At 40.1% G+C, this 138,000-nt stretch overlaps 8 protein-coding genes and 1 long non-coding RNA gene across 18 annotated transcripts; 3 read left to right on the top strand and 6 right to left on the bottom strand.

The window, feature by feature from the left end:
- The first annotated feature begins 21,586 nt into the window (after nt 1-21,586).
- On the top strand, nt 21,587-32,609 carry LOC133868137 (myb family transcription factor PHL7). Of its 2 annotated transcripts, none has more exons than XM_062304958.1 (7): nt 21,587-21,905; nt 29,582-29,806; nt 30,790-30,866; nt 31,025-31,067; nt 31,244-31,292; nt 31,615-31,684; nt 31,903-32,609. In XM_062304958.1, exons 2-7 carry the CDS (start codon nt 29,593-29,595, stop codon nt 32,446-32,448), a joined length of 999 nt encoding a protein of 332 aa, XP_062160942.1. In that variant the 5' UTR covers nt 21,587-21,905; nt 29,582-29,592; the 3' UTR covers nt 32,449-32,609. The 2 variants fall into 2 exon arrangements, with proteins under 2 accessions (XP_062160942.1, XP_062160940.1); XM_062304956.1 differs by having other exon boundaries at nt 21,589-21,905; nt 31,235-31,292.
- A 1,608-nt stretch (nt 32,610-34,217) lies between these two features.
- On the bottom strand, nt 34,218-47,605 carry LOC133868495 (uncharacterized). 5 transcript variants are annotated; one of them, XM_062305399.1, is made up of 14 exons: nt 47,263-47,602; nt 46,808-46,995; nt 44,713-44,794; nt 44,486-44,589; nt 44,149-44,275; nt 43,974-44,068; nt 42,507-42,630; nt 39,219-39,299; nt 38,908-39,006; nt 38,626-38,811; nt 36,314-36,451; nt 36,156-36,212; nt 35,636-35,839; nt 34,218-34,583 (listed from the first exon to the last, which is right to left on the bottom strand). In XM_062305399.1, exons 2-14 carry the CDS (start codon nt 46,846-46,848, stop codon nt 34,380-34,382), a joined length of 1,542 nt encoding a protein of 513 aa, XP_062161383.1. In that variant the 5' UTR covers nt 46,849-46,995; nt 47,263-47,602; the 3' UTR covers nt 34,218-34,379. The 5 variants fall into 5 exon arrangements, with proteins under 5 accessions (XP_062161383.1, XP_062161384.1, XP_062161382.1 ...); XM_062305400.1 differs by having other exon boundaries at nt 46,808-46,964; XM_062305398.1 differs by having other exon boundaries at nt 46,808-46,959.
- A 1,139-nt stretch (nt 47,606-48,744) lies between these two features.
- On the bottom strand, nt 48,745-52,569 carry LOC133867757 (uncharacterized). Of its 3 annotated transcripts, XR_009900166.1 has the most exons (3): nt 52,058-52,569; nt 50,409-50,480; nt 48,745-49,583 (listed from the first exon to the last, which is right to left on the bottom strand). It is a non-coding gene; the product is annotated as an uncharacterized LOC133867757 (long non-coding RNA). The 3 variants fall into 3 exon arrangements; XR_009900164.1 differs by lacking the exon at nt 50,409-50,480; XR_009900165.1 differs by lacking the exon at nt 52,058-52,569 and having other exon boundaries at nt 50,409-52,051.
- A 2,482-nt stretch (nt 52,570-55,051) lies between these two features.
- LOC133869547 (uncharacterized protein At3g52155, chloroplastic) lies at nt 55,052-61,576 on the bottom strand. 2 transcript variants are annotated; one of them, XM_062306573.1, is made up of 5 exons: nt 61,260-61,575; nt 60,204-60,303; nt 59,915-60,094; nt 55,912-56,029; nt 55,052-55,728 (listed from the first exon to the last, which is right to left on the bottom strand). In XM_062306573.1, exons 1-5 carry the CDS (start codon nt 61,522-61,524, stop codon nt 55,660-55,662), a joined length of 732 nt encoding a protein of 243 aa, XP_062162557.1. In that variant the 5' UTR covers nt 61,525-61,575; the 3' UTR covers nt 55,052-55,659. The 2 variants fall into 2 exon arrangements, with proteins under 2 accessions (XP_062162557.1, XP_062162558.1); XM_062306574.1 differs by lacking the exon at nt 55,052-55,728 and having other exon boundaries at nt 55,912-56,040; nt 61,260-61,576.
- Nucleotides 61,577-70,430: 8,854 nt separating this feature from the next.
- LOC133868735 (uncharacterized) lies at nt 70,431-79,484 on the bottom strand. Its single transcript, XM_062305721.1, has 3 exons — nt 79,268-79,484; nt 78,860-79,178; nt 70,431-71,490 (listed from the first exon to the last, which is right to left on the bottom strand). Exons 1-3 carry the CDS (start codon nt 79,453-79,455, stop codon nt 70,726-70,728), a joined length of 1,272 nt encoding a protein of 423 aa, XP_062161705.1. The 5' UTR covers nt 79,456-79,484; the 3' UTR covers nt 70,431-70,725.
- A 5,346-nt stretch (nt 79,485-84,830) lies between these two features.
- LOC133867904 (protein ENDOSPERM DEFECTIVE 1) lies at nt 84,831-94,333 on the bottom strand. 2 transcript variants are annotated; one of them, XR_009900230.1, is made up of 7 exons: nt 93,079-94,333; nt 91,611-91,730; nt 88,496-88,609; nt 88,310-88,399; nt 85,843-85,886; nt 85,654-85,761; nt 84,831-85,534 (listed from the first exon to the last, which is right to left on the bottom strand). XR_009900230.1 is itself a non-coding variant. In XM_062304674.1 (6 exons), exons 1-6 carry the CDS (start codon nt 94,105-94,107, stop codon nt 85,463-85,465), a joined length of 1,533 nt encoding a protein of 510 aa, XP_062160658.1. In that variant the 5' UTR covers nt 94,108-94,333; the 3' UTR covers nt 84,833-85,462. The 2 variants fall into 2 exon arrangements, 1 of the variants encoding a protein (XP_062160658.1); XM_062304674.1 differs by lacking the exon at nt 85,843-85,886 and having other exon boundaries at nt 84,833-85,534.
- Nucleotides 94,334-95,273: 940 nt separating this feature from the next.
- LOC133868465 (sodium/hydrogen exchanger 6) lies at nt 95,274-123,028 on the bottom strand. Its single transcript, XM_062305366.1, has 22 exons — nt 122,624-123,028; nt 122,358-122,409; nt 122,143-122,202; nt 122,029-122,053; nt 121,814-121,899; nt 121,618-121,729; nt 120,185-120,247; nt 120,039-120,058; nt 119,855-119,952; nt 115,991-116,019; nt 115,856-115,887; nt 115,708-115,755; nt 115,559-115,619; nt 115,376-115,473; nt 115,212-115,287; nt 115,099-115,118; nt 114,889-114,986; nt 114,698-114,807; nt 112,624-112,707; nt 112,205-112,302; nt 112,004-112,086; nt 95,274-95,677 (listed from the first exon to the last, which is right to left on the bottom strand). The coding sequence occupies exons 1-22, from the start codon at nt 122,808-122,810 to the stop codon at nt 95,628-95,630; spliced, it is 1,590 nt and encodes a 529-aa protein (XP_062161350.1). The 5' UTR covers nt 122,811-123,028; the 3' UTR covers nt 95,274-95,627.
- Nucleotides 123,029-126,071: 3,043 nt separating this feature from the next.
- Nucleotides 126,072-127,316, top strand: LOC133868150 (uncharacterized). Its single transcript, XM_062304971.1, has one exon. The coding sequence runs from the start codon at nt 126,072-126,074 to the stop codon at nt 127,314-127,316; it is 1,245 nt and encodes a 414-aa protein (XP_062160955.1).
- Nucleotides 127,317-127,361: 45 nt separating this feature from the next.
- On the top strand, nt 127,362-128,648 carry LOC133868149 (uncharacterized). The gene is made up of 2 exons (XM_062304970.1): nt 127,362-127,706; nt 127,785-128,648. The coding sequence occupies exons 1-2, from the start codon at nt 127,362-127,364 to the stop codon at nt 128,646-128,648; spliced, it is 1,209 nt and encodes a 402-aa protein (XP_062160954.1).
- Nucleotides 128,649-138,000: the final 9,352 nt, after the last annotated feature.

Here is a 138,000-nt window from a genome sequence, read left to right as displayed (position 1 = left end):
ACAAACATCTGATCGTACCCAAGCTTGATTCTAATAAATTCTACCTTATTTTTTGTCATCTTTGTCTCGATAAGAAACACAAGATGGGGCTTCTTTGTTCTCACCAAATGAGTGAGTGCTCTAACTGACCGGGGGTTCCCAAGCCCCCGGCAGTTCCAACTTAATATCTTCATAGCTCTGGGCTGGGCTGAAAACCAGCCTCCGCCTATTGGTGTTGCTCGTGTGAAGCAACTGTGATGGAAATTCTGCCTTTTTTCGAAGCCACAGACTCACCAGAAGAAGCTGACTCCACTGCATCTTCGGTTTCTCTTCCACTAGCATTTGGCTCCAAATTAGTAACAGCAGTAACACACCCCTTTGCTCTTTTCTTCCACGACCCCGTTCTACCCTTCACACTATTTGAACAAGAGACCGCTTTCTGAGAACCAGGAGAAAGCTCTAGAGTCTTCTTGTTTGATTGCTTCGCTGGCAGGGGAGTTACATCAGATGAATTTGCGCCATTTATTGAGCTCACGTGGCCACTGAAGCCCACAACACTTGTAGCCCCAGCCACTTGTGGAAAATAAGTATTATCTCGTGGGTCCTTTTCCAGCATTAAGGCCGTGCCTCCTTCTCCCAAAAATTGATAAACCATTTTCCCCTGTTTTGAATCCCAACTTCCCACGTATTGGGCTTTTTGTATTTTTCTAGCTGGATCTGGATCGGACCCTGTTGAAGAGTCTGAATGCAACTTGTCATTGTGGGCCTCCAGCCTAGTACCAGCTTCTTGTTTACCCATTTCGGTTTCCCTGGTCGCCCGTTTCTAGGGTTGGCAATCTGGGTCAGCGGGTCAGGTTCGTGTCGACCCGACTGACCCGATTACATATTCGAGTTCAACACGAACCCGACCCGATTATTAATCGGGTTGAATATTCAAACCCGAACACGACCCTATTGTTAAACGAGTTACCCGAACACGACCTGGGTAACCCGTTGTGCCTTGTGACTTCGTCTTCTTCCTCGTCTCAACGCTGCTGCTCCTTCTCCTCTGTCTCTATCCTGTACACTTGCCTCTCTCACGCCCCATCTCAAAGATCCACAAAGAAGATCATCAAAGAAGATCCACAACAACAAAACGAATTAGAGGAAGGAGATGCAGAAGGCGACCGTTCGGATTGGACTTGGATTTCGGGCAACTTCTAACTTCTTCAACCATCTCAGCGAGGCCATCAGGAGGGCGTTCCGGTTCAACCAGCGCTCGATCGACGACGACGACGAGTGGGTCGACGATAGCTTAGGGAGTCAGGGTCTGGGGATCGGAGCTTCGGAGGAGGCATGATTATGAAACCAGTGAAAGTTGAAACGGCTGATTCAGACCGTAGGAGAGGAGGCGTGAAACTAAGTGAAAGAAAGTGAAAAGGAAAACCGAAAAGAAAAGATGCGGGCCTGTGGCTGCTAGGTTTGTTCTTTGTTTCAGTTTTTTTTTTTTTTTTTTTTGGTACAAACGGGTTGTAGTCGTGTCATAATCGGTTTGACCCGATTATGACCCGAACCCGATTACTATAAACCCAAACCCAAAATTTTCGTGTCGTGTTCGTGTCAGGTTCGCAGGTCGTGTCAAAAATTGCCAACCCTACCCGTTTCTCCTTTCCTTTGACGTTACAGTGTGATACCTCAGATGCTCTTAGCTGGCCTTCATCATTAATTGCCATGTTACCATACTGAAACGCATTCCCCACAAATCCCTTCCGTTGCTCCTAGAAGATTGCAGTCTTCTTTATTTCTGTAACTGTTCCAGAAATTGAGGGCATAACCATTGACAATAAATTCTCCCGCGAAATCTGGGATTTTCCCAAAACAGGACAACTCAGATTCCGGTTAGGATTTCGTACGCCGGCAGCCCCGTCGCCGTCAGACCCACCATCATCCGAGAATCGCTGAACACCCCCCGACCTAGGAGAACGAAGCTCCCCCTCCTGCTCCTCCCAATATCTTCCAACTCTCGTATACTGTCCCCCTCCTCCCCGTGCAACAGTGGAAACCCTTAACCAGTTCCCATATGGATATTCCTCCTCTCCCCCATTCGGTCGGCGACTTCCTACCTGACTGCATCCCAATCAGTCATGCTTGACCACACTACATTTGAAACAGAATCGGGGCAACTTCTCGTACTTGAAAGGGATCCAGATGGATCTATTTTGAATATGAAGCAGACTTCCTCTGGCCAAGGGTTTGGTCAGGTCAAGAGCAATCTTCACACGTAAAAATTCTCCCCATCCCGCCTCTCCGTCTGAAATATCAACATCCTCAACCTTCCCTACTGAAGCACCCATTTTTAGACCAACTCCCCTCCCCATGCAGGCAAGGGGAAGGTTATACATTCGCACCCAGAATGCTGCTTTATCAAAATCCATTTCTCCTGGTGAAGTTAACCCATCAAACTCCGCCAAAGATACAAGATTTCCATCGAACAACCAGGGTCTGCCTTCCATAATCCTAGACTTATCCCATTCATTCTCAAACTCGGCAACAAACATATTTTCGCCAACCACCCGAAAGAAAACCTCTCCCGAGGGACGCCAAGCCTGAAGTAGAGGGGCCTTGAAAAATTCTTTTGGCACCACTCTGTCCGCCAATAATTTCCCAATCAAGTAATGCTTTCCTCTGGACACCAACGGTTCAATCTCAGATGTTTCCAAAGAAACCCCACAGTTCTCCTCCTCCAAAAGCGAAAACTTCCCCCACATATGCGTCAGATCTTCCTCCCTTTGATTGGATTCCATGTTCTCCAGCAAATAGGAAAAGCAAAAGGCAATCAAGAGAAGAAGGATTACAGCTCCAAGCCTTAGAAAGACTAGAGAAACACACATTCAGTCCTAAAGTCTAGAGAGAAAAACTTTTAGACGAAGTTAGGGATATATATATACATATTAATTTTGAAAATTCTTTAACAATTTTTTCATTTCCCCTCCCAACGCAACTCTCTCTCTCTCTTCTCCAGCCGGCCGTCCTTCCTCATCAACGCCGTCTCCACCGGCCTGCATCTCTCTTTCTCTCATTCGTTCTTCACCGGCGGTAATATCTGGTTGTAGCTCTCTCTCTCTCCGGCCGTCCTTCACCGGCGCCGTCTCCACCGGCAAGTGAGATTCCCCAAAATGCATCCTTTTGATTTGATTCTTCAACTAGATCCGATGAAACCAATGTTAGGTTTTTCTAAAGTTTGGTTTTTTTTTTTTACATAAGGCACTATTTTTTTGTTTATATTTTCATTGTTCTAGGTTCGATTTGGTTTTTTCTACATTCAATGATCTTGTTTACTTTTTTCTTTGTTTTAGGTTTTGGTCAAAATATGATTATTGTAATCATAAACTCGATTCTCTCTTTTCTCACCTCTCACCTCTCACATCTCTTCTCCTTAGAGCACTAGTAGCAGATACCCTATAGGTGGTTCCCTTCCCTAAATATAGGGAAAATTTGAAAAAAGTCATAAAAAAATCACTGACATCAGTTTCTTATATTTCCCCTAAACTCTTGGGTAGCTACAGTGCTACCTAAGAAAAAGAATAAAATAAGAATAAAGAAAGAGTATTTAATTGATATAGGGAAATATAAGAGAATCTAGGCCTGTACAAACGGGGCAGTTATAATCGCTCCACAACCGTTAACCGCCTAACCGTTTTCAAAAGAGGTTATAAATAACTGCTAGCCGCCTTGGCGGAGACGGTTAGCAGTTTTAGGGGTGGACAGAGGCGGTTAGTAACCACTAACCGCCTACCCTTATAATATATATTAAAAATTTGTTTGTATTTAGTTAGTTGGATTTGTAATGTTTTGGAGTATTTAGTTATTTGGATTTGTAATGTTTTAGATTAATCCGAAATTGTTGACCAACTTTTCTTTTTTTCTTAAAAACTGAGTATTGCCGGTACCTCATATTTTTCACCGTCCAATCCCCCACAAAGTAATCCGACAATCACAATTGGAAGGGAGAGTTGATTATGATTATATTAATTCTTGGGAACCCGAAGTGGTGGGGCTATTTGTTGTCTCCATGTGACATGAAATCTTTAATTAGTGAGGAAAATTAGCTGGCACCTATTGAAAGGGAATATGATCCTCCATTTTCTTTAATGAAATGGATGCTATCCATTTTAAATGAAAAGTCATGACTTAAAGTTGATGCATCTAATGATGTATATGAAGTTAATGTTGGCACGTCTTTTAAAATTTTAAATAATATGAAATCATGTACACCATTAGATGTATTAACTTTAAATCCTGATCATAAAATGGATAGCATATATTTCATTTGAAATTGAGAGGATCCTATTTCCTATTGAAAGTGGGGGAACAATGAAAACCGAGGTTAGCCTGTTTCTTAAACCATTCAAGAAAAAAAAAAAAAAATCCAATGTCAACAAAAATAAATAAATTAAAAAACAAAAGAGATTTATTTATTATTTAAAAAAAAAAACTGAGTGGAATATTTTTCTGCATTCAAAAGCTTCAATACTCAATGTGGTTCTTACACTCATAGTTATTAGTTTACCGAAATGAAAATAATAGGGCAGTCAAAAGACCTGACAAAACCGATCACACAGTCAGCTTCTGTGAAGAACTAACAACATTTATATGTTGGAGGTGCAATGCAGCCAACAACCCTTGTCAAGTTTCTCCTGGTGCACTTGCCACATGAAATTCAAGAAGTTTCTGCTGTTTCCTATAGTAATCTTCCAATGGCTTACTCTGCTATGAATAAATATGAAACTTTTCCTTTACAGGGACCTCCAAGTGGTCTTTTGTGCATTTGAAAATCACGACTAAATCGATATCAACAATTTGGTCAAGAATCTCAGCTTGCATCCTTGTTCGAGGAATCCCATCAAGAATAAACCCAATTTTGCCTCTGCAGTATCCTTTTTTTTCGATGAATAAGTGAAACTATATTAAAACATAAAAGATACAAACAACTATTTCATCAAAACAACAAGAGCAAAAGCTCTAAACACCAAACACAAAGATCAGCAACTACAAGACAGCTGCCAAACAACTCAACAAAAACAGAGCAAAACCTCTACAAAGCAATATGTAAACCACACGACAGATCTGGTAAACATCAGCAGACTGCAACTACAATACTAGAATTAAACTAGAATGCTAGAATCAAGATTCCAACATGGCGAATTCTAGCATTTTCTTCAGACTTCTTAAACTTCCCTTTTCCTGAGATCCTAGAACGAACCTCCTAGAAAATTTGCTTTAGTATTTGCTCCTCTGTCCTCGGCTGCCTACTAAACTTTATTTCATTGCTTGCACGCCATAACCCATAGACAGTAGCACTTAAAATCAGTCTGCAAAGGACACTCCTCAAAGCCTTAGTTTTCCACTCTATGTAGCCCTCTCTAATGATATCAAACCAATCAGAAAGAGTAGCTAAAGAATGACAGCCCTGCAAGCAAGTTTTCCATATTCTATAACTTAAACTACAAGAGAAGAACAAATGATCCCTGCTCTCAGTAGCACTCCTGCAAAACACACAACTCGTATCTCCATTGTAACCCCAAGCAAGTAACAGATCATCAGTAGTTAGCCTATTATGCAGAACTAACCATAGGATACCATACCAAGTTCCACCAATCCACAACATCCTTCTTCCTTATCAGGAAATTCCAAGTGGCAGCACAGATGTAATTGCCATTCCGAGTTATGGTCCAAAACGGTTTATCAAATACACCAATATGAACCTCAAGCAGCTTGCTTTGCACATCCACCAAAGCATCAAATCGGGCTGGTTTTCAACACCATCTCCCATTCTGAAGAACAGAATCCAGAGTAGCATCCATCCTGCTTTGAGAATCATAAATGATTTCGTAACCATGCTTATCATACAAAACACGAAAAGGGTGCCAAGAGTCCAACCATAGATGGATATTTTTACTATCTCCAACCTCAAACATTAGGAAACCATGAGCCAAGCCTCTCAGTTTTAGAAATTTTCTCCAACACCAAGAGCAATTCTAGGAAAGTCTTACACTCCAAAAACTTCTCCCTTTCATGAAGTAAGCTTTAACCCATGCAACCCATATAGAACCTAACTTTGCAAACAAACTCTAGATATGCCTCATCATTGAAGCCACATTCCAAGTTTCCAGATTTTTTAACCCCCGGCCATCTTTTTGTTTTGGAAAACAGACATCATTCCAAGCAATTTTTGCTCTAGCTGAACTCACATCCTTTCCATTCCATAAGAACCGATTAAATTTCTGGTTAATCTCTTTTATAATCTTCATAGGAAGAATAAAAAGACTAGACCAGTAAACTTGTAAAAGCTATAGAGAACTGAAGTCAGTAGCTGCAACCTCCCTGCAAAAGAAAGGTTCTTAGATGTCCAAGAGTTGATGCGGCCAGTTATCTTTTCAAGCAAGGCACTATAGTCAGCAACAGAGAGCTTTGAGGAGATAAGAGGCACACCAAGATACCTGACTGGGAGCTAACCCTCCCTCATCTGTAAATCTGCTAATAAACCATCCTTCAATCGGTTGGAAATCCCAGCACAGAACAAGGAGCTCTTGGAAGGATTAGCACACAAACCAGAAAGTATCTCAAACTCCAAAAGGGCAGCCTTTATGATGGAGATAGAGGTATGACAAGCATCATAAAAAATGAGCAAATCATCTGCAAAACATAGGTGTGTGAGCTGCAACCGAGCACATCTATGATGAAAACCAAAACCCAAACCTGCTTTGGTATAATCAGCCATAAGCCTAGAAAAAACTTCCATAGTTATCACAAACAGGTAAGAGGATAAAGAATCCCCTTGCCATAGCCCCTTTGCTCCTTTAAAATAGCCAACCAATGTCTCATTCAAAGAGACAGAAAACCGAGGAGAGGTAATGCACTCCTTGATCCAATTTATAAATTTATGAGGAAACCCAAAACAGACCAAACACTTAATGATAAAGTCCTAGTTTACTGAATCATAAGCTTTCATCAAATCCACCTTCATAGTGCAGCGTGAAACACCAGCTTTCCTATGGTAATTCCTGACCAATTTCTGGGCTAAAAGAAAATTCTCAGAAATACTCCTACTAGGTATGAAGGCCGACTGGTTTTTGCCAACTAGATTTAATCTCCCTTTCCAGTAAAAGACCACTTTCAGCAGAGATAGAATGAGGAATAAGCTGTTGAAGACGAGCATCATGTTCCTCAGTGAACATCATGGCTTGAGTACCCAACAACTTATTGTAGAACTCTTTAGCCATACCTATAATAGTATCTATATCCTCCACTCTAGTCCCTTTTTCATCAAAAAGATAGGAAATAGTGTTTCAGGCTTGCCTCCCTTTAAGAATCCAGTGGAAGAAAGCAGAGTTCTGGTAACCTAATTGTAGCCACTGATTACGGGCTTTTTGTTTCAGAAAAGCCTCCTCAGCCTTTGAAATGGATACATAGACATGAAGAGACTCTCTTTCCTTCAACAAACTGTTAGCACTCCCATGAGATTCCAAAACACCAAGTTGAGCTAACTCCAAGCAGGCTCTAGCATGATTCACACGGCCCTTAAGATTCCCATAGCAGTTAAGAGTCTTATCTTTCAAAACGGCTTTGAAAGCTTTTAGCTTTCTATACAGCCTGAACATAGGGAACCCCTGAAAAGATTGACCCCAACAATTGGAAAGCCAAACCATAAAGTCAGCACTTTCCAGCCAGTAGTTATAGAACTTAAAAGGTTTTGGTCCAAAACTGACCAAAGTCCCTATTGAAATCATAGCAGGTGAGTGATCAGAAACACCACAGGGAGAAAAATCTACAAGTGTCTTCCCAAAGTTGCAAAGCCAATCCTCATTAACCATAACTCAATCCAATTTTTTGGCAACAAAACCAAACCCTTTACTTTTATTATTCCAAGTGAAAAAACACCCGCTAGAATTCAAATCAGTGACCTCCAAATTGTTTAAACACTCATCAAACTCCACTTCGGAGTTCAGTCTATCCGAACCCCATTTCTCAGCCAGATTCCTAACAACATTAAAATCCCCACACATAATCCAAGGATGACATGTTGCTCTAGTTTTCATGGAAGACAGTTCCTGCCACAAGGGTCTTCCATCCACAAGCTGATTTGCAGCATAAACAAAAGTATGAAACCATCTAAACTTCTCCTTGACAGAATTTACAACGCATGTAATACTTTGGGCACTCTTCTCAAGGACTGAAACATCAAAATTAGCCATCTGAACACCTATCAAACTCCACTTCGGAGTTCAGTCTATCCGAACCCCATTTCTCAGCTAGATTCCTAACAACATTAAAATCCCCACACAGAATCCAAGGATGAGATGCTGCTTTAGTTTTCATGGAAGATAGTTCCTGCCACAAGGGTCTTCCGTCCACAAGCTGATTTGCAGCATAAACAAAAGTGTGAAACCATCTAAACTTCTCCTTGACAGAATTTACAACACATGTAATACTTTGGGCACTCTTCTCAAGGACAGAAACATCAAAATTAGTAGGATTCCATCCTACCCAGATTCTTCCAAGCAAATGATTCTCATAATTGAAACAAAAAGTCAAATCAGGAAGCATAGAGGACACAATAGAATATGCATTGATTACCTTCACCCTAGTCTCAAGCAAACAAACAAGCTAATCTTTTTTTCTCTAATAATTCTTTGAACCTCTCTTTGTTTGGAAGGGTGGTTTAAGCCCCTTATATTCCAAACTAGTAGGTTTATGAATGAGATAAATCTCTCATTCCCTCCTCAACCCCCTCTTCCATTATCCCTTTCCCCTTATCATCTGCAAGGGAATGTCCAGGATCCACCATTTCATCCAAAATGAGTTGGAGAGCCTCATTTGACTTTCTAATCTCAGTATCATCAAACTTCAAACCCTCAACTCTTGCTAGCAATTGGAATGAATTTGTCCAATGAACACTGTTATCTACTGCAATAGGACGAGTCTTGGGAGTTTTCTTAGCATGATTCACCACAGTCCATTTCTCCACACCAGAAGGACCCGGCTTGTCAACTCCACCAAAACTCTCCTTGACAGGGGCCTTTTTCACAACCTCCTGTTTAGTAGGCTCCTTCTTGCGAGGAACCCAAATGGCCTTCTTAGTTTTTGGACAAGTGTGAGTAGCATGCCCAAAAACACTGCATTTATTACACTTAATTGGCAGCCAGGGATATTCAACACCTATTTTTATAACTTCCTCATTAAGACCAATTAAATCAATCTCCTTTGGAAAATCAGAAGCAACATCAACCTCAACTAGCACACGAGCAAACCCTAGCTAGTCTACGTTGCTCCTCAGTTACAAAGTCAGCACATATTGGATTACCCACCCCACTAGCTATATTACTCAAGCAGGTAGCATTCCAATACTCCGTAGGCAAATTATGTAACTTTATCCAAACATGAACAGAGGATAAAGACAAATTGAGGAGTTGCATACCTGGACCCCATCTACGAAGGATGAGATGTCGATTTGCAATGTGCCATAACTTCTTTTCAAGAACAGCATCTCTGGATTCTTCATTTCCAAATCGAAACAAGTAGAGCCCATTATCCAACAGAAATACCTCCATTGGTCCATTTGCATCCCAAAGATGATCAACAGCCCTCTTTACCACATAAAATGGTAATGACTTATCAAGAAACTGACCAATAAGAGCATTAGACCATTTCTGAATTCCCTCTTCAACAGCTTCTTTTGGAGGTTTAACTACCACCCTCCCATTTAGTCATGATGGTTGTTGATAAAATCACCTTCCCGAGAGGGGAGGGTCCCCACCGAGCGGGAGGTGTCGGGTTCCACGCTGCCGATAAAAGCCTTCTTCCCAAGTGGGTGAGGCCCCGACCCAGGTTGCCCGAGTAGGAGGTGTCGAATGCTCTATTAACCGACAAGTGGTAATAATAACGATGCTAATGAAGGAGGACGGTTAGGTGACTGAATCCCTGAAGATCTGGGATTTACTGAAGTCCCACGTTCCGTCATTAAAGAGCCCAACTGCCCATCACTGCAAAGGGCGTACCTTGGTTCTGTTTATGCACAGGGAGTCACTATGCCCTAAAAGCCGGAATATTCCTACCTAACCCTGAGGACAGCTGCCTATAAATAACGAGGCCCAGGTAGTGAGTTTTTTTTTTTGGATACAAGTTCTGAACTCTCTCTCTCTCTCTCTCTCAAAATATACTTCATCTAATTTGGGCGTCGGAGGAGGACCGCTGGGGAAACCCACTGTACGTCCTTTGTTTTTGCAGGTCAGTCGGTCGCGTCCACCTGCGGCATCTTCTGCTTCACCGACCGGAATTAGCATCAACAGTTTGGCGCCGTCTGTGGGAACCACTCGTTGCTCTTGCGAAGCTTACTTGTGCATCCGGTATGGTGACTACGAGGTCGGAAGCGCTGAGGGGCCCGTGGGGGGATCGCATGAAAGAGCGCCCCGAGAGGGGAGAGTCTTCCTCAAGACCGTCTCCCACACTGGAAATCCTTAATGAGAGGATAGCTCAGATGGAAAAGGAGATGTATGAGTTGGAAAAGAAGAATGCCAAACTGCAGCGGCACCATGTGGAAGATTCGAACTCGGCAACCCCGCAGCCTATCGGGGGAGAAGAGCAGGACGAAGAAATGCAACCGAGCAGTCGAGGAGGACGGAAAGAAAGAAAGAAGAACCAAAATGCCATGGATCAAAAACCCCGAAAGAACAGGACGTCGAAAAGGATGGACAAAAAGCTCAAGGAGATTATTGAGAAGCTGGAGCAGAGGTGTGACCTGCTGACGGAAACGGCGTAGCACCAGCATAATGGGAGCACGTCTAGAGCCGGAGATCTGCTCCAGAAGTCAGCTTCCCCATTTGCTGACCGGGTGGCCTCATTCCGCCTCCCCGAGAAATTCAAAGTCCCCGATATCAAGACCTACACCGGGCAGGAGGACCCGATTGAGCACTTGGACAACTACTGCGCTCACCTCGAATTGCAGGGGACCCCGGATGAGGTGGCGTGCCGCGCCTTCCCGCTGGCCTTGTCGGGAAATGCCAGAGATTGGTATAGAAGGCTTCCCCCGAAGTCTATACAAAACTTTGACGAATTCGGAAAAATGTTCGTAACTCAATTCATGGCGGGAGTTGTGAGAAGGAAGCCGGCAGGCACTTTGATGTCGATACAACAAGGGCGAGATGAGTCCCTTAAAGAGTTCCTCCAGTGCTTCAATCAAGCAAGGCTCACCACTGAGAGCCCCACCGAAGAGTTCGTGCATTCGGCACTTTAACAGGGGATTAGGAAAGATGGGCCGCTGATGGCTGACCTCGCCCGGAAGCCGACTCGTTATCTTCATGAGTTCATGGAAAGGGCAGACGAGTTTATCAACCAAGAAGAGACTCTTCGAGCGTTGCTCGGGAAAGGAATCGCCCAAACCTCTAATCAGGGAGAGAAGCCGAAGAAAATGAAGGAATTCCACTAGAGGCAGGATGCAACGGAATCCGGGATCAAGAAGAAGTTCCAGGATTACAACTGGACCCCTCTCAACGCGCCCATCGAAGAGGTCCTAGCGGCGATTAAAGTGGATCCCATGTACGAGAAACCTGCGGAGATAGTGGGAACTCCCCACCCGAGGACCGCTGACCACTATTGCGCTTTACATGAGTCAAAGGGGCATAGCACAGAGAATTGCAGGTCCTTGCGGGCCTTAATCGAGAAGTTTATCTGGAACGGGAAGCTAGTCCGTTTCCTGGCAGGTCAACGGGGTCCGCCTGGGTTTGATCGAAACTCCCAGCCCGAGGAATAGAGGAACCAGCCGCAGAGATATCGGGAAGAGCCCAGGGAAAGGATGGAACGTCCCCGGGATCGTGATAGGGAGCCTAACAACCGACCAGCCGACTGGGACAGGCGAGAGAGAAGCAGGAGTCAAGCGCGGCTGCCTGGTCGGGAAAACCTCAGCGAAATTCATACAATATCCGGCGGTTTTGGAGGTGGAAGAGACTCAAGTGCGGCGCGTAAAGCATATGCGAGGCACCTAAAGGAGTTCGAAATATACTCGGTCCAGAGACCGCCGAAAATGAGGAAGTATGAGGACTTACTCATTGGTTTCTCAAATGAAGATTTTGTTGGGGTCTTGCTCCCCCACTCAGACGCTCTGGTGGTGACTTTAGCGATCACCAATCATAAGATACACAGGGTCCTTGTCGACACCGGAAGTTCCGCCAACATAATATATAAGTCAGCCTTCGAGTTGATGAGCATAGGTCAAGGGAAGTTGGTCCCGGTGAAGGGTCCCTTGGTCGGTTTTTTCGGAGAACAGGTCCTCCCGATCGGGTCTATTGACCTGCCGGTTATGGCGAGAACTAGCCCCCAGGAGAAAACGGTTATGGTGAAATTCTTAGTTGTGGAAGGGCGGTCGGCTTACAACGTTATCCTGGGGAGGCCATCCTTGAATGATTTGGGGGCCGTAACCTCAACCCCCCATCTGTGCATGAAATTTCCGACTAGCTCAGGAGTCGGTGTGGTCAGGGGAGACCAGAGGGCTGCCCGCATGTGCTATATTAGTACCTTGAAGGCCGGCCGCACAAAAGATGCCGGGGAAGGGGAAAAATAGCAATTACAGTCCCTGGAACCGATAGAGGACTTGGAAGAGTTCGAAGTTGGAGGTCCGGGTGAGAGAGTGAAAATTGGCTCCCAACTTCCCGAGAGGCTGAAGGAGGAGATAGTCTCGTTCCTCAAAGGTAACAGAGACGTGTTTGCGTGGAATCATGAAAACATGCCCGGCATCGACCTCTCGATTATCATGCATAGGCTGAACGCGGATCCCAGCTTTAGACCCGTGAGGCAGAAGAGAAGGACTTTCGCCCCCGAGAGAAACCAGGAGGTGGCCGATGAAGTCTCGAAGTTGTTGGCAGCAGGGTTCGTCCAAGAGGTTGACTATCCCGAATGGCTCGCCAATGTCGTGTTAGTGAAGAAGTCCAATAACAAGTGGAGAATGTGCGTGGACTTCACCGACTTGAACAAGGCCTGCCCAAAAGATAGCTTTCCACTGCCCCGCATAGACCTCCTTGTCTATTCAACTTCTGGGCACCAACTCCTGAGTTTCATGGATGTGTTCTCGGGGTACAACCAAATACAAATGACGGAAGAAGATCAGGAGAAGACCTCTTTCATTACCGATCAGGGCCTGTATTGTTACAAGGTGATGCCGTTCGGGCTGAAAAACGCGGGCGTTACATATCAGAGGTTGGTGAACAGGATGTTTGAGAAACAAATGGGCCGGAATGTGGAAGTGTACGTTGATGACATGCTCGTGAAAAGTGCGAAGGCCCTGGATCACGTCTCCGATCTGAAGGAGACGTTCGATACAATAAGGCGTTATCGAATGAGGTTAAACCCGGCTAAGTGCACCTTCGGGGTCTCGTCCGGTAAATTCTTGGGATATTTGGTGTCCCAGAGGGGCATAGAGGCGAACCCCGAAAAAGTCCGAGCGGTGCTGGAAATGCAACCGCCGAAGACCACGAAACAATTACAGCAACTGACCGAACGGATAGCGGCCTTGAACCGATTCATTTCGAGGTCTACCGACAAGGGCCTCCCCTTCTTTAAAATCCTGATAAAGGCATTCGTGTGGGATTCGAAGTGCGAAGAGGCTTTTGGGAATCTAAAAGAGTATTTGATGAACCCTCCTCTTTTGAGTCGACCAGTGGAAGGAGAGGTCCTCTATATGTACTTGGTTGTATCATCCTCGGCGGTCTCCTCAGCTCTCGTCCGGGAAGAGAAGGGTATACAGAAGCCGGTGTACTTCACGAGCAGAGCACTCCGCGGAGCGGAAGAGAGATACCCAAGGATAGAAAAGTTGGCATTTGCTCTGATAGTGTCCGCCCAGAAACTGAGGCCTTACTTCCAGACGCACGCCATCCGGGTACTAACTGAGTACCCCTTGAAGAAGGTCCTCCAGAAACCAGACCTGTCGGGTAGGCTGGTCAACTGGGCTGTAGAACTCGGGCAATTCGACATTGAGTTCCATCTGCGAACGGCGATCAAGGGTCAAGCACTGGCCGACTTCTTCCTTGAATTTTGCAATACTCCGGAGTCCCGGGACCCAGCGCAGCATCCACTATGGGTAGTTTACGTGGATGGCTCCTCTCAGTGCCAACGAAGCGGTGTGGGAGTAATACTAGTAAGCCCGCAGAAGCAGAAGTTCTAGTATGCCATCAAATTGGACTTCGCCATGACCAATAATGAGGTAGAGTACGAAGTGGTACTGGCGGGCCTGGCAATTGTGCGGGAAGTAGGGGCTCTCGATGTCGAAATCCGGAGCGATTCACAAGTGGTCGTTGGCCAGATCTCGGGAGAATTTGCCACACAAGGAGACCGACTGGCCAAATACTTGGAAAAGGTGCATGACCTACAATCTAGTTTCAGGACTATGACTGTCACGAAGATCCCTCGTGAAAAAAATGTTCAAGCGGATGCGCTGGCTAGGGTTGGTTTCGCGATCGACCAAGAAATTGCAAAAATGAAGCGGCAAGTACTAGTTCAACCCAACCCATCGATTGACAAGAGTCAATGTGTGATGCAGGTGGCCCGAGAGAGGGAACCGGAACCCGAATGGGCCTCGGACGTAATTAGATACTTAAGAAGAAGGGAGCTACCCAGTCATAAAGAACAGGCCCATAAAGTGAAACTACAAGCTGCACGCTATACGATGGTGGACGACATGCTGTATAGAAGGGGATACTCACACCCTTTACTGAAGTGCCTCTCGGCTCCGGAGGCCAACTATGTGCTAAGGGAAATTCATGAAGGAGTTTGCGGGAATCACTCTGGGGGAAGAATGCTGGCCATCAAGACGGTGAGAGTCAGGTATTACTGGCCCACGATGACGCGGGACTCGATGGAGTTCATTCGGAGTTGTGATAAATGTCAGCGGTTTGCCCGGGTGATGAAGAACCCGCCCGAGAGACTCACGTCGGTCTTGTCACCTTGGCCGTTCTCTAAGTGGGGGGTGGACTTGGTCGGTCCGATGCCATGAGGGAAAGGGAAAAAGAGGTTTTTGGTGGTGGCTGTGGACTACTTCACAAAGTGGGCGGAAGCTGAAGCCCTAGCAACCGTCACCGCCAACAATGTCATAAGTTTTCTCTGGAGGTTGGTCATCTGTCGATTCGGAATTCCTTACTCCATCGTGTCGGATAATGGTGCCCAGTTCGACGAAAAACCGTTCCGTAGCTGGTGCACCGAACTCGGCATCCAGAACCATTACTCGACACCTATGTACCCCAAGTCGAATGGCCAGGTGGAAGCTACAAACAAGACCCTGCTGGCCACATTGAAGAAGAAGTTGGATCGGCGGAAGGGACTATGGGTTGAGTATGTCCCTGATGTTTTATGGTCATATCGCACCACAGCTAGAACCCCGACCGGAGAAACCCCATTCTTACTGGCATACGGAACCGAAGCGGTGATACCGGTGGAGATTGGGTCCCCGAGCCACAGAGTCCAACGCTACGATCCGACCCAGAACGATGAAGGGATTAGCGCATGCCTGGACTTGTTGCAGGAGCTGAGGGACAACGCGCAGGCGGTGAACGAAGCTTATCGAGCTCGGGTGGCTAGATACTACAACAAGACGGTTGATCCTAGAAAGTTCAAAGTCGGGGATTAGGTGCTGAGGAAGCTGAACATAATGACGAGGGGTCCGGTCGAAGGGAAGTTCAATGCCAAATGGGAGGGACCGTACCGAGTAGTCAAATGCCACAACAGAGGAGCCTATCACTTGGAGTCCAGGGAAGGCAAGCCTGTCCCAAGGGCGTGGAATGCAGAACACCTGAAGAAATACTACATGTAATTCCAGTTGAATTCCCTTTCTTTTCTTTTTGTAAGCGCGAATGTTTTGAATGGAATGTCTGAAGTTGCAAAAAATCAAGTGCGATTAAAATTTTTTCTTATCCTCCCTCGAATAGGGGGGTAAGTTAAAAGCTTTTCGGTTACCCTCATTCGGATAGGGGGTAACTTGGCATAAAATTTTTTTTTTACCCTCCCTCGGATAGGGGGTAAGTTAAAAGCTTTTCGGTTACCCTCTCTTGGATAGGGGGTAACTTAGCATAAAATTTTTTCTTATCCTCCCTCGGATAGGGGGGTAAGTTAAAAGCTTCTCGGTTACCTTCACTCGGATAGGGGGGTAACTTGGCATAAAATTTTTTCTTATCCTCCCTCGGATAGGGGGTAAGTTAAAAGCTTTTCGGTTACCCTCACTCGGATAGGGGGGTAACGTGGCATAAAATTTTTTCTTATCCTCCCTCGGATAGGGGGGTAAGTTTAAAGCTCTTCGGTTACCCTCACTCGGATAGGGGGGTAACGTGGCATAAAATTTTTTCTTATCCTCCCTCGGATAGGGGGGTAAGTTTAAAGCTCTTCGGTTACCCTCACTAGGATAGGGGGGTAACTTGGCATAGCTTGGTGTAAAATAACTAAGGTAATACAACAACTATTACCTTAGTTCTTTAGGAGGGAAGATGGGTAGTAAGACCACTGGTAGGAACCGGCATCAACCAGTAACCCAGGTAATGCAATGAAGCCGGCACTAAGATACTTCTCTGTTCTCGGCAGTCTAAAAAAAAAAAGAAGAGATAAAGGAAAGAAACTTCTTTGTTCTCAGCAATCTCAAAATAAAGGGAGGCAATGAAATCTATGAATTTAATTTGCTCAAAAGGAAATAATACAAAGCCAAAACAAAACATGTCTACTCGCCGCCGGGATGGTCGTTTCCCGAATCATCATCTCGGCTGCATTCTCCGACCGGGGCATCCTCCTGATTTGGAGCGTCTTTGCTCCAGTCTGCAACATCGGGGAAATACTCGATCCCGAGATCCATCAGCTTGGAATAACAGGAGCTCGGAAGTGACAAGAAGTGAGAGCTCACGCTCTCATAAGACACTCGTAGTCGATCCGAGCGGAGAACTAAAGCTCGGAAGTTCTCAAACCCAATGTGAAAGCCGAATGCCCAGGCTTTAGTCTGAAGCCAAGGGACGAAAGACAACTGCTCGGTGAGTCTCCTAACTCTGGCCTTGTAATGACGGTATTTCCTCCGAATCCATTGGTACCGATTTTCTATCCCCTCCAGTTTCTCGAGAGCGGATTCTCTCTCGGTAACGGCTTGGTCCCTGTCGGCCTCGGCAAGCTCTCTTTCAGAAACGGCTTTCCCCAGAGCTTCTGATACTTCCGCTTTCTCAGCCGACATACGGCCGTTATCATTCAGAAGTCGACCCTTGTCGGCTAAGGCTGCGTCTCTCTCTACGAGAGCTGTGTTCTTTGCCACGAGAGCCGCATCCCTTTGAGCTAGGGCTGCGTCTCTCTTGGCAAAAGCGGTGCTCTTTGCGGCCGAAGCCGCCTCCTTCTCGGCCAAGGCTGCATCCTTCTCGATGACTAAGGCTTCCTTAGCAAGGACTGCTGAGTTAAGGTCTGCAACAAGGGTTAACTTCTCGTCTCTCAGAGAGATCAGTTCACTGGAAAGGCGCTCCAATTCTTGACGGGTACTGACCGGCTCAGTGGGGGATGGTGCCCGACCGGCGCTGGGAGCTACCTCATCCCCCCCGGTCTCGGGGGAGAAGTTGGGAACACGGGCGGGGCTAGCCTCGAGAACTCTGGCCCTGGCCTGAAGCACCCCGTATCTCTGCTTCAGGTCGGATAGCTCTTGGGTCAGGCTAGCGATGACCTCGTCTTGAGACACCATGGTGTGCTCAAGTCGGCTGATCTCGGGACGAAGAACGGTTTCTATGTCAAGGTTGGCGCGCATGTGCTCCACAAAGTTAGACCAGGCTGCGACGGATCGAAGAGAACCTTGGATCGAAGAAAGAGGTGAGAAACGACCAGGGGAAAAAGGGAACAGTTATCACTAAAAAAAAAAACAACAAAAGCAAGAGGAGGGTACCGCTATTTGGGACTCAATGTTGTCCTGAGCGAACTTGAAAGGCGTAGTCCTCCCGACGTCTTGGAAAAGATCGTCGGGAAGAACGGAGGCCAGCGCCTCCAGTGGGTCGCCGAGCAGACGGGTGCCTAAAAAGTCAAACCCGGCCCCCAAAGTGCTCAGGGCAGGTGTTTCTCCCGAAGGCCTATCCGCAGCAGCGTTTGCACTCGGGTCTAAACGCGTGGGTTGCCCGAGCCCCTCAGCTTGGGGATCGACCTCGGCACCCGAGGTTAAGTCTTTCGCTCGGGCGTCAGGAGAGATCACCTCGAACTCCTCGGCGGTCTCCTCCCCGCACGCATGAGCATCGGGTGTAGGTGGAGATTCTTGGGTGGGCTCACTTCCCACTCGAGTCCCACCTGTCGGGCTTAGGGGAGAAAGGGGCTCACCTCGCCATGTAAACTCTGGGAGACCAAAGTCTTGGGCCGCGAGGGAGATCTCGTTGAGTAAGAAGTCATCCCCTTCCTCCACAGTGGGCCTATTGGAGGCCCCGCCTTCCTGTAGATTGTCGGCCTTGCGCTTGGTCCTGACACCCTTGCGAAGGCGTGCTGTACCGGGGAGGGTGGTTTGACGGACCTCGGGGTCGGAACTCTGGTCGGGAACCTCTGGTGAGGTGGCATCCCTCTGGATCTCAGCATCTGGTGCTTCCTTTCGGTAGCCCTCATTCGATTCCCCTGCCGAGTCGGCCCCCATCGCTGGAGGGGAATCCGGTATGCCCATTTCTATCACCACCCCCCCAGCCTCTCGGAATAAGGGGGTCTCGATGTCGGCAACAATGGCGGTGTCTGGCCCCCGAGTCTAGAGGGTTTTGCCCGTCCCTTTTTCCCGAGGGGGAGAGGCAGCACGTGCGGCAGCGCGGGTGCCTTCAACTCTGGTGGCCCGCGAAGGGGGTTCCCGAGTTCGCGGTGTCCCCCTCTGAGCGGCTGATGGGATGGACGTCGTTGGAGCCTTGCTCTTCGTAGACTTGGGCCTCCCGGCCCTATCCAGCTGGACCTTATTCTCGGGAATCTTATAGCCCAAGTGATCGTTCAGTGACTTGGCGGTGACGATCACGTCAAAGTCATTCTCCACTTTGTGGTGCCGGTTGCAAAAGTCGATCATCCGGGTAACCTCCTCCTGCTTAGCATCGGAGATCTCGAGGGGGTTCGCCAGATTACCGTCTAGAGCCCTCCATTCCCGACTAATCCTTTGAGACTCAGTGATTTTCATTGACCGAGGGCATTCCCATTCGCCGGATACCCGAAAAACTTGTTTTTCCCAGTCTTTGTTATTAGAATAAATGGGCTTCAGAAATATAAATGACGGACCCTAGCGCTACGACCCCCTCGGCATCCATGCCCGGCCGGTATACATTCATAAATTGCGGGATCGACATCCGAGACCCGACCACGGTCCTCCAAAGTATGAACGACGCAAAGAGGTACCTCCACTAGTTCGGAAAAATCTGACTCGGAGCGACTTTCAGGTGAAGCAGAAGTTCTCGGGCAATGTCGGGAAACGGGAGCCTCAACCCCGCCATGAACATCCTTTCAAAGAGAGTAATATCGCCGCCCGTGATACTCAACGTCGATGGATCCTGGAAGTGCAAACGAACCGAGTTGCCGATGTCGTAGTTCGTACGCAAGATCCATTCACTCTGCACGAAGAAGAGGGAGACATGACGGTTCTCAATAGGGATGAGCACTGCGGGGAGGTCCCCGGGAGCGACCTCTTCGTGCTGCCCAGCTACGTTCTCGGCGGCCGCACGGGCAGGCACCGATGAGGTGCTAGCTTTGCTCTTGCGAGGCATATTGGAAAGGTGTTGGGTGCACCGGTGACAGGACGCGAGGAGCAAAAAGGGGAAGAGAAAGGCGAAAAAATAGAAGCAACAAGTGAAGTGAGAAGTGAAGGAGAGGGAAAGGCTTTTTATAGGCTCACAGTGACCGGGGATTGCCGGTGCCAGCAACCGGGAGCCCAAGCGGACCATGGTGGGGGAAACAGTTCCCACTACCGAAAATCCAATCGACTCGGTTAATAGATCTCGTTTGGATTTCGAGGCGACACCAATAATTACCATTCCGGGCGCGACAATTGACGCGTCAGGCGCTTTAAATGCTGACGGCGTGGAGGCAAACATCTGAAATTCAAATTCAAAAATAATAATGACGTGCCCTCCTTCCTCGGCAGGCATAATTCAACAAGGCCGGGGCGCTCAGCCTCTCGGTGTCGGTAAAGGAGGTCGTTCTTTTTTTTTTAAAAAAAAAAAACTTAAAACTTAAACTTAACTCTTTCGTCTCACGGCATGAAACGAAAGACTTGGGGGGTAACTGTTGATAAAATCACCTTCCCGAGAGGGGAGGGTCCCCACCGAGTGGGAGGTGTCGGGTGCCACGTTGCCGATAAAAGCCTTCTTCCCGAGTGGGTGAGGCCCCGACCCAGGTTGCCCGAGCAGGAGGTGTCAGATGCTCTATTAACCGACAAGTGGTAATAATAACGATGCTAATGAAGGAGGACGGTTAGGTGACTGAATCCCTGAAGATCTGGGATTTACTGAAGTCCCACGTTCCGTCATTAAAGAGTCCACCTGCCCATCACTGCAAAGGGCGTACCTTGGTTCTGTTTATGCACAGGGAGTCACTGTGCCCTAAAAGCTGGAATATTCCTACCTAACCCTGAGGACAGCTGCCTATAAATAACGAGGCCCAAGTAGTGAGTTTTTTTTTTTGGATACAAGTTCTGAACTCTTTCTCTCTCTCTCTCTCTCTCTCTCTCTCTCTCTCTCTCTCTCTCTCTCTCTCTCTCTCTCTCTCTCTCTCTCTCTCTCTCAAAGTATACTTCATCTAATTTGGGCGTCGGAGGAGGACCGCTGGGGAAACCCACTGTGCGTCCTTTGTTTTTGCAGGTCAGTCGGTCGCGTCCACCTGCGGCATCTTCTGCTTCACCGACCGGAATTAGCATCAACAATGGTGCCCAGTAATTAAGGTTTCCAAAGGATTTCTCATTCTTGAAAAGTTGTCGCCAGTCTTGCTTTGCACTCTTTTCAATTTTTTGCCCATCACCTCCATTTTCCACCACAATAGGTGAAGCCTCTGCAGTATCCTTCTTCCAGCCTCCTTGACAACAGGGTAAAAATTATCTCCTTCGGAACAAGCTTCACTTCATTCCCTGCATTCGCAATCTGCTTATAGAGATAGGAGTGAGGGTGAGTTCTTGGCGGACGAGGCTGGCCATGGAAATGTGAGGTACGTCCAGTAGCTTCGAGAGCCACTTGGCGTACACGCGTCGTTGGAGTCTTGGGTTCCTTATCAGAACCCACTGGACCCCTCTCCCTGGGACCCACCCTTCTGTCCCCACCATGCCGTGTTGTTGCAACTTCGACTCCTCCTCGTCGTAATAGTCAGAGTCGTACTGGAGCTGAGCCGCTGCCGAAAGAGAAAACAAAAGAGATTAATGTGCTTGAAATGTCAATAATAATAATAATAATAATAATAATAATAATAATAATAATAATAATAATAATCCGAAAATATAGAAGTCCACTCTTCTCCAATTTCAAATTAGTGTTGGTATTATGGTAATATATGAGAATATTCCTCTGTAGAATCATTTAATCGATTCTACAGAGGAATTTTGTCGTCTCTGAGATCATGTCCTAACAAACCCCACCCCCCCACCCCCCAAACTTTTCCCATCAAGATATCGGCAACTACTAACTAGCCATAAAAAAGAAAAGGAAGAAAGAAATAACACTCGCACATACACGAAGAGGGCGACAAGAACGAAAAAATAAATAAACTCTGGGTGGTCAAGTCTTGTTGTTGTTGTTTCTCCGTTTTCAACTCCCTCTAATTCCCAGTAGTGCGTCCGACTCTGACATCCTGGAAAAGAGACTCATTTCCTCCCAAAATTTCTATTTATATCTACCAATTTCTGCAAAATTGGAGGGAGGGAGCCGAAATTTAAGGGAGGGCTTTGATTTTTGTCGGGAGCGTAGATCTGGGTACGTCTCTTCTCCTTGCAATAGTATCTGGCTCTGTGTATGTTTTGCCCAGAAGTTCGATGGTTGTTTCTTCTAAAATTTGGTTCTCTCTTTTCTTTTCTTTTTTTGCCTCAACTTTGACTTGTTTCTTTTATTCTTGTTCTCATCATTGTTCTTCATCTGAATTCGTATTCTTTTGTGGTATGTCAGAGAAGATGTTTGTACCACTTTGTCTGAATAAATCTGTCCTGTCAACTTTTGTGGGAAGTTAATGTTTCTCAAACCCTAAATTGTCTTTCTCTGTATGTCAAATGTTTGGATGCTCTTATGTTGTTTTCAAGTTAGTGTTGGTATTATGGAAAATATATGAGAATATTCCTCTGTAGAATCATTTATCGATGTACAGAGGAATTTTGTCGTCTCTGAGATCATATTCCTCTGTAGAATCAAATGTTTTGTTTGGTTTGGTTTTTTTTTTTTTTCCTGCTTTCCCTTATCCCATGTCAAAGGTTTAGCTTTCTTTGTAGTCTCCTGCTTCACCGACATGGGGGCTAAGTCTAATGTTTCTTTATACCTCTGCCTCCAAAATTTGACAGATTTAGCGTGGTTATATGTGTAGATTTATCGCCTACTCGACATTTTCCTTATGTTAGAGGAACTGCGCCGAACTAGTTATACGGTGTTGTACGTCCTTGACATAGATAGAGAACATTCATATCTTCGCTAATTAAACAAAAGAAGCTGAATATTCCTTAAAAAAAGAAAAGAACGGAAGGAAAGAAAGAAATAGGGATTGTTGCTTAAGACTATAAGACTGTGTTTGGGAACTGAGAAATGAGATCTTAAATACCGATCTTATTTTGACAAGTTAATTTCCAACTCATTCCCTTTGGTTATGTTTTATATATGAACGAGTATAGGTTATGGAGTAATTTGATTTGGAATAGATTGTGCAGTATTACCATATCTCTTTTTGTTGTTGATGGTTATTTAAAAGATGTTCATCATATAAGCGTAGAACAAGTGTCATGGTTCTCTTAGGTATACTGCATTATATTTATTCCAAAAGAGTTCCAATATTCAGGTGATAAAAATCCAAGTTTAACTATTCTTGAAATGTTTCGATAACAAATCGTGTGCATTGAGTGAGGCAAGGATACATTTCATAGGTTGGCAGCCAAGATCTTCGAAAGCAAAAAATCTACAAGTTTCATAGGTTGGTGGCATATATGGAATACTGCTTCTTTAGTGATGGAGTTCTCTGAGATCTTTACTATAATTCAAATGTATTTTTTAAGAGGGCGTTGCATCCTTCCATAATTGTTTTTTAGCTAATAAATTTGTTATCATTTTATCAGTAAATATCTAATTCAGAAAAATGCTATAAAAAAAAAAAAGGCATTTCTTTAGTTACATCCACTTGAACTTGTTTTATTTGTTTGATGCACAGATTACACTTGGAGATATAACCTTGTGTCTGGATACATTAAATAGATTTAGTATTTGATATATATCGAAGTGTTCATACATTTCTCATTTGGAGAACATGGCGAATCTCTCTGTTTAACTTCTGTTATTTTATAGATAAGAAATTGAATCGCAAAGCTCTCACTTGGATGTGAGAAATAATTGAATTAGTAATTTTCTATACTATTCATTTTTACCTATTCCCTTTGAATGGTGGCATCTGCTTTTGAAAAATACTACCACATTAACTTATCAAAAAAAAATACTACCACATTAATGGAGAAGTATATATTATAGCTTTTCTAATTTTTTGTGCATCTTCTATGTATACCACAAATTTGTTTTTTCTAGTCTATTACTCTATCTTGCGTAAGCCATGATGATGGTCTTTTTAAGCATCCGGAGCATCCGGTTCTGGATTTCAGTTACTGAACAAGGCATTATTTTCATGCGTTGTGATGAGTCTTCATAATTAGATTTTTCCAGTGATAGTGAGAGCAAGTTCAAAAGAGTTCTTTGGAGTATGACATTTTGTAGTTTGTGTCTCATGCTGGAGCAAATATAGATGCTCCTACACTATAATATGGGATGCCCAATAATCTAATAGCATGTAGTCCTGGTTTTTTTTTTTTTTTTGGTCAGTACTTTCAATAAATTTGTTTTCCACCCTGATTTATATATTTATACTAGCTTGTAACAATAATTTGAATATCATTACAATTGCTTCATAACACGGTTAAATTTTGGAAGTTTTGCAAAAGTTTTGTGCAAACATTGATATACCACAATAAGTATGTTAGTAACATTGAAGAGTTTGAATAGGGCCTGTGCAGTTTTTTAGTATTACAATCATTTGCATGAGCAAGATATTGTTCAGTATGTTAATTAATGTGAATCTTCCTGAATGTCCTGTTCCAGTTTGAAACTGAAACATCAATATTCTTGTTTCACATTTAACCTGATATTTTCCATACTTTGCTCAATCTGACCATTCTTGCTTATAGTAGTCCATCTGATCCCAGCCCATCAATTTTTTTGGCCAATCTCTTAACTTGGTGTTTTGGAGTAGTTGGTAAAAGGAATATCTCTTATTTTCTTTAAATTAATTTCATAGCTTTAATAGTAGTATGATTAATTTTTGAAGTATAAATTTCTTCCACAGTGGTATAAATAAAACTTGTTTTTTGAGTATGATATTGTTTTGGTCTTTCTTTCTTTTTATATCAATGAATATATTCAATCCGACTCACCAATTTTGTCTCTTGGTTGGATCTTGTCATCATATGATATGGTGACCTACAACCTGCGATAGTCAAATTACCATTTTTTTTCCACATAAATAAAGTGTTATTAAGTAATTTAATTCAAATATAATTTTAGTAATCTATTCTGATGTCATCTCATTTGTTCGAGTGGTCAATTGTCGACCACCATTTTGGTAATCAAAATTTAGCATGTCTTTCTTAGACAATTTACCATTTCTCTTGGTGATCTATATTGACAGCTAAGTGGCTTCTAATTTGACATAAGCTCTTCTATCCATTATAGACTGATTAAGTTATTGTATTAATCATTTTGTGTCTCATTGGATTGGCGGATACCTTTTCCTCCCATAATTGAAGCAAATTAATGAATTCTTGTCAAGTTAGAGGGGGGGCCACCACTGGTGGACAAATGAGAGAATTTCATTTAAGATGGATTAGTCATGTCCAACTTGCCAACTTGCCAACTTGGTATATCTTCCACACCCATATGGAGTTAAAATAAGTTGAAAGCACCAAAGGGGAGTATTGGCCAAGAACAGAACGGGTTGAGGTGGTGAAAATGAAAAATGATTGCCAGGGATTTGAGTGAGGATTTAGAGTTGCTGGTGTGCCACCTATTAATGGTTTTTTTTTTTTTTTTTGGGGGGGGGGGGGGGCATGGTTCTAGGATTGAGTTACTAGAAAAATTAAAAGAGAGAGGATATGATGCTAGATAGAGCTGAATGGGAAAGCAATACTGGTTTAGCTGACCTCAAGTAGTTTAGATCCCAGATTGTTAAATAATTTCTGGAAAAATAAGGCAAGATTTAGGACTTGTTGAGTTCTGGATAGAAGTAAAGGATTTGGTTAATGAGGCTTTTTTGACTTGGTTGTTGTTTGCATTGTCCAGAGGGAATTATAGTTGGTTTGCTGGGTTTGAGGAGTTTTGATAAGTAATAAAATTCAATAAAAAGCGCAGAGGGGCGCAATCTTAGTATACAGGAAGTATACAAAAGTGCCCTTAATTAGAGGAAACAAAAGAACATGAATGTAAAAACTCAGCGAACATAATACGACTCGAGCTATGCGCCGAGACCCAAAACTATAACATATTAAGCACATTTCGACACAAGTCCACAACCGGTAATTCCACATCTTCAAAAAGCCTTGCATTCCTCTCATGCCAAAGACCCCACATAACACACAAGGGAACTTGCGTCCAAAGTCGCGTAACATGACTACGACCCAGCAAGGTGCCCCAACCACTCAACAAATCCAGTATGCTTCTTGGCATGACCCACTCCACCCCGAACAAACTATAGAAATAGCTCCAAACAACCCGTGCCATGTCACAATGAAGTAGGAGGTGATCAATGAATTCCCCATTTTTCTTACACATACAACACCATTCTACCACCACTATATGACGCCTATGCAATTTGTCATGTGTCAAAATCTTTCCTAAAGCTGCTATCCACACAAAAAAAGCCACCCTCTTCGGAGCCTTAACACGCCAAATACCCTTCTAAGGAAAAGAGACCGCCTCTTGACAAGCTAAGGCTCTATAGAAATTCTTCACTTCAAAGCTCCTCCTCTTAGAAAGATTCCACACCAACCTATCAACCTCTCCATTCCGAATCTGAGTAGAATATAACTGCTCATAAAAGGAAAGAACCAATTCCACCTCCCAATCCTGAGCATACCGCGTAAAGACGACATTCTAATGAGCAACTCCATCTACCACAGACAAATTATCAACCACCCAAGCATCTGGAAAACGAGCAAGAGCATACAAAACTGGGTAACATAGCTTGAGAGGCCTATCTCCACACCACGAATTATGCCAAAACCGAACATGATACCCATCTCCTACCTCCAATCGCACATACTTAGCAAAAGTATCCCACCCCCTTCGAATATACTTCCAAACACACACACCATAAGACCTCGCCACCAGTAAAGAATACCGTCCTCCCCTCACACTCCCATACTCCACATTAATCACCGATCTCCACAAAGCCTCGCGCTCCTGAACAAACCTCCACAACCACTTCCCCAATAAAGCATGATTAAATTTAATAACATTTCGAACTCCCAAGCCACCTGCCTTAATTGGAGTACAAACTCTATGCCAATTTACTAAGTGAAACTTAGCCTCATCCCCTATGCCACTCCACAAAAACTCCCATTGAAGTCGCTCCAGTCTCTTAGCTGCACTCACAGGAATGAGGAACAGAGATAAATAATAAGTAGGAATGCTAGAAAGAGTACTATGAATCAATGTCACCTTACCACCCTTGGATAAATAAAGTTTCTTCCAACTAGCCAACCTTCGTTCCACTTTCTTGATAACTCCGTTCCAAATAGAAATAGATTTAAAAGAAGCCCCCAAGGACAAACCCAAATAAGTCATCGGCAACGATCAAAGTCTACACCCCAAAATATGTGCTAAAAAATCAACATCTTCGACCTCGCCTATGGGAACAATTTTGGATTTACCTAAATTGATCCTCAATCTTGAAGCGGCCTCAAAACATAGGAAAGTACACCTCAAATTGCGAACATGTTCTTCCTGTGCACCACAAAAAATAAAGTATCATTCGCAAACAGCAAATGATTCACCACTAATTTTTCATTATCCCTGGTTCCCACAAAAAAGCCTCTCAACAAACCTTGGAGCATAAACGCATTCAACATCCGGCTTAGCGATTCCATAACCACCACAAACAACAAAGGGGAAAGCGGATCACCTTGCCTAATCCCTGGAGAACTCTGAAAGAAGTCAGATGGGGTGCCATTCACCAATATGAAAAATTTTACCGTAGAAATGTAAAATTTTATCCAATCCCTCAACCTCTCCCCAAACCCATACCTCTGAAGCATGTAGAGCAAAAAATCCCAATTAACATGATCATACGCTTTCTCCAAAGCCAGTTTACACAATAACCCAGCCTCCCCCGACCGCATTCGGCTATCCAAGCATTCATTAGCTATGAGAACTGAATCCAATATTTGTCGTCCACCAACGAAAGCATTCTGAGAACCAGAAATAATTTTTCCCAACACTGATTTGAACTTGTTAGTAAGGACCTTAGAAATAAGTTTATAGACCCCTCCCACCAAGCTAATAGGCCTGAAATCCTTTACATCCACAGTGTCTGCCTTCTTAGGAATAAGGGAAACAAATGTTGCATTAAAACTCTTATCAAATTGGCAACTAGTATGGAATTCTGAAAACACGGCCATAATATCTTGTTTCAGAACCCCCCAACACTTTTGAAAAAATGCCATAGTGAACCCATCTGGACCCGGCGCCTTATCACCATTCAAATCCCGCACCCACACCTCCTGCTCCTCAAAATCACGTTCTAACCAGATACGCTCCTCCGTATCAATGGAAGAGAAAAAGAGCCCATCCACCCTTGGCCGCCACGTACTTTGCTCGGTGTACAGTTTATCATAGTAATTTACAATATGTTCCTTGATTTCCACCGAATCACTAGACATAGCCCCATTTATCCTCAATGCTCCCACATGATTGTATCTGCGATGCGAGTTGGCCACCCTATGGAAAAATTTAGTGTTATTGTCCCCTTCCTTCAACCACAAAGCCCGAGATTTATGTTGTCAATTTACCTCAAAAAGGAGCGTTTTTTTAAGCTCCCTAATCATGTCTGTCTTCCTCACCCGCTCCTCCACGAACTCCTGATCTTCATCAATACACTCCAATTCTCGAATACCTTCCAATAATTCCTTCTTCTTCTTCCCCACATCACTGAACACCTCCGCATTCCATTTCTTCAAATTCACCTTTAAAGCTTTCAACTTGTTTGCCAACACATAACTCGGCAGGCCATGAAACTCATGTCTCCCACCAACGTTGTACTTGTTCCACAAAACCATCAGACTTGAGCCACATATTTTAAACTTGTTTCCTCCTCTTTGCGTCCCACAATCCAACAGCAATGGAAAATGATCCAATAAAATTCTAGGCAATCTTTGTTGTGACATCTCAGAGTAATGTTCTTCCCACTTCGGAGATAAAAGAAATCTATCAATCTTAGACCATACCTGATTATTGGAGCAAGTGAAATGACCTCCTTGAAGAGGAATATCCACCAATCTCTGCTCTGAGATGAACTCCGAAAATTCCTCCATAGCTGCTGAGAATCCAATCGCACCCGATCGCTCACTAGGAAACCGCACCACATTGAAATCTCCCCCAAAACACCACGGCATATCCCACCAGCTCATCAACCCAGACATTTCATCCCACAAAATACTCCTCTCCCCATCATCATTAGGCCCATACACCCCCCCAAACGCCCACATAAAATTGTCATCAGTGTTACGCAAGGAACAAGCTAAAGTATATCTACCCATACACTCATCCATCTTCTCCACCACCCTCCTATCCCACATAATCAAAATCCCACCTGAGGCCCCACGTTCTTCCATATAACACCAATCCACATGTTGACATCCCCATAAACTTCGAACCACCGCCCTAGTAATGACTTCCATTTTAGTTTCCAGCAAGCACACAACATCTACCTTCCATTCTCTAATGAGCCCTTTTATACGTAATCTTTTATTCAGCTCATTAAGCCCTCTTACATTCCAAGTTATTATTTTAGGCTTCATTAAAGCAAGAAAAGCCCCTACCCTTTCCTCTCCTTCTATCTGATTGTTCCCCCTTATCATAGTTAATGGAACAATCCAACCGCTTTATCTCCTGTTGAGGAGTTGAGGTTACTAGTTAATGGATTGCTGGTTGAGGGAGGTCCTACACTAGTTCTGAAGAACTAAAGACATCTCTTTTGCCTCAAATTTCATGTTGGCTTTGAAAATTTCCTTAATTCTCTTTGATTGGCAGTAAATTTTGTTCTTGAGCTCTCTTCTTTTTCTTTTCTTTTTTTTCCCCCAGATTCATGTTGTAGTTAGCTTATATATGGTCTTGACAGTTTCATGGTTTCTTGTTTTTAGATAAATGACAAATGTATCAGCCAAAGGGTGTTCATAGTTCAAGCTTAGCCCGAAACAACTCTTTAGCTCATGGTCACCATTTAGATTGTGTTGCCAGCACGATGGACCCAAATGGAGGGAACAATCTCGACAACCCTAGCCTTGCCTCGAAGCAACGCTTGCGTTGGACACATGAGCTTCACGAACGTTTTGTTGATGCGGTGGCACAACTTGGTGGGCCAGACAGTGAGTCAGCTCAACCTCTACCTGGTCAATTGGATTTGTTGTTTGTTGTTGCTATATTTCTCCTCATTCTGAGCTCTGTTCTTATTTGGCAATTAAGATGCAGCATTCATATAGTAAATCAGACAAGTTATTCTTCATTACATGTAGGATCTACTTTTGTTCATGTTGACTTTTCATAACTATTTTGTTTTTGTTCAATTTTGTTCCTATTAGTAACACAAGTTGCTTTAATATAACAAAGTGGAAATGTCAGATCTTTCTTGTAATTAAAAGTAATGGGAGGATAGGAGACACAAGTAGTAGGAACAGTTTTTGGTGTTTTAGTAGTGCTGTATCAGTGGGCTTGTTTGGCAAAGATATGTAAAGAACAGAACAGAGTAGTGGGTTGTTAGTTTTGGAATTAGTAAAAAGTGATGATGTGATATAAAATAAAAAGAATTTGTATAAAAAAGTGAAAAAGTTTTGTATTGTAGTGAAAAAAAAAAGTGATGATGTTGATTGATTGTAAAAAATATAAATTTTTTTTTTAAAAAAGGACGTGAACAGTAACAGCATTATGCTGTTCTGTTCCGTAAGTTATCAAACAAGGCCAGTATAACTTGAACTCATCACGCACTGATCAAGCAAGGGCTGCAATGACCCCCGTATCTTCCCTTCTCTTTGTAAATGTTAAAAGCGAAGGGTTTCCACACATGTAATCCTATATGTACAAATTGATTATAAGGGAAGTGGTGCTCAATTACTTTGCTGGGTCCTGGTGCAAGGTGATTTACATAAATATTACTCAGTTGGGAACTAGAATTTGTGTGAACTGCAAAAAAAAAAAAAAAAAAAATGTGAACTGCATAAAAATCTAAATCAAAATACCCTTACATTTCTGTGAATTTCAGTTAAGAAGCTCATCAATTCTTGGGTAAAATATTATTTTGTTACTATGGAAATGCCGTAATTTTTTTTCTTTTTTTGGGGGGTTCTTTTTCCAGGGGCTACACCCAAAGGCGTCCTCAGAGTAATGGGTGTTCAAGGTCTAACAATATACCATGTCAAAAGCCATTTACAGGTATACAAAAGTTGATTCTATCCCATGCAAAACTTCCTTCTAGTTCTCTAATATAATATACTTGGGTTTTTTTGGGGTGGGTTTGAGGAATTCCTTTCTAAACATTCATTGTTCACATTTGTTATTTTCTGTTAACTTTACTTTTATGATGTATCCAGAAATACAGGCTTGCAAAATACCTCCCCGACTCCTCATCAGATGGTAGGTTAACCGATTCAGTTATTCAGTGTTCATATGTTATGCAAACCATGTTAACCATATTCCAGTGGACCAGTGCATATTTCTCTCTTTTGATAAACATAGATGTAATCATTTATGACTCCTTCACAAAATTTTGTTTACTGATTCTTTTAAAATTTTGATGCAAGGTAAAAAAGCTGATAAGAAAGAAACCGGAGATATGCTTTCAAATTTGGATGGTTCATCGTAAGTAGAGCTGCCAATTTTACTGTGTTTCTTTCCAGTTACAAATAGATGAATTGGTCCTAACATAATATATAAGCTTGGATAGAGTAGGTGATCAACCAGTGATAGCTCCAACGTACACCCTGAATGCAAAATTATATGTTGATCGTTTTTGTTATTTGATATTTCTCTCTGTTCAATATTCTCTGAGGTGTTGTGAACATCTGAGATAAGAAAAATTTGTGAGACTTTGATCATATCAAAAACACCCGACTGGCTGACTGTGATAAAATGGCTTGGCAGCGGAGTGTTTGATGTAAGAAACGTGTTCTTCTTTTTGCAGTGGGATGCAAATTACTGAAGCCCTCAAGCTGCAGATGGAGGTGCAGAAACGACTTCATGAGCAATTAGAGGCATGTTTTCTCCTTGCTAATACTATGCAATTATGTATATCTGGGTTTTTTTTTTTTTTTTTTTAATTTTTTTTTTTTATAATATAGATATGTATATCTGGTTTTTGTTTCCTCATTGTCTTATTATTTTGGTGCACTAGTGTAATGGGGGCATTATGGGTTAAAATTAGTTGAAACTCTCACCAAGTTGTAATTTCGGCATATTTAAAGTAGAGCAGGTTCAGAGACAGCTGCAGTTACGGATAGAGGCCCAGGGCAAGTATTTGAAGAAGATAATCGAGGAGCAACAACGACTTAGTGGAGTTCTTTCAGAGACATCTGGTTCTGGGGCCCCAGGTCCAGTATCAGGTGACAATTGCCCTGATTCTGACAACAAGACTGACCCGGCAACTCCTGCCCCAACCTCTGAGGCCCCCCTTCAAGACAAGGCTGCCAAGGAACGTGCCCCAGCCAGCCTTTCCATTGATGAATCTTTCTCATCTCACCATGAACCTTTGACGCCAGATTCTGGTTGCCATGTCAGTTCCCCAACAGAGAGTCCCAGAGGTGAAAGGTCAATGAAGAAGCAAAGACTCATTATGGGTGGAGCTTACTCTAAACCAGAAATGGTGCTTCCTCATCAGATACTTGAGTCAAGCTTAAGCTCCTCTTACCAGCAGCAAGCACACGCCGTTTTCCTGTCTAGAGAGCAGTTTGAACCTTCATCAGGAATATCAATTGGGAATGAAGATCACATGGAAAAGGTTGCAGGCAGTGATCTATGATTCTGCGCTGGCCATACCTGTATCTGTAGTTTCTTCAGAGGATATATCTCCGTTTAGGTCAAAAAATTCTTATCATAAATGTTTAGGGATGACCAAGTTTCAACGTTAAAACAATTCCCTGAGATATATGATGTTTTATTAAATTTAGATAATTGCGGTAAGCAGGTGTTGGGACTTGATTCAATTATGTGGTGATATGTATATCAGACACCAAGATTTCTGATAGATGACATCTGATCCGTTGCTAGTCAAAGGAAATTCTCAGTGCTGAGTAAATGGGTAGCAAAGAATGGCCTCTCGCTGGTCCACTGTTATTCCGTTTTGCCCCTTTGATATCTCCATCAACGACCTCAGCTTATCTGTTGTTCACGTCATAAACCGAATCGTTTATTTGTCCTTTCTCTGGTCTTTCTGTTGGGTCTTTTCTGTCAACATGAATGATTGTAATTTGACAAACGAAGACACTTGCTATCCTCAGACATCTTTTCTTTTGCAATGAAGATGGAGGTACCTCAAAGATTTTCCAACACTACAAAAATAGCCCACGTCGTTGCTCGGAGTAAATAGAAGAATGGATTAGAATGCTAAGTTTTTTATACCATGCCTAAATATTTAACCTTGCAACTTCACAATTCCACTCGTGTATGGATATTAACAGTAGCTGTGTAGCTCACACCATCTTTTAACAGTGGAGGTTGGTTTGTAACATGTGTATCAGATATATATATATATATATATATATATATATATATATATATATATATATATATATATATATATATATATATGCTTCTTCGAAAGTCTTCATGTCATAATTCTTCTGTCATAATGCATCTTCATGTCATAATGTTTCTTCAAAAAAGTCTTCTTAAGTCATAATTCTAAATCTGCATAAGGATCCTGAGCATATCCTGGTGTTAATCAATCTACTGTCTTGAGAATTTGGAGTACAGTTCCAGAATTTGATCCAGAGAATTTATATGGAAGTCAAACCAGCTCAACATTGCATTTTAATCAACCCTTCTAGTAGTGATCAAGTTGCTGAATTAAGAATGGGAATGATTCATTTTACGTGTAGTGAAAGTGCATTTAGCTGTTTCCTTGATCAACTCAGACTTTTCCACATTCACGCATAGTAAATGATGATGGACACAATACAAGGACATGAGAGGCCTATACAAACTAATGGCACTCTACATGACCAATGACTTCAAAATAGTGGAGGAAGAAGGGCAAACAAGGAATCTTCATATAATTAGATGAACCTGATAATGCAAATATGCATCGAACTAAAATGATGTTACAGCTCGTAATTTTAGATACGACCTACAAACTCGACACGAACCAAACACGAAATTAAAAGGTTAAAATTTAGAAGTCTAACTTTTTTAATTAAATAGATCATGTTAAAATTAACTTATATAGTCTTATATCCATGCCTCAACATGACCCGAACCCGATACGAACCCAACACAAAATTAGAGGTTCGGGTTGAGGAGTTTGAGTTGTTAATTAAATGGGTTGAATTATAGTTAACCTATATAGCCTTATATTCATGCCTTGACACAACCCGAACCCGCCAAACGAACACAAATTTTCCCCTAAATGATGCCCACTTTCCAGCTTCTTTTGACAATGAAAACCTCTAGTCCTAAGAAATTCTTTCCTATCCAACATCCCGGACATTTCCATGCCGCGTCCAAGTTTGCCAAACATGACTTATCAAAGAAATTGTGCGCATGAGAGAGAGAGACAGAGACAGAGAGAGAGAGAGGAAATTTTCAATAATGCATATCTCCACAAAACCAAATGTTTGATGAAATGGCACTAAGAAATCACAGAAACACATTCATGCCTCAATGCCTTTCATCAAGAAACCAAATGGACACCACCTGGGCTATAGTTACAAACACCATTTCATAGTACAAGAGTCACGAAGAGCGATGCCTTTGATGGTTTACCCGCTTCAGAAAGCAGAGACGTAGTCGTTTGCTAAGGGCCTCTAACTTCTCAAATTTCTCGCTTTTAGGCTTCTTTGGAACCATTGTAGTCTTCTTCTTCTTTTCCTCTTTTGTTGGGTCTGAGGATTTCTGTTCCATGTTCCGAAGAGGTGTTGCAAAAACCTCAAGAGTTGTCTAAAATAGAAAAAAGACAACTTGCTTATTAACAAGAAGACAGACATATCACTATTTAAGGACATCATCTATTATACAGATAAGAGTGGAGAATGGAGTGGTACAATACTCCGCGTGCAACATTTTCTCATCAGGATTTTTTTACACTAAAATGCTAGGTCAGGTGGGATCCACTATTGGCAGAGTCGTTTCAAGGTTGTAGATATCCTCCATCCATCATATTAGTCGGCTAGTATCATCATGTTTGTTTTTCAAAATTGAAAAATATAGGGAAACTACACTTACACTTACACTTACACTTACACTCCTCGAGCTGACATGCTATTTACAAACATTCCTGCAAACTTTAAAAAGTGACAATGAAATCCCTCAACAAAACAAAAGTGCTGCATAGTTTGAAAGGAGTTGATTGTCACTTTTTAAAGTTTGGGAGGGGTTTGCAAATAGGGTGACAATTCAAGGGGGTAAGTGTAGTTTCCCAAAAATAATAATCAATAAAAAGTGGGCAAAGAAGGTGCTAATTCTGTTCAAGCTCAAGTAGAGTTCTCTTATATAAACTCCACAAAGCTGGCTGTCTGAAGTAGTGCTTACTCAACCCCTTTTAACACTCTAACTTGGCATGTCCGCTGGTACCAATACCACCATGAGCCTTTACTCATAGGAATGGACTACAAAACAGGATATAACCATAATGACGGCATTTTTTCTTTAATTTTCCCCCACCGGTCCATCTGATTTAGACCAACATTAAGGACAAAGCAGAGAATCTCTGCAACTATTCCTGGCCCAGACATTAATGAGGTTCGATGCAAGCACATACTGCAACTGTACCCCTGTAATCTACAATTAAGTATTAACCATTCCAGGAACCAACCTGATGGTTAACACTAGAGGTCTTGATATTACCCAGTCCATAATATGACATCTGGCAAAACATCTGTCCTTTGTCCAAACCCAAATAAATTGTGCTGGAAATGCCTTAAAGACGATGAGACATGAAGTGGTATATCAGAAAAATAATGAGTTTTGTTAGAGACGTTATTTGTACACACCTTGTGTGTACACACAATGTGTGTACAAATATCATTAGCCGTTTTGGAGAGAGAGAGAGAGACCTGATGGCCGTTATCAGCTGCTGCACAATCAGCAGAAGATTCTTCTTCATCACTGCCTCCTAGAGAAGAGCATCTTCCCCAACTTTCTCTATTTGAGCTTGTATATGAGCAACATTCTTCATTCTGGCCATTGGGCTTATCCTGTAAAACCATAACTGCAACGTTCTAGTGAAAACTATACAGTGAAATGGAAAAGTTGACTAACATTTGGACTCCCTGCATGTGTCATGTTTTGGGGTCCCAGCCATTTCTAGGACAAGAAAAGGCTACAATGGAGGATGATCGAGTATCTTTACAAGAAATACATCAAATTTTAAGTGAAACTCAGCTTTAACTTCAGTTAGAGTACTAATTTTTCATTAAGCGTGACACAATCAAACCAGAAAAAAGAGTTCCCAAACCATGGAATAAATCAGACAACTTTCATGGATGGCACCCCAAAAAAAAAAAAAATCACCTGTAAAAGTGATGTCTCAAGACTGTTAAGTGAATTATTTTCATTAACCATCGACTCCTGCAGTATGATAACATATAGCAATTAACAAAATACTTTAATGCGAAAAAGAAGAAAGGGCAGACACAAAGGTCATAAAACCTACAAAAGAAGATACATACAACAGTAGCCACTGGTGCAATTTCAGAAAGAAGTTCACCAACAGACTTTGTGGTTGAAATGTTAGGAGGAGCAGAAGATGAACTCCCAGCATCAGTACCAGCAGAATGAAGACCAGTGATTATCTCGTACAAGAGGCTCTAGAAAGAAAAAGGGGCACAGTGTATTAATCTCAATCTTGTGGCAGATATACCACAATGGAGAAAAAAAAATCACAGGGCAAGTTACCATTGCATCATGATGACACTGGGGTTGAAACATATTGCAGACCCCAAATAGTGGCCTTTTCTTTTCTTTTGCTAGACCCCTAAATAGTTGTTATGAGGATATCGATAGCAAGGCTATACTTGCATGAGGTATAATACGAACCAATCAAAATACTAAAAATAAATGGAGGCGTAGACAATTCAAACACCGAGAATATATGATTGAGAGGCCAGTTTTTTTTTTCTTTTCTGAATTATATGAAGCTAGTAAGCAAACAGCGAATCCATGAGTATTTGAACCTGAGTATCCAGGAAAAAGCAGAATATTTGATGGAAGAACGGATGAATGAGAAGCCAGATTGACACTAAAATAGTTTAATTTTTGATTAATCTCATCAGAATGATTAAATGTAGTACTTTATTGTTAAGAGTCCCACATTGCCAAGGTATACTTGGGTTGTGGGCTTTATAAGCCTTGAGCAAACCTCTTCCCTTAAGGTGCCTTTTGTGGAAGAATAAGGCTCAATGGACTTTATCATGGTATCAGAGCTTCAGGGCCTTGGACAATATTGGGTCTTCCCTCCCGTTGTACACGTGTTTGGACAATAGTACCACACGTGAGGGGGCGTGTTAAGAGTCCCACATTGCCAAGGTATACTTGGGTTGTGGGCTTTATAAGCCTTGAGCAAACCTCTTCCCTTAAGGTGCCTTTTGTGGAAGAGTAAGGCTCAATGGACTTTATCATTTATGTTATGATTAAAATAGTTATTTCACCTAATAACTAGGCAATGTGGAACTTAGCACTCATGACTATCTTTATAAGAGCACTAGCAGCAGACACCCAACCATTTTCCTTAATTTAGGAAAAATTTAGAGAATCAAACCACTTTTTCTTTCCCTATACAAATACACTCTACAACAGCCTTTATATTTCCCTATACTATTAAAATAATGTTTTTTACCTTTTACTTTTTCTTTTCTTTTTTTCCAAAAGCATCATTTATTTTTTCTCAATTTCTCTCTCTCATCAACGTCCATGGTTGTCCCTTCCAACACCCCCTTCTTCATCTTCCTCTTCAACACAACACTGGCATCCTCTCTCCCATTTGATTCGCACTGGATCGTGACCAAGATAGGAAGAAAGAGACGGAGGTTCAAAGAGAAACCGAGAGAGAAACGATGCTGGAGAGAGAACAGAGAGAGAGAGAGAGAGTTTGGTTCAGTATCACCCAATTGGCCATCAATTTCCACATGAAATCAACAATCCCGATTGAAACCCAAAATCAACACAATTTATCCACAATCCTAGAAATTGATAGGGACGGACTTGGAGGGCTCGGATTTGATGAAGTTCTTGAGGTTGAGCACAAGTTTGAGCTTCTTCTCTTTCTCCACGACATGGTCAAGGCCACGGTCGCGGACCTATTTGATGGTGGTGGCATCGTCCACGAAGGTCCGGCCGTGGCAAAGGAGCTAGGATTGAGAGTGAGAGAGTGGCTTTGGGAGAGAGCAGAAGATGAATTGCATCAGTATCCTCTGGCGGTTCCGGTTTTGGCTCCGGCACTGACGGCGGTTGTGGACATGGTGAAAGGACAGGAAAACACACACACACACACACACACACACAGAGGACGAAAAGAAAGAGAAGGAAAGAAAAGAGAGCTGTTTTTTTTTTATTATTATTAAAATAATGTATTGGGTAGCTACAGTGCTACCCAATGGTTTAGGATATTTGTAAGGCATCTAATGTGGGAGCTATTTTGTAGTTTTTTTTAAATTTTCCCTATATTTAAGGAAATGAACCACTTATAGGACATCTGCTACTAGTGCTCTAAACCACCCACTCTATGTGGGCTATTCTTCATCTTTCTAATGTGGGACAGGGGTGTTACAGAGCACTTCAGACTTCCAATAACCGTCCTTTCAATTGACTAGGATGCCCTATGGCTACAAATTGTGCTACAACTTTTTGATGACATGAATGGTAATAGAGATGATGCAGAAAAAGCTTGCATATGCAATACTAACATTAAGCAGATGGAAGCGGCCACAATTGAATTTACAAGGATAATACTCTAAAAAAATTTCAAAAGGAGATAGGAAATCACCTCATCCATGCCAGCACCAACTTTCAAATCCCCCAAATCATAATATTTCTCAAGCTTACTTGAATGAGCGGTAGAAATTTGAGGAGGGTGAAGGACATTGTAGAAGAAAATGGAAACGGAATCATAATAGAACTGTGGTCGTGAGGAGTTGTGATCACCATCGAATTTTATAATATTTTTATCCCCCTGCATGGAGTCAGAGATATGGTAAAATGTTTCAGAAACATGAGTTGAAATTTTTTATTTCAACAAAAGAAAAATATCTTTGGAATAAGATAATACCGCATAGGACTTAAAAATAAGGTCAGAGTGGTGGGGTTGAATGAATTTATCATCACTAGCATGTCCAAATAAAGCAGGAATATATGTTTTGGGTGCAACCTGCCAGTGGTAAAAAACATTAACACAATAAATAACTGGATAAAATTAGTTTGTGATTACATATTGTGCTGGGAAAGGGTATAAACCTTGGTATTCTGAATTCACAATCAAAATTAGTGCATTGAAAAAACTCAATAACAGGCCAAACTAAAATATTTAGTGAGGCTATCTCGAAAATTTCAACACAACAAAGTCCAAAAATGCAGAAGCACCTGTAAGCAATTAAGATCCATAATATCAAACTTTGCCCTCCTTTCAATAACCCGTCGCATATACTGTACTGCCATCTTGACCTGATTGGAGAGGGAAAAAAAAAGGTCCAACTTATAAACAAGATATAAAAACACTCCAAATCAACTTCTAAAAGCAGAAACCGAATCTTAAGTCTAGCTATAAACATGCTTGCTAATAATGAGGTCAATAGGCACTCAGAGAAAACAAGTGAAAACCAAAAAATTACAAAGTAATACCTTCATCCATAGAGGTAATTGAAAAATGCTAAAACAGGATATGACTACTGACACAAATTAAGGAAGCAATAGTGTGACCCTTTCAAAGCAAAAACTCTAGACCAACATACATGGAGTCTTGGAGATGTGTGCATCCAGATAATTCCATAAATTTAAGAACTTAACGGCTCAAATAGAAACTCAGTGAAGAATTTACTTATAAGTATTCATATATTCATCCAATTTAGATTTCTTGATGAATATCCTGATGTTTATTAATTTATTTATTTCTTAAAAAAAGGAAGTTTACAATGCATCTGAAGTTCAAAAAAAGCATGTAGCATTGAAAGTTTAATTAAGGTGTACTTATCAAAAAAATATGAACCTTCTACCCCCCATGTATAAAATTAACATCAATTCATGCAAACTCATGTCTATGTTCATAAAGACCATAAATTCTAATATACTTTGAGTCATTTGTGCTTGATTTATGATTTGTTATGATTGGGAAAATTTTAAACAGTGGGGGACTATAATACCCCGGTCCCACATTGGGAAGATGAGTAGCCCACATAGAGTGAGTAGTTTATAAAGATAGTCATGAGTGCTAAGTCTTACGTTGCTTAGTTACTAGGTCAAACTGGACTTTATAAGGAATTCTAGGGAAGCTCCAAATTAACTATTCTTTTTGGAGTGATAATGTAGATATGGTTAACGCTTTTCCCTGGGTCGTTACAATCGCAATTAACTACATAGTTTTAAGGTTTGATTGCATTAACTTCAAAGTTTAGGGGAACATTGCCAATGAACATATAGAGTGAGAGTGGCTAATTGTTTGCTAGTGGGAGTGCCTAATCGTTTGGAAAAACTTCAGAGAGACTTCCTTTGGGGTGGTATTGGAGATGAATTTAAATTTCATTTGGTTAATTGGCATACGATTTGTTCTTCAGAGGTTTCAGAGGGACTAGGAGTGAGAAATATGGTTATGTTCAATAGAGCTTTGATGGGTAAATGGTTATGGAGATATGCTTAAGATAGGGATGCTCTTTGAACAAAGGTGGTGGATTTCAAATATGGAAGTATGAGATGTGGTTGGTGCTCTAAGGAGGTTGGGGGTTCTTTTGGGGTTGGAGTTTGGAAGTGTATTAGGAGGGGATGGGATGCTTTTGCAGCTCATGTGAGATATGAGATCGGGAATGGTTCGAAAGTCCTGTTTTGGTATGATGTGTGGTGTGGGGAGATTCCTTTGAAGACTCTCTTTCCAGAGTTGTTTCTCATTGCTACTGGCAAGGATGCATGGGTGGAGGAGAATATGCAGAGATAAAATGGCACAATTCTGTGGAATATTTTGTTTTCTTGCCCAGTTCATGATTGGGAGGTGGAAGCGGTTAGTAGATTTTTTGAGATGTTATACACTCTTAAAGTTAGAACTGAGGGAGAGGATAAAGTGTGTTGGATTCCAGTGCGAAAGAAATCATTTGAGGTAAAGTCTTACTATAAGGTCTTATCTAGTCCTATTCAGTCTTCATTTCCGTGAAAAAGTATTTGGAAAGTTAAGGTCCCCCCAAGAGTGGCATTCTTTGTGTGGACAGTGACTTTAGGAAAAATCATAACTTTGGATAATTTACGAAAGAAAAACATTATTGTGATGAAGTGGTACTATATGTGTAAGATTTTTGGAGAGTCCATTGACCCTTTGTTTCTGCATTGTATGGTTGCTACAGAATTGTGGAGGACGATACTGCAAATGTTTGGAGTGGAGTGGGTAATGTATATGTCATGTGTACTATGGGTTGCGCCCCTCTGCTCCTTTTGAATATACTTTACTTATAAAAAAAAAAAAAAAAACATATAGAGTGAGAGAATCACCAACTTATCTCAATAAAAAGTTTGTACACAATCACAATGTAAAACAATTCTACACATAATACAACTACTCCGAGTAGGTTTCCACAAACTAACCGAGATGTACTCCTAACTACCATGGTACACCGACCCACTCTTCACCATATTTCAAACAACTGATTTCATCTGGAGAAGATCCTTTCCGCTGAACCCTTGAGCACTTTGCTCTTGTACTTGGGTTGTCCCTTCCCTTTCTTTTTCTATTGATGAAGTATACTTAAATAAAAAGAGGAAAAAGCAAAAACCTTAAACCTCCTTATATCCCAATCCTTCTCTTTTAAGAAGACAACTATCTTGAGCTCTTCTCCAAAACCTGCCCAAATCAGATCTCTTTGAATTTTTTTTGATCTTTGTGCCAGAGTTAGAAGAAATCATCTCACAAGTGTCGGGTCTTGAAAGCTCAACCACTAGGCAGGTTGGAATAAGATTGTTGATATATTGTTTAGAGGTAAATAATTGCTGGCGATTGTTGAAATTGATGCGTGATAGCAGAGCTAGGAGTCAGAACTTCCAAGTTCCCAGCATATTGTGTACATCAAATATCAGCTAATTGGGTAATAGCTACAACTAAATATCAACTTAACCTTTTTCTGTAGCCGCTACTGATGTATTTCTGTAATAGAACTGAAATATGTAAAAATGAGGAAAACAATGAGGTGGAGAGAAACCCCCCACAAGACCAAAAACCTATGTAAAGTAGATGATGTTGAAGCCCAAAACTGCAACACGTTTTAGGTTCTATTTCCATACGGACAAGATTTGATGTACTGGGATAGAGTCTGGATTAGAAGTTCATATCCAAATCAGGAGACCTGATTTAGAAAAAGAAAAAAAGAAAAAAGAAAAAAAGAATAGCTTGGCGCTAGGAGGTCAAAAGTAAATCACTCTTTGAATCCATAACCCAGAAGTCAAATGCGAATCAAACATTGATGAGATAAAAATATATAACAATGCTATGTATTGATGAATATTATTTACATGTTAGCTTGTTTAGCCATCCCCTCACTCGCTACATGTATAACTAAGCATGTGCCATATTCTGTGGGCAAAAAAAAAAAAGGTGATAACCTGTAAAAAGTAGCATGCCACAAGTACAAACAAGCAAGGGCACGCGCAGAGAGAGAGAGAGAGAGAGAGAGATTTTACAGTGAATTTAGGGAGCCGAATTTTATATACATCCACAAGTTCCATCATTAGATCATACAAGCTTGAAAAGGCACTATCCAACACCATTCCAGCTATAGAGGGGTCCTCTGCTCCATAAAGAAGGCTGCATTACATTATAGGAAAAGCTGATAGTTAAACCGTGCCAGGAGTTTATGTAAAACTTATATAAAATTCATTCTTTAGTATCTCATAACTCTTCCAGAACAAAAAAAAAAAAAAAAAAATCCAAAGCATCTCATACCATTAGGCAGATAAGCATTTTCAACAAGATAGTTAGCTGATAAAAATAGTTACAAAACAAAATAATTTTCAAAAAAGAAAAAACAAAACACTTATCAAAAAAACAAACTACACTTTTTAGAAAATTTCCCACACCTTCCTATAGGAATATTTTGAGAAAACACAGCTTATTTTCTTAGATGTGGAAGCTGCCCTGCTACTTACAAAAATTTAGAAAGGAAATACAGAGGGCGGCCACGCTGGAGAAGAAGGGGTGGCTACTTCAATAGGATAGAGGTGGCCACCTGTTAGGGTGGTTGTGCAGCACCCCTAACTTCTTTGTTTGATAAGTAATTGGCCCCAAGGGGGGGTGAGGAGGGAAGGGAGTGCATCTAGGGTTGTAATCAAACTGAGCCAAGCTGAGTATTGAATGTTTAAGCTCGGTTCGTTTAATTTTTTTTTTTAACACGAGCTGAGCTCGAGATTATCACCGAACTAGATAATTTGTTCCAGTTTAGCTCATTTATTTTTTGAACAAACTCGAGTTTATTCACGAACTACTCAATTAATTTAGTCATTCCATATATAAAGTAAATGTCTTGATTATTTATTATTTTTTTTAAAAAGAAAAAAGAAAAAGAAAAAGAAAAAATAGAACTAATTATTAGTTATTTAATTATGGTTAAGATTTATTATTTGAGAAATTTGAGAAATTAATTCAAATCTTAAATAATCTAATCTCAATTTTATATGTTTACTTATAGTGCATATATACATTCATACACACACACATATATATATATATACACAAGCTCACTCATATACACACAAAGGCACTTATATATATATCAAGACTCACAATTTAATAATTCAACTTATATCTATTACATTATGAAGAACATTTATTTATTTTTTAAGTACTTAACATGTTCTCGTTACATAGTTAAAAATAATATTATAAAATAATAAAAAATGAAGTTATACAAGCTTATACGAGTCGAGCCGAGCTTAAATGAGCCGAGTCTAAATTTTTTATTCAAGCTCTATTCATTTAATAAAAGAACCGATCCCGAGCCGAGCCGAGCCCGAGCATTTTCATGAGTAGCTCTACTTGCTTACAACCCTACATCCACCTAATCACGGCAAAGACTTGAACTCTTGAAGAAGCAGAAAACCTTATAAATCTACAAGAAGCTAACTCATAATAAGTCGGGAAAAGACAAACACCTAGTGACTGCACCCATAGATCTTCCCCAAAGACCTATCCGCGATATTTGTTTGTTACTTCTCAAATATGACACCACAACCTTCAGGTCATCTCTCTGACACATGAAAAAAATTTATGAGATTTATAACATAGGAACTCAAGTCAACCATAGATAACAATAAAGAGGCAAGATACCTCATGCCAACCAAGGCTGACATAGTCACCATCAGATAAGCCTGAACCCGAAAAATCAAGAGTAAAAACGGTTATATTTGATGGAAGAAGAATTACGGCAGCCTCATTTGCATCTGCTCTACATCCACTGCATCATAGCCCACATGAGTGACATCAGTAATTTTTTACCTCTTAGTCTGTGAAGCACTTTTCAATCAACAAAAATCCTTCCAGATACTGAATGGACAATACAAATCAGAATTTGCCACTAAATATTTTCCAGAAAGTAGAAAAGACTTATTATTTTGACATTCAACAATCCATATTTAAAACCACAGTTCACATAATGATTCTATACCTGTTTCCGTGGCAGTATATAACACAAGGAAGAGGGGTGTCTTCAGGGAGTCGTGAAGGTAGATAATGACTACACAGCAATGTATGGCCCCTCGCATTTCTAAGCTGCAAATATTGAGAAAAAGTCAATCTAGCAGGGTCAGAACCCATCATCAAAAATGACATTGCTGCAAACTAGTGAAGGAAATTATAAACTGCAACTTTCCGGTAACTGGTGTCCATACTTGCCTCCAAGTCTTCTCGTTTGTATGTTCTTCCTGCAAGAGTGAAGTCCCTTTCCCAAAGATACTGATCTGGGTTGTACTCTGCCCTGTATATCCAAGCATTTTAGATACAGAGAGAATTAATGTCTATAGAAAGATAAATAATTTGAGCAGGAATTGAAATATTCAGCATAACATGACATCATACAATTGGCTATATTCACTAAAAAGTAAAAAATAAAAAACAGTTGGCTATGCTTATAAAAAAAAATTTGTTCCATTATGGTTTTTCATAAGTAAAAAAAATTACTTTAGACTACAAATAGCATGGTCACCCCAAACAAAGACAAGTTATACATGGGTAGAGTCTAAAGCCTGCAGACATCTATGAGAACCTCAGTAAAGCCAAAGAAAAGCTGCATCTTCAAGTAGGTCTACAATTTTTCAGGGGCCCTTAATTTCCTTTTTTTTTTTTATAAGTAAGTAGTGAATTTTATAAAAAGCGTAAAGGCGCCCCTAAGCAAGCCCTTAATTTCCTTTTGTTTGTCCATGAGAAAAACTGTTAGGGAAAACAAACTCTAAAAATAATAAATAACAATTCATGTACCCCGATTGTAGTAACTATCCCAAATAGTTCCTTATACAATCTGACATAGGATATATTAGGGAAATCCGGTCAGTGTGCTTGTGGTGGGCTTTAGAAAAAGAAAAGTTGTGATCTTGGGGTTTGTTTGAGAGGGAAAGAATTTAGGTTTGGATTTGAATTACGATTTGACAAATGTTTGAATTTTGGTGGCTGAAACAGAGGATGACAGGTTGTAGAAATTCTGGGCAGCAGCAACATTAGGTATTTTATGGTTGGTTTGATGGGTTATTTGGTGGCTAACACGTAGGAAACATATATGGGGCTCTAGGATGTTGATAAGTAATGACAAGCGCTTGATTTGGGTTAGCCAAAAAGGAAGAAAAGAGAGAATTTTGACGCCGTTCAAGGGCTGTGTGAAGAGTGACGTGAACAGTAATAGTGCCCCTTAGAAACTTTAGAAACTCTTTGTATACGAGGGTGTGGCCCCTTTTTTTCCTCAATAAAATTATTATTATTCATAAAAAAAAAAAAAAAAAAAAAAAAAAAAAAAAAAAGATGGATGGTATTTTATGAACTCACAAGTATCTTATCCTATTAGTATTTGTGAATGCTCCAATTTTCTAGTATGGCCTTACAGAATATACTATTTTATTCCTGCACGTCCTACTTTCTAGGAGAAATTGTGTTCACACTTCATTTTCCTTTTTAATTTCGCCAATATAGCACTTGCAAACCATTTCATTTCCTAATATAATCATTTATCACTAAATGAATTTATTAAAGCCTGCCAATTACCCGTTGGCTTGATGCCGTAAGGTAGATACTAAAACATTTTGCTTCCTAGAAATGGCAAGAGTTTGAAACTCAAGGCATTTGATAACACTAATCAATGAGGTACTCACTCAACCCATAGGGTTGCAGCCACGGACATTTTATCCTTAACTTCAAAAAAAAAAGTTCGTTTACTTAACTAACTCTTAATTATTGATGAAGCAATTTGTTTACTTTATTAACTATTTGTTACTGATGAAGCAAATCCTTTTACAATCATTCATCCCTTATAATTTTAAGTACGAAGTCTTTTTTCTAGAAAACAATCAATTAATACAAAATAGACAGAATGTTAGTTACAAAATGGTTAGAAAAGGTAATTTGATAAAAACGGAATAGAGGATAATGTAAGGTTACTTGACATTTTGAGTGAGTTATGAAGAAGTAGAGTTGATCTAAACTTTCTGTGAAAAGGAGAAAGAATGGGAAGCCACTAGCACGCACGAGTTTGTGTTAAAAGGGGAGAATGGAAGAGCTCTTAGCATGCACTAGTTGGGCGCTGAGGGGGTATTAAATCAAACTAAAAGATAGTATCAATGGTTAAATAAGAGCAGCATTGCAGAATAAGCGCCCCCCCCCCCCCCCCCCCCAAAAAAAAAAAAAAAAAAGTGCAAATTAAGTGTAAAAGAATAATTTTAAGGACCAGGATTACCAGAAAAGACCACCTGAAAAGTGAAACACTAGGAAAGCAGATATAAATTACCTGGGAGGACGAATGACAAAGTTGATAAATTGATCAATCATCTTGCTCCTAAACGTCCCTCATGAGAATACAACTTGGTTTATTGGGCTGTGCAATTTCGATTGCTTGGGGCAGGCATGCTTGGTACACGTTTGGGTTACTTGAGCTAAAATCTGCTCTTTGTCATGGCAAAAATAGGAGAGAAAAAACTATTCAAGGCATTGTTAGATCCAATGCTGGACGCGCAGCTGGAAACTCAAGAAAAATCAAATTTTGTTAAAGAAGAAGACTGCGGAAAGAAAAAGAAGAAAATCAAAAGCCAAGTCAAGGGAGCCCCCTCCTTCATCATTTTCAGATCTCAAACCCAAAACCCAGCTATATTTATGTAACCTAGGAGCCAAAATTTCAGTGCATTGTCTCTTCAAGAATTCTCGTACCCAGAAAAGGAAGAAGCAAAAAAGGAAAAGGAGAATTACCAGGAAGAAATGAGGAAAAAAAAAGGCTTAATTCCCCGCCCGAGGCCGTGACCGAAAAAGCAACTTTCTTTGGTCTGCGAAGAGCCAAAAGCTGTCGACAAAATAAACTGTAATAACAATAATAAATAAGGGGAAAAAAAAAAATAGACACGTCTTTCTTCCTTTTTCTCTACTGGGTACGGGTCAGGAAATTGGAAACGGAAGAAGGACGCGTATGGGCGATGCGACTGAGAGTACACAGCTAATAAGACGGCCTTCCCTCGCCTTCCCCCTTTTCTTTTCTTTTTGCTTCTTTTTTTTTTTTTTTTTTTGGAACCTTCACCCACACCACAACAAAATCCCAAGAGAGAAAGACAAGCAAATGAGAAAGCCAATTGTTCGTCAAGTAGGATAGAGTATTGTTTTATGGTGCGTTGGAAATTTTCTTTTTAGACTATTTCTTCTTTCTTTTTTAATCACCTAAAAAAGTACCTTCATTAATCAAGTATAAAACTTAGATTATTTTTTAGATTCCTGATTGTAAGTTTGATGGATTCTTAATTATGTGTAATAGCATTGCTCATGAGCTCATCCTATAATTACAGGCCTTGCAAAACTTCTATCTACAAACGAAATCGTTGCCCATCCAGTGATCAAACTTCTTATTCGCAAAATGAAAGAATTTTGTTTTTCAATTTGACAGACTCCTTTGGGAATTACCAAGATTATACTTTGCTCTCGACCATCCACATTCTCTAATTTTTGAAACTCTCAGCTAAGTTTGACCAAATGTTATATTGTTTGAAAAATCATTTGAAAACTAGACTAAAATCTTGTTTTAACTAGGGATTGCAGCAGATAGAAAGGGAGTGCGAGCTGCTTCCTAGTGAAACACAAGAAGATAGCTTGGAATATTCTCCTTCCCGGGCTAATATTAGGCGTTTTGTAGTTTTTATTGTTGATGGAGCTTGGCAGCGTCCGTTTTCTAAAGGCCCCTTAGAAACTTCAAGTCATATTTTTCTTGAATGTGATTTAGTTGTTTTCCTTTGAAATTTCTCTCTTTTTTTTTTTTTTTTTTGACATGTCCACATAAGAGGGGGGAAGATGAATTCGAATTAGTGACCTCCGCTTCATAAAGCGTGGTCTCCAGCCGATTGGCCTAACTGTTATGTTGGTTTTTCTAACCCGCCCATTTTTGATTGGATGTTAGTTATTCTTTTTCCTTGTGAAAAATTGGCCATTCATTTTCATGATAATAGAAGATTCCAGTTATTTGCTTCCATTACTATGGATCTTATTTGGTTTTCCATAAATAGGTTGATTCATGATGCTGTGATTCCTTCTCCTTGTGACGACCCGTTTTTTTTTTTTTTTTTTTTTTTTTTTTTTTTATACAAACATAAAGCGAGTCATCACAGTGGCACGACTACGTGTCGCTCAGCCAACATATGACACATGCCCCATAACATGTACCTGATAATCAGAGTATAACATATATCTATCTATGCAGCGGAAAACATAAATCTGAATAGCGGAAATTACAACTTATACATCTATCACAACTTAATTACAACATTGAGCCATTTAACGTCTATCTGTTTGAGTCTTTATTAACACAATCATTACATAACAATAATGGCTTAACAAAGAATAAATGACACAAACGTCACAAGCCATACCTAACCTATAAAATAGTGGACAACCCGTGATCCGACAATTACAACTGTCGCGGCGAGCTTCAGTCATAATATCCCAAGTACACTACTACCAACCCATCAACTATACCGAAGTACCTACAGCCAAAGAAACATCATCTACACGGTTGTAGTGGTATCCACATCCGCATAGGTGAAAGAATGAGTTCACCGCCTTAGCATGAAACACACTAAGACCTCAGTGGTATAAGACTAACTGAATTTTCACAAAGAACCAATCCTTATTTTATTTTTAGTCGTGCGAGCACTATATTAGCCACAATTTACCAATAGCTAATATAGCAAACACCAACTATTCAGAAATCATTTAAAACATACTATATAGCTATGAAAACATGTAGAAGTTCCAGACATCCCTCCTTGGAAGTTTCTACATATAAACCCCTCTATAATAATACTTTTCACCAGTCGCTTGGACATATGTGCACACGATCACTCCATCACAGATATCACGTATACACATAGGTCTTAAGCAAAGAACATGGCATCTTACTTTTCTGTACTAGGATAACATCCTTCAACAAAACACTCGCAACACCATCTCTAATTGTATTCCAGCTTCGTGCCTTGACGTCAGTAGATCATGAGAGCACTAGAGTTAAACTTAATCATGCTAACACGTCTTTCCTGAAGAACAAAAACAGTCAACTTTCTTACTCATAGACATGCCATTACTCGCACCTGGGTAGTCATGTATCCATGTACTTTCAAGTTCAATGTATGATATTAACACATGTGACCATCCGATAAAAATATACATAAGATATTTTCATAAAGACTCTTATGCATACCAATACGTCTAGCAAAACTACTCATAGCATAAAAACAACTCTCACAAAACAATGATATATATGTTATGCATGAACTAGGACTAATAATGCTGCTGATACTGATATGCTGCTGATACTGTTATGCTTCTGATACTGATATGCTGCTGATACTGTTATGCTGCTGATACTAATATGCTGCTGATACTGTTATGCTGCTGATATCCTGATACTGCTGGTATGTATGCTCTATACCACATGCTCAATGTTCCGTGCTTGACCAGTATATATTTCACTACTGTGTCACGCTGAAATCATGCAGTTGTTAAATCACGTCCTTTTAAAACTAAACAAATCCAGCATTTTATCCAACACTTTGAAATCATTCAAAACTTAGTTTCTTTATCAAATCTACGCAGTTTCAACATGACATGTTCTCAAACAATTTGCATAATTTAAATCTCAACCGCAGAACTTAACACTTTAAATCTATTCAATACTTTTCACTCATACACTATCTCTTTAACATCATTGATATAGTTTAAACATAATCGAAACTAAACAAATCATCTCAAAGCATATACATTTCATCATATGGTCGGTTCGGTTTTGTAAACAATATATATATTTTTATCAATCCAATACATATAAAAATATATATTTTCTCAGTGAGTGGAATACCCACCTCGGCTGCATTGGACTCCAACTCAAACTCTACATTGGAGAACCCATTGAAGTCTCCAATTATAACTCGATCCTGCAAACATTAGTAACATTAGACTATGCTATCGAATCTCATACTCTATGACGCCTAAACTACCCGCGCTCTCACACGTCGCTTTGTCCACATCTAAAACTTAGTTAAGTGTCTAAACTATTAATAGGTTAACATTTATGTCTAGGTTCATATAATCTTTGTTTATTAATATAATCATGTATTTACTATTTTATTTAGCTTACTTATTATCATTAAGTCACATTATCATTGTTAATCCCTTTTTATAGTTTCTTGTTTATTCACCAAGTTAGTATTATATATATACTTAAGTCACATACATGTATATGCATATGTATACATATATTCGTATACACATACAATACTTAAACCTAGTCCATTATTACACTATAATACTATGTGTACATAGATAAGTGAACTAAGTACTAAGTCATTCATTTACCAATTGACTTTAAAGTCTATTTAGGTATTCCCATAATACCACTATTTTATTTTTCTCGTCTTAAGGTTATTTAAGCTATTTACCATTTTACGGCATTCTCCTTTTAACCTTATATTTAATACGTAATCCTTATTAACTTATTAGTTTAGTACCTCTCCAAGTAAATTCAAAACCTATAATTTCTCTCTAACACCTAAAGATTATTTTGGGACATATCATGCTCCTATAACAATTTCACCTTATAAATCATCATCTCATTTACTACCTTATTCATTAATTAGGTTTTATAGAACCCTAGTGATTCAATTGGGGATAATAACTAAACCGAGTTAACTAAAATTCTATAACCCCATCAATTTGATCACTTTACTATTTAGCTTACGCCCTTACTTTCTATTACAACTTATTCTCTATTTCAACCGTATTTACCATTGACACAAAAGAGTCTAAACACAATAACTTCAGCTCTTCTCAACCAACTAATACTTAACCTACATTCAACAATCTCACACCTTCATTTCAACACAAATAGCCATAACAAAGAGATTAACCAAACCTCATTTCATCAAGAATCCATCATTCCTCTATCTAAGCATCAATACTCAAAGAGGGATTTAACTAGCACAAAGCCACTCCAAGCAAAGCCCTAAAATAACACCAACACTAAATCTACCAATTCACCAATGTCCAATACCAATATATCAACATAGCAAAGCCCCACGTCAAGCCATAAATTCTGATTTAGAAATACCATGGTAATGAACTTAACCATTAATCACAGTATCAATACTATAGAAATTCACCAACAAAATGATCATCCAAAACCCCTTTGACCATCATAGAAAATCAACCCACTAGGCTAGAATGACAAAACACCCAAATTGCATATTCTCATAAAATCAACTACCTAATATCAAACACTCATCAATATACTAAATAAACCTATTAGTAACCCAAAATCAACAACCTCATACATAAGCCCCATTCGACTAATACCCAACCAACAAAAATCATATAAATCAAACCCCATAAAATCCATATCCATTTTCGGATTCAACCCAAAAAGACCCACTCTAAATCAGTGAAGAACAACAAATCATCGACACCCAAATTATTCATCAATAACAAAAACCATATAAAACCATTAAGAATTTACCTTGATGATTTTACGTTCAATAACAGAGAAATCCGCCGGAAAACGCCACTGGCAGTCGCCGGAAAATGCCACTGGCAGTCGCCGGAAAATGTCCTTAGAGAACCGGGTTTTCTGGATTTTCGGGTCGCAGGTCACTGGGTCGCGGGTCACTAGTTCTGGGTTGCAGGTCGAACGGGTTTGAGCTCACGGGTCGCGAGTCTAGGCTACGGGTCTTCGTAGTTCGGCTCTTGGGTTCCGCCGGAGCTCCTCCATCGCCGGATTCCAGTCTCGCCCGTCGATCATGGAGGATCGGGTTCTCACGGGTTCAACGGGCTGCATCAGGTCCTTTCCGGATCGAGTCGCACCTCACGGATCCTCTCTTCCCCATCACTCTCTCTCTCGGTTCTCTGCCTCTCTCTCCCGGTCTCTCTCTCACTCTCAATCTCTCTCTGTCTGTGCTCGGGCAAAAGGAAGAACGAAGAAAGAAGAAGAAAAGAGAAGAAAGAAGGAAAAGAAAAGGAAGAAGGAGAGGGATCCGGTGATGCAGAGGATAAGGGAGAAAAGAGGGGAAAATTACTGGAATGCCCCTCACATTAAATCTAACTACATTTTACCCCTTACCTTAAACCCTTTATTTTTCAATTATACAAATATAATCACTAAAAACCTATTATTAATCCCATCTATTTAAAAACATAATTTATAAATCACTAAATTTCATATTTAATTTCTGGGTCTTTACACTCCTTTTAAGGTTTTGCATCAAATTTTGGTTATCTTGGATAAGCACATTCCAGCTTGGAAGGCTAGGTCTTCTCCTTCCCTTTGGTTTTTTTTCCTTTACTTCGCTCTTTTAAAGCGAATTTTGATGTTACTATTAGGGGCTCTTTTTCTGTTGCAGCTGCCACAATTTCAGATTTTTCTGGCTCTATTATTTTGGCAGCAACCCAACACCTTTATTCCTTTGATGTTCTTCTAGGTGAAGCAATTGTAGCTCTACTTGCTACCTGGTTAGCAGATTCCTTAGGTCATGTTGATTTTACTCTAGAGGGAGGCTCTCTATTAGTGATCTTAGCTATTAATAGTCATTCTTCTTTTCCTTCTTGGTGTTTTTGTAATATTATTTCAGACACTAGTGTTCTTCTTTCTTCCTTTATAAACAGGAAGACTTTGAAGGTATCCCATAGTGTCAATTTTAGAGTACATGCTTTAGGTAAGTGGACTGCTACCAATCATATTTTTGGTAGCATTCTCAAGGGTTCCCCCATTCTCGCTTCCATTCGGATTCAGAGTGGTAAGGACCCTCCCTTGTAAACTCCTTCCCCATTTATCTAGAAAAAAATAAAATAAAAAATAAAAACTCAAGAAGATAGCTAGCCTCAAATGATCTTTGCATTATGCATATGTATATATGCATGTATATATACATGTGTGTGTTTGAGTGTCACTTAATATTAGCCAAATTACTTTAATAATGCATAAAAAAAATTGAATTAAAGTGGAATAAATATGACACAGAAGATCAGTCTTCCCAACAGTTAGTATTTTCAACTTGAAATTACATACACCTACTCATCCTAGTTTATAGTGCATACAAATATACATGAAACTTGGAGCCCCAATTATTAAAAGAGAGAGAGAGTGGGAAAATTATATTTAATCTTCAAATCGACACAATTTTTGTAAAACTATCTTAGAATTATCGTGTGATACTTAATCCCGATTATCATTTGGATGTAATTTGTACATCCATTAGATTCTGAAATTAAATTGACAAAAAGTTGTATATGTTATAATATAATTTAAATAATTAGAAGTTTGCAATTTTTTATCAGCTTAAACTTTTTAACTTAAGTGATGATTTAACATGTTATCAAAATAAAAGTCTGGAGTTTAAATATTATTTCTGTCATTTATCCCTAATTTCAATTAAAAATTACACAGGTTGAATTTGACCTCATTTGTGAATAAAAAAGTGTTAGAATATAATTTCAATGATTAAGTCTACTATTTTCTATTAAATTTAAAATTCAAATTTTTAAGTTGAGTGGTAATTTAACGAGCAAAATTTAAACTTAAAAAATACCTAAATTACTCTTTTATTACCTTTTCCTGTTTTCTGTTTTCTTTTGACCACAAAAAAAAAAACAAAAAACAAAACAAAAATACACTGCATTTCAAAAAAGAAGTTGCGCATGACAACTTCTTATCCATTTTAATGTTAAAATCAAACAGAAGTTATAAATTGTACGAGAATAATAGTTTAAGGGAACCATTGTTGAATATTGATTTTTAGTTATATATACATAGAAGTACGTCAACAAAGAAAAATATAGGACTGAACAACTTAATAAAAAGCCCTAAATTAATCTTATCAGTACAGATAAACAAAAAATAAAAAAGAACGCATCAAATGAATGGCGCAATCCTATACACTTTTGGCACGAAGCAGTTTGGCAAGGCACATAATTAATGGCACACCTGAGAGGTACAAGAAGGACACAAACCTCGAAAGGTCCTATGTGTAAATTGCATAGAGAAATCTGCTATATGAACGAGCTAATTCAAATGTGGTTGCTCTGGCAGGTATATATAAATATGTTAAGCTTGTCAAGGTCTTCTTGATGGTGTGCCCGTAGCCCGGTTACCAAGGTTACAAAGAAAATGACACATCTGCTCCAATTAAGCACTGTCAGCAATCACCACATTAAAGAGGTACATAAATAACATAACATCTCAGTGAAGGACATTTTTCTTTATGGCACGGGCCTAACGTCCATTTTCTTTTTGGTAAGGGCTTAACACATTATACACAGCAGATATAATACATTGCCACCTCAAAACACAACTTCTGACCACCTTTGCCCACGTGGTAATTTTTACCTTTTTTTATTTATTTATTTTTTTCAAGAAAAAAACCCTAATGCTTGCTAGAGAACCACATTGCCGCATGGGCAAGGTGGTTAAGAATTGTGTCTTGAGGTGACAAAAGATCATATATCTATAAACAGAGACTTCATTCAAACTATCATCTCAATCATTAGCTCCTTCATGGGTACATGCTGAAGAAACGGAGATCCAACCAGGTCATCATCTCTTCCATAGCAAAGGCAACAATGGAAATAAATAATTTGACAATAATTTTACTTGGTTCTTCAAGTAGCAACCCTCTAATTCTTTACAAAGATAGGCTGCAGAAAGTCATCCCCTGCATAATAATCATAATAATAATAATAATAATAAAACTCAACTCTTCGATGCTGGCCTTGCAAAGTCTTGAGTCTTGACAAAGATCTCCAATTCATTACACCAAATTACAGCATGCAGAATTGGATGCATCTTTAATGACTGAGCATTAGTTTCCACCGATCCCAACTTTGCAGAAGGCTTCTCAGAATGAGATTATCATAATGTTCCCTGTAGCTTTTTTTAACGACCAACTTTTACTCCAAAAGGGTGAAAAGGGATTAGATGGTTAAACAAACAAAAGCTAGTAAAAGAAATCTTCATTAGGGCCATCCTGCTGGGAGGGGAGGGGAGGGGAGGGGGAGGGGGAGGGGGAGGGCAAGGGGGATGGATATTGGGTTGTTAATTCACAGGTATTTGGAACTTTCAACAAAATTCTATATGCTATTACTTGGTTTCACTATGCCCTGAAGCTTCCACCCACCAAGTCCTGCCAACGCAAATGCCTGTGTATGACAAACAAACTATACAACTTAAGAGGATTTTTAACACCCGCTGCACATGGGTAACACCCCTTGTTACTGGAATAGTTAACTCATTGAACTACCAGTCATACAAATTCATTTGACATAAAATGACAAAAAAACAACTATCTTAAAAATATATTCATCCAAGAAAAGAAGCCGAACCTCTTCCCAAGATTTCCCAGTAGCTTCAAGCAAGGCAGCATTGCATGTTTTCAATTCTACAGAGGCACCTGTTAACATTGAAGCCGCCTCCTCCCATCCTCTATTATGTCCCATACACCTGTATAATTACTAAATAATCAAACATCAAACTTAAGTTGTTAATAGCCATTAAGTAGCATGAGATATTTGAGATTTGGTGTTCGTAAGCTTGATAGCATTGATTTTTATTTATTTATTTTTTTCAGATAAGCTTGATAGCATTTTGACCTACTTCTTTTGACAGCTTAAGCTTTTGATGCATGTGGTTCCTAACAAGGTCAATAAGAATAAACATAAAAAAGCCAAAGACCATATTTCTGAACATGTTAGAATCTTCAATTCATTTCCTTGGTCTCCAACCCAAAAAAGAAAAGAAAAGAAATCATAGATTATAAAAAATTATTAGAAAAAAATACACATACCGCCCTCAAACTACCACTCCATTATCAATTTCCCCCCAAACTACCAACTGTGTCAATGTCCCCTTGGCCAACAAATAGACAAAAATACCCTAAAAAAATTTCAATAAGACAAAAATATTATTATAAATTCAATTTTATTTTTATTTAAAAAAAAAACGAAAAACATGAGCCACCCCCTTTGGCCAAATAAGGGGTGGCCGAATAACCCTCATGGCCATTGGGGGTAGTTCGGCCACACCCTCTTTTTTTTTTTTCAATAATGAGGGAGTGGCCAAACCACCTGCATTTGACCAAGGCCCTTAATTTTTTATTTTTTTAAATAATTTTCATATATATATGAATGGTATTCTTTTCATCAGAGGGACATTGACTTTTTTTGTAGTTTAGGGGAGACATTAACACAATTGGCAACTTGGAAAGACATTGACAATGAGATTGTAGCTTGAGAAGGGTATGTGTACTTTTTTCAAAATTAATAATTCTGGTACACTTTCTTTTTTACAACGTGCATTTGAGATAGTAAAGAGGATGATTGTAATTTCAAAGATTAGTGTTAATGAAAAAGAAGAAGAAGAAGAAGAAGAAGTACAAAATATATAGGCCTTAGGCTGATTTGAGAGCAAACCTAACGAAGGTAATGAATTAAAAAAGAAAAAAGAAAAAGCCATGATTTCGTCCAGAAAGAAAAAATAAAGTGATCATGATTCTATGGTTTGTTGAGAGAAATGAAAAGTTTTAAAAAAAAAAATGATGACAGTGGCCATGATTATATGGTTTGTGAGTAAATGTTCAAGTTTCAATTTTACTATAGACAATATTCAGCATAAATAATTCTATGAGATTTAAATGAATTGATTTTTTTTTTTTTTTGGCATGTTAATACTTAATAGGCAATTACCAATAATCTAATAAAAGTCTTCCAATCTCTGACCATGAGGGTCTTGTTTGTGCACATGCCGTGTAATTGGGTTTAACATCATTACAATACTTAGTAACAAATCAGCTAAAAGTTTGTTAAGATCTTATGATATTCTCCAATCAAAGTGGATGGTTTGTCTGCCAAAGAAGTCAAAAGACAAAGTGACATCAACTTTGCAAAGCTCAGTATGTTCCACTTTGCCTATTAGATTTAAATGAATTGAAGAATATTGTTTGTGTTTTTCTTTTGTATACTTCTGGTGTACTTAGGGGCATCTTTTTTTTTTTTTTGATAAGTAAGAATAGTTTTATTGAAAGCGTAAGGCGCCCCTACGTACACTAAAAGTATACAACAGGAAACACCTAACTAGAAAGCGAAAAAGAAGCAAGAAATTCAGCAAAGTTGATTGATAATGGGTACAAATAAGCCATCGACCAGACATACAAGGTATGTAGAAACAACTCTAACACCTCTTCTAGGGAGCTCTCTAGATTCTCAAAACACCTAAGGTTTCTTTCTCTCCAAATACACCAAAAAAGGCAAATAGGCACCATCTTCCAAGAAGTAGCGCTCCCAGATCTCCTAGACTTCCACCAACAAGCAACTAAGTCAAGCACACTCCTAGGCATGACCCAAGAAATACCAAAGCGAGAGAAAATGTTGTTCCATAGAGCTGAGGCCACATCACAATGCAGAAGAATATGGTCCACTAATTCCCCATCCCGCTTGCAAAGACAGCATCTATCAACAATAATTATGTGCCTCTTCCTGAGATTGTCTAAGGTAAGAATTCTGCCTAGAGCTGCAGACCAAGTGAAGAAAGCTGCCCTCGGGGGAGCCTGAGACCGCCACACACTCTTCCATGGGAACCGACTACCTCCAGAACACATCATAGAACCAAAATATGACTTCACCCTGAACACACCTGTCTTGGACGAGACCCATTTGAGACAATCTGCCCTCTCATTATTCACCTTGGTAGAGTCCAGCACCTGGAAGAAAGAGGCAAAAACATCGACTTTCCAATCATGAGCTTCTCTAACAAAGCTCACGTTCCATTGAATGGACCCGCCCAAACTCTCCAAATTATCAGCCACTGACGCATCCTTCACCCGAGCAATGCCAAAGAGATCAGGAAACACTTCTTTCAGAATCGCATCTCCACACCACAAGTCATGCCAAAATCTAATCCTACTCCCATCCCCCACCTCATATCTAAGGAATTTGGAGAAATTCTCCCAACCTTTCCTTATAAACTTCCACAACCCTACTCCAAACGCCCCAGCAACCTCTCGGGAGCACCACCCACCCCACAAGCTCCCATACTTGGAATCCATCGTGACTCTCCACCAAGCATCTCTATCCATGCCAAAGCGCCATAACTATTTACCTAGCAATGCGCGGTTGAACATAACCAAATTTCTAATGTCAAGCCCCCCATTCGAAATTGGAGTACAAACCTTCTCCCAACTCACCAAATGGTATTTAAAATCTTCACCCATTCCACCCCAAAGAAAATCGTGTTGTAACTTCTCAATGCGCGAAGCAACACTCACCGGAATAGGGAACAGAGACATGTAGTACGTAGGTAAGTTAGAGAGCGTACTCTTGATAAGGGTCACTCTCCCTCCCTTAGAGAGATATAACCTTTTCCAACTAGCCAACCGTTTTTCAACCTTCTCAATAACTCCATCCCAAATACGAGTAGACTTGTAAGAAGCCCCCAATGGAAGACCCAGATACATCACCGGCAAATAAGCAACTTCACACTCTAAAATGTCGGCTAACCTTCCCACTTGAGCGACATTCCCCACTGGAATAATACATGATTTGGCCAGGGGCACCTTATACTATTAATAAGACTTGATTTACTTATAAAAAAAGAAAAGAAAAGAATAATGTTTGTGTTAATAGGCAATTACAAGTAATATAATAAAAGTCTTCAAATCTTCGTTTCCAATGAAGCCAAGGAAACAAAATCTTTAAAAAAAAAAAAAAAAAAAAAAAAACACTGACATGACAATTGCACACATATTTATTATTATTTTTTTTTTATAAAAAAAATCTTTGGGTTCTTTTAATTTTTTTTGGAGGGGGGGTTGGTCCCTCCCCTCATCTTGGCCCCCGTGGTTCTGTCTCAGACTATGAGGGTCTTGTCTGTGCACATGCCATGTCATTGGGTTGAGCATCATTACACAACTTAGCAACAAATCAGCTCAAATTTTGTTAAGATCTTATGATATTCTCCTGTCAAAGTGGATGGTTTGTCTGCCAAAGTCAAAAGACAAAGAGACATCAACTTTGCACAGCTCAGTCTGTTCCATCAAATTTTGCTTATGGAATCCTTATATAATTCTCTATCTAATAGGTGGAAGCGCAGATTAGCATTTGAGCTAAATTATCTATGATAGAGAGGTCTTGGAGCTCAGTATAAATAGAGCTCCATATATCTTTTCCATATACAAACTTGAATAGACTCGCTAGGTCGGTATGATTGCTACAGTAATCATAGTGAAATGATTCTAAACATGGTACAGAAATAAAGGAATTACTTCATTTCCCTGGGCTGTCCAATATTTCTAAATATAAATAACGAAGAAGCTAATAGAGTCAGCAGACTCACATTACCGTAAGTATCTCATCCTTTGAATGTCTACAGATAACATGCTGAAGATGGTCAGCAGTCTGCCCATCCATTGCTGCAATGGAATAAAAGCTTGAAATAAAACGCACCTCAGCTTCCAGAAAGCCTCGGACTTGTTCCTGCATTATCTTAAGTGTTTCCCTTGTTCGCACCGCATCACTGCAACAATTCACTGAGTAAGAATTTCGAAACTAGAAAAATCGAACTCCAAAGAGCCATTTTTATATCAATGCCAGAGAAGCACTGCAGGGAATGAGGAAATCCTAACCTAGACAGAATGAGTTCAGGGATCCAACCCAACTGTTGGAGCTTTTGAGAAACTATGACAGCATCATCTTGTCCAGCTTTACTCAGAGGGCGGTCATGATCTATGAAGAGCAGAGAAAATCTTGGAAAGAGCAGTACAGTTGATTCTAGTCTTGAAATATCAAAACAACTACCAACTTATAAATTGTGGTATTTTTTCTTCGAAGCTTATAAAGTGTGGTAAATTATAAATGAAAAATGCCAAAAAGAAAATTTGGAAGAATACCAAAACGATTCTTATCCAGGGTCTTGAAAGGGGAAAAAAAATACAATGTAAATCTGTGTCTGAACTTGACCTGGCCATAACACAAGCGTTAAATTACCGGTTGTTCTAAAAGCTTTTAAATTTATACAAAATAGGGACTTTAATCATTTAATTAATATTTCTATCACGTGGCTCAAACTCTCATTCTTCAACAAATAAAGTCAAACACATGAAATATTCAATTAAAATGGGATAAACTGACTAACTGAGTTTAAACTCAAAACCTCTTCTCTATACCATCTTAAATCAAACACTATACTAAAAGAAAAAGAAAAAAAAAAAATTGAGATAAGTGGTGATTTAATCCTCCAACAATACAACATGTAGGGAAATGGATTGATTCCCATATATTGTAAGTTTGTGACTGAACTTGACCTCGTTATAAAACAAGTGTTGAATTACCAGTTGTTGTAAAATACCTTAAATTTATAAAAAAATGATAAATTCAGCCATTTAATTAATGTTTTAGATACTTTTTATCATGTGACTCGAAAAGGTTGTTTCATAAGTGAAGCCAAACCCGTGAAATATTTAACTCAAAACCTTTTTTCTATACCATATTAAATCAAAGATTTTTCACAAAATTTATGGGATAAGTGGAAATTTAATTGTGTAAAAGCATATAGGAAAGTCCACCAACGACACAGCATGCAAGGAAATGGTTCAGGATCCAAGGCCGGCATGCTTTTGCAAGTAACTTGTTACCACTAAAGAATGCTATTATTATGAACAATAATAGAGGCATGCACCTACCTCGCAGTGAAGGGTATTCCCAGGAACTCTCTGCGTGTCGAAGCAGAATGAGACGACGAGGAATCGAGTCCGACTCTGAAGGAGCTTGGCCTTCCACTGTCTCGATTATTAGAGATGATCGAGTCGGCAAACGGAAACGGCTAGGGCTTCTTCTTCTTCCACCACTGATTGAATTTGAGATCTTCGGCCGCCAAATGGGATTAGCTGAAAATTGAGTTCTGGAAGTGGGTTCTATCGTCATTTTACACACAGTTGCCGCATTCATACTGGTGCAAGTGATGCAATAGTTATCCTGCCTTTCCTTCTTGGGAGCTCACAGCTCTATAATAAAGACTGTTACTGATTAAAAAGCCACCCAACTTCACTCTCTGCGATTGGGCTTTGTCATTGCGCTTGCCAGTGCGGGCCGTGCGTTTGTCGTTTGGGCCAACGCGTGGCATGACTTTGGGCAGCGCTTTTTTGGACTTCTTCATTCACTCGCGCCCATGTATCCATGATCTTAATTCTTAACAATATCACATGCCATCTATATATAAATAATAATTTTTATTTATTTTATTTTTTTAAAAAAAACAATATCACATGCCAGTCACGTGAATGGATTCGGACAAGAGTGTCGATATGCTCACAAATTCACCATCCACTCATGTCGCTAAAGAAGAGAAACATAAAAAGTTTTCTTCTAAACTCAACCTCAAGACGTTATTTTTCTTATCAGATTGATATTTGGGTATGCTATTGCAGTTATTTTTTTGTTGGGTTATAAATTGAGTTATTGGACCTTTCAAAGTTTGTGGCTTCTCTTACACTTGCACCATTCATAGTGTGCCTTACCAAATCACCTTAATTAACGACTACTTTTCTTAATCTTTGTATCAAGAATATATAAGGCTCTGTCATTTATTTTATGCATTTCCTATTAATTTCTATTTACCATTACTGATGAAGTTAATTCGTGGTTCTTTGTTGAGTTGCTTAGCCCTATGTTTTTATGTGTTGTAATTTTTTTTGTTGATGTACTTACATAAAAAATAAAAATAAAAACCCTCAAAGGGGAAACTACAAAGTTTTTTTCAGCTTACTGCTGATTTTGGCTGTAGTTGTTTTTGGTTTTTTTTTTTTTTTTGGATGAATAAGCTTTTCATTGCAACAAAACCAAATACACACAAATCAGCATAACAACTGAACTACAAAAAAAAAAAAACTACAGACAGAATCAGGACACCAAACAACTACTCAAACAAAACCCACCCAAACAAACAATAAAGCCCTTGTTCTAAAACTGCAGAAAAACCCAGCCAAGCTGATTCTGCAGAAAAAATCAGACAAAACCCAACAAAACCAGAACACCTAAACCAGAACAGCAAAAGGGATATTCCAATTTAAGCAAAGATCAAAATTTTCCTTAGTCTTCGGGAATCTGCCTTTTCCGGAGATACGGGAACGAATTTCCCAATAAATCGATCTCAGCAACTGTTCCTCCGCCTTTGGCCTCCCTTGGTGTCTAATCTCATTTCTAGCTCTCCATAAGTGATACACAACAGAACTCAAAACAAGCCTGCATAACACCCCCCTTAACCTCTTCGTTTTCCATTGAACACATCCAGTATTAATCACACTAGTCCAGTCAAAATCAGGAGCAACAATGTTACAGCGGTGCATACAATTCTGCCAAACTCGGGAACTGAAACTGCATTGAAAAAACAAATGATCCCTACTCTCAGTACCATGTCTACAAAATACACACTGAGTATCACCATTATATCCCCAGGCCAAAAGTCTATCACCTGTAGTAAGCCTATTCTTCACAGCTAACCACAATAAGAAAGCTTGTTTTGGGATTGCATAGGGAAACCAAATGAGAGGCCACCAATCAACTTCGGCTTTCTTCTTTCTCAAATGATTCCAAGTATCAGAATTAACATAAATTCCTTTCTTAGCCACTGTCCAAACCGGACGATTAGAATCTCCAAATCGGATTTCCGAGAGCCTACTCTGAATGGTAACGAGTTCATCAGAACGAGCTGGTTTCCATATCCAATTACCATTCCTAAGAACAGAAGCAACTCGGGCATCTAACTTGCTTTGAGAATCATAAATGACTCTGTATCCGAAATTAGCCAGAAGAGGACCACAAGGATGCCAGTGATCATGCCATAAATGAATACCAGTTCCATCCCCCACTTCAAATTTGATAAAACCACGGGCAAGATTCCGAAGTCTGAGAAGTTTTCTCCAAGTCCACGAGCAATCTTGGGGAAGACGAATATTCCAGAAGCTCCTCCCCTTCAAAAGGTATGTTTGAACCCATGCTACCCAAAGGGATCCAGACCGAGCAAATAAAGACCAAATATGTCTCAACATAGAAGAAACATTCCCAACCTCAACACACTTCAGCCCCAACCCACCTTCTGACTTAGGAATACAAACATCCCCCCAAGCACCTTTGGCTTTTGCAAAATCTCCATCTTTATCATTCCACAAAAACCGATTAAATTTTTTGGAAATGTCTTTAAGAACACTTTTAGGCAAAATAAAAATGTTGGTCCAATAGACTTGCAAACCATAAAGAACTGAAACAATCAATTGCAACCTCCCAGCAAAGGATAACTGTTTAGAAGTCCAAGAATCAATACGTTTGGTGATCCTTTCAATCAGCACTCTACAATCAGCAGCAGATAACTTGGAAGATATTAAAGGAACCCCAAGGTATCGAACCGAAAAATGCCCTTCCTCCATTTGCAATTCATCCAGTAAAACAGCCTTCATCCTAGAGGAGATACCAGCACAAAAAAATGAACTTTTTGAAGGATTAGCTTGCAAACCAGAGAGTTGTTCAAACTCTAATAAAACAGCCTTCACAGCTTTAATAGAAGATAAACTAGCCTCAGAAAGCTGCTGTCATCAGCAAAACATAAGTGAGTAAGCTGCAATTTAGAGCATCTAGGATGAAACTTGAAACCTGAGTTAGAACCAGAAAATTCACACATGATTCTAGAAAACACTTCCATGGCAATGACAAATAAGTAGGGAGAGAGAGAATCTCCTTGCCTCAACCCTTTTGCCCCCTTAAAATAACCGACTAAGGTTCCATTCAAAGAAATAGAAAAACGAGGAGAGGTGATACACTCTTTAATCCAATTGACAAACTTAGGAGGAAAACCAAAACAAGATAGACAATGAATGAGGAAATTCCAATTAACTGAATCGTAAGCCTTCATCAAATCAATCTTCATGGTGCACCGAGGTTGACCATCTTTCCGATGATAGTTCCTAACCATTTCCTGAGCCAACAACACATTTTCAGCAATATTACGGCCAGGAATGAAAGCAGATTGGTTTCTACTAATCATAGAATCCAAAAGAGGGAGCATTCTGTTGGAAAGAATTTTAGTAATGCATTTATAAATGACATTACAACAAGCTATAGGTCTGAAATCTCCCATAACAGAAACATTTGGCCTTTTAGGCACCAAGGAGAGAATTGTGGCATTCACTTCTTTAAGGAGCATTCCAGAATAAAAAAAACTCTGAATTGCAACCACCACATCCTCCCCTACAACTTCCCAAGAGGACTTAAAAAACTCAGCCGTATATCCATCTGGACCAGGAGACTTATTAGCCTTCATGCTGAAAAAAGTAGATTTAATCTCCTCAGCTGAAACAGAATTCTCCAACAAAACAGCCTGCTCAGCCGAAACAATTGGAGATATAAGATGCTTAATCCTAGCAGCACCATCACCAGAAAAGACCATAGTAGAAGACCCCAGCAGTCTTTTATAAAAATTCTCTACAATATTTTTAATGCCAACAATATCTTCTATTCGGTTTCCATTATCATCACAAATGTAATTGATAATGTTACGGGCTTGTCTAGCCTTAATCACCCTATGGAAAAAACCTGAATTCTGATCTCCCAATTGGAGCCATTGATTCCTAGCTTTTTGTTTGAGAAAAGCCTCCTCAGCTCTAGAAATGGAAGTGTACTCATGCAAGCACTCTCTTTCTTTAATCAAGGACTCTGCACTACCATGAGAGTTCAGAACAGCCCTTTGAGCTATTTCAAGACACTCCCGAGCTTTCAAAACTTTAGTACGAATATCCCCGTAACAACTAGTATTCTTACTCTTTAAAATAGCTTTAAAAGCTTTGAGTTTTATGCAAAGCTTATACATAGGGACTCCCCGAACTTCCTGATTCCAACTAGTAGAAAGCCAGTCCTTGTACTCCTTATTTTCAAGCCAATAAGTGAAAAACTTGAACGGCTTAGGACCAAAACTAGCCAAAGAACTCACAGTAATAATAGCCGGGGAATGATCAGAAATGCCACATGAAGGAAAATCCACACAGGTCTTACCAAATCTACATAACCATTCTTCATTCACCAACACTCTATCCAACTTGCGAGCAATAAATCCAGAGCCTTCACTCTTATTGTTCCAAGTGAAGAAACAACCACTAAAGTTTAACTCTATAACCTCCAGACTATTTAAACAGTCCCCAAATTCCAGCTCATAGGCAGACAAATAATCCGAACCCCATTTTTCCTCCAAACATCGAACCACATTAAAATCACCACAAAGAAGCCAAGGAATATGAGACACCCTCAACTTCATAGAGTGGAGATGCTGCCAAAGATATCTCCTATCAAGAGGATTATTAGCACCATACACAAAGGTTTGATACCAATAAAATTTCTCCTGAACAGAAAAAAAAGGCAAGTAATACTCTGATCACTTTTGTCCTCAACAGAAACCAAAAAATCCTCCCTCTTCCAGCAGACCCAAATACGGCCCAAATAATGCTTCTCATAATTAAAATAAAAGTCCCAACCAGGCAACATAGAAGAACTAATATTCCCAGCATTTGATTCTTTCACCTTAGTCTCAATCAAACAAACAATACTAATACGCTTAGCCCGAACAATACGCTGAACCTCTTGTTGTTTAGAAGGGTGGTTCAAGCCCCTCACATTCCAGATTAGCATATTCATGAATGAGGTGAAAAACCCCTCATTAACATCTCCTCATCCTCTTCCAACTTCCCTTTACCCTTATCAACTAAAGGGCCAGGTTCCATTTCTGCATCCAGCAACTGTTTAAGAGCGTCATTAGACTTCCTAATTTCAGTATTATCAAATGTTTGACCATCTACTCTAGCCAGCAACTGGAAGGAATTAGTCCAATGCTTACTATTATCAACGATATGAGCACGAGTCTTCGGAGTTTTCTTATCCCGACTAACAACATTCCACGTATCACCCTTCACAGTCCCCGGGCTAGCAACCTTATCAACTTGGGGAGCAGGTTGAGCACGGGCAGGCTCTTTTTTAGGAACCCAAATAGCCTTCTCAATTCTCGTACATGTATGAGTGGCATGTCCAAAATTGTGACATTTCTTACATTTAATGGGCAACCAAGGATACTCTATTCCAACCTTATTCACTTCACCATTAAGTCCTAGAAGTTCTATCTCTTTCGGGAAATCAGCATTAACATCCACTTCCACCAGGACCCGGGCAAAACCAAGCCTACATTGCTCCATAGTCACCGAATCAGCACAAATAGGCTTACCTATTCCACTAGCAACATGACTCAAACAAGTGGAATTCCAAAATTCCATAGGGAGATTGTGAAGCTTAATCCAAATAGGAACAGAAGCTAAAGAAAGTTTGAGTAATTGCATACCTGGAGCCCAACGGGGAAGAATAAGAGGCTTATTAGCTATGTGCCATAGCTTTTCCTCAAGAACAGCCTCCCTGATACTCTCATTCGCAAACCGAAAAAGGAACAAACCATTATCCAACAAAAAGACCTCTATACTTCCATAAGAAGCCCAAATGCTTTCAACAGTGCGCTTAACCACATAGAAAGGGAGGGGTTTATCTAAAAACTGGCCAATCAAGGAAGAAGACCATTTCGATATCCCTTCCTCTATAGCTTCCTTAGGTGGTTGAACAATAATCTTCCCATCATGGCGTTTAGGTTCAAAATATTGTAGAGATCCCAATGTTTTCTCAGATTGAAAAAGTTGCCTCCAGTCTTGAACTCTTCCAGACCTCTCAGACGTCCCCAATTCCCCAATCCTAACAGGGGGAGGAACCGTAACAGGTTCTTCCATCGGAATGGGCACTGAAGCTCCCCTATCCAAATCTCCCTGCATACAAACAGAGGAACGCGACTTCACAGCATCATTGCCATGAATCGGTGGAGAAGCATATTCCTCCTGAGAGAGATTCTCTCTTCCTTCAAAAGCCTCCTCTTCCTCAACATTAGCAAGCATCTCCGGCAAAGCATCCAAACCAACCTCAACGGACGCATCAGGCACCTCCAACGCACAAGGTTTTGCCACTCTTTTCGCTCCCCTTCTTTTCGCCATAACCCAGAAAAAGACTTACAGAATCACAACCACCGGGATTCCAGAAACCTTTCCGGCAACCAGCACCGGCAATCACATCGCCACGCGCCGTCACGCGCCAAAATCAGTTAAACGCGAACAAAAACCAAAAAGGAATTCTAAACTATCGCAGAGCCAGTACCTGCTTTTGCCACGTCAGCAAAAGAGTGCAGAATTGCAGAATTGCAGAATTGGAATAGTGCAGAATAGTTGTTTTTGGTTGTTAATGAAATGATGCTAATTATAATAATTGCTGATTAATTGATCAGAAAATAGTGCAGAATTGGAAGACACAGCGAGACTTGTTTACAATTCAAATGAAATGCAAATGAATCATGCTACTTGCGAAAGCTAGCATAACAAAATTTTTGAAAAATATTACAGGTACTTAAACTTTTACAAAAAGAAGCTTATAAACTGACATGAAATTCGATGTGAAAAACAAGTTAAATGAAAGTTTTAGTTCGTATCATCCGAATAGGCCCCACCTTTTTCTTCTCCTCTTTCTCAATGTTTCCACTACTACTCTTCCTCCTCCTGCTCCGGCGACTCAGTCTCTAAACCAAGACTTTTTTTTTTTTTTTTTTTTTTTTTTTTTTTTTTTTTTTTGCAGCAAGTCAAATGCAGTCTCTCTGATCCAATAGGCTCTCTTGCCTCCTGAAATGACCGCGACACCTCCGTCGAGCTCTCCAACTTTTAACTTGTCGGGACACTCCCAAATCCCAACCATCTTTTGCCGCCTTCCCTCTCTCTCCTATCTCTCTCTCTTCAACAACCTCATCAACTCCACCCTCCCCCCGATCTCTCCTCGTGTAAAGACCTCCAACACCTCAATCTGTCGTAAAACCCCCCTCGTGGCCCGCATCCCGAAGACCCTCTCTCAAATCCTGAATCTCCGGCTTTTGGACCTCTATGGGAACAACTTTTTCGGCAAGTTCTTTGCCTTCCGTAGAGCATTTCATTAGGCAATAGAAATTTACGTCTCACTTTTTTTTTTTTTTGAAGTGTACGTTTCACTCTTTCAAAATACTTTGATTGTTCTTGCATTTTACAACCTGCTGCATCACACTACTGCAACACTGGCTGTGTTTGTTCAAGAAATTTAATTAAGAAATATCAAAACGGTTGAACTTTGCTTATCATGAAACCCTAGCACTGATTCTCTCAAGAGGATGCTGCTTTTCTTAGAAGGTTGAACAAATGAACATGTTATTGAACAAATGAACCAGTAATTTTCCAATGAAAGGAGACGGATTTCAAATGGGAGAGCCTGTGAGAGTGAGAGAAATAGGAAGATAATAACCATGCAGCTTTTTCAAAATAATTTGTCAAGAAACACGGACGTGAACAGTAAATATCACTGTTCACGTCAGTCTACCATTACCCAACACGCCTCTTTTAAGTTTATTAATTTTTTAATGTAACATCATATATCAAGTCGGTTAGTAAGGTTTTTTTCGTAAAAATTTAAACGCCTCCTTAAGTTTATTAATTTTTTAATGCCACATCAGACTTTACGTCAGTTAGTAAGATTTTTTTTTACAAAAAATTATGTACCTGTGGCATTTTTAAAATTTTTTAAGGCAAATTAAATTGTGATCAAACTCCACTAAAATGATTGTCGATTTCATCTTAAGCATAACATTTCCAATTAGAGTTTAACAAAATTTTTAGGGCAAATTAAAGTGTGATCAAACTCCACCAAAATGAATTGTGGATTTCATCGATAAGCATAACATTTCCACTTAAGAGTTTAAGAAATGAGAAATGATTTTTTTACACCCTCATTCTACACCTTGTGTTTTTTGGATTTTTTTTTTAAGATAAAATGAAAAAAGAATCAAAGGAAAAGTGTATGGTGGGTATAAAAGAATCACAAGATTTACACAACTTTTACACAACACACTCACTTGAAATATGACCTATCTGGTAGGTCCCACCTTATGTGAATTGTATTGCGTAAAAATTGTGTAAATTTACTGTATAAATATCATTTTTCTAAAAGAATCATTCCTAGAAAGAAATCAAGGGAAGGGCCCGTACTTCTTGCTGACAGCCGCTTATACGGTAGATGACATAGGTGTCATCAAAGCCCAGTCAAGGCAGTCAGGGTGTCAATTTTGTGATTGGCATCAAACTCAGTTATTAATTGGGACTACAGTAAATGATATATAACTAAACAAGCAATTTCCTCACGATTAGTTGGATTCACATTGCCATCCTAACAATATGTACGTATGATAAAACACACAAAGACTGAAACCTCGTATAAAACTACTCAAGAAATTTCAGTAATTGGCTACCCAGGTCTGACTTTTGGGCAATGTATTTATTTATTATTATTATTATTATTATTATTATTATGAGAAACTCCTAAGGTAGGGTCACTTCGTGTACTCATCCTTGTCAGGTAAACTTTGGATCCATGTAAAGTGCCTTCTCTATATGGATTGGATAATACTCCGGCTTCGTCGGCGGGCTGGCCCCAAAAAATTATTTGCACTCAAGGAGATTCGAATATTAGACCTCGTGAGACTACCACAAAGACCAATACCTTTATCACTTGAGCCAAGCCCTTGGGGTTTCTTATGGGCAATGTATTACTGGAAGTTGGACAATCAGTAGATAGTAATTATATCTAAGAAGACTAATGAAGTTAGACAACAGGAACTTCCATGCAATAGATGGCTCAGATTTCTAGACTTCTGACCTCTCTCCAAACCAAAACCTGATGACACCCTCCCTTCACCCCCAACAACTTTCATACAACAAGAGTGTAAAACTGCGACCCCTAAGGAGAGGGACATAGTGAATGAATACAATTATCACAAGCACACACTCGTCCGAGTGCTTATTGAGTATTTTTTGTCATTTCAGGCTAACTCCGAGAGTTAACGGAGATATGGAAGGAATTCTATATCAACATAATTCAGCTTGACATTAAATAGCTTCTCACTACAACATGGTTCAAAGTTGGTACATGAAAGATACCCTATATGTCGGGTGAAGGTGGGTAAACGCACCTGGAGTAATCAGCTGAAGTTATCAGAATAAGCAACAAACGACTGCATCAGCGACGAAAAGCATTGCCTTCACGAGCTTCAGACCTGCCCTGCAAATAATGTGTTCGGCGACGGACACTCTCCTCAATTGTTGAGCTTCCCCCTTTTTCGGCACCATAGACACTTCTCTGAGCAGCATCCAAGAAATTCCTACCACCGGATATACCAGCCCGGGTAGCTTCTTGCACATCATCCTCCTCAGCCTTCCTCAGACGTTTCCATCTTTGCTCTTCATGCAATTCAGCATCCACTTGCATCTCCTGCAGCCTGGCAGCCTGCTCTTCTTCTGAAAGTTTAGGAGCAACATTCCGGCGCTTATAGTGTGACTCACGCCCATCATAACAGCTTTCTTCATGAAACCTTCTGCTTTCCCTTTCTTTTTCTGCAACATCAAGATTTGTCTGACATTTAGAAGATGATTTTTCCCACTCTGGCTTGTCATGATTCCTTCTGATAGCATCTTGACAGTCACTTTTTGAAGTATTTGGGCCTGACACGCCACTGGGTGACAGCTCTTTGTATTTTGAGCCCTTGTAGTGGTTCTTCTTACTTGTATCTCTTCTACCAGATTCATCTTCTGATCTTGAATGCACATCATAGTTTGAGCTCTTGTGTCTGCTAGTTTTCCTTTTTCCCCCTTCAGCAGTCATAATTTCTGAATCCGATTGTTGTCTGGATGATGAATGCTTTTGATACTTTAAGCTGCTATGATGGTGCTTCTTCCCGGTTTCCTTTTTATCATGAGTCTTCTTTTTGTGTTTCTTTTCTTCAACCTAAAAAATATAATAAATAGATGAATAAATAATCAAACACAAAAGCATGACAGGCAACAGCTTTGGACTATTGCAGCTCATAATTTTCCAATGGAAATTTTCGATCATGATTTTAGTTGCATTTATTTTTCTATGGAAGAATAAATAATCAAACACAAAAGCATGATAGGTAACTGCTTTGGACTATTGCAGCTCATAATTTTCCAATGGAAATTTTCTATCATGATTTTAGTTGCATTTTTTTTTTCAATGGACGAGTAATAATTATACAATATATAAAAGCACAAACTTCTAAAAGTGAAAACAGAGAAAATTGATTAACCAAAATACCCTTAATGATACTAAAAAGTCAAATCTTTTAGTACGCAAATCACTGTTGGAAAACAAGTACGCCATATCTCCTCCAGGGAAAGTCTCTTGTATTCTGCCACAAGCACAATATAAATAGGATTTGACCTCAAATTTATAACTACCACTATAATGTCAACCCAATGAGTCCTCCCGAACACCACTCATCCTAGCCCTGTCAAGTATCTTAAAAGACCAATCACAAAATCCACCGCCCACATTTGGACTTGTCTGAAAATTTTGGGCAACAATGCTTAATCCATCCTAACCACCCCTAGATAACTTGGCTACTGGGGCTTTATAATTATTTGGTGAATCTGGAAATCAAAAGCATAGAGAAGTCCATTGGCAACACACATCGTGCTGAATGCACACCCATCTACACCACCGACTCTAGAAAACATATGGCAGGAAAATTTCCTGATCCATCCAAATTCTCTTCCACAAACCAACCCCATATGGTCTAAATTTTGCATTGGACCACAAAAACTGAAGCCAGCCAGATATAATATATCCCCACCATAAGCCACCCATCTCTTTTAATTGCAAACCATTACAGTTTTGGATTCTCCAACCATCTACAGAAAATTGAATAAACCATTCAAACTACTTGTCCAGGGAGGAAAAAAAAATCATTTGAATCAGAAAAAGTAGAATGTTGAAATCTGTCGGTGGAGAAGGCTAGGAATGGAAAAGTCGGTGCTCTACCAGTAGGACTTTTTCGGTAGGAAGGAAATAATCCTGTAAGGACATTATTTCCTTTTTGATAGGTAATAAACAAAATAGCATTAAAAAGCGAAAAAGGCGCCCCTAAGCATACATGAAGTATATAAAAAGGACACCACTACATAAGGGAATTCTTTTATAGAAAGAATTCCTAGGAATAAGGGATTTGATGTAATTCCATAATTTCTATTCTGCTCTGTAACCTCTATTTATAGAGGTCTTGATTCATAATAAAGGAGACAACTTATTTACCACAAAAATTCTCAACTCCTGTAGTTGAATTAGGAGGCAGAGGTACCCCAAATACCTCGTATCAATTCATCACCCTTCACCATAGGTAAATCCAGGAAGTCCAATCCTGCTGATTTGCCCATCCATAGACCAATTACCTGATCACAAACCCAGGCACACAACAACTTGGTATCAAAGCCAAGTTTCGAGGAGGTGAAACAGCGACTGGAGCGCGTGGAGAAGGAACTAGGAGCAAGGGACGAACCCATTCAGAAGGATATAGAGAAGATAGCCGAGGGCCAGAGGGGCTTAGAGGAGATGTTGGGTACTTTACTCTCTAAAAATACGAACCATCAGGAGGAAGAACAAAGCAATGCGGCAAGTTCCTCCAGGGTCCGAACTGGAGGACCCAATCGGACCAAATCCAGCAACTCTTTCCCTAAGGTTGCCAAGTTAAACTTCCCAAAGTTCGACGGCTCAGAAGACCCAACAAGTTGGGTGTGTCGGGCGAAACAGTTCTTTGAGTTTTAGGGGACTGCCGAGGAGGACAAGGTGGGGTTGGCAGCCTATCACCTAGAAGGAGAGGCACAACTATGGTATCAACTGTTTAAGGAAAGTGAGGAGCAAGTTTCAGAGGAAACTTTGAAGGACGGACTGCATGTGTAGTATGGTGCCACCCAATTTGATGATTTCTTTGGTGATCTCACCACGTTGCGCCAAACAGGAACGGTGCGGGAATACTAGGGGCAATACGAACGTTTGTTGAGCAGGGCTGGTCGTCTCTCGGTAACACAGCAGGTTAGCGGGTTCATAAGTGGGCTAAAGGAGAGCATAAGGCCTGAAGTTCAAGCCTCTCGGCCCCCAACTCTTACGGCTGCAGTGGGTTTAGCACGGTTGTATGAGGCAAGGCTGTTGGCGCAACGACGACCCGCAAATTTCTACGACTTCAGGAAAACCATGGGCTAGGTGAATACACCACCCTTACCATCTGCTAGCCTTATGCGGAACCGATCCCCAGTGATCAAGAAGTTGAGCCCGACCGAATTGAAGGAACGGAGGGACAAAGGCCTCTGTTTCAATTGCGACGACAAGTTCTCCTCGGGGCACAGGTGTAAGAAGCTGTTTCTGATCGAGGGAATTTATGAGGAAGATAATGAACTCCCGAGTGAAGAAGGGGCACGAGAAACTTGGGAGGACGACAAGCTCGAGATTCTGGAAATTTCCCTCCACGCAATTTCAGGTGTGCAAACCCCACAGACGATGCGCATCGCTGGAACCATTAAGAAGGCCCGGGTAATTCTGCTGGCAAACATGGGGAGCACGCAGAATTTCTTGAACACTGAATTGGTAGAGCGGTTGGGCCTGGAACTAGACAAACACATGGCCTTTGAAGTTCTGGTGGCCAATGGGGACAGGCCTTCCAACAAGGGGAAGTGCTTTGCAGTACCGGTTTGGTTGGGAGGTACTTTATTTACACAAGAATTTTTTCTGGTTGATTTGCGGGGATACAACTCAGTTTTAGGGGCACAATGGTTGAAGATGCTAGGTCCCATCTTGTGGGATTTTTCCTCACTCCGCATGAGTTTCCGGTGGCAAGGGAAGAAAGTCACGCTGGTTGACCTAGCAGCACCCAGGAACAGAATATTGAAAGGTCCAAAGATGTAGAAGGAATTGCAACACAACAGTGAGGGTGTCCTCCTTCAACTTTTTGCAGTACAGTTGGGGGTCAAGCAGTGCTGCCCGGGTGTAAACAGTCCGGACCTTCAGCATCTCCTAGAAGAGTTCCAAGATATCTTTGACAAGCTGCAGGGTCTGCCCCTTATGCGACCTCATGACCACAAGATTCCCCTAATTCAAGGCTCTTCCCCAGTAAACGTGAGGCCCTACCGGTACCCCCATTATCAAAAGGATGAGATAGAAAAAATAGTGCTGGATTTACTTAACAATGGAGTCATCCGAGCCAGTACTAGTCCCTACTCCTCTCCGGTCTTATTAGTCAAGAAGCATGATGATTTGTGGAGTTTATGTGTGGACTATCGCGCCCTCAATCGGATCACCATCAAGGATAAATATCCGATTCCGATAATTGATGAATTGTTGGATGAGTTGCATGGTGCACAGTACTTTTCAAAGCTGGACCTCCGTTCCGGGTATCATCAAATCCGGATGCAGGAGCGGGATGTGGAAAAGACAGCCTTTCGGACACATCACAGGCACTTCGAATTTTTGGTTATGCCCTTTGGCCTCACTAATGCTCCGTCCTCTTTTCAGTCCTTGATGAACGACATCTTTCGAGGTTATTTACGTAAGTTCGTTCTCGTTTTTTTTTTTTATGACATTCTCATTTATAGTAAGTCTTGGGAGGACCATCTATATCACTTGACTCGTGTCTTTGACATTTTGAGAACTAATCACTTGTTTGTTAAAAGGGACAAGTGTAGTTTTGGCCAAAAGCGGGTGAACTACCTAGGCCATTTTATTGAGCAGAATGGAGTCACCGTGGATCCTGCCAAAATCCACGCAATGTTGGCTTGGCCGAGACCCTCCAACATCAAGGCTCTTCGGGGCTTCCTTGGACTTCCCGACTACTACCGGAAGTTTATCCAGAATTATGGTACTATTGCCCAACCTCTCACTCAACTCTTGAAGAATGATGCTTTCGGGTGGAACGAGGAAGCCAGCGATTCATTTGATCGTCTTAAAGAAGCCATGACAAAGGCACCGGTGTTGGCCTTGCCTGATTTTTCTAAATCATTCGTCATTGAGTGCGATGCTTCTAGTCATGGCATAGGGGCTATTCTGATGCAGGATCGCCGCCCCATTACTTACTTCAGCCAGGCCGGCCCTCCATGGTCGTAACATCAACCTCTCCACCTATGAGAAAGAGATGCTTGCACTCGTCACTGCCATTCAAAGGTGGCGTCCCTACCTCTTAGGCCAGCGTTTTGTGGTGCGAACCGATCACCGCAGCCTCAAATATTTGTGGGATCAAACTATCACCATTGAGGCTCAACAAAAGTGGCTCGTCAAGCTTATGGGGTATGACTTCACGATCGAATACAAACAGGGGCATGATAATACCTATCCAACAGGAAGTTCAACACGATCCGGATCTCCAGGCCTTGGCAGCACGCATTCAACAGAATGAAGAGGTGGGGCCATGGCACATGCAGGCGGGGCTTATCTACTTCAAAAACCGGATCTACCTCAAGGCTGAATCCCCCACAGCAGCGGCCATAATCACAAAATTCCATAGCAGCAAGCATGAAGGGTATCACAAGGGTTTGCAACGTATTCGGTCTATTTTTTACTGGCCTAACATGCAACAGCAGCTCCGCACCTTCATCAAAAATTGTGACATTTGTCAGTGTCACAAAGCTGAAGCCACCAAGCCAGCCGGTCTGCTGCAGCCCCTGCCCATTTCCGAACAAATTTGGACGGCTATCTCCATGGACTTCATTGACGGCCTTCCAAAGTCTTACGGTCGCACTACCATTTTTGTGGTTGTCGATCGTCTTTCCAAGTATGGCCATTTCACTCCTCTCAAGCATCGCTACACGGCACCACAAGTGGCTCAGACCTTCTTTGATGTTATTATTCGTTTACATGGAATTCCCACTTCCATCGTATGTGACCGAGACCCTGTGTTTACTGGACTTTTTTGCCGGGAGCTTTTCCGCTTGCATGGAACGAAGTTTAACTTTAGTTTCGCCTATCACCCGCAAACGGATGGGCAGACGGAGGTTGTGAATCGCACTATCGAGATGTATTTGCGATGCTTTACTAGCTATTCTCCCCGCCAATGGGCTAAGTGGCTGCCATGGGTCGAGTATTGTTACAATATGAGTTTTCACTCTGCTACTAAGCGTACTCCATTTGAAATTGTCTATGGGCGACCTCCTCCTCCGCTCCTGCCATTCATTCTCAGGGCTACTCGTTCCATTGCTGTGGAAGAGGCACTGCTTAGCCGCGACCAAGTCTTTCTGGAGGTTCGCCAGCAGCTGCTGGACGCCCAGAATCGCATGAAACAGGTGTATGACAAGTCTCATGTTGAGCGTGTTTTTTCGGAAGGGGAATGGGTGTACTTACGGCTCCAAGGGTATAGGCAGCAATTTGTTCACAAGCAAGGTAATCTGAAACTTTCTCCTAAGTTCTATGGTCCTTACCAGGTTGTCAAGCGGATTGGTCCAGTAGCATACCATCTGGCTCTTCCCCCTCAGGCTAAGATTCATGATGTTTTCCATGTTTCGGTTTTGAAGAAATGGGTTGGGGATGGGGTACCTGTTCAAGACCATCTCCCCACTCTCCACGAGGACAGCCAGCTCCTCCCTCAAGCTATCATCGACCAACGTAGCCACCAGGGTGTTCCTGAAGTAATGGTGCATTGGCAGGGTCTTTCGCCTGCAGAGGCCACATGGGAGTGTCTCCTTGACTTTAAGCTTCGTTTTCCTTCCTTTGCCCTTGTGGACAAGGGCATTTTGAAGGACGGGGGAGTGTTACGGAGCTATGTGAGACGTAGGAAACGTGGGCAGGAAGCAAAAGAAAACCTAACTAAAGAAGCCTTCGCTAGGGTTCAAGGAGAGGATACAAGTGGTGGCTGAGGTGGAGAAGGCTAGGAATGGAAAAGTCGGTGCTCTTCCAGCAGGACTTTTTCGGTAGGAAGGAAATAATCTTGTAAGGACAGTATTTCCTAGTAATAAGGGATACTGGTTTCCACTAGAATATGGTATTACTAAATAAGGGAATTCTTTTATAGAAAGAATTCCTAGGAATAAGGGATTTGATGTAATTCCATAATTTCTATTTTGCTCTGTAACCTCTATTTATAGAGGTCTTGATTCATAATAAAGGAGACAACTTATTTACCACAAAAATTCTCAACTCCTGTAGTTGAATTAGGAGGCAGAGGTACCTCAAATACCTCGTATCAATTCATCACCCTTCACCGTAGGTAAATCCAGGAAGTCCAATCCTGCTAATTTGCCCATCCATAGACCAATTACCCGATCACAAACCCAGGCACACAACAAAATCTCATCTCCTTTTATGTTAACATATTTTTTTAAGGCATATTTTGAGACTTCTTATTTATTTATTTATTTTAAATGACGGAGAACCCTCCAAGGTAAGGCCACTTCGTCTACCCATCCCTAAAAGGTAAAACTTGGACCCGTGCAAGGCGCCCCCCACATGGATCGGGTAAGGTTCGGCTTCGTTGTGGGCATGGCCCTAAGAAATTGTTTGCACTCAAAGGGATTCAAACCTTAGACCTGATGAGAATGCCACCAAGTCTAAGGCCTTTACCACTTGAGCCAACCCCTTAAGGTTAAGACTTCCAAAATAGAATATTGCAAAGGTAGATGTTTGACTAAGGCCATCAGCCACTGAGAGTTGCTGATGATTTTTAAATTCTGTCAAGGCTCTTTCATGTTCAGAAGCAAAAACTGTGGAAAAACAAGGAGAGCTGAAGAAACTGTAAGAATAACATGCAAGTGTGGATAAACTGTGGGAAGCAAGCAGTGAAGTGACGTTCTGGATATAAGAATGTACGTACATAAGGGAAGAGTGCCTTCAAATTACAGAATTGCTACTTCAGCGTCAATCTGATTTATTAGAGGAAAGAAAGCTAGAACATATGAAAACAAGAAAGGCAATGCTAAAAACATCAGGAGGGCTAACAGGCTGTGTCTTCCTCGGTGATTTCCACCTTGAAAGAAGATAAACACGTTCCCCTGTGGTGTGGTCTAGGCTTTTTGGATTAGGCTTTTTAGAGAATAACGCAAATGTGATTAGTGCTTTTCCTGGTCCTTACAAATATAGTAATGCAAAAGGGAAAAAAACTCATGGTAGAGTTGTGACAGCTTTCAAAGTCTACCAGAAAGTCCTCCATTACTATCATCTAACTTATCCTGATCCATTAAAACCCGAGCCCGAGCCTGGTGCTCTTCCAACTCTTAAATACCCATTGGCCAAACAAACATAAATATTATCTTCCAGGAAACGACAATTTGATTTAAAAAAAAAAAAAAAAACACAGAGAGAATAAAGAAGAAAAAGGACATACGGATTTGCGAATGATGGCCATCTGGACAGGGTTGTTCTTAATGCGGGCAAGGGCTTCTTGCTCACGCTGCCGAATCATGAGCAGAGGATCTGAATGGAGTTTCCTCCAAGCATCGTTGGCGGAGTGATGCTTCTCTTCGAATAAAGCTCCCGGTACCGACGACGACGAAGATGATGCCTTGGCAGTATGGCCGGCGGCGGAGTCGTCGGCAGTGGTTGGCTTAGGGAAGGCCTCGAGGGCCTTGAATCCACCATCGGAACTGCCACCCTTCCCTACGGCTAATCCCGAATCATACAGGAATTCCAATCTCTCCTGCTTGCTGCAAAAATTTCCCAAAAATTAATGCAAAAATGGATTGAAATTGACGTAATAATCATTGCAAGGATAAAAGAAGGGCTGTTCACTTACGGAACGAGGCCGGCCTGCTCCTGAAGGAGACGAAACTCGCTGCGCTCCCTCTCCTCCTGGATCTGCTTGCGGAGCTCCTCCAACTTCTTCTGTTCAGCATCATGCTTTTGCTCCGCCTTCCACACGTTCTCTATGTTCCTTAGGCTTCCCGTGTGCCACCCCTTCTTGTTCAAGAATTTCAATGCCATTCTTTCTTATTACTCCTCTGTCTATACTTCCTCGGCCTTTCTTTTCCATGTATTTATACAAATATTCTCTCTATTATCAAGTGGCAATCCTCCCGGGCCGCCGCCAGCAAACTAAGGCTGGACCAACCCAGCTGAGCCCATTATTAAAATAATCAAGCCCAAATTCCGCCCATTTAGGTAGGGCGGGTTCAGTCTTGTCCATTAACGCCCCATTTGCTGCACGTGACTGGATTAATTGGATTTAGAGAAGGTTTTTTAAAAGAGTTTTAAAAAGGCTGAAAATAATAATAATATATATATATATATATATATTTTTTTTTTTGAACAGAAAAAGTATTGTTTATTCTGTTCGCAAAAGAATTTTTGTTTTAAGAGTATATTTATAATTACTCTTTGAGTCAGAACGTAATTTGAAAATAATTTCTCACTTTTTAATTTTTAACATTAACAATTTAACTTTTTTGTGATTTTGAATAGAATCTTTCCGTCACTTTTTCATTCAATTTCGCAAATTTTGTTAGTGTCACGTGTCTATTTTTATCGCATCATCTTAAAATATTATTTTTTAATAATTTTATTTAAAAAGACAATTTTTTTTTTTTTTTTAAAAAAAGAGTTGGGCTGCCGCCACCCACTTGGGGGTGGCTGCCACTTGGGAGGGGGTAGCCTTGGGCCACCCTTAGATGTGGCTGGAGCCACTTTGGGGTGGCGGCGTTAAAAAATTATGAGCCCTTGAATTGGGCATGTCGTTTCACAATCAGAAGAATCCGCCAGTTAAAATCATGAGCCCTTGAATTCCGGCATCCGTTAGAGCACTCCCAATGGATTATCTATTTGTAACTTTAAGCTAGAATAGATAATAAAAGTGTTAAAAAGAGACTCCATCAGCTTATGTATTCCAACTCTATAATAGATTTTCCTTAATTCCATAAATAGTGGAACTCTACATGTAGAGTTATACTATTCACTTATCTATTTTTTTTATTCTTTATCTCCACTTTTTTAGCTTTGCTTTTTTCTTTTTTCCCTCCACCACTCCACGTTCTTTTTTTTTTTTTTTTCTTCCTTTATAGTGGAGATTTAAGAGAAAGTGTGCAAAGTAGTGGAGTTATAAAGCGGGACCCACGTGAAAAAAAATACTATAATGAAATAAATAAATTAAAAATAATAAAAAAATATTATAGAGTTAAGAATAGATAATCGGATGTATAATGCATTTAAAATTCATTAGCTAAACTAGATAAAATAGATTTTGATTAGCTATTCTAGATTGAAAAATACATAAACCATTGGGAATGCTCTTATCATGCCCATTAGAAAATTAGGCACGACACTTGCAACAATCATCATCAGGCTCTCCACCAGCATCATGCAAAGAAATAGCACAGCAGCAAAGTATATGAAGTGATTAACTCCTTTGTGAAGTCCAGGAAGGTAATAAGCAATTGCTCTGGGAATCAATGAAATCAATAACAAGGATGGAACAGCAGAAAATGTGTTGTCCCAAGCTCCATCTTGTTTTACAAACAACTTGTATGCGGTGTCTCCTACTAAATTGGAGAATTTATTTTCAATTCAAACAATTTCCTTTTTACGACAGCATCAATCGAAATTCTATTTCACAACAAAAACCCATAGAAAACAATCCAGAGGAGGGAAATTTTGGGCGCCTAAACGTAAGACTAGGCCCAAGGTTCAATCCAATTCGGGTTTGGTTATTTTAGGGAAGCACGCAGGCCATGCCTATAAAGGGGGGGGATATTAGCATGCCTAATCCGAGTGATGATCCGCTGGAGAAGACGCCGGAGGTGCCTCTGGCTATGGCGATTGTGGCTGGTACAGGCCGGTGTGATGGGGTGTCTTCGTCCAGCACATTGGGGTTTGCAAAAGCCGGCGAGATAGAGGTTGCTCGGAGTTTGTTGAATGATATGCCGAGGAACTACCCACTCCCACCATACAAATCCTCGCCACCCTTTCTGGGTTTTCCCAACCTTTACATCTTTTTCCACTTCTTTTGCTTCTTGGCTCCATTACCGCATCTGTTATATCCGAGAATCTCCTAGTTTTAGCTCAAGGAAGAGGTTCTCTTTGTAGGATTTTGGAAATGTCTAATGAGGTGAAATCTTGGGCTGATAACGATTTCACATTTTTCTCCTCCGGTTGGGATTCAGTTTGTGGCTTTGATTTCTGGTGCTAAACATTTTTGTGGTATCCGTGGGGACAATCAGGGGGTGGAGTGTTGGGGGATAAAAGAAATTCATAGTTGTTCGATCCCTTCTGGGCAACTAATTTTGGGGGGATTTGAATTAGATCATGGCTTGAAACCTATTCTGTTCAATCTTTTTGTAGAGTAAAAACAAAAAGAAGAGAGAATTCTCGAGTTGTCTATAGATTGAATGTTGGGTTAATTTGTCTTGTTGCTTTTTCTCGCTATATTTTCTCGACGTTCAAGGGCTCAAGATTTTAACCGGCGGATTCTCCCGATTGCGAAATGACATGCCCAACTCAAGGGCTCATAATTTTATACTAATATGACACAATGTAGTCAGAAATAAGCACCACTCTCTTTAGTAGTTATTTTCTAAAGAAAAGGAAAAAGCTTGGTTTGTTGAGGAGGAGGGAAGCACTATGCTTCCCTCCTCCCGTGGTGTTTAGTTTTTTTACTTTCAATAAATTGGCTTTTCTCTCTTTGGGCGTCGTCGGCGCCTTCGAGGAGGAAGTGGTTTTTTCTCATCCTGATATGGGATGGAGACGTAGATTTCATGTTTTGTTGGTGGTTTTTTCTTCATGTTCGGTGAGGTGTAATGGCAGAGGCTCTCTCCTATTCCCAAGCCCCATGCTGGATTTGTTGAATCAAATGTTGAATTAGGGCCGATCGGTGAATCAGAGGATGTGGCTGTTGAATCAGAGTCGGTGTTTTGTCAGTGCCTCATGCTTTGATTCGTGGGCATTCTGGCTGTTAGGCTTGGGTTTTTTGGATCTACAGGTTTTACATGATGCGGCTGCCCAGGTCCTCTCCATGGATGCCGGGTTCACCCACACCAAACCCAGATGATCGAGGACTTTCAGGAATCTGGCGGCTATGCTTGGGTTTTCTTGGGTCTGCATGAATTCCAGGGATCTGGCGGCTATCCTCTCCATGGATACTTGTAGCGACGACGACTAACGGCGTTCTGATGGGTCGGTGATTTCGGTTGACGAGCGGTTTCGTCCTTCGGTAACTGCTCTCTTGCAAAATGAGGTGCTAAAACAGCCCGATAAATCTGGTAACGGGCCCATGATGGTGCTCCGAAAATGTCGTGAAAAAACGGGGATGTGGGGGAAATGGATTTTGGCCCCTTCCATGGTTTTCGCCGACCAATGAAGTTTAAAGCTGTTTTGTTTTTTTGTTTTTCTATTGTAATAGTCTATTAATGCAGTATGCTTTATTTTTTAAGATCAAAACTTGATTTGTAAAAGTTATTGTTTAGCTCAGAATGTGTGTCCTCTCCTAGATCAAGTAGGGTTTTATGCTCAATAGATGCATCTTCTGTTGTCTAGGTTATTTTTTGGCAGCTGTGGTCTAATATGGTCTGAGTCTGACTTGCCCGGTGTGGAGGAAACTCTACCCATAGTGCCTCTGATTTGGTTTATTAGGAATTCTTTGTAACCCTGCACATTTGACCGTTTGGTCTTTTTCTATATATATTGGACGGAAAAGTAACGGAATGATTCTATTCAAAATTGCGAAAAAATTTAAGTAGTTAATGTTGAAAATTAAAAAGTGAGGGACCATTTTTAAATCGCGCTCAAACTCAGGGAATTATTATACATTTACCCTTATTTTAATAGTGTTTCTCAAAAGTAAAAATTTAGAAGTGTTGTTGTTGTTGTTGTTGTTGTTTTTTTTTTTTTTTTTTTTTTTTTTTTTTTTTTAATTAAAAGAAATAAAAAAAAGGTCAAAAAACAAAAAAAAAGAAAAGAAATTACTCTCACCATCATTTGTCTACCAAAAATAACAATAAGAAACCCTCTCTCACAATCATTTTTCTAAATTCAGTGTGAAATTTACAAAAGAAAAAAATAACTAATTTGAATTTAAAAATAATATTTAATTAGAACATAAAATAAGAACAAAAGGCAAAAATAGAAGAACAAAATAATATGCAATTTCATTTTCTATTTTTTAGGTTGTATTCTATATCTATGTCGAAAATAGAAATTCTCTTTAAAAGATGCAAAAAGTATGAGATAATTATGCTTGGGCGTCGTGCTTTGACCTGTTGCGTATTAATAACAAATAAGCAAGGGATTGAGCTGTCAACGCGCACAAACCGTTGAGCGTTAGTAAAACGTGCAGTAGTTTAATTATTGGTTATAGAAGCGTTCACCAACTTTAATAGGTATAGCATTGCTAGCAAATAGAGTAGAGAGCGTATCGTTTGTTTCTATTTAAGTCGCGAACTTGTTGTAGTCGGTCTTCAAGGGAGAACCTTGCTTCTTACTTGCTATATTCCCATGTTCTTCCATAGCTTAGCTTGTTCTTCGAGCCCTGCTGCTCCCTTCCCCCTCTCCCTGTTCTAACATCTAGAACAAGGTCGCATGGAGTATAGCCAGGTGGTAAGGCATCGGTTTTTTGGGGGAGAAGGGATACTACAATCAGCTATAAAAGAAGGGATACTACTGCATGTTGAATAAGGAAAGTAATCACTTTAAAGTTATGGCGGCTAATGCGCACTCTTATAATTTTGAAGAGTGGTAAATTGTGTGACCGTAATATCCTACATTAAAATTTTAAACTCAATTAAATCCCAAATAATGAAAGTTTTGTAATAAAATCTTGGAGAAGAGTACATGGTCGGTGGGCGGTGGCTCAAAACATTTTAAGAAAAAAAATCTCGTCACTTAATGCTATAAAATCTTTATTTTGGTTTTATGAAGATTCAAAACCATGATCTTTCCCTTAAAGAACAATAAAATCATTAAAACCATGGATTCAGTTTCAGTTTCTAAAATCATGGATTCACACCACATATCGCAATTTTAAGGCACTTCTTGGGCGGTTGGACACCCATAATATTCATGTTATAGGTTTTGTTTTTTGTTTTTTGTTTTGTTTTTGTTTTTGTTTTTGTTTTTGTAGTAATTTTGATTCAAATTCAATTAGAGTATATGTGTTGTTACCAAACAAAGGAGTAAAAATAACTATTCTATTTTCTAGGAAATACTAATTTTACATACCAAACGAGGCCTAATTGTGGTCTTACACTTGATTTTTTTCCACCTGTAAAAATAGAGAGCTACAATGCTTCCCTACATTTGAGTAAGTACAGTAGATAAAATGCAAAATGCATTTAATTTGGAGAATCATATATAGATATTTTTTATGGGTTTGCTTAACCATTTTACATAGAAACCCAAAATGCATAAGTAATTGTCGATGCTAAACCAATAATGCATCGTGTCTTCTACTAATGGAGTTGCTAATGTGGAGTTGCAAATAAACTAATCATCCGCTATAAGCATGACTTATAGGTGCGGAACTAGAATTTTAAAATTGTATTTAAATTTCATCTCCAGAAATAATTTTTTACCCCCCTCCAAATCCCCCTCCCCACTTCAATTCAGCCTCAAACAGCTTAACCTGTTGCTTGATTTGGAAGTTACCTCTGGTTTGCTATGTTTCTGGCTTTGTTGTTCTTTTTCAAGAACTTGCATCTTTCGAACAAACAAATCATAGAGCTCACACTGCTCATCAAAGAATTGTGGTGTAGAACTGTAGAAGTTATAACTTTCAGGTCTTACAAAAAGTTATAAAAGCTCAAAAGAATTGCAGGTCAAGGTGATGAACTGCCTGCCGTAGTGTGTAGACGAAGACAGCAAATTATAGCTTTCATGCCTTCCCCCTTCTCTCTGTTTCTCTCAATAACAAGAAAACCGGAAAAAAGAGCTATACAGACGCCAACAAGCTCATGGGGTGGAACTTTGACTCATGTAGGTAGCACGTACAAAATGCAGTCATGAACAATTACTCATTCTTGGAGATATGGCAGAAATGATGCAATTGTACTAGCTGGCTCCTTAAACTGAACTCTTCCACCTGAACAAAGAACAACCTTATGACCTTTGCTTTCTTTGTTTCTTTATCTATTTTTCTCATCAATTCTATGTATGACTTTAGGGTTAAAAAAGCAGAGTTAAAAAGGACTCGAGGCAAACCTGCGATGTACATGTCTTCGACAACAGATCGCCACATTCTTCAATAAGAGCTTTTTCTCCCCCACTTACTCTGGCAAGTTCTGAAATCAAATTGTCTGTTTCTTCCGCCTAAAATAATCAAGCATTTATCACTAGAGAGCCCAAAATAAACTAGATGAATAGAAAATAGACATATCAGATCTTATATACTCAATCTGGTTGTGTGGATTTATCCCCTTCCCTTTCTTCCCAATCTGTCAAAAAAAAAACAGATATTCTTCATTTATTTATTTTTTTTAATTTTTAATTTTTAATTTTTTTTTTCAAATAAAAAAGATAAATTTGCAATGTATTAGGTCTTACCAAACCAGTTCTTTTGGAAACTTGCACTGTTACCTATGTAATCGATTCAATTTCAAACAGTCATTAACTGAACATTCAAAAAATCTCCGAGATATTGTTATTCCATGTCCATCCAATTCCACCTCCTGCCCCACAATGGCAACGGACAAGGATCCGGTTAGTTTTATTTGAAGGGCAAAATTGTAATTTCACATTTTTTGTGGACAACTTTACTCCTCAAATAACACTAACCGGATCCCCCAACATAGTTAAGTTTTATGTTGGCTAATTTGGTATAAAAAACAAACTAGTGTAAGTCTAAATTGGTTAGGCTATGTTTGGACTTGGACTAAAAAATCAAAATCTTGCTCAAAGTTGGTGGTCCAAGAAGTTCAGTTGGACTCCTCGGCTAGTGGGCATCCGAACGAGATATGTTACAAAGGAGTGGCAAAGACTTTGATTGTGCCTCGGTTGCACCACATTCAAAGGAGTTATTTTCATAATTTCATAACCACTTGGTTGGAAGGCTCGTTTGGAGCTCGATCGAACAAGGATACTTGGTACTGATTCCTTGAGAACATCCGAGAAGCTCGGTTGGAGGTTTGGTCGATTGCATTCAAGCCGAGAACGTCTGAACGCCGCCAGAAGAAATCCTTGAAGCCAACGTTCAAACGAGCTGACTTATTTGTCAGAACATTGACCTAAAAATTACTTGTTTAGGGAAACCGACTTGAATTAATGCTCCGTTTGTTTCGGCGTAAAATGATTTCTGGAAAATAATTTCGGTATTTTCCGGTGTTTGGTAGGGGCGAAAAAAATGGTCAACCGGAAAATGATTTCTGTTTGACAAAAAATGCTTAATAAATTTCGGAAAACATTTTCCGTAAATGGTAGATGCAGTCGACTCTCTTTTAAACAATGTAGTCGACCTTTACGCGAACTATTGCCGGATTTCGACAAGCCAGATTCCGACTCTGGTCGGTGCCGGAATCTGACATATTAGGCCGGATCTCAGCCCGGATTCGGCCGGAACGCCGATGGTTGGGATCCTGGACCGATCCGGTCGGACCCCCAGCATCTGGCCGAATCCGTCCGTTCAAGCCGAAAACTGGCCAAGACGGCCGGCTTTCGGTCAACTGGCCGGGATCCGGCCGTTTTGTGTCGGATTCCGGCGATCTTCCAGCAAAATGGCCACTTTCAGGCAATTTTCGCTGGAATTTGTATCTGGCAAATATAAAAAAAATATTTTTATATTATTTAAAATTAATATGATTAAATTAAAATATAAAAAATATTTGTAATTTTTCGTACGAGCCAAACACCGAAAAATGATTTTGACGGAAAATATTTTTCTGAAAAATGACTTCCCCGAAATTATTTTACGACGGAAATCATTTTACACCGAAACAAACGGAGCATAAAATACCTTGTTTTTCCAGTGTCTATATATGGCCTTCAACACATGATTTCCAATAGACCCTAATGACAATATTTTGTGAGCTAAGAGAGAACCCTAGCATCCTTAAGCTTTCAATTCATAACCTCTCTTAGAGTTTGATTAAACCACACACCTTCAAGCCACCATAGTCCTCGGTTGCACCATAGAAAAATTGGCCAGAGGTTTTGGAGTTATTGCGGTAAGAGAAAAATGGGTCATGTTTATTGGAGTGCACGTCAAGTTTAGTTACAAAGTGTAAGTTAAATTGTGTGTAATTTAATTCTTTTATAGTGAATTGAATTTCTTGAATTTTGCTATTTTAGAGTGATTTTACTTTTAAAAAGTTATTCAAAAGATTTCATCTTCGTCACTATCATACTTGCGTTTGATTTGTTTATGCTCTAGTTGATTTTGGTTGTTTTGCGTGTGGTTGTTTATTTTAAATTGATCGAGAATTTTGAGAAAACACCTATTCACAACCTTTCTCTAGGTGTTATTTGGGGTATTTGGGTAATTTCATATCTAATTAATTGCGTTTGTACTGCAGAGCCCACAATGCCAACACGGTCATCTAATTAATGGAATTTGTACTGCAGAGAGCAGTGTCATCTTGTCCTACAACAAAGCTTTGTTCAACTTAAAGTAGTAAGAATTTAAGTCAACCACAATCTGTTATGTTTGGACTTTGGTTGAGTATTTGAGTCTAGTGAAAATAGTTGTGTGGGATAGGCTCAATTGGTGGGTCCTTGAAAATCTACATAATGGTGTATCCTGAATAATATGGTGGGTTTGTCATAAATAAGATAACTCTTTAATAGAAGAAGGCAAATATATTCTTATCAAAAAAAAAGAAAAAAAAGAAAAAAAGAAGAAGGAAAATATATTTGCTTATTGTACCTTTGGCATGAAGCTTTGAAGATGAAAAACTATAATTTCCATCACCTTCATCCCTGAGTTCAATGCCTCCCCTACCTCTTCTATATCAGCCTACAATTCATGCATATATCGCAGTCAGTGTATCATCAGTGTAAAGCATACTAGAAACAAGGATTAAGGATTTGCTTCAGCTTTGGGTTTACCCACCCTAACATTCACAATGGGAAGTTGAAGTGAGGCGTTCAACAGAGCTTGAATTGCTTCTGATAAATAAATTGAATAATCCTCTTCGAGAGTAGACCACTCCGCCAAATATGGAATCTAAAATCAGGCAAACCAAAATATTTAAGTTCTGAACACCAATGTTACAAAAGAATATTGATATATTCTTAAAGGGGGTAGGACAGGAATAATAAGTTAAAGACTCAAGAGACAACAAGTAATCTATTCTAGCGACAATTATAAAAAGCTGAAAAGAAAAAAGAAAAGGTACACATATACAATAATAATTAGGACTAATATGTGTAAACAATTTCTACTATATCTAAATGCACTACATGATTGGAATTGAAGAACGTCTTAGAACCAAGATGAACAAATCAACGGCTACCTCAGAGTCATACATGCAGAATAAAACGGGGTTTGGTTACTGTTATAGAAGCAATAAAAGTTTATGTACAGACAAATTCAAAAAAGATAACACAAATTTTAAAAAACTTAAGTGCATAATACATATTCTTCACAGCATTGGATACTTTATACTTTATACTCTCTTTACTCTCTTTACCCTTTAATAGAATATATGCTTTTTGAATTATCCAAAAATGGATGAAAGCATTTATCTATTTTAACTATCCAAAAAATAAAAATAAAAATGAAAGTCACAAATTTCTTTTCTTTAACTTCCCATATTATCTTTAAATTTGAAATCATTGTTTTTGGACTTATTTAAAAACGTTATAGAAAGAGTTTTAGTTTCATTCAAATACAGGTCATTTTTGAACTTTTCTGTAATAGGATGAAGGGAGTACCAAAAGAATCCACACAATGGCAAGGACCGAGTGATAAAAGAGATTAAGGAAACTAGTCACAAATTTTTTAAGTCATCTCATGAAATGCTCAACCTTTGTGCCTCTTGTTAGTTTCACAACTACAGTATATCACTTAATAAATTGAGGTTTGACAAGATCTCTTGCTATAATCTAATCAAAATAATCATTGGATAGAGAATTCAGGTTGCTCTTGAATTCCATATAGCATCTTGGAAAATAAAAAGAAGTGTATTTAAAAGAACAAACTAAATCCTTCTAGTCTTTGAAATAAAATCAGTAAGCCCTTGCACTTGATCGAATTTCTTATCACCTTTGGTATTTATATCCTATGCAATTCATAAACTGCATCAAGCCACAACTGCTTGCAAATATTTTAGAAGCACCAGCGAGAATTAGTGTGATGCTAGCTTTAAGAGAAATAAATAGGAGATAGGGGCACACATACTTGTTATACAAACAGACAAGCAAAAAAATAAATAAATAGGATAGTAGCTCAAGACAACATATAATTATTATGAATTCTTAAATTATTCAATAGGCAGTACTAGTGCATAAGCATCAAAACTAGGGAAAATTACTAAATTGATCTATGGAGTGAAGCTCGTATCAAATCGATCTCTGGGATACAAAATTATCTTAGAACTCCTTGTGGTAAAATTTTTGTATCAAATTGATCCTACCACCTAATTCTATCTTGCAATTTTACTCACACATCAAAATAATAATAAAACCTCCCCTACAGAGGGCTGGCCGGCCAACTGTCACATATGAGGGGCAACCGGCCTTTTATGTGGGGAGGCCAATGTTAGAGTTTATAGATCTAATGGTATATATGTTGACACACGGTAAATTACCAAGTCATTTAAAAATTTTAAATGACGTGGCACCATGCACAATGTTAATGTAACAAAACAAAATATTGACCATGAAATGGAGAGGATCTTGATCCCCCATTATGAGGGGAGGCTGCCTCCCTCACAGATGGAGACTGCCTTTTATTTATTTATTTTTTAAATTAAAAAGAAGAATCCATCAGAAAAATAAATGGAATATGTATGGAATTGGAGGAAAGAATATGTATGGAGTTTTAAGATAATTTTTTGTCCCCAATGGATTGATTTTATACTAGCCTAAACTCCAGAGATCAGTTTAATAATTTTTCCTAAAACCCATTCAATCTCTCTTTCTCATTTATTATTTTCTTTGGCTTTTCAGTAACCAAATCCTGGGGTAGAAAGTGGTTTTAGATAAATAGTTTAAAAATGGGAAAACAAGATATATGTCAATCAAAACATATATTATATTTGGTTGTCAACTGAAAAAATAAACGAGGACAATGAAGGGAAACAAAAAAGATAACGGGTATGAAAAAAACATGTGTGAAATCAGCTTTAAACTTTCATCCCCAAGGGGGAATGATTGAGAAAGGAACAGAGAAAGCCTTCATATAGTCATAGGAAAACTCTCTCTTCTTCTCCTGACCTTTTCCCTTCTATTGATTAGTATCTCTTATACAGCCAAAATATATTTGCTCCTAGATATTACCCAGTTATATCAACCTTTAAGCGTTCATTATCATCAGGTTCAATCTTGTTGGTTAACCGTAAAATGAACTCTACTTGGATGAATAAATTATGAATGAGCATTAATATTAAAAGGATTAACAAAAACTATGTCAATGCAGTATCATGAAAAAGTTGGCTAAGAAGGGTCGTCCTTTGCAATGTTTAAAAGCAATTGCCCCAATGAAGAGAAGTCATATTATTTTAGTGAATGGTAGCCTAAGTACAAGGGGAACAGAATAATGAACGATATGAATTAGGTTCTTAGAGAGATAATAAAAGGTAAGCATGAATAGCTAGTATATTGTTGAGACAAAATTGAGCACGAGAACTTTCTGTCTTGTTTGTTGGAAGCATGAAAAACTGAGTTTCAGGAGTTAGCGCCATATATAACATCTTGCATCTTGCAAGGTCATTATTACTCCTTCAGTTCAACCAGGAATGTTTAGTCTAATATGTGTTTCTCTTCATGTCCGGTTACAAATGGGATTTAGTTCGACTGAGATATAAGTTAGATGGGAGATGCTTCATATGCAAGACATAGGCAACATGCGTGAGCAGGAGAGAGGTACATCCAAGCAATGCCAATAATATAGGTGTAGAAGAAATCTTTTTATCAGTGAAGTTGCTAATCAAGCGCAGACAAGATAACATACTACAGAACTTCACAGCTAATAAAAATCAAAGCATTCATCAAGTCAGCCTTACTTGAGCTTCAAGGATTGTCGATAGAGTCTTTGTTCTTTGCAAAAGCCCAAGTTCTATGTGTTTCCTCTTCAAAGAATCATGAAACTCTGATATCTTGACCCCAAGGGAATGAAGGGTTCTCTACAAAGATAAGAAACAGTTTATAGAAAACAAATGCTGGCATAAAGTGTTTTCAACGGGGACTAGAATAAGCTTGATTGCATGTATTGAGAGACCGAGAGGTGAACAGTGATTCATAATGCGATTTACATAAAATACATGGAGCAAATACATCGGAGCAATAAGTTTTCAAAAATAATTAGTAATGGATGGCCTAGGAAATAAGTGTAAATAAGGACAGTGTAGTGACTGAGATGTCAATGCTAAGGTTGCCCTTGCCCCTGTCCTATTTGTAGAAGAAGCTATTTTGTCTAACCAATGTCATCTGTTTTTTTATCTGCCATTCTGCTTTTTCTATGACAACATTTTTTTCTCACATCGAAGAAAGATTACATGCATTTGTCTGCCATAACGCACGCTCTTTTTGGATTCCTCAAGTCATTTGAAATTGATGCTGCATTTAGATTCTCGTCATTCCTTACATTTCTTAATGTATCCACATTTTCACAAAGCAATGTAATGGACAATTATGTACATTGCAGCCTTATACACAAAATAAAACATCTAATACAAAAAGATGCAACTAAGGTACTTAGACTCTAAAATTTCATGAAATCTAACAATTATAATTGCAGTGATTTGGATGTTCTACAAAATGTCTTGACAACCTACCGTTGTTCAACGAGCATGCATGTGAAGCATCATGAACTAACAGTCATTTGGTTTTGAAGTAGTAGAGGAAATATTGATAAGAGAAACACATACTTTGGGTTATAAATCTTGAGAGACATGGAAAGGGGTCTATAACAAATACAACTGAGTAATGATTAATTCTATTTATAAAACCATCATCCTTTTTGTTCTTTGCATTTGGAAAGCAAGTAGCTACCTTGATGTTCTTGTTGATAGATTTAGATAGTTCTGCCCTTGCAGCATGCTCATTTCATACATACAATTTGGGGAATGACAAACCAAACTTGGACAATTTTGAAAATGGCATGTCGTTGTCATGAGCTTGATATTCACTACAACTTGGCTAAGATACAGTGAGAACTTACAGCACCATGTTTGTTGGTTTAAATCATTCCTATAATGCCCCCAATAGTTACAAAATAAGTATCACTGTAATGGAATTATAGGAATGACTAGCACACAATTTTTGCGGTTACGTATAAAAAGAAAATTTGTAGTTAGTTGACCAGAAACATAAGGGAAAAAGGAAACTGTTCACTTTAAATCTTGGTTCACCTAATGTAACATTGACCAACACAAGGTAGTCCAAATCATCAAATCATCAATTATGCTTGCCTACAAACTGGCAAAAGAATAACAAATTAATTCAGAAAACAGGTAATGGGTTGTGACGAACCTCGCTTTCTCTTTGCTGAGCTCGGAAGGAGGCCTCTGATTTTGCATTGGCATATCTCCACTGCAGATAACGGTTGTGGAGCAATCTGAGTGTGTGAACATCTTCCTGATGGGAGGAAACTTTCTTTCCCTTCCTAGTATCGGTCCCCAACTTGGCGCAAGGCGGGACTGGAGGCAGAGAGAATCCCCCCATCTTCACAGAGTTTGTGTGTGGCTTGGGGAGACCACAGGCTTGTTTTTCACAAACTGATAATGGCAAATTCAGAGAACGGGAGCAAGGGGAAGCAGACAATTTCAAAGAATCGGTGCTGCCGCCAGTCGCATTACCCTTAGTGCTACTTTTTTCTGCCAGCAATCTAGTGGAAACCGTTGGCAACATGTCTGCCTCAGGCATGGAAGAGCGGAAATCGGGAAGAGACCGTGCCGTTGCCGTGCAGTTTCGAAGTAGATTCTGATTATTGTCATCGGCAGTCAGCGAAGAAGCATCTACGGGAACAGAAGGTTGAGCCGACATGCCGCTTGATTGCAACAGCTTGGCCGCAGCTGTGGCACTGATGTTCATGTTGGTAGACCGTCTGAATCTCGATGGAATCATCCTATCCCTATCCAAAGTAGGAGTGTCAGGCCTGGAGGGTGTGGTAAAAGCGTTGGTAACAATTTTTCCTGCGTTTTCTTTGAAAAGCTTGGCTACAGCACGCTGTTTTCTCTGAGTAGTAGCAGAGGTCAGAGCAGCTTTACAACGAGATCCCAAAGGGGGCAAAGTTTCCAGGCTCTGAATCTGAATGGACTCGGTGGGCCTGTTCTCATCGGAAGAGAACAAGGGCTCCATGTGCCGCTGCCTATGCACGGAGGTTGAGCGCTGCTGCTTAGCAAGTGGCGATGAAATGAGAGGAGACATGAACCTAGAGCTCACCTCCCTCACCCTCGGCCGCCTAAGAGATGGTGGCGGAGGAGGAGGGGGAGGAGGAGGAGAAACTACCGCCGCTCCCTCCATCGTCGTGGTGGACTTGTCTGCAACCAAATCGTTCATATTCGCCGAGGCAAATTGATCGATCTTGATCTGTCAATTTGCTGAATCCCACCAAAAGCACACTAGTATATACTATGATTAAATGAATGAACGGATCGGAAAGCCAAACCCCTGAATTGAGATAGATTCAGATGGCAGATATCCCAACCCCTTGAACTGTGTTGACGTCTGATGTTTGTGACCGGATCAGGGAAGAAAGAGACTGATGTGTGTGACCGGATCAGGAGAGAGAGAGAGAGAGAGAGAGAGAGAGAGAGAGAGAGAGAGAGAGAGAGAGAGAGCTGTAAGGGGGGCTGCTCTCAAAAAGAACAAAAAAACTAGCCGTTGGCTGTGAGGATCAACTCGTACGTCGTAACGGTTCTTTCTTTTTTTTTTTTCTTTTTCTTTTTTAATTTTTTATTATTATTTATTTATTTTAAACAGGGGTATAGCACTAATCTGTCTAATCATTCATTTTCTCTTTTGTAATATTCATTTATGTTATTTCCTTCATGGGTGATGAAATATTAATATTATAATATTATTCTACGCCCACTCCGGAAACTCTTACCGATGAAAGATCAACATTGTAATATTATTCTAACCCCTCTTCGAAAACTCTTAAATGTGGTAAGTCATTGAAGATTAATAGATGAGTAGAGTTTTTTTTCAAAAAAACAAAAAATAGATGAGTAGAGTTGTCAAAAGAAAAATAGCTACTATCGGATTAGTGTCAATAAATTAAACCGCTGTAAATGTTTGTGGAGCGTCATGGTATATTACTATCCTTGTGTCTCACATGGGTTAAGTCTAATAGTAACTATGTGTACATAAACTCTTAGACACTCCCTTTGTAGGCTGGTTTTCAATGGTAAATTCTTTTTAAGATTTCTATCATTTAGGGTTTAGAGAGACTTCTGAATTAAAATCATTCCCCAAATTACAAAACTTGCGTGAACTGGGGCTGCAGCTTTCTCCTAATTTGTGCAAACCATATTATTAGTTTTTCTTTCCATTTCTTCAACCATGTTATTAGTTCTTTCAGTTTCTTTTCAATATGGCAATACTTAATAATCCGTTTGGATGGATTGAATTGGAAGGAGCACAATGTAGATAGAATAGTCGATGTTTGGAAAGTGTTTTTTAAAGAGAAGGAAAAAGGAAATGAAAAAGTAATAGGAATAGAATGAAAGCGAACCAAACATGTACTTGCAATTAAAGCTACAACTTATTTAATACAGTATTGACAATTAAATCCATTTAATGGAATAGGCCTACAATGATCAATTTGATTGTAACATTTAACAATAGATGCCCAACTGTCCTAGTATTACCATCCAATAAATGTCTCCCTCGTATAACCTTTACAACTGTATTTAGAAAGTAGGAATGCACAAAGGTGACAGTGATGTGATATTGTCCGTTTTGCCACTTCACCCACTCAGCTATCTCTACTTCTCTAGGATGCAGTTTTGTAAATTATGTACAACGTCGACTCCTCACATCATATGCGCTTCTGAGCAAGTTGTCACTGCAGCAATCTAACCATGGCCATGGAAACCCCCCCTTATAGAACTAGGCATTGGCTCATCTGTTGAAGCACCGAAAAATCAACATTCAAGTAGATCCAGTGTGATAAAAAAACTCATCTCAGTTACAAAAGGTAACAGAAAAAAGTGATGATATTCAAATGGAAAGTCAGACTTCCCATCTCTGAGACATGCACTCTTTAATTCAATATTTCAAACATAGCAACTGAATATATGTAATTAAGAAGCTAGTGAAAGAATTTGTACAGGTGGCCAATCAATAATCCACAAATGACAAAAAAGAGACCACTTCTGTCTTTTGTTACTGAATGATATGGCGGATCAACGCTTCCCTATTAATGACAAAAATAGATCCTTTTTTCTGCACCTTTCTATCAGATTTATATGATAAGGAAACTAGCAGATCTTTTATATGCGATCAATTTGGAAATTAAAAGATGGTAAAGATGATCAATTTGCTAGCATGAATCAGAGCAAAAGTATGAAATAACATCTACGGACCACCTACCACAAAATCATCTATTTATCCCAAAAAAATCAATTTATCAATCCAGTTACTGCAAGTAATATAGAATGCAATAAATATTGAATTAAGTGCACACGGAAACCCTTGTAACCTCAAACGAGATTGTACAGAACACTTCACTATTTGGTTCTATCTTTTCACAACTAGACTCAAAAAACCATTCAAGTACTTTCAAAAACAGCATAGCTTGAAAAAATCAGCAGAGATCAATTTACGTCTGGTAATCGAGTGGATTCAGCACCACCATCAAATCAAAGGGTTGACGAGAGAAACCAGAGTTCAATGTTTTAATATAACTTTGCTTATTGAAATGGTTCTGTCTGAATCTATAGTGCCAAGATCAGTCTTGCATTATATCACACACATTTGGACCAGCCCTTGTTAAAATCCAATGGGGGCATTGCCACATCAGCTTAGTGGGATGGAGTGGGGTATATAATATAGCATTACTTGGCCCAAAATAGATGGAAGTTTACAAAGTATATGTATTTTAAGTTCTATAATGCTACTGAAGATATTGAGTTTGTTACCAACATCATAAGTTGTAGTTATAGTTGCTTGAACACGACTAATAATATGCTTTAGCCAAAAATATAATAGAAGTTCTTCTCACCATATACTATAGCTATTATTACTCGAGCACAAACCTAGATTCATATACGACATTTTCTCTATGTGGGAGCTAAAATGTATGGGGCTTTCTGGTGTTCACATTGTGTAGAACAAAAACAGAGAGAAGGGAATTGCAACAATTCTTGGTGATGAGGTCTTGAAGGATTGGCTTTGAAGTTAGTTTAGGGTGATTGAAGTGCGAGGAATTGGTGGAGAAAGATCCACATAACTAACAGCAAAGTATGCAGAGGTGGTGTTTCATTGAGACAAAAACTTTTGTGTTCTCGGTTGTAGAAGGAGCCTTGGTGGTGAGATTGGCAGAAAGGAGAAGTTTCTCCGGGTTGGTTCTTTTAGGAGCTCAGAGCATAGTTTGGCTGGCTTTGACGATGGAGATTAGTTGTGGTACCCGGGGGATAAGGAGTTTGTCAAGTCTTTTAGGGAAGGGTCAAAGGTTCTCATTGTTAGGAGAGGCGGTAATCTAGCTGGTAGGTACCTTGAGGTGGTAGTATATGTTGTGGGTGGCCGGAGAGGGATCTCATTTTCATTCCTGAAGGTCGTGAAGGGCAGGGGTGGAGCTGGTTTGCCACTGAGTTGGGTAAGGTAAGTGCTTTCTTTGAAGTTTCGGTTGGGTTTGGGTTGGTTCCTCCAGCATCGGTGTTGAAAGAGTCTGGGAAGCTGGTGGAATTAGGGCTGGTTCAGAGTTGTGCTGTTACCAGAGGGTCGGTTATTTCGGCAAAGCTAATGCGCCATCTTTTGCGGAGGTTCTACGCTCAGCAGCCAGCCTCTCGGAGGTGGAGAAGACGATGATGTGATCAGTGGAACCACTGGGTAAGGACCGCTGTGCTGCAGAGAACGTGATGGGTCTGTCTCTGTTTGGCGTTCAGTCATGCTCTGCTGCTCGAGGCAAGTTTGCTTGCCATTTTGGTGATAAATTTGCAGGAGATGGTAAGCTGACAGGAAAGAGGGTGTCGCATCCTCCTCTTTGGGAATGGAAGTGCCAACTCATGAAGTTAAAGGCTAAAGTGGACCAAGCTCTAATTAGTGTTTGTGAAGGGCCTGAATTGTATGGGCCTGGCTGTAAGCCCAAGGTTCCTGGGCGTAAGAAGAGAAGAAAGTGTTGGGCTCAAAAGAAACCTAAGCCCAACTCACGTCCTGAAGCCCGGAGAGTCTCTAGGTTTTGCATTGCCGCTTGTGCATCCGGTGGAGGGTTTGGCTTCGACGATGGGGTCTGGCGGTGTTGGGTCGCCTCCGGCAAGGTTAGAGGCTGCCGGTGGTTTGGTTTTTGTCTTGCCACCCTTGTTTTCCAGAGTTTCTGTTCTGGTGAACCCCTCTATTGGTATGTATGCCGATTCTTCTCCTCTACCCGAGTTGTTTTCAGGGCCAGAACCTGCCGATGAGCTACTAGCGGAAGGCTTGGTTTCGGAGGAGCCTACTCTCCATTGTCACCTTTGGTGAAGCCAGAGGTTGCTGGTGGCTTGCCTCCTCCCCCTAGCGTTCCTATCCCAGCAAACTCTCATCCTCAACCGGAGATGGCTTCTCAGATCCTTCCAATCTTCAACCTCCTCCTGAAATAGCCTTGGGTCTTGAAGCGCCTTTGGTTTCTGCCAAAATAGCCTCGGTGGATTCTAGTGAAGCTGTGGTTGTTTGGGCTGGGTTCTTTGGGTGCCTCTCCCTGTGGTGCTATGCAGCCTGTCCTCATTCTCAGTCCTCAGAGCTCTCCGGAGGATTCTTTGGTGGCTGTCACGTCTACTCACACCTCCCTCTTCTTCTAGTTTGGGGCTAAGGAGTTGTATGGAATTATATTTGCTTCTAGAGGAGGTGTCTACTCCATTGTCTTGCTGTCCAGCAGACAAGTTTAGGGGGAAAGTCTGGGAAGAGGTCTTCAGATTGGGTATTGCAGTTGGTTCAGGAGTTTCGTCACTTGGTGGGGCTTTCGTGCGATGGTTTCGAAGGACGGCTTTCGGCCTTGTTTGAGGATATTGTAGCCAGAAATGATGAGAAGGAAGCGGGTCCTAGCTCAAATTTGGGAAACAAAGGTACGAGGGAATTGAACAGGTTAGCCAGTTATATTAATTATGACACTCATTGTGGCAATGCTTCTCGTAATAGGAGCAAAGGGAGGGTGCATAGAGGTTTGTTATGAAGCCCAAAATTCTTTCATGAAATGTTAGAGGGTTAAACGAGGGTGGCAAGTGGTTGAAAGTAAGAAACCTCATTAGGCATTGAAAGGCGGATATTATTTGCTTGCAAGAAACAAAATTGGAGTTTATTGTTAAGGATACACCCGAACCTTCTACAGAAACCCTAGCCGCCGAACCCTCTACAGAAACCCTAGCCGCTACTACAGCTCACAAACAAACCCTAGAGCCGTTAGGAAGATTTCCTAAATTAGACAACCAATTATCTCCTCCATATCTCTCATTAACTCCACCTTAGCCAACGGCTATATTGCCTATGAGGACATGATATTTATTCCTTATTTAAACCTTTGTAATTATAGAATAGAATTACTACTGTATAATATGCCATATATACATGGCAGCCTGTAAATCTATATATACTACATCAATATCAATACCTAAGTATTCAGCGTCTAAAGCTTTTACCCTACTTCTATATTTAGTTTACATGGTATCAGAGCCTACCAATAGCCAACGCTTTCCCATGGCCAACACAAACACTGCTGAAACCAACTTTTTGCCCAATGTTACTCAACTCGGCAGCATCAAACTGGAAGGTCCTAACTACCTAGGCTGGGTTGCTCAGTTTCAACCAATCCTATGTGGTTATGATCTCCAAGGCCTACTCGATGGAACCGATCCCTGTCCGCCCAGAACCGTCGCCAATACCACTGGTGACGCTCAGATTCCGAACCCAGCCTATGTTGCATGGCTGAGACGAGACCAACAGCTCCTGAGTCTCATCATATGTTCTCTAGCACCTTCTCTTGTGCCCTCGATGTACGGTTTGAACACATCGAGGCTTGCATGGACCTCTCTGTCCACACGGTTTGCTGGTCAATCTAAATCACGCATCTCCCATCTCAAGCGTCAGTTACAAAGCTTGCAGCAGGGGACTAAGTCGTGCACCGAATATCTCAATCAAGCCAAGTCATGGGCTGATGAACTTTCCGCTGTCGGTAAACCCGTCGACGATGATGATCTTATTTCCTACATTATTAACGGTATCAACCCTACTTTTAACCCTTTTGTTACTGCTTTCTCCCTACGTGATCGAGAAACCACATTCCATGATTTTCAATTCGAGTTGCTAAGCCATGAAATACTACTCCAGAATCAACAACAAGCCTTAACCCCTGAAACCGGATCCTTTGCACTCCATGCACACCGCTCCAAACCATCCTACAGCAACAATCCAAGCCTCAGAAAATCTCAATTTCCCAAACCATCTGGCCAATACCGTCACTCCTCACCCCATAATCGTTTCTCCCACCCTCCATTCTCCCCTCGACACAATCCTCCCTTTTCTCCTAGATATCAGCCCCCTTCTCCATCTCCTCCACCACGTCCTACTGCTGAGAATCCTATTCCCGTATCCTCTCCCCCTCCACGCCAATACTCCCCTTGCCAGATATGCGGAAGAACAAGCCACCGTGCGTTGGATTGCTACCATCGCATGGATTTTGCATACCAAGGGCGCCATCCCCCATTGCAGCTCGCTGCCATGACAGCACAAGCCAATGAAGAATTTGTCACTCAAGACTGGCTAGCCGACTCTGGAGCCAACACGCACGTCACTGCAGAATCCTCCAACCTCACCAATGCTCAGCCCTTTGATGGATCCAATACTGTTGGTGTAGGCAATGGCGCAGGTTTGCATATTCAAAACATTGGTTCTTCCTTAGTTAATTCACCTACATCTACTTCCCACAATTTTCTCCTTAAAAATATCTTGCACTGCCCTACTGCTTCAGCCAACTTACTATCTATTAATAAATTTTGCAAAGATAATAAATGTTGGTTTGCTCTTACTGATGTTGACTTTACTGTGAAGGACAACTTGATAGGAACAATTCTACTCCACGGTCCCAGTGAAAATGGGCTCTACCCCATTCCATTGAATCATCACTCCTCCAATAAATGCAGTGGGTTCACTGCCCTCCTTGGTGTCAAAACCAATGACATGGTTTGGCACCAACGGTTCGGCCATCCCTCTACTTCAGTTTTTCAATATCTCCTTCGTCACCATCACCTTCCTCTACTTGGTCCAGTCAGTCCCCCTTCAGTGTGCGAGTCCTGCCAACTTGGCAAGTCCAAGCAGTTACCTTATTCAGCAGCTACCAGGGGGTCTACTAAGCCTTTAGAAGTCATTCACTCGGATGTTTAGACCTCCCCAGTGCCTTCTTTGAGTGGATGCAAGTTTTACGTCTTTTTTGTTGATGAATTCAGTCGTTTTTCATGGTTGTACCCCTTACTTAATAAAAGTGATGTTCTTTCCTGTTTTATCAAATTCAAATTACTTGTTGAAAATTTATTTGACACCAAAATTAAGTATTTTCAATCCGATAATGGTGGAGAATACACCTCCACTGCCTTCAAACAATTTTTCAGTAACAATGGCACTTTTCATCGCCTCACATGCCCTCACACATCTCAACAGAATGGCGTTGCTGAGAGAAAGCACCGCCACATCGTCGAAACTGGTTTAACTCTCCTTGCACAGTCCGGTCTCCCTGCCAAGTACTGGGTCGACTCTTTCCTCACTTGAGTCTTCCTTATTAATAGATTACCCACCACAGTCCTTCAAAACCAGTCTCCCTTCTCCACTCTTTTCAAGAAGGAACCTGATTACACTCTTCTCCGAAGCTTTGGATGCCTATGTTATCCACTTCTTCGCCCATATGCTTCCCACAAACTCACTTATCGAAGCAAACCTTGCATCTTCCTTGGCTATGGAGCCAACCAACGCGGCTACCGCTGCCTTGAACCCCAATCCCAAAAAGTCTACCTTTCCCGCAATGTTGTGTTCGATGAATCCAAATTCCCCTCTAAGAGTCCAAATCTCCCATCCGGTTCCTGCACAATCACCACACCTCCAGCAACTCCGATCCTCTTTCAACCTGCCCTCAACTCTTTCCTCACCACCTCCCATTCCCCCCTCCACTCATCCCCCAACCCTTGACTCGACTCCATCATCCCCCATCCCCCATCGCTCCCCCTTTCCCTCCTTCCCTACCCGCCTCTCCCAACCCTCATTCCCCTATTCTACCCAGCCCTGCCTCCATTCCCTCCCCTACCCCTGCTCCCCTTCTAGTTCCCAATAACCGACCCGTCACTCGTTCCCTTACTGGCTCCTCCAAACCCAGATCATTCCCTGGTTTTACCTCCTTCCTCAGCAGACACCCCTTCGTTACACTCACATCTGTCATTCTTCCACCCACACCATCTTCATATAAGCAGGCAGCCTCTAAACCTGAATGGGTTACTGCTATGACTACTGAATTTCAAGCTCTCTTACACAATGACACTTGGTCCTTATGTCCTCGTCCTTTACACCAAAATGTTGTTCGCAACAAATGGGTGTTTAAAGTTAAACAGAATCCGGACGGCACTGTCGAACGCTACAAAGCTCGCCTCGTCGCCAAAGGCTTTGACCAACTTTGCGGTATTGATTACCATGATACCTTCAGTCCCGTCATTAAACCCGCCACCATTCGCCTGCTCTTAGTCTTAGCCATTACTTTCAACTGGACTCTCAAACAGCTCGATGTCTCCAACGCCTTCCTCCACGGCTTACTCGATGAAGATGTGTACATGGAGCAACCACAAGGTTTTGTGGACCCTGCCTTCCCTCATCATGTGTGCAAACTGCGCAAGGCTTTATATGGCCTTAAACAGGCTCCTCGGGCCTGGTTCACCCGTCTCTCTCAAACTTTACTCGATCTTGGTTTCGCTAGCTCACAAGTGGATCCTTCCCTATTTTTATATCACTCTAACAGTTCTCACATTTTCCTTTTAGTGTATGTGGATGATATTATTATTACAGGTAACAATCTGGTCACCATTCAGTCCATCATCACCAAACTCAAAGCTGCCTTTGCTATCAAAAATCTCGGCTCACTCTCCTACTTCCTTGGCATCCAGACTACCCGCGACTCCTCTGGGTTACACCTACGGCAAACCAAGTACATCCAAGACGTTCTCATCCGTGCCAGCATGCTTAACTCCAAGCCTTATCGCACCCCCTGCACATCCGGCTCCAAAATGTCCAAGTTTGATGGAGACGCCCTTCCCAATCCTTCTGAATATTGCCAAATCGTTGGAGCTCTCCAATATGCCACCCTCACTCGTCCAGACATCGCCTACTCCGTCAACCAACTGTGCCAGCATATGCACAGCCCCACATCCACTCACTGGACTGCAGCTAAAAGGGTGCTTCGGTATCTCAAAGGCACCATTGATTTTGGCCTTCACTACACTCCAGGCTCCCTTCAACTCACCGGATTTTGTGACTCTGACTGGGCTGGCAACCCCGACGACCGCCGCTCCACCACTGGCTTTGGCATCTTCCTCGGCTCCAATCTCGTCTCATGGTCCGCCAAAAAGCAACACATCGTCTCCCGATCCAGCACAGAGGCCGAATACCGTGCAATGGCTCTTGCCACCTCAGACCTTTACTGGCTCCGTATGCTATTCCGAGAACTGCAGGTTTCACTTCCGTCTCCACCAACTCTTTGGTGTGACAATTCTGGAGCACTATCCTTAGCCTCCAACCCGGTTTCCCACGCCCGCACCAAACATATTGAAGTTGACATCCATTTCATATGGGAAAAAGTAACCAACCGAGACATCCAACTTCGGTACATCTCCACCCTTGATCAAGTAGCTGACATCTTCACCAAAGGCCTCAATGCTGATCGGTTCTGCTGCTTGCGTGCGAAACTTCCGGTCGTCCCTCCCATCAGTTTGCGGGGGGGTGTTAAGGATACACCCGAACCTTCTACAGAAACCCTAGCCGCCGAACCCTCTACAGAAACCCTAGCCGCTACTACAGCTCACAAACAAACCCTAGAGCCGTTAGGAAGATTTCCTAAATTAGACAACCAATTATCTCCTCCATATCTCTCATTAACTCCACCTTAGCCAACGGCTATATTGCCTATGAGGACATGATATTTATTCCTTATTTAAACCTTTGAAATTATAGAATAGAATTACTACTGTATAATATGCCATATATACATGGCAGCCTGTAAATCTATATATACTGCATCAATATCAATACCTAAGTATTCAGCGTCTAAAGCTTTTACCCTACTTCTATATTTAGTTTACATTTATATCTAACAACATAGTGAGAAGTTCGTGGGATTGTCACTTTGTTGATTGGTGTTATTTAGCCTCTTGTGGGGCTTCTGGTGATATTTTGATTATGTGGGACAAGAGCATTGTAAAGAAGTTAGACGTGTACGTGGGAGAGTTTGTTGTTGCCTGCTTTTTTAGAAGCGTAGCTGATGACTTTTCTTGGGCTTTCGCGGAGGTATACAGTCTCAAAAATGACATTATTAGAAGGTCTCTCTGGGATGAGTTGGCTGGCCTTATTTCTTGGTGGGAGGTGCCCTAGTGCATTGGGGGTGATTTCAATGTCACTCATTTTCTTGTTGAAAGATCGAGAGATGTTCGCTTTAGCGTCTTATGATGAAGCTTTCAGACTTCATTTCTGAGTAGGGTCTTATGGATCTTCCCCTTGCAAGAGGGTCATTTACGTGGTCCAATAATCATGATATCTCCTCTTGGTCTCGTATTGATAGGTTTCTTGTTTCTCCATATTGGGAAGTCAAGTTTCTTGGTCTTTTCCAAAAAACGCTTCATAGATTGTGCTCTAATGATTTTCCTATTCTCCCTGATTGTGGTGGTATTCAATGGGGTTCTAGGCTGTTCAAGTATGAGAATATGTGGTTAAAGGTTAATGGGTTTGTGGATAGGGTGAGACATTGGTGGTCATCTTAATGTTTTCAAGGCTCTCCAAGCTTCATCTTTGCTCAAAAGCTTAAGGCTTTAAAGGCTGATCTTAAGAGGTGGAACGAACATGAGTTTGGTAATGTGGAGGTTATTAAACAAGCTCGGATGGAAGAGTTGAGTGCTCTTGATAGATTAGAGGAAGAACGTGGTTTAGCTCCAGAAGAGAAGGTGAGGAAATGTTCAGTTATTAAAGATCTAGAAAATACTATTCTTCAAGAGGACATTAGTTGGAGACAAAAGTCTAGGATTCTCTGGCTTAAATCTCCACACCACACATCATGCCAAAATCTAATCCTGGACCCATGACCTAAACTAAATTTGGTTTGACTACGAAACAAACTCCACTCCTCCCTCATGTACTTCCAAATTCCCACTCCGTGAGACCCAGGGGGATCTAAGGAGCATCACCCATATCACGCACCACTATACTTAGCATCCACAATAACTTTTCACCAAGCCTCTCTCTCTCATGTGCATAACGCCATAGCCACTTTTCTAACAAAGCCCAGTTGAATATTCTCAAGTTCCGAATGCCCAAGCTTCCTTCATAAATATGGGAACAAACCTTGGACCAACTAACCAGGTGGGTATTTGAACTCTTCACCTAAATCTCCCCAGAAGAAATCTCAATGGAGCTTCTCAATACAATTTGCCACACTAGCAGGAATAGGAAAGAGAGACAAGAAATACGTAGGAAGATTGAAAAGAGTGCTCTTTATAAGGGTAACCCTACCACCGTTGGATATATACATCCACTTCTAGCTAGCCAACCGCCTCTCAATCTTTCCAACAACACCATCCCAAATAGACTTGGCCTTAAAAGAGGCCCCCAAAGGAAGACCAAGGTACTTTAGAGGTAACGAGGAAACCCCACAACCCAAGATGCCAGCCAATCCACATTATCCACACAACCCACAGGAACCAAAACAGACTTAGCCAAGTTAATCTTCAAATCTGAGACAGCTTCAAAGCACAAGAACAAACGCACGAAGATAGCAAAGATGCTCAGGATTAGCCCCACAAAAAACCAAAGTATCGTCCGTGAACAATAGATGAGAAATGTTAACCACCTCAGAGCGTCGAGAACCCACTGAAAAGGCTGAAAGAAGACATCTCTGAACAGTAGCAGTGAGCAACTTAGTGTTAAAGTGTCCCACATCGACAAGATTAACTTGACATGGACACTTTTTAAGCCATGGTGTCCCCTTTTCTTTCAAGCCGTCTTTTGAGAATGAGAATGAGAATGAGCTCATAGACTTTTACATGGTATCAGAGCGGGTCTCTTGCGATGATGGGCCTTTCCCTCCTGTATGTTGAACATATGTTTGGCCAAAGTTGACACACGTAAGGGGGCGTGTTAAAGTGTTCCGCATCGACAAGATTAACTTGACCTGGATACTTTATAAGCCATGTGCCCCTCCTCTTTTACACTTAGAGCCTCCATAACGATAACAGAAGAGGAAACAAAGGATCGCCCGTGAGAGCTACTAAAGAAACTAGACGGAGTGCCATTCACCAAAACAGAAAAGTGCACCGAAGAAATGCAATGTGCTATCCAAGAACACCATTTCTCCCCAAAACCACATCTTTTCAGCATATACAATAAGAAATCCCAGTTAATGTGATAAAAAGCCTTCTCAATATCCAGCTTGCAAAGCAACCCTGGTTCACCGGAATTGAGACGACTATCCAAACACTCATTTGCTATAAGAACTAAATCAAGGATTTGCCTACCTTTCACAAAAGCATTATGAGGTTTCTAAATAATCTTTCCCACAACCCTTCTCAATCTATTCACGAGAACTTTAACAATGATCTTGTAAACTCCACTTACAAGACTGATAGGCCGAATTTCATTAAGATCCAAAGCCCCGGACTTCTTCCGAATTAGAGCAATAAAAGTGGCATTAAGGCTTTTAACAAACTTGCTATGAGCATAAAAGTCTTGGAAAACCCCCATGATATCAATCTTGATCACATCCCAATGGTCTTGGAAGAACGCGATAGAGAACACATCAAGACCTGAAGCCTTATCTATGTTCATGCCTTTAACCACCTCTAAAACCTCTTTCTCCTCAAAAGGAAGCTCTAACGAAGAGGCCTCCACCGCATCCAGAGAGTCGAAAGCAAGGTCATCCAACCACGGCCGCCAATTATACAGTTTAGTAAATAAGGTCTCATAGAACTGAGCAGCATAATCCCTGATAACCGGCTGATCGGAAGAAACTGAGCCGTTGACAGAGAGAGACTCGATGGCATTGAACCTCCTATTCGAGTTGGCTACCCGATGAAAAAATTTAGTGCATTTATCACATATCATTGTGATTGATAGGTGTTTTATGTGCAAGATAAATGGAGAAACTGTGGACCACCTTCTTCTCCATTGTGAGGTTGCTCGTGTCTTATGGAATGCCATCTTTAGCCGCTTCAGCTTGTCTTGGGCTATGCCTCTTCGAGAAATAGATTTATTCGCTTGTTGGTGGACAAGTGGCCGCTCTTGGAATGCCGTTGTGTGGAAGATGATTTCTTCTTACTTTATTTGGTGCTTATGGAGGGAACGAAATGATAGAAATTTCGAGGACAAAGAAAGGACGTTTGAGGAGCTCAGAACTTTCTTTTTATTTTTTATTTTTTGTACACTGTTGCGTTCCTAGCTCCCTTAGTAATTAGCTTTCATGATTTTCTTGTTCTTTTTTCTTCTCCGTCTTAGATGCTTTTATTGTATACTCCCTGTGTACTTGACTGCGCTTTAAGAAGAATGCCAAATATTGTATATTTGGACTCCTTAATTTGTATGTGCTAAACCTTTAGTTTTGTTATTTTCTGATGTTTTTAGTTAGTTTTGGTGTTTTAGTATTTTGCAAGTCATTAAGGAAAAAAAAAAAAATGGTCTTCATGTGGAATTGCAAAGAAGTGGACAAAAATGAGTCAAGCCAAGCTATGCCAAGCCAAGCCATGCAAATAAATGAAGGATAAAGCAAAAGAAAGAAGGAGAGGAAGGAGAAAGAGGCATGGACTCGTGGAGGACCAAGGAAATAAGGTGGGGTTCGTGGGGCCCACATAAAAGAAAACAAAACATGAAAAAAAAAAAAAAAAAAAAAAATTAGAAGTGAAGCCCAAGGCCTCGCATGAGGGGGGTTTATGTAGGAATAAAAAATAAAAGGGTTTTGTGACCCTTCATCAAAGCGCCGCAGAGGAGCAGAAAGGAAAAGCGCCAAATATAGAGATTAAGGGAAGATTCTGTCTTTGACCTAGAGCAAATCCTGCGGTGCCACATTGGTGCATTATTTTTAACCTAAGCTGTGCATGAGAACCAAGACACGTTTTCTTTCCAAAATTTGCATCAGAGAAACAACATACGTTATTCCTTAGGACGTGTGGCAGCACCAAAAGAAGGCCTAAACTTGGTAGTATATATATCACGTTTTTCTTGTAAAAAAAGAACACAAGTGGGAAGCAATAGTTAAGAGCACGATTTTTTCTCTTCCACATCGAGAGCTGTATGTGAAAGTTCTCTTTGCATGTTTATTTCTTATACGGTTTTTCTTTAGTAAGTTAATTATACTCGGTATCTTTTATGTTTTTAATAAAAGTTAGCATGTTGAAACTAATGAAAGGCTAAAATCTTTAACTAAGGTTGAAGATGAAACCTCGCCATTGATAACACTCACATTCTTGTTATTTTATTTTATACAATTCCGATGTTTATCAAAATATTGTTCAAGTCCAATTCAATTAATTGATTTATTTCTTTTGATTGATTTTTTTTTTTTTTTTGATTAAATGTTGTGATGATTGTTTGTTAAAAGTTAGATATTCAATGTGTTTCAACCGATGGATACATCGAATCATTTGATTGAAAGAGGATATCCATTGTGATTTGTTTATCAAACGGATACAGTAGATGATTTGATTGCAATTGGATATTCATTGTGATTTGTTATTGAGTTGAATTCATTGAATGATTTAATATGCATTTTTATGGAACTTTGAACAATGTATAAAGCTTATTTGTTTATTAGTTGTATGAGTAAAATACAAGAATGTGGTGTTTGATTTGGCGAAGTGGATTCTAAAAAACCTTGGTGCTTTTTATTAATTGTTCTTTATTCAATTTTATTTAGTTTATTATTTTGCAATACAAAAACCCAAAAATTTAGAACTAGATTAAAATAGGATTAGTTTAAATAGAAATTAATTTTTACAACGCAATTCCATGTGGATTCAACCTCGCACTTGCACACACACTATATTGTATACGATTTGTGCGCTTGCAAGTACTTTAAAATTCACAAAACTTCGCGTTTTAATGATATTTCTCTTACTTATAAAAAAAAAAAAAAAACTATATGTATTTTAATGAATTAGGAAAAAAAAAAAAAAACATTATAATGACCATAGGAGAGGTAAGAATAATGAGTTCAATTTTTTTTAAAAAAAGTGTAGGCTCAAATTTAAAAAATGTGAGTTCAGGATTAAGGGTAAAAAGGAAGATAAATAGATAAAAACTATCATTTTTGAAAACTCTCATATATTCAAAAACAGTCCAAAAAAGGCAAGCACCTAATCTATTTTAGAATGGAATGAGTAGAACACATCATTAGTTTATTTAATAATACAAGATTCTCCAAGCATTTTAAGCTATGTTTCTTAATGTATTTGGAAAGGAAAATGAAACAAATCAATCATTTACCCATCTCATTTTCAAATCCACCATTGGATTTAAAACTTGGTTGTATAAAGATGGGTAAGAGATGGTTAAGGGATGGATGTCTAACACGTCCCATTTGGAAATGTATCTGGGCAAGTGTTTTGTGTTTTTGATGTGACATAAATATGAGTACAATTTTTAGAAGTATATTTTGGTGGGGTCCACATTTGAGAATGCATTTTCTATAATGTACACCTACGTATTTTGGCCCCGTTTGTTTTGGCGAAAAATGTTTTAAGCTAAAATCATTTTCCTGAATAATGATTTCAGTTGAAAATATTTTAAGGTGTTTGGCTTGCACGGAAAATCAACAAATATTTCTTATATTTTCATATAATTTGAGGAGTTACGAGGAAGAGAGAGATAGAGAAAAGGAGCTGTGGACGAAGAGAGTGAGAATAGGAGGCTTTCGAGGTGGGATTGAGATCTAATGCAATTGCTTGCCCATATTGCTTGCAATTTAGGCATACAATTGTGAGGGTCCTTGTGGAGTCTACCTATCTGGGCAAGTGTTCAAGTGGCACGAGACTTGCTTGGGCAAGTAGGCCCCATAAAGGGCCATCTCATAAAAGTTTGCCTGGAGGTGTGAGAGAGCGGCGGAAAATGGTTTACGCAATCTCATGAAGATTATTTTTCTTGGTCAACTGAAAACATTTTCAGGTTGACCAATATTTTATGCCGCACCAAACACTTAAAAATGGGAAAAACCTTTTCCAAAAAATATTTTATGCCGAAACAAATAGAGCCTTTGAGAAAAACCCAAAAAAAAATAGAGCCTTTAAAAAAATAAAAAATTATATTTTGCGAAAAATCACAAACATATGAAAGCCTTACTTATAAAAAATCAAAATAAAAAAATAATTAAAAAAAAAAGTGTCCGAATGGCCGTGCGGCCACCTCAACTATGATAGGGTTTGCCGTGCAACCACCCCTCCTCCACCTAGGGTGGCCATACGACCAATCCAAGTGTTTTTTTTTTTTTTTTTTTTTTTTTTTTTTTTTTTATATATATAAATATTTTAAATAATAATTTAGCCCTTATCCTTGCAAAAATTAAGCATATGTTTTGTCAAAATATTCCTACAACAAAGTAACAATACGATTTGAGAAATACTATGTATTTTGCATTGTTTGTTAATGTATTTATTTTGAGTGGGTGAATATTGAAAACATAATACAAATACAAAGACAAACATGGCCTTAGATTGGCATGAGGCCCTTAAAAATATGGGATAAATGCATTTTTCATCCTAGTGGTTTGGGTTTTGACAAATAGCTTCTCGAGTTTTAAAAAGTGATTAATCTCTCTGGGGCAAGCAAAAAGGAACAAGTTAGTCTCTGCTATTTGAAAAGGTGACAGAATCCATTAATGTGCCACATCAGCATAAATCAGGCCAACTAGAGGTAGTGGCCAAACCACCCCATGGCTATTGGGGGTAGTGGCCAAACCACCCCATGACCATTGGTAGTTCGGCTACCCCAAAATATGCTCAGAAGGGGCGGCCTTAGGACTGACAATTTTTTACATGATCCGCGAACCCGACACAAAGTTAAAGGGTTAGGGTTAAACTTAAATGGGTTCGGGTCATAAACGGGTTGACCCGTTAGACCCTTTTAATAAACAGGCCAATAACGGGTCAACCGTTTAACCTGTATACTAAAACTTTTCTTTTTTCTCAACACTAAAATCCTAAACAATTACGTGAGTGTGAGCTCTCTTTCTCTCGTTGTCTAAAGACTAAACCTATAAAAACCTCACAAAAGACAAAACAACTATTTCTTTAAATCAGTTAGAACTTGAACCAAAAACTAAAAAGAATTAGCGGAGTCTATTCTTTATATGATTTTTCAAACTATATGATTTTTTTTAGTTTATATATGAATAATATGATTATTCAAACAATATGATATTTTTTTTTTAGTTTATATTTGTGTTTTTTTTTTAGAATTTATTATATAATGAGTCAAACAGGTCGTGTCAACCCAACACGACTCGTTTAATAAACGGGTCAACAGTGTTGTGTTGTGTCAACCTATTATTTATGTGGGTCGTGTTAGGGTCTGACCCGTTTAACTAAACGGGTCGTGTTAGAGTTGACGCTTAATTGGTTGTGGGTCAAATAGGCTGACCCAAACCCGACATGTGAACTCGTTTTGCCAGCCCTAGGTGGACGAACCACCCTCAAGACTATGGGGTGGTTCGGCTACTCCCATTTAGCACATTAACGGATTCTGTCAACTTTTTTTTTTTATAAGTTATTCTGTCAACTTTTATAATGGCATTGACTAATTTGTTCTTTTTTGCTTACCCTGATTAATCACTTTTTAAAACTCAGAGATCTATTTGTCAAAACCCCAAACCACAGGAACCAAAAATACATTTATCCCTAAAAATATTTCCATGCAAGTCATGAAACAAAAGCAAGTCATGAAATGAAAGCAATTCACAGTAACAATGAAAGTTCACAATTTCTTGAGCATCATACTGTTCAAGCCATATGTCTTAACTAAAAGAGGCATGTCAAGTGTATCTTACCATGCTCTTCTTCTTCATCTCCATTCTGACTTGTAAAGAATGGGGTGAGGTAGTTCCTATCTAATGCTGTGAATGATGCCGTGCTGCAAAGAAAAAGAGAAAAAGGGGGGGTGGTCGGGTCATTGGTTTCTTAACATAAAATTAAAAAGAAAAAAACAAAAACAAAAACATAGCTTTATGGTCTCATGTTGGAAGGCATACCTTTTATGGAACTCTTTAAGTTTCATCTTGATCTTGTTCGCTGATGATGCTTCCTCATTATATGAGGGAGCAACGTATCCATTGTTCCGTTCAAAGCTCTTGAAGGGAAAGGGGAATATAAAGAGAAAACATAGACGTAAGAATCATTCTGGTGGCAGCAAAGTTGTATTATCTGAACAATTAATACTATTTCTGTATAATGGAAAAATATGACTTCACTGAGCAGCATCCTTGAAGCAGGAAGGATAAACATATGCATAACAATGATAAACCAAGCATATGAAAGAATAAAATAGAATGGGTTAATTGGAGAACAATCTCCATAAAATAGGTGCAGGTCACAGTTGTAACTTTGGGGCCAAGGATAAAAATAATCTTCTTACTGATGTGAAAGTACACCAAAGTGGTAATTTACTTACTTCCCCCAAGGAGCTATCATGGCCATCACCTACAACCTGTAAAGCTTCCAGCATAGTACCTGTTGAACCTCCAATCAACAACACCTGACAAAACCATTTAAAAGGTTATATGTAAATTACGAGAGCAAGATGTCTCATATGCATTTCACAGCATGCACCCACAAAACATGGGTTTACAGTCGTTTTTATATGCAGGGGCTTCCCCAGAAATATATGTTTTCTTAGTTCTTCCACTGAATCCTAAGCACCTTTACAGCGCTCTATTGCCATCCCCCACCTCTTCTTAGCTAGACAGCCCATTACACTCAAATTTCACATGCTGTCCTGCATGGCTGTGTTGTAAATCTTATTTGAATTCTATCTTATGTATGCTGTCAAACTTCAATTCAGAGAGAATGTTTCTTTTAAAAAAAAAAAAAAATTCCAACATCCTGGTTTGAGCAGCCAATAAGAAAAGAAAAAAAAAATTGGGACATTTGGGATGCCCAGTTCACCATAACTTGTTTCTGCTGTGATAAAATCAATTTGTAGGAAATACGATAACCGGGAGACATGAAAAATAATCCAGTGATTGGCACATATGATTCATGAAATTTATTAAAGCTGAAGAACGAGGCAAACTATGCTTTGTATATCCTACAATGGCTGATGAGAAGCAGCATATATAAAGAGTGCAGCTCAAAGTAGATGTCAAGTTGGATGAGCTGCACCATAAGAAACAGATGCATTTCTTTTTTTTTTTTGATAAGTAAGAAAATTTCATTAAAAAAGCGTAAGGCGCCTCTAAGTACACAAGAAGTATACACAAGAGCAACTCAGCTAGACCACATGAAAAACCCATAAGAAACTACATACCCACAACACCCAAAAACCACATGAAACTCAAGATACAAAGTAACCCCATAATAAAATAAAACCCAATAGAACCCCCATCCAACCCCCAAGATACAAAGTAATCCCCCATAAAACAATAAAACCCAAGATTCAAAAGAAACCCCTCATCAAACACCCAAGATACAAAAGAAACCCCCCATGATACAATAAAACCCAAAATACAAAGTAACCCCCCCTCATACAAAAAAAACCCCAAAGAAGAAAACCCCCAAACAATACCCCCAAAACCCACACAACAATACCCCAAATACAAGAAAGCAAACCCAAAATGCAAAGAAAAGCCAGAGCTGCAGGAGGAAAAAAAAAAACAATGGGGCGTGGAGCCACGAGCACCGGTGCGCCACCGGCGCGTGTAGACACGCGCAACTGGAGCGGCGCGAAACCAGCCGGAAGGACCACCGGAAGAAGCGGAAATTGCCGGAGAAGCCATCGGAGAGGCGCGTATGTGCAGGAGAGGTCCCATACGCCGCAGATCTAGCACCCAAAAACAGAAACACCCACGGCCACTCGCCCAGGAACAGCGCGTGGCTGCCACCCGCAGCAATGCCTACGGCGGAGAAGAGTCGGACCACGACGGAGAGTCCTCTGGAGAGGCACGTGGACGGCGAGGAGTCCCCAAAACCCGTAGATCTACAACCCAAGAAGCGCATGAACAAAAACAACCACCCACAACAGCGCGGCGGCAACCATAGAGACGGTGACATCGGCAAGGACCGGAACAAGCTGGCGAGGTCGCGAGTGGGGCGCGAGCGCACCAGAAAACCCAACCACTGAGAACTACCCCCAACAAAAGAAAACCCCAAAACTAAAAGACCCAAGCGAAGAAGAAAAGCTAATCGAACCTAGACCGGACAGAAGAGGAGGGAGGGAGGATGGATCATCCTCCCTCCCTCACAAGCGAAGCAGAGTAGGCTAAGGGTTTTCTTTTCTTCTTCTTCTTCAAGCTAAAGGTGGGACTCATTTAGGACAAGAAGAATTTTTTTTGTATAAGATAGTGCATTCATGAGTAAATTGAAAATAGAATGATCTAAGGTGATGGAATGCAATAGATGTAAGGTTCTTGACTTCAGATTTAAACTATGGTGATTAGTATGGGATATTTGAATTCATGCATATCTACAGGGTTAAGGTACCAGATAATGAAAGGTTTTAATTTAAAAACAAAGATCAGCTTGCCTACCGTCAAAACAACAATTGCAGTGGTTGCGGTGAATATTGTCTGGCCATGTCCTTCTGGAAGATCATGAACTGATTGCAGAGCAAGGGCAAAGGCCATTGCCCCTCGAAGTCCTGCTCACACCCATAATTCATGATAATTTGGAAATATCAGAGAAAGAGATTCAAGTAATTAGCAATTTCTACTCTTCTTACCACTATACCAAAGTGCTTTTTGATGCTTTACAGGTATCTGTCGATGGGCAGGTCGAACCAAATTGACCAAATATGCGCAAGAAAAAACATTTGCAGCCCTACATGAAAATGGAAAGGGTTTAAATACAAGTAAAATAAAAATCTTAATATTATGAAATAAGTCTATTTCAAGATCAAAGAGTCCTCGTATTAATAAATACAGATGCATACCTTGCTACTCCAATAAATATCTGGGGTAATCATATGGCAAGTTAAGAAACAACTGCAAGTGTCACTTAATGAAAGTATCGGTACACTTATCATTTCAAATTATGCAAGGATACAATTGAGAAGAAAATGAATCCAACATGTGACCAGCTATGCTGTTCCATGGCAATATCAAAGCCCATATATATAAATCTGCACATTGGCAAACAAGTCAACAGTATCATGCAGATATAAAAATTCAATCACTTGATAAGCTAAAGATAATGACAAGATTCCTTACACAAATGTCTCTGCTAATGATGATATCAAATGAAAAAATGCAGATACGAATTTTTGAGACTTTTCCGACAAATTTGAGAATGTGTAATGCTTCATGACCTAAAACGAAAAACCAATGTTTCCATAACACAGCTTCAATGTGTAGTAGGCGGTTATACAGAAAAAACAATGTACATCCACTTACAATTCCTGTGAACAATATTGATACAATACCAGATAGACCAAGGCCTTCCGCAAGCATGTACCTAGAAAGAATGAACGTTTGAATAAAATTGCACCAAAAATCCAGAAAAGAATGAAAATTCTCAAAAGAAATGGCAAAATAGTTCTTACGAAAAATATGGAAATAGGACAAAGAGACAGCACTCCAAGTTTTGAAGACTGAACAGAGGACAATAAAAATAAAATTTGTATAAGAATTTGTCATATGCAGCATGACTAACAGAAATTTCGCAAAGAAAGATATATACGCTGGACTCACTTGTCAATATCCAACCCTGCATACTTAAAAAGGTTCTGATAATTAAGGTCCCACAAGAATTAAGTGCTAAAAGTATACCAAGTAAAATCTTTGACAGAATGTAAGAAAAATGATAAAAAAAAAAAAAAAGGATATCAAAGCAGAAGTAAATCCAACTCCAACACCTGCAGAGCCATATGAAATTAACTATTAGTAACTTGAAAAACCATGCAGATGATGAGAACAAAAAATCAAAATTTTTAAAGATCAAACAATTGGATAATATGAAAGTTCTATGTTGTTCTTAAGTAGGACTCTCTCTCTCTCTCTCTCTCTTCTTCTCCTCTTTACTCCCTTTTCTTTATAAGCCGGTTCCACAAACAACACTTGCACACAATTTCCGTGACATCAAAATAAAGCTGACCTAAAGTGAATTATATATATTTTTTTTTATAAGTAAATGAAATTTTATATAAAGAAAAAAAGCGTAAGGCGCCCCTCTAAGTACACTGGAAGTATACACAAGGAAACGCCTAAGAAGGCAAAGAAAAACGAACAAGAAAATCAGAAAAGCTAATAGACACGGGTGACAACAAAGCCTCCGTCCAAAGATACAACAAATGTAAAAACGATGCAACAATATTCTCCATGGAATTCTCCAAGTCTTCAAAACACCTAGTATTTCTCTCCTTCCAAACACACCAAAGAATGCATATAGGCACCATCTTCCAAACTGCCGCACTCCTTGACCTACCCGCCTTCCACCAACAAGAAAAAAAATCGACAACTCTCCTAGGCATGACCCAAGACATACCAAACCGAGAAAAGACATGATTCCATAAAGTAGAAGCCACATCACAATAAAGAAGAAGGTGGTCCACAGTTTCCCCGTCTCTTTTGCACAAGTAGCATCTATCCACAATGATGATCTTTCGCTTCCTGAGATTATCCGCTGTAAGAATCTTACCAAGGGCTGCCGACCACGCAAAGAACGCCGCCCTCGAAGGAGCCTGGGTCCTCCACACACTCTTCAAAGGGAAACGACTACCCTCACCGCCGGCCAAGGAGCTGAAATAGGATTTAACCTTGAACACCTCTTTCTCGGAAGGGACCCACCTAAGCCTGTCAGCACGATCTCTACTCACCATGGCTAAATGTAACACATGAAAGAAGGATGCAAAAATACCCACTTCCCAGTCATGCGCTTCTCTAACAAAGCTCACATTTCACTGGATAGAGCCGCCCAAAACCTCCATATTATCCGCAACGGAAGCATCCTTCATCTGAGCAATACCAAAAAGAACAGGCAAAACTTCCTTCAACACCCTATCCCTGCACCACAGATCATGCCAAAATTTTGTCCTAACCCCATCCCCCACCTCCAATCTAGAGAAACCAAAGAAACTCCCCCACCTTTTCCTGATATTCTTCCACAGCCCCACCCCATGAGCACCTACAGGCTCGCGGGAGCACCACCCACCCCACAAACTACCATACTTGGCATCCACCGCAACTCTCCACCAAGCTTCTCTCTCTATTCCATACCGCCACAACCATTTACCTAACAAAGCTTGGTTGAACAATAACAAATTTCGAATACCTAACCCCCCATCTGAAATTGGGGAACAGACTTTCGACCACCTCACCAAGTGAAATTCAGATTCTTCCTCCAAACCACCCCAAAGAAAATCCCGTTGTAGCTTCTCTAAGCGAGCGGCAACACTCCTCGGGAGATGGAACAGAGACAAAAAGTAAGTAGGCACATTGGCTAAGGTACTCTTAATAAGGGTTATTCTACCAGCCTTAGAGAGATACATCATTTTCCAACTAGCCAAACAATGATCAATCTTCTCAACAACCCCGTCCCAAATATGCGTGGACTTATAGGAGGCCCCCAAAGGAAGACCAAGATACTTAACCGGCAAAGTGGCAAACCCACACCCTAAAATGTCGGCTAGCCTTTCCGCTTGATCAACATGCTCCACTGGAATTAAATTAGACTTAGCCAAATTAACCTTCAACACCGAAGCTGCTTCAAACAGGAGGAAGAGACTCCGCAAATATATATGTATATATAAGCCGTATTCCTCCTTAGAGGTTGTGCTTTTGGACTACGGCTTATGTCCACCCTTCGTCTTTCACTTTTGCTGACTTTCTAGCTCGCTTTTCTCTTTTTAATTAAGCATTTCCTTTGTATATTCCCAGTGTACTAAGGGGCGCCTTACGCTTTTTTAATGAGATTGATTTCTTACTTATCAAAAAAAAAAAAAAAAAAAGAAGAGCCCTCTTGTTCTTCTCCACATTACCAAACTCTGTATCATTCCACAATTTTATGTGAACTTTCAGAGCTTTCAATTTTTAGCCAAAACTAAGCTAGGACAGCCATGAAAGCAATAAGAAGACCACCAATGCCTCACCTTCTACCCCTTTGAAAAATGCCACAATCAAGGAGAATAGGAAGGTGATATAAAAAAACTATGGGTAATCTGGTCTGGATAACGTTCGAGAAATGTTCGTCCTACTCATAAGCATAGAGAAACCTATCAATTCTAGACCAAAAAGGAGAATCCCGATTAATAGACTAGGTGAAGTAACCACCCTAGAGGGGGATATCCATAAGACCCTGCTCGAAGACAAAGTTTGAGAACTCTCCCATAGCTAGAAAAAATCTAGCCTCTCCCAATCAATCACTAAGGAAGCATGTCACATTAAAATTGCCACCAATGCACCAAGACAAATCCCACCAACGAATCAACCTCGCTAGTTCCTCCCATAACAATCGACGGTCCACATCTGAATTAGGGCAGCAGACATTGGCAAAAGCCCACTCAAACTAGCTCACGCTTCTTAATTTACACGCCATCGTATAATCACCCACAGAATCATCAATTTTTTCCACAACTCTCCTATCCCAGCTCAAAACAATACCACCTGAAGTCCCTCTAGACTTCAACTGGCACCAATCCAGGTGTTGCTCACCCCACAAGCTTCGCACTATGACAGCCTCCACGTCTTGAGATTTCTAATACCCAAATGTTTATTAATCTCATTCAACCCTCTCACGTTCCAAGAGATGATTGTCAGCTTCATAAGGGAACAAAAGATACCCACCCTCTTATACCGCTCAACTTGGACGTAGATCCTTTAATGTCATAGTTAATGGAGCAATCTAGCCTTTTCAACTCTTTGCTACCTTTAGGAGTCAACTGATAAGATCTAGAAGGAGATCCCTTGCTCCAAAAAAAAAACCTTTTTTAAACCCCAAAAAAATTCTTTAAGCAACTTTTCCTAAAACCTACTGTTCTGACACTGCATAAGCATGTGCCATAAGCAATTGATTATAAACGCATTCAGCCCTAGACTCAATATGCACCACCTTCAAACCTAGTAGGACTAGTCTCCATCAGATGTTGAACATAACCCTACATGATAGAACTTGAAATTGCGAAAATTGAGAGTTTCAAACTAAAAACATCACAGATTTTCCAAGGCTGCACCATCTGTCTTGACAAATTCAATGGCTCCCTAACCTTCACTTCATGATTTTTTCGAAACCAGATATTATTACTGAGTGACACGTGATGCATATTCTCATGGTGTGATTCTCACGAACCTCATGTGATTGCTTAAAAAATCTAGGCTTAATGTCCTGGTCTTCTTTTTCCTATATCTATCCATTCGTCTTCCTCAAATTTTACTTTCTCATACTTGTACCCACTTTAGTCTTCTTCCATACTGGATTTTCACATCTTTCTCATAAAACAACTTAAATAAGATGAAATTCAATTAATCCATCAAAAAATTATTCAGAGCAGCTGACTGCTTCAGTTTTGGTATCAGACTACATGGGAGTTATTTTGAAAATAAGCCTAGAGAAATATTAAAACATGAAAATACCACTATCAATAAAAAAAATCTTTTGAAAAATTCAATGCATTCACTCCACAAGCATGTTTAAACAAATGCCAAAGAAAATGATATTTCTTTCAAATCTATAATATTGTAAGTGCAAAAGTTAACCTGAAGACATTGAGCCAACAAAGGTCTCAAGAAACCTAACAATCACCATGAAGAAGTTTTGTCCAGATGAGTCGTGACTTTTTACCAATGACATTGTCCTGCATAGCAAAACACTGGTTCACTTAGAACTGAACTCCAATAAGACTCTAATTGGTGGGGACAAGTGTAATTCACTTTTATGTACCTGTACAAGGAAATTGCCATCTACCAATAGTGCAACATACCAAGAAAAACAACAACAAAGTCATTCAATAAACATGGTTTGTCTTTAAATAGAAGATGTGCTGAACAAGAACACAGGATACCAATGTGATAATGGTAACAACTTACTGCATCATTCAAAACAGATTCCCCGAATACCAATGCATATAGGTTCGTGTCCGTGCCAAGTTCCTGCATAAGGCCGTCACAAATACATATATATATTACTGAAACATTAAAGCTTGGACCAAAGATAACCTGTAGTTTTTTATTGTCATCATTGTTGTTATTACTGCTAAACACAGGGTTAACATGGAAGACAATCACAAACAGATACATAGGTGAATAAAATTACCCAGTAGGTCAGTATCACACCTAGAAAAGCAGTATTGAGGAAGAATTTGAAGGCAAGGATTCCCCATATAATTACCTTGTTCTACAGCAATGACGCAACAAACAAGAGACTCTTACCATCTCAAACCACTTCCTAGCAGGGATGGTTCATATCACATATCACTACCATATATGTAATGACCCAAGGAAAAAGCGCTAGCCACATCTGCGCTATCACCCCAAAAGGACTAGTCGATTTGGAGTTTTCCTAGAATTCTTTATAAAACCTAGTTTCACCTAATAACTAGGTAATGTGAAACTTACCACTCATGACCATCTTTATAAACCACCCTCTCTATGTGGGCTACTCATCTTCTAAATATGCGACCGGGGTGTTACAATATATGTATACATACTTTTTTTTTTGATAGGTAATTAAAATTTTATTAAGAAAATGAAGCATAAAGCGCTCCTAAGTACACAAGTGGTATACAAAGGAGAACCAAAGCTAACCCGAAAACCCATCAGACAACCCAAGCAATAGGAAAAAAACCTAAGGCCCCGAGAAAACAAACTACAAAAACCCCCTAGACATACAACCCTAAATCACATGGGTCTTGCCTCTTCTACACCTAGAAGAAATTTTAGAGTCGCCATAATTAACGGAGCTTTGTAGGGTACATACTCATGACCAAAAACTTTTTTTTGATGATATTTCACATGTATCTATGAACAAATTTTGAAATGTTAGGGTAGAAGTGTTCAAACAATTACTGAGACACAAGGAAAAGTTTAGAAATGCTTGGCTCTTTAATGGTGACTACAAAACTCATGTGAGATAAGAGATTTTATGGAGGTAAGGCGATAACACCAAAAAAAAATTCAAATCGTAGAACCAACTATTATGTGTCAATAAAAAGGACTAGGGGCATTTTCATGACATTAGTGTTTAAGGGAAGACAGAAGAACCCATGATACTTTTCCTTTTGTATACTCCTAGTGTACTAAGGGCGCCTCACGCTTTTAATGAGATTGGCTTATTACTTATCAAAAAAAGAAAAAAAAAAAGAAAAGAAAAGAACCCATGATACTTATGAAGAGTGCTCGTGTCAAAAACTCATGACATGAGCAGTTGTACAAGAGTGTAGGATGACTGATTGGGCAATTTGGTTTCACCAAACCTGTGGACCACATCTTACAATAGCCACATGGTGAGAGCACGAAAGAACCTGAAAGATGGACAAAACAGTGACCGGATCTGTTGCTGATATAAGAGCTCCAAACATCAGACACTCAACGAATGGAAGTCTGTACATGAGGTACATCAGACCACCAAGGTAACTGCCAAAAAAAAAAAGAAAAAGTGAGGAGGATGGAAACTCTATCATAAAAGTTTGCTTAGAGTGAGTGAAGAAGAACTCTTACACTAGAACACCAGTAACAATTGAAGCTATAAATGTCCCACCGATAGCAAATGTCACAATGGCTCCAAAGTTTGAGAAGAAAGGTTTCTGCAAAGGACGCAACAATGGAGTAAATCACACTGGAAGTACATTGGTTGAGTTGCATGCAAATTGGAGCCCAAGCGGGCATGGTGCACACACACACACACACATATCTAGAAGGTACTGAGCGCTTACAGGTGGGAGACTGAAACCTGACTGAGTAAGCACTAAAGTGTCAAGAAAAACTATATGTAGAAACCAGTTAACAAGCACTGATAAAGAAAAAGCATAAATTATTCGGAAGGATATAATATGATGGGAGGTAACAGGAACAGGAAGAAAAATTCCTCATGGAAGTTGAACCAAGCCCTGCAGCAATGAACGAAATATTACTGACCAAAAAGCTAAAATCACGTAACAGGGCCTTCATCTCCCCCTTCCTTATTTATTGGGTTAATTGTTTTGGGTAGAGAAAGGGTTTTATGACCACATAACAAAAGAAGAAGTGCATAGGCACGGAGAACCTGATGCTAGTTTCTGTATTTGAGATGTTAGCAAGGACACCAACAGTTAAACCTGACAAAAAGAAACAAAAATATGTATATATTTCAATTGAAACAAAAAAAAAAAAAAAAAAAAAAAAAAAAAAAAAAAACCATATATTTTTCTGATCAGGTTGATGTTGTTTCTATAATTGGAACAGGGTCCAAGGATGTCGCTTCCGAAAAGCCTTAATTAGTCAGAACGGTACAAAGATTAACAAAGGATTATTGTCGTTATAGTTGCACACCTATGAGAAGAGAGGCGCTGGCTTCAGGAAGATAATAGAATTTGTGACGGCGGAGGACATGGCCGAGGACGAAAGAGAGGACGAGCATCATGATCTGGAGAAGGATGCCCACTCCTGCCGCTTGCTGATCCTTTCCAGGACTACTCCCCCGGGCATCTGCCGGCGATATTTCATCCTCTATGCCCATTCTGAATTTTATTCTCAATTTCGACCAACCCAAATTTTGTCGATCTCTCTACCAATAACTCAGATATATGTTTATAACCGGGGCCTCTGAAGCATTTGATGATGCAGATGCCCCAAGTCCCAGAGGCTATTTACCCCTCTATGCCTCGTTTAATCCTGCCTTTTGCTTTTCCTTCTGACTCCTCAGAGACTCCGCGCCGCTTACGCACGGATTCTTTTGACAAATTCTGTAAGTCACCCAAAAGTTTTAACTGGTTCCAAATTAAACCAAAAGTTCACGACCCGTTACAAACTCCGTTAGAGCACTGGCATACCCAATTTTTTTTTTGTAATTTGGAAAAAATTTAGACGATCAAACTACTTTTTAATTTCTTATAAAAAAAGGTTCCATAATAAATTATCTTAATTTTTCCTATATTAATTAAATACTATTTTTTACTCTTATTTTATTCTTTTTTTCTCTTTCTTGCTCTTACGTCTTCTCCTTCATCTCCTCCATCCGTTATCAAACTCTGGTTCTCCACCTCCAAACCGTCGATTTGCTTTGCAGCTCACTCGATCTTCAATAAAAAGGATAAAGGAGTAGATATTCTCCACTAAAAAGGATAAATGCATTTTTTTCTCTTCTAAATTGAGATATTAATAATTAGTTCTTTGATTTTAATCACTTTTTAAGATAAGGAAAAAAAAAAAAATCTATACCCAAAGAAAAGTTGATACTTGATAAAATTCACTAGAGAAATGATTTTAACATATCTCTTGTATATTTTTTGTACATTACTTTTTTAAAATTAACCATTGAATATTAGAAAAGTTACCCATTAAATTGGTGTTGTTTTCTCTTGAAAGCCTATATCGGAAAATTGTGACATTTGGATTCAGTTAACAACTTTAGGCCACGTTTGAGCATGCAATTTATTTTTGTATTATATCATATTATTCTTTTATATATATATATATTCAAAATAGCGGCTAGGGTGGCCCGCCACCAATTTTTTTTTTCCTAGTTTTTTTTTTTTTTTTAATATTTATTCTTTGTTCTTTTTATAATTTTTACTTTTACTTTTCCTAATCATATTCAATTCAATTCACATTCTCAAACATCTTTTTCTAATTTTGTTTCCGATATCAACGGCGGGGATATGCCCGTAAATTTCAGAAGTGTTCCAAGATCGTTTGCCCCAAATCTGGCCATTCCGGACCTCCCGAAAAGGTCCGGGGGCGGGAAATGAACTCTAAATGCTAAGTTTCACCGGTCCACACGATCGCTCTGACTGTATCTACATGCCTGTCAAATTTTGTGCCAAATAGAGGAACAGAAAGCCCTGATCTCTAGCAGATTGTCAAGATTGGACCTGATGAGTGTCAAATATTGCATATGTGGACCCCTTAATTTGCATTTACTAAACCTTTAATTTTATTATTTTCTAATGTTTTTTGTTAGTTTTGGTATTTTAGTATTTTGCAGGTCATTGAGAGAAAGCAATAGCTTTATGGTAAAAGAAAGCACACTTTGAGAAGACCTAGATGATGTGGTTATGTTCAATCAAATCAAGGAGAGGACTAAATCGAAATTTCTCTAATTGGAGTCAAAATCGGATTAGAATTCAAATTCTGCACATGTCTAGTATTTTGGCCATAACTTTCAGCTCAAATATCCGATATAAGTAAATCAAGCGGCCTTGGAAAGCTAGCTCAATTTTCTACAAATCCTTGTGAAATAGGATTTTCCAAATTCAGACTTCTACTATGCAAAAATTGCTCCGCAATAAAAGACCGCAAATCTGGACGGATTTGGAGTCCTTTTCCTTCTTGGATTGTGTTTTGAGTTTCCAACTCAAACTAGGAGACTAACCTCCGATTTTACTAGAAATTCTAGGGCTTCTAGGATTTGTTTTCTCCCTATAAATAGACCTTTAAGCTTCAAGAAAAAAGTGTGTGAGGCTAGAGCAAAATTTTGGTGTCTTCTTGCAACAATTTTTCTTGTAAGTTCTTTTAATTTTTAATGTTTTCAATTCAAGTTAGCATGTTATTTTTAGCCATGAGAGGCTAAATCGTCAACTAAGGTTGTAGATGAAGCCTCACTTATGATTAGCAACAATATTCTCATGTGATGTAATATTTTCCAATTTTAATGAGTTTGATTTTCAATTATTTTACTTCAATTCAATTTTGTGAAATGATTCTTGGATATCTTTTGTAATTCAAGGATACATTTGATGATTTAGGATAGTTCCATAGAATTGATTGTGCTTGGTTTTCTTTGTTTAAAAAAATTGGATATCCCTTGTGATTTATTCTACGGATACAATTGATGTTTTGATTTAAATTGGATATCTTGCTGTGATTTACAGATACACTTGATGATTTAATTTAATTTGGATTTCTTTTGTGATTTGGGTAAAGAATAGATACATGGGATGTTTTTGATTAATTATTTGAAGCAAAGTAAAACATACTTAAGATTTTATTGTGAGAACTTTGGAAAATATTATTGATCATGAGAATATGTTGCTATGAGTTTGTGAGTGCGAATTCCGATACCTTAGTGCCTTTTTTTTATTTGATTACATTCACTCTAGTTAATTTTGTTTATGCTTTTGATTTTTATTTACAAAAACAATCTCTTAATTTTTGGAACTAGGTTAGGATTAAATTAATTTGGATTTAAATTTTGTTTGCAAAAACGCAATTCCCTGTGGGATCGACCTCGCACTTGCAATCCATTAACTGCAAACGATTCATGCACTTGCGAGTAATTAAAATTTTCACATCAAGTTTTTAGCGCCGTTACCGGGGATTTGTTTGATTTTTGCAAATAATTTATTTCTAAATTGATTTTATCCTTCTACTAGTTATAATTAGGATTTTTTTTTATTTGCAATTTGTTTTTGTTATTCCTATTTTCAAGTTTTTAATTTTGTTTTATTCCTTGTGCTAATTAAAAAAAAAAAAATTGCTAGTGTAGGCTTACGACACTATCCAAGTATCTAGGCAAGTTCTGGCTAGGAAAGTCTTGGGATTTAAGAGTGTCTGTGTGACCCCCCTCACTTTCCTGGGAACGACCTTAGGTCCTTGGAGAATTCTGTTTCCCTTACTTGCATTTTTTTAGTTAAATTTTAGTTTTTGTATTTTGTTTATGCTTGGACGACGATCTTTAAATCTGGAACTTACCACTTTTGATCCTAAGATTGAAAGAACAGCTCGAGAAAATCTAAGCTTGCTAAAAAATTTCGAGTCTGAGTCGGAAAAGTTTGTTGAGATGGGAGAACCGCTTCGGAATGTGGATCCACTCAGGACCCTCAGGGAATTATTTGCACCCATCACAACCAACACTCCATCCTGCATAATGTTGCCTGCTACTAATGCTACTCATTTTGATTTGAAGCCGAATGTAATTCAAATCCTTCCTACTTTCAATGGTTTAGAGAATGAAGATCCTTATGTGCATGTGAAGGAATTTTTGGAGAGGTGCAATACTTTCGAGTTTCAAAATTTCTCAGATGAGTCATTGCGTCTCAGGCTATTTCCTTTTTCCCTACATGGTAAGGCAAAAGCTTGGTTACATTCCAACCTGCCTGAGTCCATCACCTCCTGGGAAATTCTGCTGACCAAGTTCTACAACAAATTCTTCCCAATCTCAAGGATTAATGAATTTCGTCGAAAGATCAGCACTTTCTGTCAGGAGGAAGACGAGAAATTCTGTGATAGCTGGGAGAGGTTTAAAGAGCTGACTATGAAGTGTCCGCCCCATGGCTTTGAGACTTGGAGGCTCATTCAATTTTTCTACAATGGGTTAACTCAACCGGAGCGTTACATGATTGAGTCCATGAATGGTGGCGGTTTCTTGAATCTTACAGGGGAAGAAGCTTATAAGACTCTAGATGAATTGTCTGATAATTCACAACGATGGGATTTTTCAAGTCGTCGGGGTAAATGTTCCACTACCACCAAGAATGAAGGACTCTATGAGGTGAAGGACAATGAAGATATCAAGGGGAAACTCAAGGATCTCATGCGTACAGTTGAAGCCCTTGCTCTGAACAAGCCAGTAACTACAGCAAATATTTACCAAGCTGAGGTCAATGCCTTCAATGATTATAGGAAACCAACAAGTGGACCTTTAGCTGAGACTTACAATCCAGGATGGCGGAACCATCCCAATTTTTCTTGGAAGCAAAATCAACCCCAAAATCAAGGAAGAACCTCGAATCAAGCTCATACTCAATATTCTTCTAGATTCCCTTCACAGGCTCAGAATCAATTCCAGTCATCTCACCAAGCTCAACCGGCACCACAGTTATCATTGGAAGAAACACTCCAAGCATTCATACAGACAAGTAACCAAAATATACAACAGCATAGCCAAAATATACAAGAGCTTCAGAAGGTCACCATGAACAACAATCAGATTATGCAAGAGCTTAAGAACGTCACCTTGAGCAATAGTCAGACTATACAAGAACTTAAGAATGAGTTCATGGATTCAAAGCAATTCACGCATTAAGCTATTGCTAAGATAGAAGGGCAAATTGGCCAACTAGCCAATCAAATGGGGGAAAGAGAAATAGGGAAATTCCCAAGTCAACTAGTGCCTAACCCAAAAGGGCAATTTGTTATTGGGAGTACATCCGATCCTTCTCATGGGCAAGAGCATGTGCAAGCCATCACAACTTTAAGGTCAGGAAGGCGAGTGGATAATCAAGTGGCCGTGCCGGAAGAAGTCACTGAGGCGACAAAAAAGGAGGAAAGCCAAGACAAGCTTGATAGAGATCTTGGACCAGACACTATCTTTCCAATTGCTAAGGAGATTCCCCTGAAGTTTGTTCCCAAAGCTCCGTTTCTAGAAAGACTGGCGACTCCCAAGAAAGGCTTAAAGTTTGATGACATTTTGGAAGTATTTAAACACGTGTAGATCAACATTCCTTTCCTCGATGCCATTCAGCAAGTGCCTTCGTATGCTAAATTTCTGAAGGATTTGGTAACCATTAAGAGAAGGATAAATGTTCCCAAGAAAGCCTTCCTAACTGAGCAGGTTAGTTCTATTCTTCAGTGTAAGATCCCTGTCAAGTACAAAGACCCTGGCTGTCCTACAATTGCATGCATGATAGGTGACAGCAAAGTTGAAAGAGCTCTGTTAGATTTGGGGGTCAGTGTGAATCTCTTGCCATATTCAGTTTATGTCCAATTGGGATTGGGTGAGCTAAAACCCACTTCAGTGACACTTCAGCTGGCCGACAGATCTGTGAAAGTTCCAAGGGGAATCATTGAAGATGTTCTGATCAAAGTTGATAAGTTCTACTACCCTGTGGACTTCATTGTTTTAGACACAGAACCGGTTATGAATGTGGAGATTCAGATTCCAGTAATACTAGGGCGTCCCTTTTTAGCTACGGCTAATGCCCTAATCAATTGTAGGATTGGAGTCATGAAGTTATCTTTCGGGAACATGACAGTGGAGCTAAATATTTTTGATATTAGTAGGCAACCATTTGACTATGAAGGGGTCAGAAGTGCATGCGCAATAGAAGAGATAGTGGAAGAGACTGTCAACGAGCCAATTGTTGAAGACCAGTTGGGAACGTGCCTTACTACATTTGGAGGCGACATGGACCTGGAAACATTACTTGAGCAAGCTGACACCTTGTTGGACTCAACTCCTGAGACAGAAACTGACATCGGGGAAACCACTGAGACATCATCCCTTGATCTATCTCCATCAGCAGTTGAGCCTGCCAAGCGGGACCTAAAGCCTCTGCCTGACACTCTGAAGTACAAATATCTTGACCCGTTTGAATCTCTACCGGTGATCATAGCCGCTGACCTAAATGAGACTTAAGAACAGAAATTGCTAGATGTGTTGAAAGAACATAAAGAAGCTATCGGTTGGTCCATTGGAGACATAAAAGGAATTAGCCCTGCAGTGGTGATGCACAAGATTCACCTGGAAGAAAATGCTAAACCTTCTCGTGAGCCACAGAGACGGTTGAATCCAGCCATGCAAGAGGTAGTTCGAGCTAAGGTGATCAAACTTTTGGATGCAGGAATCATATACCCAATATCTGACAGCAAATGGGTGAGTCCAATTAATGTGGTGCCCAAGAAGGCTGGAATTACAGTGATCAAGAACAAGGAGAATGAGTTGGTCCCAACTCGTGTTCAGTCGGGATGGCGGGTGTGCATTGACTACAGGAAGCTAAATTCTACCACAAGGAAAGACCACTTTCCTTTGCTTTCATAGATCAGATGGTGGAGAGACTGGCTGGTCATGCTTATTACTGTTTCCTTGATGGCTACTCTTGCTACAATCAAGTTTCGGTGGACCCAGAAGATCAAGAGAAGACCACTTTTACTTGTCCTTTCGGTACATTTGCCTATTGCCATATGCCTTTTGGTTTGTGCAATGCACCTGCTACTTTTCAGCGGTGTATGATCAGTATTTTCTCAGATATGGTTGAATGTCACCTTGAGGTATTTATGGATGACTTCTCTGTTTTTGGATCTTCATTTGAGGAGTGCCTACGCCATCTTACCTTGGTGTTGGTACGATGTAAGGAGAAGAACTTGGTTTTAAATTGGGAAAAATGCCACTTCATGGTAAAACAGGGGATTGTTTTGGGGCATGTTGTTTCCCACAAAGGTATTGAGGTTGACAAAGCCAAGGTAGATCTGATCTCTAACCTTCCGCCCCCGCGAATAGTGAAAGAGATTTGCTCCTTTCTAGGCCATGCTGGGTTCTATAGAAGATTCATCAAGGACTTCAGTAAGATAGCGAGACCTTTGTGCAGCCTCCTTGCCAAAGATGCCCCCTTTGATTTCAATGAAGAGTGCCATGCAGTCTTTGAAAGTCTGAAGAAGACCTTGACTTCCACACCAATCATTTAGCCACCTACTTGGACTGTGCCATTCGAGATAATGCGTAATGCTTCTGATTATGCTGTGGGAGCTGTATTGGGGCAAAAAGTGGAGAAGCTTCCTCATGTCATCTACTATGCCAGCAAGACCCTGAATGGCGCACAGCTTAACTACTCTTACCACTGAAAAGGAGTTGTTAGCTGTCGTTTTTGCTCTGGATAAGTTTAGATCATATCTGCTAGGGTCTAAAGTATTGGTCTACTCGGATCATGCTGCTTTGAAGTATCTGTTGTCCAAGAAAGATGTTAAATCTCGTCTCATTCGGTGGATCCTGTTGCTGCAAGAATTTGACATTGAGATTAGGGATAAGAAGGGTTCCGAGAATGTGGTAGTAGACCATTTGTCCAGGCTGACTGTAGACTTCACTGAAGATGATGTGCCCATTGCTGAGACGTTCCCTGATGAACAACTGATGCACATCTCCCAGATTCATGCACCATGGTTCGCAGATATTGTGAACTATCTTGTCACCGGCCAGATGCCCTCTCATTGGACCAAGCACGACAGATCAAAATTCTTGGCTGAGGTAAAACATTTTTTTTGGGATGATCCTTACCTGTTTAAATATTGCCCAGATCAGATTATAAGGAGATGTATTCCTAAGAGTGACCAACAAAATGTCCTTTCCTTCTGTCATAATCATGCATGTGGAGGCCACTTCAGTTCTAAGAAGACCGCTGCAAAGATTTTTCAAAGTGGATTCTATTGGCCATCCATTTTTTGTGATGCCCATGCTTATTGTTCAGCTTGCGAGCGATGCCAGAAATTGGGGAGTATTGGAAGAAGGAATATGATGCCGTTGAACCCGATCTTGGTTGTGGAGCTTTTTGATGTTTGGGGCATCAACTTCATGGGACCTTTCCTGAACTCTTATGGGTACCTCTACATTCTTATGGCTGTTGACTATGTTTCCAAGTGGGTGGAGGCTATTGCTTGCAAAACCAATGATCATAGAGTTGTGCTGCAATTTCTGAAGGATTATGTGTTTGCACGTTTCGGGATACCACGTGCCATTATCAGTGATGGGGGGAAGCACTTCTGCAATAATTTTTTTGAGCAACTCATGAAGAAGTATGGTATTACTCATAAAGTTGCAACTCCCTACCATCCTCAGACAAGTGGTCAAGTTGAGCTATCTAACAGAGAAATCAAGAGGATACTAGAGAAGACGGTGAGCCCGACAAGAAAGGATTGGTTTCTGCGACTCAATGATGCACTGTGGGCATACCGGACAACATTCAAGACTCCAATTGGCATGTCTCCTTACCGACTTGTGTATGGGAAAGCTTGTCATCTACCCGTAGAATTGGAGCATCGAGCATATTGGGCAATCAAGTAGCTGGATTTTGATCTCACCAAGGCCGGCTCTCAAAGGAAGCTCCAGCTCAATGAATTAGAGGAGCTGCGAAATGATGCTTACGACTCTGCCAAGCTGTACAAAACTCAGATGAAGAAGGCCCATGACCAAAACATTTTACGTAGATCTTTTGAAGTTGGTCAGAAAGTCCTCCTTTACAATTCACGTTTGCATCTATTCCCAAGAAAGCTAAAATCTAGATGGACTGGAGTCCGATCGGAAGAAACCTTGAAGATACAACTGTTATAAAGACTTTTTTTGCACCAAACGAAACAAAATCAGTAAACCCTCTGTGTTTCTAATTTTTTAAAAGTGAGAGATCTAAATTTAATTCTTTTTGGTACATCAAAATTTGATTCACTAATGTACATTGCAGAACGCGAGTGTGAGTGCGATCGGAAGAAACCTTAAAGATACAACTCTTATTAAAAAAGAAAAAATGTTGCACCAAACAAAACAGAATTAGTACACCCTCGATATTTCTATTCTTTTAAGAGCGAGAGATCTAAATTTTAATTTCTTTTTGGTACACCAAAATTTGATTCACTAATGAACAATGTAGAATGCGAGTGTGAGTCTAATCGGAAGAAACCTTGTATTTACAACTGTTATCAGCAATTTCTTTGCGCCAAACGAAACAGAATCAGTAAACCCTTGGTGTTTCTAATATTTTAAGAGTGAGAGATCTGGGTTTTAAATCTTTTTGGTACACCCAAATTCGATTCACCAATGTACGATGCAGAACAAGAGTGTGAGTCCGATCAAAAGAAACCATGAAGATACAACTGTTATCAACAATTTCTTTTTTCCACCAAACAAAACAGAATCTGTAAACCCTCGGTGTTTTCAATCATGTAAGAAAGGAAGATCTGGATTTTAAATATTTTGATATACCAAAATTCGATTCACTAATGTTCGATGCAAAACAATAGTCTGAGTTCGATCGGAAGAAACCTTGAAGATACAACTGTTATCAACAATTTTTTTTTGCGCCAAACGAAACAGAATCAGTAAACCCTTGATGTTTCCAATATTTCAAGAGCGAGAGATCTGAATTTTAAATCTTTTCGGTACACCAAAATTTGATTTACTAATGTATGATACAGAACGTGAGTGTGAGTCCGATCGGAAGAAACCTTGAAGATACAACTGTTATCAACAATTTTTTTGCGCCAAACGAATCAGTAACAGTAAACCCTTGGTGTTTCTAATCTTTTATGATCGAGAGATCTGAATTTTAAATGTTTTCGGTACACCAAAATTCAATTCACTAATCCACGATGCAGAATGCGAGTAGAAACCTCGAAGATACAACTGTTATAAACAATTTTTTTTTTTTACAACTTCAATAATCAATTTTTTTGGGTCAAATGGAACAAAATCGGTACAACCCCGGTGTTTCTAATATTTAAAAAGCGAGAGATATGAGCTTGAAATCTTTTCGGTACACAAAAATTTGAATTACTAACGTCTGATACAGAACGAGAGTGTGAGTCTCAATAGGAAGAAACCTTGAACATACAACTTTTATCATCAATTTTTTTGAGTAAAACGGAACAGAATCAGTACACCCGCCGTGTTTCTAACGTTTTAAGATTGAGAGATATGAGTTTGAAACCTTTGCAGTACACAAAAATTCAAATTACTAACGTCCGGCGTAGAACGAGAGTGTGAGTCCCAACATGAAGAAACCTTGAACGTACGACTTTATGTTTCTAATATTTTAAGAGTAAGAGATATGAGTTTGAAATCTTTCTGGTACACAAAAATTTGAAAACTAACATCTGATGCAAAACGAGAGAGTGAGTCCCATTAGGAAGAAACCTTGAACATACAACTTTTATCATCAATTTTTTTTTTTTTTTTTTTTTGTGTCAAACAGAACAGAATCGGTACAACCCCGGTGTTTTTGATATTTTAAAAGCGAGAGATATGAGTTTTAATTCTTTCCGGTACACAAAAATTTGAATTACTAACGTTTGTGGAGTGAGAGTCCAAATAGGAAGAAACCTTGAACATACAACTTTTACGATCAATTTTTTTGGGTCAAATAGAGCAGAATTGGTACAACCCCGGTGTTTCTAATATTTTAAGAGTTAGAGATATGAGTTTGAAATCTTTCCGGTACACAAAAATTTGAATTACTAATGTCTGATGCAGAACGAGAGTGTGAGTCCCAATAGGAAGAAACCTTGAACGCTCATCTGTTTCGCAAGAAATTTAACAGGCTTGGAGATACAGTGGAGGCGATCATGTGGACACATGGAACTTGCCATTTAGAGTTCGTTTCCCGGCCCTCGACCCCCTATGTTCACTTCATAAGGCCAAATTTGTATGGCAGGTTCGGTACGCCGAATTTAGGGCAAGCGGTCACGAATTGCATTGAAAATTTATGGGCATGTCCCCGCCAACAATATATATACCGCGGAAAAATTTTACCCTAATCCGAGACTGCAAAAACGCAACTGTTTTTTGACAGTTGGGTCCGATACAGACCGTTTGCCCAAAATCAAGCTTTTACGCTTATTCGTTTGGCACGAAATTTGACAGGCATGCAGATACAGTGGAGGCGATCATGTGGACGCTTGGAACTTGCCATTTATAGTTCGTTTCCCGGCCCTCGACCCATTATGTTCACTTCATAAGGCCAAATTTTTACGGCAAACGCCGAATTTGGGACAAACGGTCACGGATCGCTTTGAAAATTTATGGGCATGTCCCCGCCAACAATATATACACTATGGAAAAATTTTACGCTAATCTAAGACAGCAAAAACGCAACTGTTTTTTGATAGTGGGGTTCGATACAGACCGTTTGCCACAAATCAGGCTTTTACGCTCATCTGTTTGCCACGAAATTTGACAGGCTTGGAGATACAGTGGAGGCGATCATGTGGACGCTTGCAACTTGCCATTTAGAGTTTGTTTCCCGGTCCCCGACCCCCTATGTTTACTTCATAAGACCAAATTTTTACGGCAAGTTCGGTACGCCGAATTTGGGGCAAACGGTCACGGATCGCTTTGCGAATTTATGGGCATGTCCCCGCCAACAATATATACATTGTGGAAAAATTATATGCCAATCTGAGACTGCAAAAACGTAACTGTTTTTTGACAGTGGGGTCCGATATGGACCGTTTACCCCAAATCAGGCTTTTACGCACATCTATTTGGAAAGAAATTTGACAGGCTTGCAGATGTAATGGAGGCGATCATGTGGACGCTTGGAATATGCCGTTTAGAATTCATTTCCCGGCCCTCGACGCCCTATGTTCACTTCGTAAGACCAAATTTTTACGGTAAGTCCGGTACGCCGAATTTGGGGCAAACAGCCACGGATCGCTTTGAAAATTTATGGGCATGTCCCCGCCAATAATATATACACTGTGGAAAAATTTTAAGCCAATCCGAGACTGCAAAAACGCAACTGTTTTTTGACAGTGGGGTCCGATACGGACCGTTTGCCCCAAATCAAGCTTTTACGCTCATCCGTTTGGCACGAAACTTGAGGGGCATGCAAATACAGTGGAGGCGATCATGTGGACGCTTGGAACTTGCCATTTAGAGTTCGTTTCCCAGTCCCCGACCCCCTATGTTCAGTTCATAAGGCCAAATTTTTACAACAAGTTCGGTACGCCGAATTTGGGGCAAACGATCACGGATCACTTTGAAAATTTATGGGCATGTCGCCGCCAACAATATATATACAGTGAAAAAATTTTAAGCCAATCCGAGACTGCAAAAACGCAACTGTTTTTTGACAGTTGGGTCCGATACGGACCGTTTGCCCCAAATCAGGCTTTTACGCTCATCCGTTTGGCACGAAATTTGAGGGGCATGCAGATATAGTGGAGGTAATCATGTGGACGCTTGGAAAATGCCGTTTAGAATTCGTTTCCCAGCCCCCGACCCCCTACGTTCACTTCGTAAGGCCAAATTTTTACGGCAAGTCCAGTACGTCGAATTTGGGGCAAACGGTCACGGATCGCTTTGAAAATTTATGTGCATGTCCCCACCAACAATATATACACTGTGGAAAAATTTTACGCCAATCCGAGACTGCAAAACCGCAACTGTTTTTTGACAGTGGGGTCCGATATGAACCGTTTGCCCCAAATCAGGCTTTTACGCTCATCCGTTTGGCATGAAATTTGAGGGGCAAGCAAATACGGTGGAGGCGATCATGTGGTCGCTTGGAACTTGCGATTTAGAGTTCGTTTCCCGGCCCCCGACCCCCTATGTTCAGTTCAAAAGGACAAATTTTTACAGGAAATCTGTTACGCCGAATTTGGGGAAAACGGTCACGGGTCGCTTTGAAAATTTATGGGCATGTCCTCGCCAACAGTATATACACTGTGGAAAAATTTTTACGCCAATTCGAGATTGCAAAAACGCAACTGTGTTTTGACTGTGGGGTCCGATATAGACCGTTTGCCCCAAATCAGGCTTTTACACTCATCTGTTTGGCACGAAATTTAACATGCTTGGAGATACAGTGGAGGCGATCATGTGGACTTTTAGGGTTTAGGGTTTAGGGTTTAGGGTTTAGGGTTTAGGGTTTAGGGGTTTAGGGTTTTAGGGTTTTAGGGTTTAGGGTTTAGGGTTTAGGGTTTAGGGTTTAGGGTTTAGGGTTTAGGGTTTAGGGTTTAGGGTTTAGGGTTTAGGGTTTAGGGTTTAGGGTTTAGGGTTTAGGGTTTAGGGTTTAGGGTTTAGGGTTTAGGGTTTAGGGTTTAGGGTTTAGGGTTTAGGGTTTAGGGTTTAGGGTTTTAGGGTTTTAGGGTTTAGGGTTTTAGGGTTTTAGGGTTTAGGGTTTAGGGTTTTAGGGTTTAGGGTTTAGGGTTAGGGTTTAGGGTTTAGGGTTTAGGGTTTAGGGTTTAGGGTTTAGGGTTTAGGGTTTAGGGTTTAGGGTTTAGGGTTTAGGGTTTAGGGTTTAGGGTTTAGGGTTTAGGGTTTAGGGTTTAGGGTTTAGGGTTTAGGGTTTAGGGTTTAGGGTTTAGGGTTTAGGGTTTAGGGTTTAGGGTTTAGGGTTTAGGGTTTAGGGTTTAGGGTTTAGGGTTTAGGGTTTAGGGTTTAGGGTTTAGGGTTTAGGGTTTAGGGTTTAGGGTTTAGGGTTTAGGGTTTAGGGTTTAGGGTTTAGGGTTTAGGGTTTAGGGTTTAGGGTTTAGGGTTTAGGGTTTAGGGTTTAGGGTTTAGGGTTTAGGGTTTAGGGTTTAGGGTTTAGGGTTTAGGGTTTAGGGTTTAGGGTTTAGGGTTTAGGGTTTAGGGTTTAGGGTTTAGGGTTTAGGGTTTAGGGTTTAGGGTTTAGGGTTTAGGGTTTAGGGTTTAGGGTTTAGGGTTTAGGGTTTAGGGTTTAGGGTTTAGGGTTTAGGGTTTAGGGTTTAGGGTTTAGGGTTTAGGGTTTAGGGTTTAGGGTTTAGGGTTTAGGGTTTAGGGTTTAGGGTTTAGGGTTTAGGGTTTAGGGTTTAGGGTTTAGGGTTTAGGGTTTAGGGTTTAGGGTTTAGGGTTTAGGGTTTAGGGTTTAGGGTTTAGGGTTTAGGGTTTAGGGTTTAGGGTTTAGGGTTTAGGGTTTAGGGTTTAGGGTTTAGGGTTTAGGGTTTAGGGTTTAGGGTTTAGGGTTTAGGGTTTAGGGTTTAGGGTTTAGGGTTTAGGGTTTAGGGTTTAGGGTTTAGGGTTTAGGGTTTAGGGTTTAGGGTTTAGGGTTTAGGGTTTAGGGTTTAGGGTTTAGGGTTTAGGGTTTAGGGTTTAGGGTTTAGGGTTTAGGGTTTAGGGTTTAGGGTTTAGGGTTTAGGGTTTAGGGTTTAGGGTTTAGGGTTTAGGGTTTAGGGTTTAGGGTTTAGGGTTTAGGGTTTAGGGTTTAGGGTTTAGGGTTGAGGGTTTAGGGTTTAGGGTTTAGGGTTTAGGGTTTAGGGTTTAGGGTTTAGGGTTTAGGGTTTAGGGTTTAGGGTTTAGGGTTTAGGGTTTAGGGTTTAGGGTTTAGGGTTTAGGGTTTAGGGTTTAGGGTTTAGGGTTTAGGGTTTAGGGTTTAGGGTTTAGGGTTTAGGGTTTAGGGTTTAGGGTTTAGGGTTTAGGGTTTAGGGTTTAGGGTTTAGGGTTTAGGGTTTAGGGTTTAGGGTTTAGGGTTTAGGGTTTAGGGTTTAGGGTTTAGGGTTTAGGGTTTAGGGTTTAGGGTTTAGGGTTTAGGGTTTAGGGTTTAGGGTTTAGGGTTTAGGGTTTAGGGTTTAGGGTTTAGGGTTTAGGGTTTAGGGTTTAGGGTTTAGGGTTTAGGGTTTAGGGTTTAGGGTTTAGGGTTTAGGGTTTAGGGTTTAGGGTTTAGGGTTTAGGGTTTAGGGTTTAGGGTTTAGGGTTTAGGGTTTAGGGTTTAGGGTTTAGGGTTTAGGGTTTAGGGTTTAGGGTTTAGGGTTTAGGGTTTAGGGTTTAGGGTTTAGGGTTTAGGGTTTAGGGTTTAGGGTTTAGGGTTTAGGGTTTAGGGTTTAGGGTTTAGGGTTTAGGGTTTAGGGTTTAGGGTTTAGGGTTTAGGGTTTAGGGTTTAGGGTTTAGGGTTTAGGGTTTAGGGTTTAGGGTTTAGGGTTTAGGGTTTAGGGTTTAGGGTTTAGGGTTTAGGGTTTAGGGTTTAGGGTTTAGGGTTTAGGGTTTAGGGTTTAGGGTTTAGGGTTTAGGGTTTAGGGTTTAGGGTTTAGGGTTTAGGGTTTAGGGTTTAGGGTTTAGGGTTAGGGTTTAGGGTTTAGGGTTTAGGGTTTAGGGTTTAGGGTTTAGGGTTTAGGGTTTAGGGTTTAGGGTTTAGGGTTTAGGGTTTAGGGTTTAGGGTTTAGGGTTTAGGGTTTAGGGTTTAGGGTTTAGGGTTTAGGGTTTAGGGTTTAGGGTTTAGGGTTTAGGGTTTAGGGTTTAGGGTTTAGGGTTTAGGGTTTAGGGTTTAGGGTTT

This window comes from Alnus glutinosa, chromosome 5 (assembly GCF_958979055.1).
Source record: "Alnus glutinosa chromosome 5, dhAlnGlut1.1, whole genome shotgun sequence".
Classification (NCBI taxonomy): domain Eukaryota; kingdom Viridiplantae; phylum Streptophyta; class Magnoliopsida; order Fagales; family Betulaceae; genus Alnus; species Alnus glutinosa.
The sequence above is the reverse complement of the archived record's forward strand: the minus strand, read 5'-3'. Positions and strand labels throughout refer to the sequence as shown.

Excerpts from the sequence above, each read along its gene's own strand:
- LOC133868465 (XM_062305366.1), bottom strand. The coding sequence starts at position 122,810 with ATGGGCATAGAGGATGAAATATCGCCGGCAGATGCCCGGGGGAGTAGT. Across the intron at positions 116,020-119,854 it reads TGTTGGCTCAATGTCTTCAG|GTGTTGGAGTTGGATTTACT; the intron begins GTTAACTTTTGC and ends ATGGCTCTGCAG. Across the intron at positions 115,620-115,707 it reads GTCCTATTTCCATATTTTTC|GTACATGCTTGCGGAAGGCC; the intron begins GTAAGAACTATT and ends CATTCTTTCTAG.
- LOC133868150 (XM_062304971.1), top strand. The coding sequence starts at position 126,072 with ATGGGAGAACCGCTTCGGAATGTGGATCCACTCAGGACCCTCAGGGAA.
- LOC133868495 (XM_062305399.1), bottom strand. The coding sequence starts at position 46,848 with ATGATTGATCAATTTATCAACTTTGTCATTCGTCCTCCCAG. Across the intron at positions 44,795-46,807 it reads TTTGTCATTCGTCCTCCCAG|GGCAGAGTACAACCCAGATC; the intron begins GTAATTTATATC and ends TTGGATATACAG. Across the intron at positions 35,840-36,155 it reads TTGAGACATCACTTTTACAG|GATAAGCCCAATGGCCAGAA; the intron begins GTGATTTTTTTT and ends ATGGTTTTACAG.
- LOC133867904 (XM_062304674.1), bottom strand. The coding sequence starts at position 94,107 with ATGAACGATTTGGTTGCAGACAAGTCCACCACGACGATGGAGGGAGCG. Across the intron at positions 85,762-88,309 it reads TTCAAAGCTTCATGCCAAAG|GCGGAAGAAACAGACAATTT; the intron begins GTACAATAAGCA and ends TGATTATTTTAG. Across the intron at positions 85,535-85,653 it reads CGAAGACATGTACATCGCAG|GTGGAAGAGTTCAGTTTAAG; the intron begins GTTTGCCTCGAG and ends TTCTTTGTTCAG.
- LOC133868149 (XM_062304970.1), top strand. The coding sequence starts at position 127,362 with ATGGGGGAAAGAGAAATAGGGAAATTCCCAAGTCAACTAGTGCCTAAC. Across the intron at positions 127,707-127,784 it reads AGTTTGATGACATTTTGGAA|GATTTGGTAACCATTAAGAG; the intron begins GTATTTAAACAC and ends AAATTTCTGAAG.
- LOC133868735 (XM_062305721.1), bottom strand. The coding sequence starts at position 79,455 with ATGGCATTGAAATTCTTGAACAAGAAGGGGTGGCACACGGGAAGCCTA. Across the intron at positions 79,179-79,267 it reads GAGCAGGCCGGCCTCGTTCC|CAAGCAGGAGAGATTGGAAT; the intron begins GTAAGTGAACAG and ends AAATTTTTGCAG. Across the intron at positions 71,491-78,859 it reads TGGCCATCATTCGCAAATCC|GTTGAAGAAAAGAAACACAA; the intron begins GTATGTCCTTTT and ends TATATTTTTTAG.
- LOC133869547 (XM_062306573.1), bottom strand. The coding sequence starts at position 61,524 with ATGAATGCGGCAACTGTGTGTAAAATGACGATAGAACCCACTTCCAGA. Across the intron at positions 60,095-60,203 it reads CCTGAACTCATTCTGTCTAG|TGATGCGGTGCGAACAAGGG; the intron begins GTTAGGATTTCC and ends GAATTGTTGCAG. Across the intron at positions 56,030-59,914 it reads GATGAGATACTTACGGTAAT|GTGTATGGGACATAATAGAG; the intron begins GTGAGTCTGCTG and ends GTAATTATACAG.
- LOC133868137 (XM_062304956.1), top strand. The coding sequence starts at position 29,593 with ATGTATCAGCCAAAGGGTGTTCATAGTTCAAGCTTAGCCCGAAACAAC. Across the intron at positions 29,807-30,789 it reads ACAACTTGGTGGGCCAGACA|GGGCTACACCCAAAGGCGTC; the intron begins GTGAGTCAGCTC and ends TTCTTTTTCCAG. Across the intron at positions 31,068-31,234 it reads CCCCGACTCCTCATCAGATG|GTAAAAAAGCTGATAAGAAA; the intron begins GTAGGTTAACCG and ends TTTTGATGCAAG.